A 109619-nucleotide genomic window follows, 5' to 3' on the forward strand; every position below is an offset into this window, starting at 1 on the left:
ACATTACATAAATGGGTTGAAGGACAAAAATCACATGATCATCTCATTAGATGCAGAGAAAGCATTTGACAAAATCCAACATCCCTTCATGATAAAAGTCCTACAGAGACTGGGAATAGAAGGAACATATCTCAATATAATAAAGGCTATTTATGACAAGCCTACAGCCAACATATTACTAAATGGGGAAAAACTGGAAGCTTTTCCACTAAAATCAGGAACAAGACAAGGGTGTCCACTGTCTCCACTTCTATTTAATATAGTTTTGGAAGTCTTAGCCATAGCAATAAGGCAAGAGACACACATAAAAGGGATACAAATTGGAAAGGAAGAAATCAAGTTATCATTATTTGCAGATGACATGATTCTATACATAAAGGACCCTAAAGACTACTAGCAAGCTGTTAGAGCTGATCAAAACCTACAGCAATGTAGCAGGATACAAAATAAATACACAGAAATCAGTAGCCTTCGTATATGCTAACAACAAACACACAGAGGATGAAATCAGAGAATCACTCCCATTCACAATTGCATCAAAAAAAATAAAATACCTTGGAATAAACCTAACTAAGGAAGTAAAGAATCTATACAATGAGAACTTTAAGACACTCAAGCGAGAAATTGCAGAAGACACTAGAAAGTGGAGAAACATCCCTTGTTCCTGGCTTGGAAGAATCAATATCGTGAAAATGGCAATCTTACCTAAAGCAATCTACACATTTAATGCAATCCCTATCAAAATTCCAAAGGCTTTCTTCATGGAAATAGAAAAAACAATCCAAAAATTCATTTGGAATCATAAAAAACCTCGAATATCTAAAATAATACTGAGCAACAAAAAAGAGGCTGGTGGTATCACCATACCTGATTTTAACCTATACTACAGAGCCATAGTAACAAAACAGCATGGTACTGGCACAAAAACAGACATGTAGATCAGTGGAACAGAATAGAGGACCCAGATGTAAGCCCAAGTAGCTATAGCCACCTGATATTCGATAAAAATGCCAAAAATACTCATTGGAGAAAAGACAGCCTCTTCAGCAAATGGTGTTTTGAAAACTGGATAAATATCTGCAGAAGGATGAAAATCGATTCTTCTCTCTCGCCATGCACAAGAATTAAGTCCAAGTGGATTAAAGACCTTAACATCAGACCGGAAACTTTGAAACTGCTAGAGGAAAAAGTAGGGGAAACCCTTCAACATATTGGTCTTGGCAAAGACTTTCTGAATACAACCCCAATTGCTCAGGCAATAAAACCACAGATTAACCACTGGGACCTAATGAAATTACAAAGATTTTGCACCGCAAAGGACACAGTGAAAAAAGCAAAGAGGCAACCTACAGAATGGGAAAAAATCTTCGCCAGCTATATATCTGATAGAGGATTAATATCTAGGATATACAAAGAACTCAAAAAGTTAACTAATAAGGAATCAAACAAGCCAATCAAAAAATGGGCTAAGGAGCTAAATAGAGAGTTCTCAAAGGAAGAAATACGAATGGCATATAAGCACCTAAAAAAATGTTCTACGTCACTAGTCATCAGGGAAATGCAGATTAAAACTACATTGAGATTCCATCTCACTCCTGTCAGATTGGCCACCATCATGAAAACAAATGATCATAAATGTTGGCGGGGATGTGGAAAAAAAGGAACCCTTCTGCACTGCTGGTGGGAATGCAATCTGGTCCAGCCATTGTGGAAAACAGTGTGGAGGTTCCTAAAGCAGCTAGAGATTGATCTACCATATGACCCAGCTATAGCACTCCTAGGCATATATCCAAAGGACTCATCTCATTTCCTTAGAAGTACATGCTCAACCATGTTTATTGCTGCTCAATTTATAATAGCTGGGAAATGGAACCAGCCTAGATGTCCCTCAACAAATGAGTGGATAATGAAGATGTGGTACATTTATACAATGGAGTTCTACTCAGTGGTAAAGAAAAATGAAGTTATGAAATTTGCAGAAAAATGGATGGACCTGGAAAGTATTATACTAAGTCAGGTAACCCAGGCCCAGAAAGCCAAGCGCCACATGTTCTCCCTCATATGGGGATCCTAGCTACAGATGACTGGGCTTCTGTGTGAGAATGAAAATACTTAGTAGCAGAGGCCAGTAAGTTGAAAAGGAGACATAAAGGGTGGAGAAAGGAAGGGAGGAGGATACTTAATAGGTTGATATTGTATATATGTAATTACAATGATTGTAATGGGGAGGTAATATGATTGAGAATGGAATTTCAAACGGGAAAGTGTGGGGGTGGGGAGGGAGGGAAATACCATGGGATATATTTTATAATCATGGAAAATGTTAATAAAAATTAAAAAAAAACAAAAACAAAAACAAAAATAAAATAAAATAATAAAAAAAAAATTAAAAAGGAATAAATGATCAAGAGATTACAAGAGAACAGTGTGCTTTAGAGGCAAGATGCCAGACTGTCAACGAAATAAATGTGCAAGCTAAAATTCCCCAACTCTTCTACAAAGGACTTGCTGTTCTACTAGTAATAGCTTCATCACTATCCTTGTCCCTTAGGAGTTTAGAACCTAACACAGAGTCATTTCAGGAATCTCTGTTGATAAGGTAAATATAAGACAGGACAAGTCTGAGGCACATATGACCTTGAAAAGTTCTACAGCAGAATACATTCTTGAGTGTTCACATTTGTGCAGCAGAAGGAACATTCTCATAGAGCATATCATTCTGGAAATGTCTGTTAGATTTGGCTGAGGATCTTGCAAGGCCCTTGCAGCATCCTACACTCTGGATTCCACATACAGCTCAATCTTTAGACACCCACTTGTGCCACGGTCAGTGGAACAAAACATTTTATCTTTCAAAAGTGAGCTTCCTGTTTAAAATGAATGCAATCTCTGATACTGTTTATTAAAAACTACACCCACGTGAACTGCTGTATTTGGGCACTTACTGAAACTCCCAATAAATTCCAATCTGGGAAACATGGACATTTTTGGTCTGTGGAAGAGTTATGAATAGTCTGACCTTGCCATGTGAATGCTCTGAGCTGCGAACAGTGCTTCCCAGGAGCTGCTGACCAGCTGTCGTCATGTTTTGCAGCAGAACAGGGTGTGACATCCTCCTGCTCACCCTATTTAATGGCACACTCTCTAAGGCATGTGGTCTGCTGAAAATTCCACCTATTACCATCCACTGCTGGGTGCCCTTAGCTAGACTTGGCAACTGAAAAATTTCAATCTATTTTAGTAACGTAAAAAGCAAATAAAACACACTATCTTATGTATTTGGGTCAAATTAATTTTATTATGTTCCATGATAATTGCCACCAGTGCAACATCCTATTTACTATACATTTCAAAAAAATTCACATACTAAACAGAATTTCAGTTGATAAATGGAACTGAATGATTGAAAGTCTTTATGAATTTCATAATACAATATGTGGCTAGTTGAAATTGTCTATCACGTAGCATTTAGATATAAAAGGCCTCATGCTAGTTTGTTAAATGCAAAGGCTACCAGACAATCATTTAGCTGGAGTATATATGCGAGGCTTTCAGACAATGCACAGGTACCGTGCTGCCCAGAGTACAAGATGGTGGAGGACTGACCATGCAACTTAGAACTTGGTAAAGACAACTTAGTCTCCTGGACCGAATCCACAACCACTGGGTTTCAACCACATAGCAATTCAGACTTTGTGCAATAGCAAACAAAAACTCTTCCTCTTCACAAGAAAGAATAAACCCAATTACCTTTAGCAACTTAGGTACTCATCTTGCATGTTGTGTTTATAGCTCAAAGTTTCTTTAGAGAAACTCTCAGTAAATACCAAAGGTAGCTAGAAAATCCCAAACTTGACTAAAAGTTAAGGGAAATCTTAGATTGGCATTACCTCAAAAGCATTTTAAAAAATTTTAAGTTTATTAAAATAATGTCAAAAGAAGGGTTTTGGAAAAGCCCCATGTTATTTATTTAAAATAATTACAACTTACTTACTATTTGCCATTTGCACAAATTCCCAATTTTACTGGTTTGTACCTACTTGGCCTCACTCACACCACTCACTGAGCTCAAGCCACAACAAAAATGACAGTAAGCAGAAGGAGGTTTCTAGCAGCAAAGAGCACTGTTTTTACAGGAAACAAAAATCTAGAATCTTTCCCCTGTGCTTAAATTACCCTTGCAAGGAAGGTGACATTCTCTGACGAACGTGAACTATTTTACTGTACCACTTCACTGCTTTCAGCAAGTAAACCTTTTAAATTATTCTTCATGGTAACTAGATGCATGATCACTGGAGATTATGTGATAAACTGGTTAAAATTCAAGCCACATCTTGCAGGACCAGCCTGTCAAGATCATGCCAATACTAGATTTTGGCCAGTACATTTCTAGATAGCATAATTTTTAGTTGAATATGGTGACTATAATAATGAAATACATTTGGAACTACATTCTGCATATGACTCAAAGTGAGAAAAATATGCCTGTATTCAAATCAGATAATTTTCTACCCAAAATTTAAAGCAGGTAGGTCATTAGCACTGTAAACAGAAACAACCACCTTTAGGCAGATTAGTGTATTGACAAGAGGCAAGGAAACCCTAATTTTAATATACCATTTTAGTATGCATAACAAATGTGCAGGTTGTAAAATTTTATTTTAAAAGATTTTATCAAATCAGTTACATGTTCCAAGAAATTTGATGCTGGGACTATTAATCTTTTAATAAAAACGTAACTCTTTATCTGATATTTGACAAAAACCCTTGTGAAGTTACCAAAATAAAAATAAATAGCATTGTTAGATTAAGCATTACAGCACACACCTTTGACAACAAATCTGATTTTCAGGTATTTCAGAATAACTCAACTCATTCAAATTGCAAAATAAAAAGTTAGTTCCATATCATCGTAATAGTGCTGATAATATTTTTAGTCAAATGATGATATAACCATAATGGTTTCTGATGGATGAAGCTATCTCCAAAACACTACTTGAAATAACTTTTCAGATTTGAACCAAAGTGAGTTTTAAGTTTTTGCTAAAAAGAGCCTGCCACATTTGCTTAGCATAAATACGACCTCAGTCGAGCACAGGCACGTGAGTGAGGGCTCCTCTCGATTCCTTCTGTAAACCACACTGCGTGGCAATGCCGGCCATGCTGCTCTAGAAGAAGTGCTACTGCTTCTCGCCATTCCTCTCTCGGTAGTGATTCTATGCAGAACATATTGTGAAAATCTGAGAAACTGCACCAGTGTCTACAGAACTGTGCAGATGAGCTTTGACATTCACATGGCATTATATTCTGAATGAGGGGACTAAAGAAACTAAAGTTTGTGTCACTTGAAAAAGAATGTAGTGCTATATACTAGGTTTTAATAAGAAAATTTAGGTACAGAAAAAGTCGGGTATGAAAATAGTGTTTTCCTTCTGACATTCTAACTAAATTACATTAAGGTTTTTGTCATTCTCACAGACAATATTTAAGCTCCCTTGTGGATGGAATGAGAGATATTCACAAGTCAAGTGAGCCTCCTGGTGTCAACTTGTGCACAAGAACAGGGAGTAGCTGTGTATACGATTATGACAAAACTTTACAGATTAAATGAGGTATTGCACAGATTAATTAAAAAAAGCAATAAAGGCAACAAAAATATACAGCAAATTGGTAGAACATTTACATGATAATTTTACAGAATTCATAGACAGAAAGTAGTGTTTAGTATTTCACCTTAAAAATATATATATATATATGTATATATATATAATATATAATCAGTCTTCCCATTCATCATCATCCTCAAAATCTTCTTCATCATCATCATCTTCATCTTCATCTAGAAGGAAATCAAGACAGTTAACACATACAAAGAATGGCATTATACAATTCTTAGGTGACCCCTCAAATTCTCCAACTTTATTCTTCTTTCAATATGTTGAATCAATTATATTTTTATAGAGAACCTCAATATATGAACATACATTTATTGTATTCCTATACCTTGATCCTCTTTTGACCCCTTTGTGCTACCTGGTCCTCCGGGGCCCTTCCTCTCTTTTGTTGTCTCATTTCATTTATCCTCTTCCATTCTCCATGTCTAAATGTTAAGGGCTCAGAACTGTGTTGATCTTGTGCTGGTACTGATAACCTTATCAAGGTTATGAATGTACCAGTAGATTTATGTGTCAACTTAACCATCTCTTCAAATAAATGCTTTAGCTTCTGAAATCTAGTTACTAAAATAGTTCAAAATCAAATAAAATATATCTAAAGTGATGGTGAGCTGAGGATCAGGACAGGACTTCTAAGATTTTGGGTTCTAATATCTTATTATTGATTTAACAAATATTAACTTGATTGTTTCTTAGCATATAAAATTAAATTTGTTAGCCTTTCTCATTTTCAGATTCACATACAGCACTGCCTTCTGTATATTCACTAGAATTCTCAAACTCAGAACTTCAGTTTTCTCTCTTCCCACAACCTGCTCTTTACCTTGAATCCAGTCACATACATCTCAATCAATGATACCAGTGCCCTCCCAAGTAATTAAGCCCAAGCTCTAGAAATTAATGACTTCTCCCTTGCCCCACAATCCAATTAAGTTCTCCCACCATCGCTTCTCCTACACCACCAAGTTGTTTTGATCATTACAATTCTGCAGTCTGTTTGCCTCACAGCACATGGGAGTATCCTATTTTTTAAAGGCTTCTGGTGGCTGACCATTGCTGTCTGGATGCAATGTGATGTGACTTTGCTCTACTATCACCTTCCTGATACTACCTTTTCCTTCCATTCACCATTTCTTTTTGTACTGCCTCTGCCATGTGGAGCTCATATCTGCTGTTAAAAGGTTTCAAACAGCACTTGGTTCTCTGGCTGCCTTCTTACCATGTCCTCTCTCTCTCCTACCTTATAAAAGAAATGAGGCAACAAAGCAAATGAGCCAACGGGTACAATAGTGGCATGTCTGTTATGGGGAAAACCAACTGATCTCTAACTGGACCTGAGGCCCACTCCACAAGAAGCAATACATGCCTGATACTGAAAACCTAATCAAAAGCCTATGGTGGGGGAGGTCATGAGACTGAGGAGTGTAACACCTGCTGTTGTCTGGCTAAATGTATAATCATGTCCACCAAACAACTCTGTAAGCACTTTACTTAACGTTCACAACCATATATTTACTTTACTCTCACTTTTGGTCAGAGAAGCTTCTCTTTCAGATGGTGGTGACCACTGGGATGACCCAAAAGGCGCCAAAGGCTGAGGAGATGTGACATGAGTGTTTAGCACTGAAACAACTCTATCACACCTTTCAAGTCTCAGGGTCCAGTGCAGAAGTGGTGGAGGTAAGAACATAAGAGCCAGAGGAAGGGTAAGACTGCTTGCAATGCAATTGTCCAGACAGAAATTGGCCTCGATATCATTGACTTCACAGGGCCTGGCACAACCTTCACAAGACCCTCATAATAGGAGGAAAAGATGATGACATCAAAATAAAAGAGAGACTAATGGAGAGAGGGAGGGGATATGATGAAGTGTGGATTTTTGAAGGGGACAATTGGGGAGGGGAAGGAATTATCATGGTTTATTATCTGTAAGTATGGAAGCTGTCAATTAAAAAAAAAGAAATGAGACAACAAAACAAAGGAAGGGCTACTTTGAAAGAAGAGAGTTCCCAGAGGATGGGGGTAGGAAAGAAGGGACAAAAATACCTCTTTGGGAGAGGGATGAAGGGGAATGTGCTTATGGCTGTGGTATCCTGGCAGCCACTCAAGTTTAGATAGACCAGTCACTGAGGCATCAATTTGAGTAAGAATAGCATATGATCCACATCAGTCCAACTAGCAGAAAGGCAGCAAAGACAATCATAAAAAGAAAACAGAACAGAACTACAAATATTCAAATATTCAGACAAAGTTGTCACCTCACCCCATCCCACTTGCAAACATACCTGAAGAATGAATGGCTTTGCTCCTTTTCTGCATCACTTCCATCAATGCACCTACGATTCCTGAAGTGGGCGCAGGTGTGGGTGGGGAAGACTCTTGGCCATCAGATACCTTATAGAAGGAAATCAGAGTAACTCAATACATTCTTAGCAAAGAATCTTTGTCTCTAGAGTGAACTTTATATGAATTAAACAGAAAGCAGGCCAATATGCAAGCCCATTACAAAACTAATTAATTTAGGAAGAAGTAAACATGCTATGGTAAAAGAATTATTCAAGAACTATTTCCTTCCTTAATGATATGTAAGCCATCAATACAATTCCAAAACAATTCAACAAAGCCTTCTATGAATAATACTTGTCTTTGTAGCTGGTTTACTGCTGCTCACACACAGAGCTTTAAGTGGTAAAACTTCAATAAAAGTGTTTGATAGCAGCATCATTTTGAAAACCTAGATTTATAAACCTCCCTGAATTGCTCAGCAGGAGCCACACTTAAAGCCAGGGTTCATGGTATATGTAGATCTATAATAATAGCTACTGTAGAGGCTGAGATAAGAGGATCTCAACTGAGTTCAAGGCTCCCCTTTGCTACAAAGTGAGTTCAAGGCCAGTCTGAGTAACCTAGTACCTAATGAGATTCTATCTCATAAAGGGGTAGGGATGAGGTATGGGCTGCTGTTTTAGCTCAATGGTAGAGCCCTTGAGTAGTATGCACTGAGTTTAATGCCTAGTTCCACAGGGAAAACACAACAATATAAAAACAGGTATCTCAGAGCAACAGGAGACACATGCTTCATGAGAAAAATATCGCCTTGTACTTTTATATATTGTATTTATTCACCACATACTATAAAGTAATGAACAGGTATATATTTCAAAATGAACCTTTCTCACAGCATTTACCTTCTCTTTAAGAAGGCTGCTCATTTTTCAAAACGTACCTGTCTTCTCATAAGGCAAATAATTGTGCTTAGTGGAAGTATACCCATCTCCTCCAAACTACAGTTAAAAACAGAGTGCCAAAGATGCCATTACAATTTATTACTTTAAAACAATTGTTCATGAAAAACTATCCCCAGTTTCCAACATTCAAACCTTCATGTCAGAAGGACATACACTTTAGTAAGTGCTACTAAGAGTGCACTTAGCCTAAATCTGAGCAGGCACTTTTACATACTCATTTTTGTCTATGGATTTACCTACATAAAGGCATAATCAATCAAGTTTTTAAATATATATATTCATTTGAAATTCTAATTATTTCTCAAAGAAAATAATTAACGAAAACTTTCATTGGTGGTCCCTGTGTCTCTCCCACTACTAATCATTCTAAGTCCTCTTAATTTTTCATTTTTGGTATGTGCATGTGTGTGGTGTACACACATGTACGCATATGGATGTGGAGGCTAGAGGTCAATTTCAGGTGTCCTCCTCGATAACTGTCCACTTTATTTACTAAGGCAAAGTCTTTCAGTGGACCCCAGAACTCATGCATTGGCTTAGTCTAATTAGTTTGCCCTGGGTATTCCTCCATCTTTCTCTCTAAAGTTCTGGGGTTACAGGTGGGTTTCCAGGCCCACCTGGCATTTGCATGGGTGCTGGGAATTGGAACTCTGGTCCTCATACTTAAGCAACAAGCACTTTATTCATTGAGCCATTTTACCAGCCCAAGACCCTTTTCTTTTAAGTGTTTATAGCAGTTCCTCTTAAAACACAGACTTATTTCTTAGAGTGGTGGTGCACTGATAGGAAGGGAGCCTATGCTAAAAGTTCCTAGAAAGAAGCCACGCCCATACTAAACATTCTACATGGCGGACTGATGAGAACTTTGGTACCTGTGGAGTTTTAATGTTGCAGGTCCATAGCCAAATTATCCTGTGCCATCTTAGCCCTTCAAGAGCCATACTGTCCACCACTTATGTTTCATTTCACAGCCTTGTTACTAATAGGTAAATCCTTTTGAGAAGTACAAACAGACCAAAAGCTAAGTATGTCATCACATAGCACCTGAGGCCTGTATCAGAGAGTTCCTACCTGATGTTTCCACCAATGTATTTGAAAGGTATTTTCACTTATCATGTCCTTGTACTGTTACTATAAAAACTTTATCAAATTGTTACCATGCTGGTACATGGAACTTGGGGTGACTTAAGATCTCTGATGTGGCCATGGTCACTCATAGTGGGCACTGGGATATACTAGCTGTTAGCACTTCTGAGGAGAGAGCCGTGGGTTGTTTGTTTATGTCTTGCACACATATTCCCTGGACTAATCCAGCTGGTCCTGTGTTTTTCAACAACTTGAAAGCTACCAACAGTATTTGCATCTTTAAACTTAAAGAAAACACAGTGTTTGTAACAAGTGAAAAATTACATGAAATCCAAATCTTATGCCAAAAACTAAAGCTTCCTCGACCACCACTGAGGCTACTCACTCATGCAACTTCTCCCAGTGTTGCTCATGGATGTTTCTGTGGTAAATCACATAATGTGATAGAACAAAAGACCAAACAGCCTTATTATAAACTTAAATATGTACTCTCTGCTTCTTCACAGAAAACGTTTGTTAGCCTCTAGAAGATTAATCGAGTTAAAAGATTAAGTGACCATGTTTTCAAAGTCAAAGAATCAAAAATTATCTGCCATTACTGTCAGAAATTTTACTAGAACTCTTCTTTCAATTTTCTGGGGAGTTTGATTTTTCACTACATTTCAGAACATGTAAATTTTAGGACATGATTTAGTTTTTATAAAGTTACTGGCTCAGAGTTACCAAGATGAATGTAATTGGTTTCAAGTAGGACTATTTTTAATTTCTCATAGTTGAATATGGCTTTTTTTTCCAAAGCATCTTTAAAAAATATTTTATTTATTTGCAAGGAGAGAGGAGAGAAAGACAGAAAGAAATCTTTTGCCACTGCATGCACCATTTTATGCATCTGGCTTTATGTGGGTACTGGGGAATCAAACTCAGGCCAGCTGTATAAGCAGTGTCTTTCACAGCTGAGCCATTTCCCCAGCCTGATTAAGCCATAAAACATTTTTCATTTAAAGTCTAGAACTGGGAATAGACATAACTAACTTTTGAGGGTGACTGAATGTTCTAAACTTTGATATGTCAGTACCGGTTATACACCTATAGGTATTTATCAAAACTGAACTAAAAATGTGTACGTTTCATTGTCTACAGATATTTTACAAATCTCAAAAAGTTTAATAATAATCTTCAAAGATGTTCTATAAATTATGGTAGAATTTTAAGTGCTAGGTGATTGAAGATACAAAGAGACATTACTTACAGATTTCAGCTGAATACCCTGTCGTATTTGGTCTAAAAGTGCATCCCTTCCCGAGCAGGACACCGGCCGACTGTTCTGTTCCACTTTTTTGAGCTGAGCACCCTCTCTAATTTGATCTAAAAGAGCTGCTTTGTTTCCTGCAGGAGTTGGAACTTGATGGTCACCATCAGAAGGGAGGCCAGGTGGGGGTGGTGGCCCTGGTGGAGGTGGGGGCGGTGGTGGAGGGGGTGGTGCCATGGAACCTGGCACAGACAAAGGCGGAGGTGGCGGTGGGCCTGAGGGTGCTGAGGAGGGCAGCGCTGGTGGTGGAGGAGGGTGCATCCTGTTGGGAGGAGGTGGAGGGACAACAACACCTGACCTGGAAGGAGGGGGTGGAGGAGGGGCAGCTGTAGGAGCTCTTGAAGGTGGGGGAGGAGGAGCACCTCTTCCCCGGGCAGGAGGAGGAGGAGGGCCTGAGCTATGTGGAGGAGGGGGAGGAGGAGGAGGCCCTCCCCGCGATGGTGGTGGAGGTGGTGGTGCTGAAACAGAAAAAGAGAAAAAGCTGTTTCCCCCATAAACATCATGTTAATAAGGCAATTCACTTTATTGTGCCTGAAACCAAAATAATTCTCAGTGGGGGAAGACCTCATGTTTGCTTTTTATAAACATATTAGAACACAGATATCTTAAAATTTTATTTTTAAATAAATACTGAGCTTAAATATTGCCTTCTTGCTGCTGTTTGAAAGGTATTACCTACAACAAAAGAATTTAGCTGTTAGGAATCAGTACCAGTTCTAAAGATAGGAGGAATACTTTTTCACTTTAGATATTAACAGAATTATAGTAAAGATTAAACATTTTACTCCATAAGTATTAAATACATTTTGATGAGAAGGAAGATTTTCAAACAAATTCAGATTCAAATGTTATAACATGACATTTAAAAAAAATTTTTTTTTGTTATTTTCATTTATTTATTTGAGAGCGACAGACAAAGAGGCAGAGAGAGAGAGAATGGGCGAACCAGGGCCTCCAGCCACTGCAAACGAGCTCCAGACGCGTGCGCCCCCTTGTGCATCTGGCTAATGTGGGTCCTGGGGAATCGAGCCTTGAACCAGGGTCCTTAGGCTTCACAGGCAAGCGCTTAACCACTAAGCCATCTCTCCAGTCCTGACATGACATTTTTAATGTCTGTTATGATTATGATTAACAAAATGTTTCATATGGCTGTATTTTGTGTTGGTATCCTCTGTTCCCTCATCCTCGCCCTCATTCTGCTGGGGATGCTCCTCAGTGGGGTTGCAGGAATTCCCCATAGGGTTGTAGTTTATATGTTGTGGGAGCAGTAGTCAGTACATTTTTGGGGGGAGGGAATGATGTGGCATAATTTATTAGAATTCATTCATACAAGGCCAAGTTAAAATCCCAACATACTGTATTGTCTTTTAAAATGTAAAACTTCATTATCTAATTTATCTGCCTACTCTACACCTGATCTTAGCCAAAAAGCTGAGAATCAATCATCTGTGTATTTCTATTTCACAGCATAATGTCTTATATTTATGAAAGATGCTGGGCAGTTCTAGCAAAGGGATTGAGGAAGATCTGTTGGTGAGTTAATATGTTCAATTACCTACTTATTTCTGAATTATCAAGAAACCAACTAATATATTTATAAACTAAAAGACTTAAATAATAATTATTAGTTACCATTATTCTTGTAGTAACATTTACATGCCTCTTCTACTTAAGTGAAAATGTAAGGTGTACTAGAAAACCATATCAAAAACTAATGTGGCATCAGAACACATTAGAAAATATAAATAAAAGCCTCAAGGATTAAATATTACTTTGATTGTATTTCTGGATACATGATCTTATCAAAATAATACACAATAATTTCTCCATTCATTTAAAGATTGGTTCAAAAGGGCTGATTATTCTTAGGAGTAAGAAATCTTAAGACTCCTAACTAGATATAGTTTTAGTGATATATAAAGTATAATGTTGTAAAAAGGAGCATTACTACCAATATATTATTATGAATATCTACCTCATATATAAATACAGGCTTGCAGACACTTAGTAACACAATGGCACCACAGAGGGAAAAACCCTTGCATTTACAGAATAATGTCTTCTGATTTTATTTGGACAACCATGGAGACATTACAAAGTTATAGTAAGATACAATCATATATACTGACTGAAACATGGTTATTGGCTCAAGTATACAAACCTTTCACACTGCAAATGATACACACTTGAACCTGTAGCAGCTGTCCTACTCTGACACACTGTCACAGGAGACACTCAAGTGCAGGCTGTCCTACTCTGACACACTGTCACAGGAGACACTCAAGTGCAGGCTGTTCTACTCTGACGCACTGTCACAGGAGACACTCGAGTGCAGGCTGTTCTACTCTGACGCACTGTCACAGGAGACACTCGAGTGCAGGCTGTTCTACTCTGACACACTGTCACAGGAGACACTCGAGTGCAGGCTGTTCTACTCTGACACACACTGTCACAGGAGACACTCGAGTGCAGGCTGTTCTACTCTGACACACTGTCACAGGAGACACTCGAGTGCAGGCTGTTCTACTCTGACGCACTGTCACAGGAGACACTCAAGTGCAGGCTGTTCTACTCTGACACACTGTCACAGGAGACACTCGAGTGCAGGCTGTCCTACTCTGACGCACTGTCACAGGAGACACTCGAGTGCAGGCTGTCCTACTCTGACGCACTGTCACAGGAGACACTCGAGTGCAGGCTGTTCTACTCTGACGCACTGTCACAGGAGACACTCGAGTGCAGGCTGTTCTACTCTGACGCACTGTCACAGGAGACACTCGAGTGCAGGCTGTTCTACTCTGACGCACTGTCACAGGAGACACTCGAGTGCAGGCTGTCCTACTCTGACGCACTGTCACAGGAGACACTCGAGTGCAGGCTGTCCTACTCTGACGCACTGTCACAGGAGACACTCGAGTGCAGGCTGTCCTACTCTGACGCACTGTCACAGGAGACACTCGAGTGCAGGCTGTTCTACTCTGACGCACTGTCACAGGAGACACTCGAGTGCAGGCTGTTCTACTCTGACGCACTGTCACAGGAGACACTCGAGTGCAGGCTGTTCTACTCTGACGCACTGTCACAGGAGACACTCGAGTGAAGGCTGTCCTACTCTGACGCACTGTCACAGGAGACACTCGAGTGAAGGCTGTTCTACTCTGACGCACTGTCACAGGAGACACTCGAGTGCAGGCTGTTCTACTCTGACGCACTGTCACAGGAGACACTCGAGTGCAGGCTGTTCTACTCTGACGCACTGTCACAGGAGACACTCGAGTGCAGGCTGTTCTACTCTGACACACTGTCACAGGAGACACTCGAGTGCAGGCTGTTCTACTCTGACACACACTGTCACAGGAGACACTCGAGTGCAGGCTGTTCTATTCTGACGCACTGTCACAGGAGACACTCGAGTGAAGGCTGTTCTACTCTGACGCACTGTCACAGGAGACACTCGAGTGCAGGCTGTTCTACTCTGACGCACTGTCACAGGAGACACTCGAGTGCAGGCTGTTCTACTCTGACACACTGTCACAGGAGACACTCGAGTGCAGGCTGTCCCACTCTGACACACACTGTCACAGGAGACACTCGAGTGCAGGCTGTCCTACTCTGACACACTGTCACAGGAGACACTCGAGTGCAGGCTGTCCTACTGTGACACACTGTCACAGGAGACCCTTGAGTGCAGGCTGTTCTACTCTGACGCACTGTCACAGGAGACACTCGAGTGCAGGCTGTTCTACTCTGACGCACTGTCACAGGAGACACTCGAGTGCAGGCTGTCCTACTCTGACACACTGTCACAGGAGACACTCAAGTGCAGGCTGTTCTACTCTGACGCACTGTCACAGGAGACACTCGAGTGCAGGCTGTTCTACTCTGACGCACTGTCACAGGAGACACTCGAGTGCAGGCTGTTCTACTCTGACACACTGTCACAGGAGACACTCGAGTGCAGGCTGTCCCACTCTGACGCACTGTCACAGGAGACCCTTGAGTGCAGGCTGTTCTACTCTGACACACTGTCACAGGAGACACTCGAGTGCAGGCTGTCACACTCTGACACACTGTCACAGGAGACACTCGAGTGCAGGCTGTCCTACTCTGACACACTGTCACAGGAGACACTCGAGTGCAGGCTGTTCTACTCTGACGCACCGTCACAGGAGACACTCGAGTGCAGGCTGTCCTATTCTGATGCACCGTGACAGGGAGACACTCAAGTGCAGGCTGTCCTAGTCTTACACACACTGTCACAGTGAAACACTCAAGTGCAGGCTGTCCCACTCTGACACACTGTCACATGGAGACACTCAATTTCAGCGGCTAACACCTGCTAAATCAGGCACCAGTCACTGCAGAGAGGAGTGCCTGCATAACTTGACCAGCTGTCCCCAAGTTGCACAACACAGGTTCAATATTTGTTTTCTTGAAAGGTGTTGGGAAACATACATGTTTTTCCTAAAGAAAATATCAATTACCATCTTTTACTTTTTATAGTTTGTATTACATCTCTGAAAAAGCAAAGAATGAAAAGAATCTCCAAATCACAAGTAAATAATGTGAGTGAGAAGCAACTTGGGAGATGAAGGACAGCAGTCTATTGTTAACCATCCTGCTGTGCACCTAAGTGGGTGAAGCCGCAAAGCAATGAGAGAGGCTCTAACCTGGAAGCTCAGATCTGGCCTTCTCAAAGGCCAGAACTAAGACAGGAAGGATGGGGATCTACGTTAACTATGTGCAACACAGTGGTGCTCAGATCCTGCCATCACCAATGCCAGAATAGAAAGACTGTTCTTTAGAGTTTTAGAAAGGGATAAGGAAACATGAAGGAAAAGTTACAAAAATAAACACCACTTTTATTTTAAAGAAAAGCTACAGAAAAAAATAAAAACTTTTCTGGATGGCACATTAAAAATAGATCTATTTAAAAATAAGTATCATTTTAGGTGAATATCACTACTAAGACAATTGTTAAATACTTTAGATACTTAGAACATCTGTAAGAAAAAAAAGCTGAAAGAAATATAGCATTACAAAATTCAGAAAGCTTAAAGAACTTATGTACTCTGATGAAGATGAAACTGCAAAAATGTTACCTAGCAGTACTTTGCATTTATAGCAATTCTGGCAAGTCCTGAGTTGACAAATGAAGCTCTATGCTTACTGATGATAGTTCCCCTCCCTTAGCCAAATCAATGTAGTGTCATATATTTTAAACTTTCAAGTGTGTAAAGCAAAAATAGTATCTAACTAGCAGCAATAAAAACAACAGGGATGCTGTGGGCAAGAGGTATTTCTAATAGGTTATAGACTTTTCATAAAAATAACCTTAATTAGAAAGAATAAGCTCAAGCTCAGAAAAACACATTTTCTTTTCATTTTGCATACATATTAGTTTTTGGAAGCAGGGCAGGAAGTGTTACTGTAAGTACTTTTTGAGGGCAGGCTAGAGGAACCCCAGCTACTCTGAAGTCAACACAGCACACCATGCACAACTCGGCCCTGGCCCATGCATACATACCGCTCCACTGTGGTGGACCTAGAGAACAGATTATGACGAGTTAACAGACCACAAGCTATTGCAGACTGTTCTTATAAATCTGATGACATAACTTCAAAAAATGAGTATCAAGTGCTTGATTAAGTAACTTAATTAATTAAAGAGTAATTTATTAAAAATGGTTTCCTATTTTTATTATTGATGTGTGTACACAGGAGGAGTGTGTGTGTGCACATCAGAGGACAACCTCAAGGTGTTTGTCTCAGTCATGGCAAAGAATAATTTCAAGACTACTTCATTAACTCTTCCATACTTCCGAATGTTAACCTGTATTCTGTGCTGCGGCTATAGAAGGCTTATGAATAAACTATTGAAGTACACTTTTGCACTTCCTTCATTCATCATTCCTTGGTGCCTAGTATTTCACACTTAAAGCTAGGTACTTGAATAAAAATTTTTCATCTTTACATTTGTTTCCAAGTCATTTCTCAATGCATGACTTTTTGTTTTAGACTAAATTAAGGAAAGGCTAGTTACTATGGGAGAGCAAGAAGAGCAATTGGATGATCCAATAATTCAGAGCATTTATAAACTTAAGTTCAAAAGGCTGAGAAACCCTGAGCACCAAAGGATTGGTGGAAAAAGTGTTGAGGGATACATTAAAGGTCTCAAAATTCCCTATCATGTGTGCAGTGACAGTGATTGCCAGGCACTTAAAAACAAAGCACCCATAAAATGCTTTAAAAATCCACACAATTGAGGATGGAATTTGTCTGCAAAGTAAAATAAATTAGCACAATGCCAGTATCAAGTAACTAGCACTGTGTTTTCACAATAGTATGACCTGAGCTTGTTTACATTTGTGTTCTAGATGACTTACACAGCAATATCTTTACATCTAAAACCTGACCAAGGTCTGGGGAGATTGTTCAGGAGTTAGAGGTGCTTTCATGAAAACTCAAAAGACAAAAACAGATCGAAGTATCAAATAGAATAAAAGTTACCTTGCCTTCGCAGTTCATTTTTAACAGCTTCAACACCTCCTGTCTTTTCAATAAAGTCATATATAACTTTCGATGTTTCTCTGTCTTTAAGTTGAGCCTCAGAGATTCCACACATATCAAAAAGGTTCTTTAGCTCTGGGTCCAAATTATTCAGCTACAATAGATAAAACAACTGCTAATTATACAAATCTATTCCAATTATTACAAAATAAACATGATATACTAATCTGTGTCCTCAATGGAATTGTTTTATATTAATAAACTTTTAAGATGGTTAAAAGTGTTTGCTACTTATGCCAAGTTCTGTGGCCTCCACATAAAGCTAGATGTAAAATGACCCATGCATCTGTACTCTCAACGCTCCTGCAGTAATGGAAGGCAGAGCCAAGATAATCTGGAAGCTCACAAGCAACAAATGCCTACATTTACTCATACACATCCACTCTGTGCGTTTATAGAACCAAAATTGTAATTATACAATTGAAAGGATGGTGGAGTACAGTCTCAAATACTTCTAAAAACATTTTACACAAACCCTGACTAACTTTTGTCACCAGTTTCCTTATTGCTTACACAGAGCTAATAGTAAGTGCTGAAAGTACCCAAAAGAATAAGAAGCAATCCAAATAATTCTACAACTGGACATCCAGACTTGATTATAATACTTTCCAGAAATACGGATTTTAATTATTACTTAGCAAAAATAATTTTCTTCCCTTTGTTTTCAAGACTCTTAAGAACTCTGCCTTTCAAGATTTAGCAACATCTAATAGAACATAATACTATGATCCCAAATCTCAGTATGTATACATAAACACATTCAAACACACACTAGAATTTAAATATAAGCCATAGCATGCCTACATATTTTAAGTAATGAATACAGCTTAAAAAGACACTTACATCAAAACCTGTGTTTGGATCCCAACCAACATGCCCAATATGCCTAAAGTAAAAAAATACAATAATAAATGCATATAAGGAAGTTAAAAACATACTGCTATGAAATCTAATTTGGCCTTAAAATTTTTGGTTTGAACTAATACTTTCTTCAAAGACAATTATATTTTTTAAAAAAATTTAATAAAGGCAATTATATTTGACAAAAACTATATACAAAGGAGTAAGGCCAGAGGACTCTAGCTGTGGTCCTGACACTAACTCACTAACTGAACTATAGGTGAATATCTATATGCTTAACTATCAATTCAGTGGAAGAATACTCAGCATATGTACACACACACCCAGCATGGTGGTAAATAACTATAATCCCTTAGCTATATGTAGTGTAGGCCAGCTTTGGTTATACAAGACTCTGGCTAAAAAAACACCAAAAAACCAACAAAAACCCTCCAAAAAAATCTATAGCTTTTAAAAATGGAAGCTAGGCTGGGAGTGGTGGCATACACCTTTAATACCAGCACTTGGGTAGGAAGATCACCATGGGTTCAAGGCCACCCTGAGACTACACAGTGAATTCCAGGTCAGCCTGAGCTAGAGTGAAACCCTACCTTGAAAAACCAAAAACCCAAAACCAAAAAGAAAAAAGAAAAAAGAAAAAAAAAAAAAAAAAAAAAAGGAAGCTAGAGTTGGACATAGTGGCACACATCTGTAGTCCCAGCTATGACACAGTAGGCTGAGGCAAAAGACCCTAAGTTTAAGGCCAGCTTGAGCAACATAACAAGACCACGCTAAAAAACAAAGAAAAATAAGTGAGTAGATAGGAAGAGAACAGCCTTACTGGAAATTACTTGGTGTGCCAATGTCTGCCTTGGTGAGCCTCTTCTTTTTAGCTTTTCCCTTCTTCTTTTCTTTGGTATGGGAGATGTTGTTGACTTGTGAACCATAAAATCTGTTTGTTGTGATTTCTGGATTTTTAATGTCAACTGTAGCCATGGGTAGACTGGGACCTACAAACATAGCCAAAATGACATCAAAGCAATGTAATTTAAGAAAATAATTATATTCAATCATAACTTGTAAGCTAAATAACTTTTTCTAAATTAGAACTACTTTATTACTATAATTAATTTTAATTTGAGCACACTTAAGTTAAATAGTTATTAATTTACTGTTTGTAAACAGCAAATTCTTAAACTTCCCAGCATGGATGTACTTCAAATCAAATGTTTACTTTGACATTAACTGTCATGTGGAACATGAGCCTTCATAGAATTAGACCTAGTCAACCTGGTCTCTTACATTTTTACAATTGCCTTCTGCCTTCCACCCAACACATTGCTCACTGGCAAGATGAGGCATGTAATACATAATGATAACTAGAAATTATATTTATAATATAATTATTATAATCATTATCTACTTCAATTTAATTTTAACAAAGAAATCTAGACTTGTTTCTTTGCTTAAAGTATTTATAAAATTACTATCATTTTTTCCCAAACTGCCAGATTTCTATCCACTAACATTTTCCACATCAGTACACATGCACAGTGGCTATCAGAAATATGAGGCTAAAACACTTGAAATGGAAGAATTCTTAACACAGAGAACTCTTGCAAAGACCAATGGTAAAATCATCTCAGCACCTTTAGACATTATCAGTATAACTCCAGAGTGACACTAAATGATACAGAACACACACCCTGTAATCCACAAAACACTCTTGATATTAAAGGCATGTAAGTCTCAATGGACTATATTCAATTTTCTTATGAAGAGAACCTAACGTCAACACATTCTCCTTAAGTACTGTGGTAGTTCACAAAAGGAAGTTTTTAAATGGATTTTGGAGTTTCATTAAAGTTTGTAACTTGGTGTTATTGTGAATCTTAGGGTCAAGCCCTAAGGTGTATTTAGAGGCAGATTTGGATTTTTTAGCCAAAAATATGTAGAGTACTTGAGTTTTGTCTAGAGTTTCTGGTGTGTTTGTTTATGGTGCTGGTGGTGGTATTTTTCCTTGTGTGGACCTGTGAAAGGGAGACAGCTTCTCCAGCCATTATCAAACTTTCCCTAGATGTTTAAGCTTCAAATAAATTCTCTTCCTATCATAATTATATCTAGTCTATAGAGGTTCACTCCAGCAACATGAAGCTGACAGCAACAAAAGTGGCACCAGAAGCAGGGTGTTGCTGTGCAATTAGTCTGAACATGTGGATTTTGGTCTTTTGAAGTTTTGTTTTGGAGGAATGGACATGGACTTGGTACTTACAATTGAAGATGCCTTCCAGAGTGGTAAATCAAGTTTTATGGACTATTCTGGTGACAGTTCAAAAACACTAAGTGCAAAGAGGATTTCATTTGAAGGCTTTGCTTATGAACTTTCTAAGGGGAAGGAAAGACTACAGAAAACTTTTACATAAGGGCTGACTGTGTTCCACTGCGCATGCCCAGAGTCTGATCAAGGTTAACTTTGTTATGGATTGATGTGCTCAACTAAATATATAAAACTGAGAAATTTAAGATTTAAAGTTAATAATATGTGACTTGAACTGCAGGTGTGTGATATTAGCTTGATGGTTATTAAGTTTACATTGTTCCAGTTTCTCCTCATTATACCAATACTTAGAAATGTTTACTCTGTGCTATTACATGTTAAAAGTATATAACTTGTTTCGATTTCACATTTCTCACAGGTAGGAACAATCTTAAACCTCAGATAAAACTTAGGGCTTTAAAAATATCTTAAGTTGGTAAAGAATGTAAGGACCTTAAAGTTGGGCTATAGACAAGTTACAATGTGAGATGGTTATAAATCTATGCAAAATGTGATAGCTTAAATTGATGCCCCCAGAAGATTCATGAGTTTTTTTTAAAGCTTGTAACTTAGTGTAACCATGGGAGGATACTAGGGTCCAGCCCTAAGGTGTGCTGGGGACAGATCTGGAATTTCCAGTCTAATGTATCCAGAGTGCTTGAGCTCTGCCTGGGGTTCCTGGAGTGTGTCTGAGTATGCTTACTTATGATGCTGGTTGTAAGATTTCTCTCTGTGTGGACCTGTGAAAGGGGGCCAACTTCTCCTGCCATTATGGAACTTCCCCTGGATCTTAAGCTTTAAATAAATTCCCTTCCTCCCATAATTGTCTGATCTACAGGTTCATTCCAACAACATAAAACTAAATACAACAAGTATCCCATTTTAATATACAATTATCTGACAAAGTCATCTCTCAGGGTCAATTCCTCTGAGATGATGATATTAACAATATTCAGCATATACATAAAATGCTACCACACTGCTTACAGACATGGCTTCTATTGCTATATAGAAAGGCCTGTGTATAGGGCAGACCTGAGCTACATTCTGGAATAGTGGGCTGTGAAAGGGTTCCTACCATTCCTTGAGAGGGTGGGCTCACTCTGCCCAAACATGATAGATGTTTACCACTTATTTTCCCAATGGGCTTCTGGAGACATGCATGCTCTATGTGAAATCACATAGAACTGAGTCTTTAGTGAGCTTTTCTTTAGACTCTATTTTACATATTCCTAAAATTTATTACTGAAGGAGCAAAGCACATCTGTGACTCACTGAGAGAATTCTGGAAGCACGTGTGTGGTTGCTATGATTTCATTCCATCTCCATACTGGAATTACAAGTGCATGATTCAACACTCAGCATTTGTACGTAGGTTCTAGGAATAAAATTCAGGTCTTCATGCTTGCCAAGACAAGCACATGATCAAATGAGCCATTAACCCAGACTCCCCATTAAAAAATAAAAATAAAATTAAAAAAACCGAAGTATTTTTATGGTGCTTTAATTTATATAAAAGCAACCTAGGCAAAGGGTGGCTTAAATAGTAATAAAAACTGGTGAAAATTTAAGTTCAATAGTTTCAATTACTCAAACTAGTAGTCTTTTCTGAAAAAGAAGCAACATTCTTTTTCTTAAATATATTTTATTTATTTATTTGAGAGAAAGAGAGGAGGAGGGAAGAGGAAGAGAGAGAGAGAGAGGGAGAGAGAGAGGAGAGAATAGGCACACCAGGGCCTCCAGCCACTGCAAATGAACTCCAGACGCAGGCACCGCCCTTGTGCACCTGGCTTATGTGGGTCCTGGAGAATTGAACTGGGGTCCTTTGGCTTTGCAGGCAAATTCCTTAACCACTAAGCCATTTCTCCAGCCCCAAAAGAAGCAACAATTCTTGAAAGCCTGGTTTTATCTGACTAGCAAAAGTAGCTCATCTATTTCTGAAGATTTCATAAGTCATGAAAGCCATGCTTGGCTACATAGTGAGTTCGAGGCCAGCTTAGACAACATGAGACCCTGTCTCAAACAACACAAAACCCAACAGCAACAAAAAGAAAGAAAAGCAAAACAAATGGAGAGGAATCAGATACAACTACTAGTTTTGTGAACAGCAGCCATTTTTTACAATTGTAACCATAATTTTAAATCTAAAAGATCTAAAGTTTTCATTTAGTTACATTAAAAGCCAAGAACTCGCACAAAGCTGAGGCAGTTGAGGAATATGTGGCCAAGAGGCCTCTGATGGTCAGCTGCCAAGAACCTGAGAAAGAAATCATTGGAAAGCTTGTAAGTTTAAATGTGAGATTAGCCAACAAATAGGGGAATTAGTGAGTAAACAACAAATTAAATTTTAGGAATGTGTAACTTCTACAAAATGTGTTTTAAATAAGGTCTGATCATCTAAATGCAGACCTGAGACTGAGGACTTGAATGAACACTACAAAACATAACTCAAGTGCCTACTGCCACCTAGTGTTAGTCTGTCAAAATGCAGCAGATCAATTAATGCTGACCATACTGCTCACACTGAGAAGCAAAGCTTGTGGGATTGCAAGAACAATATTAAAACTTCTATTAATGAATATTAATTATTCATGTTATACATTATTATATATGCAATATATATTTTTACAAATGTAATGTATGAAAATATCAGCAATACTTGGGGAGGGGACTTAATAGGATGCTATTGTATATATGTACGTAGAACAACAGATTAATGGGGGTGAAAGGGCCTAAGTGAGGTTGGGGAAGAAACTGAGTAAAGGAAAGGTGGGAGGAGGGCTAATCAAAATCTAAGAGGACATAAATAAGTCATATGGAAACCTACTTTCTTTGGACAATGGAACACAGAAACCATAGATTGTTACTAGAAAATTTTCAGTGTCAGAGATGGGATACCTTCCAGTGAGTTACTGGCCCCCAAAACATTACAGGTCATTGCCGAGGCCTTTGGTTTCCCACCAGGAATACCTGGTCAGACACTATTGCTGAAGACGCCACATACTTGTGCTGCAAGGTCACTGAGAAACCCTGCTGGAGCTGAGCTGCAAACTTCCTCCCTGTAGACAAGCTGACAGAAAGCTGGAAAAAGCTATGCTGCATGCAGTTCCAAGGGAGAGAGAGAAATCACCAGTGGAGATAAACAGTGGACACTACAAAGCCAGCTAGGCCAAATGAACCAAAGGGCCCAATAGTGGCATGTCTGTCATTGGGGGAAACCAACTGCTCTCTAACTGGTCTGGAGGCCTGCTCCGAGGGAGGGAATATATTCCTGATACTGGAAACCTATTATGGGGGAAGTCATGAACCCTAGGGGTGTAATGTCTGCTGGTGTCTGGCTAAATGTATATACTATGCTCACCACACTGCCCAGTAAGCACTTCTCTTAATGTTCATATCTATGCATAAATGGCGCTCTCACTTTTAGTTAGAGAAGCTTCTCTTTTTAGATGGCACTGATGTCTGAGATGACTCATAAGGCACCATGGTGCTGAGAAGAAGTGACAGAGTAGTATTCAGACCTGAAACATCTCTATCACACCTTCCAAGGCTCAGGGCCCACTGCAGAAGAGGTGGTGGAAAGAATGTAAGAACCAAAAGGGTAGGACTGCTTACAATGCAATCTTCCAGACACAACTTGGACTGGATATCCATAACCTCACAGTGCCTGACACTACCTACACAAGACCATCATAATAGGAGGAAAAGATGATGACATCAAAATAAAGACAAGTTGAGAAGGGGAGAATTACCATGGTTTATTGTCTATAATTATGGAAAATAATAAAAAAAATAAGGTATCTGGAGGGTGCATGTGGGAAAACCTAGCTAGACCTGAGGAAATAAACCACCCCTCACATTTCAGCCAAGACCCAAGTGAAACCAAAGAGGAAGCGGGGAGAGGAGCAGCAGCACTACTTTCACCATATAGCCTGACAATCGGCTTGATGATACTCAACACATATCAAAGCAGAAATCCAGAGGCTCCTAAGAGCTCACCAATGAAGTATACTTAAAACACACCCACTAAAGCTCAAGGAATTTTGTGGAAGTGGGCGTAGAAAGATTGTTAAGAGCCACAGGTTGGGATGTCATGCCCAGAGGTATTACCTCCCAGCAATCAGTGACTATTTCTCCCACAATGCATAACCTACAAACTTATGGGGAATACCAGCAACCCCACTGAAGAGGGTCCCCAGTGGAATGAGGGCAAGGGAGGAGATAAAAGATGGTAACAACACATGATGTATCCATAAAGTAATAATAAAAACAAAAAAGAATAAACAGGGCTGGAGAGATGGCTTAGCAGTTAAGGCACTTGCCTGCGAAGCCTAAGGACCCAGGTTCGATTCCCCAGAGTCTACATAAGTCAGATGTACATGGTGGTGCATGTGTCTGGAGTTCACTTACAGTGGGTAGAGTGTATCCATTCCCTCTCCCTCTCATAAATAAATAGTTTTTTAAAAAAAGAATAAACAAAACCAAAAAAATCTCACTTCATTTGTTTAATGAAGAAGGATAAAACCACTGCACCAAAGGTTAAAATTATGAACCTAAAGATCTAAAACCGAGCCATCTTCTAAAGATACAACATTCAATTATGAGAAAATTCAAGTTCTATCTATTCAAAGGCTTCTTCAAAAACATATTTTGTACATAAATTAAAATTAGACTTAAAAAATATTCACATGCTTAACTTTACCTTTGTGATTAGCACATCTCTCCTTGAAAAGTTTTTGGCTGCTTTCTCTAAAGGTTTGAGATGTCACCCCTACAAAGCCTTCACCAATAGTACATTCAATATATACTCACCAAACATAAAATAATAAATGCCAAATGACATTAAAATACAGGGCACATGTCAGGAAAATTCTAACAATACATCCACCAGAAGTTCAGAGATGAATGACTTGTGACTCAGCAGCTTCCTCTGCTCTGCCACATACCAGCTTCCTGTCTTGCCTGCTCTAGGTCCTGAATTCTCCTTCAAAATCACCTTAACATAGCATAGTGCTTAAGGGGCCAGCTCTAGAGTAAGGTCACTTGAGCAGAATACTGCTCCATCTATGTCTGGTTCTTCCTTTCCATGGGGGCAAAACGAGGAGGTACTAATGAAAAAATGCCTGGCAAGTGGTAAATGACCATAGTGGGAGCTGCTGTTATTACAGTTGTAGTTACCAGCACTATGAAAATTAACATTTACTAAGAAAAGTACCATGCTATGCATTTACCTCATCTAATCCCCACAGCAGCCCTGTAAGTATTAATATTTCCAGGCAAAAGACAAACCACAGCATACTTTAGTATACCACTGAAGGCAGTTAGCCATTAAAAAGTTAATAAAATAAAACTTGATACAGTAATTTGTGGTTCACATCAAGGACAAAATCAGCAAGCAATGTATCTCTCTATGGGGCACAAAGCCCAATTACCAAACGTCATCCTATACTAAAAACCTTGCATTATGTTAAGTTTTTCCTTTAGTAGCATTCTAAGTTCCACAGAGAGGATGGGGGAAGATTTTAAAAAGCAGCAGCTGTCTTTCCTATGTTAAAAAGGCTCTTGTGTATAGAAGTTCTTCACTGTCACAGGTTCAGGGAGCCACCCCCCCTTCAAATGGAATAAAAGTCATGGATCCTTCCCAGAGAAAAAACATAAATATATAAAATTCAGTAGTTTCAAGAAGGGTTTACAGAATCACCCTGACAACCACTACTCCAGGCCTGTCACTATCCTGTATACTTCTGTAGTCACACAAAAATAATGTAATTCATCCCACTGAAGTGTTCTAGATAGCTACAAGGTTCTAGATAGCTATAACTTGACTTAGATATAGCTTCATAAGTATGAATTCATTTTGAAAGGGGTTCCAGCAGATATATTAACCAACATACTATATTTAAGTAATTATTATTAACTATGTTATAAATGAGATATTTCCGAACAAGAAAAAGTTAAACGTAAAAATAAATGAGTAAAACACTAGATACAACTTAATGCCTTTAGGAAAAACTTTTAAGAGAAGAACATACAATTTCTAAGTGTGATTGATTGATCTCTGCATACACAGCTAAATGTCAGTTACTTTCACACTTTGTATTTTCCCTTTAAGCTAAGAAAAACAAGACAAAGAACTCTATGCCTCCTCAGTTTCACATGCTAGTCATTAATTTAAAATAAGAACTAAGTAAACCACAGATTATAGCTACTAAGTACTAGATATTAACCTATAGTACAGGCTCTTATGACAAACTATAATTTTAATCAATAATCATAAAATCTTACCATTGGGGGGGTCTCGTCTTTTCTCTGTTAGAAAATAAACAGGAATAGGAATTAGACTTACATAATATATCATTAACATAAAATTAATTGGTTTAAATTTGTATTCTTACGTTGATATGCAGGTGTTAAGGAAGGAGGAACTGGCACTTAAGCAAGGCATGTAAATAAACTGAAGGACCCCTTTAAGGTCAGAGCATGAGGGTCAGTATGAAGCCAGGGCTGGGGGTAAGCAGAGGGCACAGTTCAAGGACAGTAAAGGACTACATCATCTTTCTGTACTGCATTTCATTCTGTACAAGACAGGAAGCTCTTAGACGGTGAGGACAGGGTGACATGTTCACTAAAGGTACTGTGTGACTTGCGTGGGCTAGATGGGGCAGCAGCACTAGGGAACTAGCAGAGAGCTAGGATGGAGGCCCAGATGTCATGGCAGTGGCTTGGACTAAGCACCTTATGGCAGGAAATGGGTCTGGTTCTGGACATACTTTGAAATCACAGCCACTAGGAGTCGCAGACAAGATTATAGCAGACCATGGTGAGCCTAAGTGACAAGGAGATGGAGAAGAGGAGAGGAAACAGGTCTGAGTGGGGCTGGGGTAGAAATAGGGACATGAATTACATATTCTGCTCAGACATGTCAAAGTTTAAAACTCAATTTGAGAGAGCCTGAAGGTTAGAGGAGAGGTCAGCAGGCACTGAAGAGAAAACCCTGTGAAGCTGTTAAAGCCATGGAACTAGATAAAAGCATGGAAAACAGAATACGCAAATAACTCTGAGATCTGGGTCAGACCCAAGGAGCACTGAAGTGCTATTGCCCATTCGGTAGAAGGAAAATCTGAACTCAAAGCAAATCTTTGTGTATGCCAGGTTTGTCCACAAAACACTACTTCTGCCTTTGAAAAAGCTGAGAAGTAACTAGAAAATTAAAAAGACAAAAAAACACAATTTCTACAGATTTCCTAACCTAAATTTATCTAAAATTATGAAATGTACCCCAAAATAACTACTATAATAAAATTATTACCTTATAAATAATCACTAATCTCAATTGATATTTAACTGGTGGACAAGTGAAACTCCTTCCAATGGAAATGTAAACATAATGTCAGTCTGGTGACCTGAAGATGTAACATTCTATAACCTTTAAAAGGAGTAAGTCTCTGAACTGCTGCTCAATGTCATTCCCCAATTTCCACAGTGCTGTTTTCTCTGCATGCAGAGAGGAAGCAGTTCTCAGACTGGTGGATGACTCAAACTTGGAAATATACTAAGATAAAATGGGTAGTTTGGTTGACTAAAACAGAATATTAACTAATGTGGGACGCTTGCTAGAAATATTAGCAGAATACTTAAGGCTAGGAACATTTTGCTATTACAGTACCAGTCAGACTGCACGTGGGATACTGTGTTCAAATCCTTTTTTTAAAAAAGATTTATTTATTTATTTATTCATTTATTTATTATTTTATTTATTTATTTTGAGACAGAGAAAGAGAGAGAGAATGGGAATGCCAGGGGCCCCAGCCACTGCAAACGAACTCCAGACGCATGCACCATCATGCGCATTTGGCTTATGTGGGTCATGGGGAATTGAACCGAGGTCCTTTGGTTTCACAGGCATGGGCCTTAACTGTTAAGCCATCTCTCTAGCCCCTGCGTTCAAATCTTAATACCTAATTTTTTAAAACAGACATTTAATTTGTAAGTGAAATCACATGGTAGCTTGCTCTTGAACCTAAAGAATAAAAAAAGCAGCAAGGCAGACCTTCACAGTCCTCATCAGAAACAGAGGACATAAGATAGCAGTGTGCAGTCAAAAGCTTGGTTCACTTACTTTCATGTTAAGAAAATAAAACTTCCCACTTGGAAGCCCATCCAAGAACAAAGACAGTATATAAAATGGTAAGTGTGCACTGACGCTGGGCTTTCTTTTGCTATAGCTTATTTCCTCTTATTGGTGAGGACTGAATATGGTGACCCTCAGACTGGGGCAACTGTACCTCTGAACTACAGAAGACTTTCAGAGTATAAGTGTGAGACCAAAAAAATTGAGATCTGATCCCCAGTCTCAACTTCCAAGTGACTGACATGCTTAAGAGGATGACTGTGGAGAGGGTCACCTTTATTTTTCCACAGCAAGGCCGGGCAGAGATGTCAAACAATAGCTCCAAACCAAGAAACCTAAAATTCTAAACCATCTTGCCTCATGTTCTAAAAGCATGTCTATTATACATTATGTCTCAATATATTACACTAAGTTTCTTACAGTCCACAGCACATGGCATTAGAACAAGAGAAAGGCAAGGCAATGATTGCAGATGCTGTGTACAACTGCAGACTTCCCTCAAGCTTGTCTACATAAGTTTTATTAAACATCAAATAAGAAATTTATGTTAAAAGTAATGTTATTAGCAATTCCAAATGTACAGTCACATGGAATTTTTATGCAACAAACAAGGTTACTGCAATGAGTACTTCAACAAACTTAAAAAATATGCAAGAAGGAAAAGAAAGGTAGGAGTGTTTACCAGATTTCCGTTGTCGCCGACCCAACAGATCTGTAACTGCTTTTCGAAATTTTTTTGCTTCTTCTTCATTGGCAAAATTAAGAGCAACTTGACAAGTCTGAAGTATTTCCACCAAAAAGAATAAACAGAAGGACACATGGATTTAGCTTCATGACACAAGGATGCCCCCAAAACACAGAGTAACATTTCTAAAGGAGAAGAGGGTGACTTTCTTGGTGGTTAAGAAATCACCTTAGGGTCTGAACAACTTTAAGATCAAAAGCATGGAGAAGGTCCATTGAGAAACTGCCTTATATTGTAGAAACTCAAACTGAATGCCCTTTCTTCAGAAAAACAAATCAAACAGTATGCTGAGTCTGACCTTTCAATAGGGCTCTACAAGAAGGGCAGACTAGAAGAGGCATACAACAGAAAATTAAACAAGGCAATGAAGGAAAATGACTTACATCTCCAGCAAAGGTATGAAAATATCCTCTAGGACTATTATATACAAAGTTATTGTATAGCTCTTGTTCCCACAATAGCTTCCCATCCTGGAAAAAAAGAAAAATTCAAATGCACCTACCAAAAAAACAAAAACCCCACATCCTCTAGGAATAAAACAAAGCAGGTAACTCATTAATCAAACTGCTTCTGTAAACAAACTTTCTTTCTTCATATAGTACATGCAAATATGTAATCACATATTTAATCCCATGGGTCTGAAAATCTACAACACATACACCCCCCCCCCCACACATTACCTTACACCAACATGCTTTTGATAAAGTTCAATTTATAAATTAAGCACAGTGAGAATTAATAATTAGGTAAAACAACTACAATAATACATTTCAGTAAGAGTTATCCAAAACATGAATGGCTAATTTCAGTAACTTTTCCATTTCCTACTTTGGTACTGTGTTTGACAGCAGATGACTGGAAGCACAGAAGTCAAGATTTGTGGATCAGGGCTGGAGAGATGGCTTAGCGGTTAAGCGCTGGCCTGTGAAGCCTAAGGACCCCGGTTCGAGGCTCAGTTCCCCAGGTCCCACGTTAGCCAGATGCACAAGGGGGCGCATGCGTCTGGAGTTCGTTTGCAGAGGCTGGAAGCCCTGGCGCGCCCATTCCCTCTCTCTCCGTCTATCTGTCTTTCTCTCTGTGTCTGTCGCTCTCAAATGAATAAATAAATTAAAAAAAAAAAAAAGATTTGTGGATCAAGAGGATTACAATATCCTTACCTGGACTTAAAATATGTCCCTACTTTGTCCTAGTATCTAGATTAAAAGTATTTATAATCAAGCTTTATCCTTGTAATATTCGATTCAAATAAATAAGAGACAAATATACTGAAACAAAGTTGTACTTCAGGTGGAAAAACTAACCTACTGTTTACAGTGAAAGCACCACAGCAAAACTTACCTTAATGTCAAATATTCTTAAAAAATATGATCTCTGTGGATTGTCCTTAACAAGGCACGCAACGCCACTGCACTTCTTTGACCACATACAGTTCCGGTCGGCTGCATACAATTGCACCACGGCCGAAGACATAGTCTGCAAAATACCAAAGTGTACATATAGCCACTAGCTTCCAGTGACACTTGGGTGACCACACCCTTGTCCATACCCTGAATGGAGCAACACACCAAACTAGAACCACCCAACTAAGCTGCCCCCAAAGTGATGGCTCCCCAAACAAGTCATAAACATTTATTATTTCTTTAAATCACATGCTTTTGAAATAAAAATAACCAATACTCATAAAACATTAGTTACTGAAAACATTTATTGCTCCTTAAAAAGTATCATGATATGTGTACTTTTGTATAAATACTACTCCCATTTGACTGTGATTGCTATGATAACCTCACTTTGCACTTGAGATACAATATTAAAGAGGATAAACCATGTGCCCAGTGTCACACAGCTAAATAGCAATGCTGAAATTCCAATCCAGGTAATATGTAACTTCATATCCTAATTCTTACTCTCTTTATTGTACGGCATCCCACTGATGGAAACATTTAGGCAGAGAAGCAAGAGTACCACTAACAGTTGATGTCTATAAAACAATAAAACATTTTATAGTACAGAACCTAGAGCAAACCTAAAAGCAAGATTAGTGGTTACTAATAACTGGTACTAATATTTTAAGGTTATCAAGATAGATTGTAATATCTCCTTTTCTCTCTCTCTCTTTTTTTTTAATATGAAAGCAAACTTTATTCAATTATTGTTAGCAACAGTAGCTTATGACTCTAATACCCTGATTTTCCAAGAAAGAAACCCATTTAAAAAATATATCACTTTAAAAATAGGCCTGCTTCTGCTATCCGATTTCCCACCCCAAGCTCTGAATGTAATTCTTTTATTTTATTTGGGAAGAAAAACATCACTTTTGATGGCAGTAAATACAAAATTTGTTTGTTTTCAAGGTAGGGTTTCACTCTAGCCCAGGCTGACTTGGACTTCACTATGTAGTCTCAGGGTGGCCTCGAACTCACGGTGATCCTCCTACCTCTGCCTCCCGAGTGCTGGGATTAAAGGCGTGCGCCACCATGCCCGACAGGAAATGTAAAATTTTAATGAAATTTTTTTTTTTAACTCTCAGTACAGGATCCTAAGAACTATTAATAAGAAAGTGACGGATGTAATTAAGTGCTCAACATGGCCTTCTAGTCAGCTGCCCGTATTGTTTCTCCCCTGGTTCTAAGGAAAACTCTTGGGTCAGATCTTCAGTAGGATCACCCTTCGAAACACTCCTAGGCAAAACAAGAGCTTTGTTTACAAGTCTTCCGATTTCACAACTCTTCACTGTATCCAACTGACCCCACACCATAATTGCTATTAATCTGTCATGCACAATTAGTTAGTTCTATGCAAGTCCACAAAGCAACAGCAGTATACATCGATGGACCCTGCACATGCAGAGCTTAGGGAGATCACAACTGGTCACGCCTATTTCACAACAAATCTACCTCATGTCACATGCCAACGCGTAGCTTCCCTCTAAGTTGGGGCGATGAAATATATGGATAGCGAGGTATCTATATATCTCATTCGGTTGGCCACGGTTGCCAGAGGGGTCGCTTCACAGCTTAGCCTTGCCCAGCTGGGGCTGAAAGTTCTGGAGCTTCATGGCCAGGCCCATGTTACCCGTGACTTTCAGACTGCCTTGGAAGAAGGCCGACTGAGGGTTCATTTTGCCGGTCATCAAGTCCAGCAGATCGGAGTCAGCCATGGTGATTGTGCAGTCGGCCTTCTTGTCTGAGTTAGGGAGCACGGATCCTTTGCCATTCTTCATATCTATCACCCACGTGGCTTCTTTGCCCCCAGGGCCGTCCTTCACCTTGAACACAAAAATGCCCCGATTTTCTTCACAAACTGCTCGCCTTCCTCCTCCAAGCTTCTTCTTGATCTCCTTAAAGATGAAGTGAGACTTGAACCCATCAACTGTGGAGCTGGTGGGAGCAGCCTCAATCTGGTGTGCTCTAAAGGAACCGGCGGCTTCGGGGAACCCCATCCTGTAGAGCGTCACGACCACGGCTCCTCCGAGGCCCAGGTTGTGCTGCAGCGCCGCCTTCGCCCCGGGCACCTCTCTCTCTCTCTCTCTTTTTAGTAGTGTCTTGCTCTAGCCTAGGCTGACCTGGAATTCATTATGTACTCTAAGGGTGGCCTCGAAGTCATGATTAAAGGCATTAAAGGCGTGTGTCACAGTGGGGTTTACCGTGACTTGAACAAAGAGCAACATGGTTTAAAAGCTATCCTAAGAATATGAAAAACCACCTATGTGACCCAGCAAGCTCTTTTAGATATATAGGAAATCAGTTACCTCAATGCATGCAGTGACCTTGGGCTCAGGGGTCTTGTAGGACACCTGGTGCCACCTCTCCCATGAGTACCATCAAACAAGGCAAACTCACATTTTATTCTGCATTGTTTCCTTTAAATTATAATCTAGAAGGTAACTCTATGTAATCTATTTCTGGAAAAGTGACACTCATGTACAGATGTAGTTTATAAATCTGAAAACAATAATTATAGTTCAGAGTCCAGTAATCTCATTCATAACCCAAATTTTAACCATCCTTCCTTCCTTCCTTCCTCCCTCTCTCCCTCTGTTTCTTTGTTTCTTTCTTGGTAGGGTCTCACTCTAGTCCACGCTGACCTGGAATTCACTATGTAGTCTCGGTAGCCTCAAACACACAGATCCTCCTACTTCTTCTTCATGTGTGCTGGGATTAAAGGTGTATGCCACCATGTCTGGGTAGAAACTATTTAAAAACTATATAAATATAAATAAGAGCTGATTAAGTACGATGTCTGAGTTCAATGAAAGATGGGGGCTGGAGAGATGGCTTAGCGGTTAAGCGCTTGCCTGTGAAGCCTAAGGACCCCGGTTCGAGGCTCGGTTCCCCAGGTCCCACGTTAGCCAGATGCACAAGGGGGCGCACGTGTCTGGAGTTCGTTTGCAGAGGCTGGAAGCCCTGGCGCGCCCATTATCTCTCTCTCCCTCTATCTGTCTTTCTCTCTGTGTCTGTCACTCTCAAATAATAAATAAATAAAAAATTTAAAAAAAAAAAGAAAGATGGGCTCTGGGTAAGTAGAGTCAAGATTTGGGGATGTGGTTAAGTTTGGTTCTGGCTCGTTACGCCTGGGTCTGGCTCTTCTGTTAAGATCAGTGCACTGCTGGATCAGGGTCATGGAGATTTTCCTGACAACAGCCCTCTACACTGTGTTTTAATTTTACAGAACAAATTCAACCCTGAGCTCTACACACGAGGCAAGTGTGCACAAGGAGATTAAAGATTATGAAGATAAGCTAGAAGCATGAAAAATATGTACACGAGCACACTGGGCTTAATACAGTACACTGACGAACAAGTCAGACATTAATCTACTTGAGGCCACCTGTGTTCTGCAAAGCGAAATTGCAGACTCACAGCTCAAGGCTGCCTACCTAAAAGCCCTGAACAATGCAAACTCAAAAAGAAGTAGATGCCACCCAGTAACTAAAGATTCAGCTGAGAAATATATGTATCCTAATGAAAATTCATGTAAATTATAGTCCTTCTAATGTTTGCTGCCAAAATGTCATTTCTTTAAAAAAAATTTTAACTAGATAAACAGGACAAAGACCTAACATTCTCCCTTAGCCAGTATCAGCTTATAGAAAAAAAAAAAGAATGTGCTATTCAATTAGTCTAAACCTCCATTATGAAGATCCCCTTGCCAAAAATGAAATATTAATACAGCAAAACACCATTCACAAGTACATATGAATGCAAAAATAAAAGCTAAACATTTACATAAATTTAAAACAATTTTAACACACTGCTTAAGAAATGAACTCACTTATCTTTCCTATAATTCTCCAAACAGACATCATTCGATTATTGCAGATCTTATTCTAATGCAAAAGAAAACTCAGACACACATAAGAAACTTTCAGAAGCAGATCTTCAACAATAATGTTATTTCACACTACCTAACTGTATCAGTTTTATTCCTTACTTTAAGCCATCAAGTTTGAAAACAATATAGCACTTTACCCAGCTTTTCTAGGCAGGTTCAGAATAACTACAGTAGGTGCAGAAGTAGCTCACACAGAAAGCGTTTGGATGTAAATTCCACCCAGTATAAAAACACTAGAGCATCCCTGAAGTTCTAGATTGACAGTGGCTTAATGAAGTTTTTATAAACATTCCTTCCATTCTTTTCAAGCAATTACAGCCAACCAGTTCCATTACTTCTTGTCCTACACAGCCAAAAAGAAATTAATGAAAAAACCACCTAAGGACAAGTGCTATGGAGGGAGATGCAGCTTCATGACCTGGTCATGGAGGGGGGGAGGGAGGGAACTGTAGAGTGTCAATTCTTGTATACACAGAACCTGTGACATCCCATGTGCTCCAGGTATTTCAGGACTGTCTGCAGTGACACATCCATCTGCAGAACTTTCACTGTCCAGGGCAAACATAAGATAGGGTGTATTTGGGAAAGAGAAAGTGTCCCCTCCCGTTGTCCTTCCACAGAGCACACCTCTCAAGCTGACTCTGTACCAACGAAGAATTTTCTTCATTCTGTAGGATGAAGTGACTGACTGCACTTTCCTCCTCTTTTTGCAGTACGTTTTTTGGTGTTGCTCTGTTATGCCACATAACTTACTTTAAAATAGAATGTCGTTCTGTATTGATTTCTTATGCATTAGAGACACTAAAGCTCTCTAGCACTCAAGATGGTTTTGCAGGCCTCTACTTTCACTTACCTGTACTTTGTCCCCAAGCAAACATTTAAAAGCTGTATGTTCTTATTTTGAAATCGACACTGAAACACCTTGCATTATGTCTACAACTTTTATGTTATTCAGAAAAAAATAAGATACATGAATGCATATTATATAGGGAGAAGGGAAACCAAGGTAAAATGTTATAAGCATCCAGTAAGTATTATTTGTATAATACTTACACATTTTCTGTCAGTATGAAATCATCTCAACGTAAAATTCAACATCACAAATGATTCATAAGTGGTAGCACACAGCTTTAAATCCAGCACTCGGGAGGCAGAGGTAGGAGGATCACGGTGAGTTAGAGGACATCATGGGCTATAAAACAAATAAACAAACAAACGAAAAAAAAATGAAAGCTTCTCACCTCCCAGTAGTGCAATGGCAAGTATGACAATCTGCTGAACTTTTATTACTACCTCTAAATATATCAGCCACTGCCAAAGACCCAAAACTCAGCAAATAGCACCAGCACTTCTCTAGTTCCTTTGACACCTTTGTCTAGAAGTTCTATCACAGGTCAGACTTAATCCACAAGCATCCATAGCACTTCCAAGTTGACATTCCTTTCACATTTTCAGAACCACACATTATGTAACAGGTCAAAAGAACTTCAGCTCTGGAATCTGTGTTTCTTTGACTACAGAACAGCCAATGGCTGTGGAAGGACTAGAAAATACCAGCATGTACAAATCCTTATTTTAACCAGCCAACTTCTACAACAAACACTAAGATAATACAACACTGAAAACCATCTATAACTTTTAGTAATATAATGAATAGACAATGTGATTAAAGATCACTGTCTGGTGAACATCTACAGGTGGGAAGATATGGACCAACATGAAAGATGTCCTGATCTTCACACACACGTCGTGGGATTTGTGGATGTGTACACACATCTATACACAAAGACTGGATGGAGGTCAAGTCCCAGCCCATTCATTAACCTTATCTGCGTCTACTGCAAGGACCTGCCAGCTTGATGCAGCTACAGGAGTGTGGTGAAGTGGGCCTGCTGGCATCAGCTACCAGCCACGAGCCATTTTTCAAAGCCTGAGAAATAGCCTGACAGAGTTCTTAGCTCTAGGTGAAGGGTTTACACTAAAACATTATATCTGTTAACAGTTCTAGCTTCTTCCTCTACTCTGGTTAGACTAGGTATGCTTTAAATTGCCAATAAAGTTATATTTTAAAATATAAAATCACAAAAAACTTCAGACTTCATTTTCATTACCAGCACAGATTGGGGTAGGAAGAGAAGAATTTTTCTTTAAAAAAAAATAACACTTTATAAACAAAATACACCATACTGAAAGGTGTGGTAGACCAAGCTCAGTCACTAAGTCGCAAGTGTTCATCAATGATACCCAGTGCTTAGGACTGAAGTCCACACAGCCAGAAAACTGCAGGTCACTCTGTGGCAGCAGTTTACATCTACAAACAAGGTTCTCACCTGAACCTTCTTCTTGGGGGTTAGTCATATGCAGACAAAGGTGATAGGTCACCAAGCTCTTTCTTTACACACCAGGTCTTATTTGCCCAGTGGGTGAGGACACTGGGTAAAGTGCATAGATGTGGTGTGTTCTCTCTTCTTCTAGCTTGCTTTTTTCTTCTCTCTCTCTCTCTCTCTTTTTTTTTTTTTTTGTTTTGTTTTTTGTTTTTCAAGGAAGGGTTTTACTCTAGCCCAAGCTGACCTGGAATTCACTATGTAGTCTCAGGGAGGCCTCGAATTCACAGCAATCCTCCTACCTCTGCCTCCAGGGTGCTGGGATTAAAGGCTTCTTGATTTCTTGCAGTCTTAGTGGACCTTTCCTAAAAGGAATTCTTCTCCTGTCTGTCTTTCTCCCAACGGAATCCACAAGTTTAGGTTTCAGTTTTCAGGGAAGGAAGTACCCTAGGATTTTCACCTTAGCTCACAAAGTCTAAACGCACCAGCAGACTCAAGTTCTAATACCAAGGAAGAGAGGTGTGACATATAACTGCGAAGCTACTCCTGAGCACTACCTCTGGAAACAGCTTGGGACGAACCAGAGGGGGCAAAGGGCAGGTACTATGGTTGCTGGGAGGATCAGTTATTCCAAATCCTAGAGTCAAACTGCCTGAGAACATTTCCTAATTTGTCAAGCATATAATCCAGTCTCATTTTACAGCTGGGGTCAATTTACTTGACAAATATCAAGTATTATACAGGATGAATTGTTCAATCAACTACTAATTTTATAATCAAAATACATTAGCTCAGTGATTTGTCCAGGTTTCTAATTTGTCACATTTCCCCGTCTCATCTAAATGATTCCCTAATAGTTATGTGTCAATTCCATTCCTCTACAGCCTTGCATTTGGTTTGCTTCTTACTTTACTGTGGGAGGAGGGGAGCAAAATGGGGCAAAGAGCGTAGAAAGCAGAAGATTGCTGTTGCATGATAAAAGGTCCCTAAAAAGACCAAGTCGAAAAAGACTGTGTGCCACAAGATTACTGTGTGTATCGTAGGTGGTTTTTCTGAAGGCAATGAGGTATAATTTGCAAAACTTGAGGAAAGTCTTTCAAGGCATGGTTTGTTTTCCTTTTGGAGTTTAAGGAGGCAGCAGCAACCCCAGCCTGGGGAGGGAGGCACCTCTCTAGCAGTCTGTCAGGATGCACTATCTACACCTGTCTAGCTCCCAGCAATTACCTTCTGGACCCTAGCATGCATACAAGGTAAAGAACCCCAGTGCTGCCTAGCTCCTACCACGTACATACTATGACAAATGGCACAGGTGCCTCTGAGGAAGTGGTCTTGGCATCTGGCCAACTGAAATATGGAGCTCTTCAAGGGGAAAAACACACTTTAAGCAAATTGAAGTAAATTATGTATGTGTTATTACAGATGTGCCATTATCAGTGGCTGATTTTTAAACATGACTTCTATCTTAACAATTATCACTAAAAAGTAAATTTTGAAGAACTATGATAGGAGCTACTTTTTATAAGAGCCAATATGATTATCTAAATGTAATGCTATAGGCTCATGTGTTTGAACAGCTGGGCCCCAGTCAAGTGGTGTGACTTGGGAAAGTTGTCGAACCTTTAGGAAGTTTGTTACTGGTCTGTGAGCCATGAGGAGTTAAGCTGGCCCTGCTTGCTTCTCCCTCCTCTGTCCTACTTTCTACCTGCTGATGTGAGGACACGGTATCAACTCCCTGTCCTGCCACACTTTCCCTGCAATGATGGCCTCCAGATTCCCTTCCCTCAGTTGCTTCTGTTCAAGTATTTGTTCAAAGCAACAACACTGTAACTGAAGCAGCACAGATAGTTAATATTTTAGGTTTAGTATATATATGGTCTTTTCAACTCAAGTCAATGAAATAACCTTTTAACATACAGCTTAAGAAAACTGATGCCGGGGCTGGAGAGATGGCTCAGCGGCCATTCTCTCTCTCCCCCTCTATCTGTCTTTCTCTCTGTGTCTGTTGCTCTCAAATAAATAAATAAATAAATAAATAAATAAATAAATAAATAAATGAAAACTGATGCCAAGAAATTTCCAAGATGAGCAAGAAGCACAGAAGGTGGTGACCCCTAAATATTTAGTAAGAATCCTTCATAATGCCATTGTTAATGATTAAACATTTGCTTAAGCACAGTAATAAACTTGGGGAAATTTTCTTGTTATTTCAATAGTAAGAGTGTTTTGCTATTTAGCAGCTCAGCTAGAAGGTATTTAATACTGATCCTAAAGCTGTTTTCTTGGCCATTCTCATCCATAAATATTTTATTCTATATTCCTCTTGTTTAAATCTGCAGAACACTTGCTATGTGGCAGGCACAGGCACTATAGCTATAAGGCCAAGCCACAGACAAATAGTACCAAAGAGAAGCAGACTTCTTACTCCTGTGTAGTGGCAGCAATGCTTTGGCTCCTATGGAGATCTACCCTGTGTAATTTTACTGCCCAGGTCATCACTGTTTCAGCTGAAATTACTTTGACATTCCTCTCCACTATCCATATGGTCACCCTTATTAAAATAAATTTACACATGGTCTGATCAGTGCATAGTATTAGTAAGTAAAGAAGGAAATATCTCATCTCCAACCATAAAGAAAATACCCACTGCAACTTCATTCTCATTTATAACCTTACATTCTAAAGACACAAGAGACAATCAGAAGTCATGATCCTCTCATATCCTGATCCCCAATTCACCATCTGTTCTCCCAAAGTGAAATACTCTTCTTCCATGGACTGGGAGAGGTTTATACACCCAGCTCCCATAATGCCTAGGCATTTTTATTATACAACTATTATATTAAATTGTCTGCTCATTTGGGTCTTCCAACCAGATTTTCACTTCATTGAAGATGGAGTCCTATCTTATTTCTGGATTCACTCAGCACAATGTCAGACACATGATATGCAATTATATAATGAATAAAAAGCAAAATGATGGTGGGTTAATGGTTAGGTCCATGGTAGAGCAATTTTTCTAGTACAGGTGCAGTCCTGGATGTGGATGACCTGCAGCACCGCATAAAAGAAGCATTAATACTTAAACTTGCGACAACACATATCATAAGCATGCCTTAGGAAATAGTCAGAAATCAAGGATGGGGCAGGTGGTTCTTTTGCTACTATCTTTGACTGCTTTGTCTTTGCTGTGTACTCAGTAAGTTACTCTGGTCTGACAGGTAAATTTATGCACCAATGGCTACCCTCCTGCAACATTTGGTGGTCCTGTGTGGAGACCAAACACTTAGCCTGTCTTCTTCCATTCCTCTTGACTTGGAACTCTTGGAGTCATGCCATGCAAGCTTGGAAGTGCCTCCAGGCTTCTAGCCAGGACATTCCTCAATGTGGTCAGAAGGCCTTTCTGCTTCTAAGCTTGCTGGTCACCATGGTAAGAGGTAAGAGAACCAGCTACCTCTGAGAGCTTTCACTCTGCCTGGGAACCCACGGGGGACTCCACTAGGCTCTGGGCTATAATAATGATGCCTGTAAAATCTAAAGTTTTCCTTATTCCCATATATGCCTCCTACAGCACTCAGGGGTAATGGCTCTGAACTTTTTGGCAGACCTTTCAGTGGAAGGGTCTTCCCCGCAAGCAACTAAGGGTCTCTGGCAACTCTTGTATGGGACCTAAAGGCCTGTGACATGGTGGCCCAACAGCTCTAGCCTATATGGCAATAAAGCGTGTTTTCCTTCTTTGCTCAATCTCTCTTCCCAATATGTACCTGACAGCAGCAAAGTGCTAGGCAGATTTGTTATGGCAGATACTTATCTACACAAACAAGCCTATAGTTTCTCTTCTGGCCAGCCCTTCTGAGACAGTTCACACATCTGAGGACTTGCCTGCAATGGCCATAATATTGTATGGATTCAGCAGTTCCATCTCCAGATGATGTTTCCAAAAGGCTATTAAGCCCTCTCATAGGAAACTCTAATCCCTTTACGACTCTTGGAGGAGGCCTTCTACTAAAAGTACCCCAAAGTATGGTTCCCTTCCACAAAGACCCTGCCAGAGTAACACAAGAAGGTAGGACCTTGTGTTGGCTGGCTCAGCTAGAAGAAATGCTGAAGAAAACACCTTCAATCAACTTGCCAAAATTGGGTTTGCTGCTTTGTTGGAAGAGGGGGAGAGGGATGTGAAACAGGAGGTCTAAGAGACAAGAAAGGGAACTGGTCCCTATCAAGTACTGTCCACAAAGCAAGTCCAAAAAGAGTCTTCAAAAAGAAAATTGAGGCTTCTTTCTGGCTAAACCACAGAAATGGAAAGATGAAACTGAGAAGAGCCAATTAAAATTAACTGTGACCAAGCTCTGGTCTTATGAGCCCAGTCTTCAACCAAAATCAAACATCCACACATCAGGACTGCCTCATTTGCCTGGTAGGAATTTCAAGACTAGAACTGCATGGTGGGTTATCATAGCCAAGAGGAGACGATTCCCAGATGAAAACTCTACAGCTCATCCTCTCCTGGGGGGCAGATCTGCTCAGGCCTGAGTCTGCTGCTTCTGTGTAGTGAACTGACTTAAAATAAACAAACAAACATTAAAGGAGGAAAGGGAACATTCTTTTCGCTGACCTCTCTTCTAACAGCCACTTCCACACAGTCAATGGACTGGTTTATGAAGAAGGTACTTGCAAACTGTACAAATGGCTAAGCATTTTTCTCAATGGATAGGAAATAAGAAACACAGTATGAAGAAGCCAGTGTGAGGGTGAGGAAAGACCTCAGAGGCTAAGTCATTACTGTGCATAAGTATAAGGACCTGAACTTGATCCCCAGGACCCAAGTAAAAAGCCAGTCATAGCTGCACAGGCCTGTAAGCTGAGGGGGCTCGGACAAGAGTATCACTGGAACTTGCTGGTTAGCCAGTCTAAACAAAACATGGAAAGCTCCAGGTTTAATGAGAGACTTTGTTTTAAAGAAATAGGGTGAAAAGAGCATAGGAGAGAACACCCATCATCTTTGTCTGGATGTTCCTTTGGTGTCTGCATATAGTGCCTGTATACCCCCCACCCCCCACACACATGGAGATGGAGAGGGGAGAAGAGGGACAGGGAGAAGAAGAAAAAGAGAAGCCTGTAAGAGGTAACCAGCCTTAGCAATAAACTAACTTGGGAGAAAAATTATGATCACTGGTAAAGTCAGTCAAGGGTTTTCTTATGAGGAGACACTAGCAACAGCTTTCCTAGCAGGGAGCCCAAATGCCCAGTCAAATGCTTCCTCCACAGCAGAGATGCTAGATTGACACATGCCCAGACCCTCCACACAGGCAGGCAGACTCAAATAACACCACTGCTGAGGAGCAGCAACCAAATTACAAAATAGTAAAGCAAAAGACTGACAATTAGTAAAGTGAGAAGTATTACAGAATTTAAACCAACCCTCCCTTCCCCCCCGCCCAAGAAGGAGTTATAGCTGGCCAGCAATACACCTAAAAGTCATGTCTCTCCAAATAAATAAACTAAAATCAGAGAAAAAAAAAAATCCAAAGCCAGCTAACTAATTGGTCTGCTTATCTGAATGTGTTTCTGCAGAAATGTAGAGAGCTGGCAATAGTGATGCCATGTTACGAGCCTTAAGGACAGTTGAGATCATTAAGGTCCCTGAAAATGGCTACAATACCTTAATGTTGAAGCATTTTCATAAGACTTAATTTTAATGTAACTTATAAGTTTAATGAAATCTAAGAATTAATAAATTGCTTTTTTTTTGAAGAAAAAAAAATCCAGCAGGGTAAGGCAATTTTTCTCCAACAATGAAAAGGGCTTTGAAGCAAGAAAATACTGCATAGCAAAACATACAGCATCCAGATATTCATACAGACAACATAGGTAAGAGAAAGCAACTCAGAAAAAATATTTGATTTGCTTAATTAAACCAGGATAAAGAAGTAGCACACTTTATAAAGATTCCTAGAAAAATCATTAAGGATTTTCAGCTAAACTTTATACTACTTAAATCTTACTAAATTTTCAGAACCTTGACATCCAAAATTACAGAGACAAATATAATCAGCAAGAAACCACCCACTTACTTCATTCAATAAACTACTTTGGCTATTACACAGTTGCTTAAAAGGAAGATAAAAGAGAGGGGAGGAAAGACCAGGGAGGGGAGGAAGGGATGTAGGTAGGTCTGGCCTTATATACTGTTATGATACAAGCCAGATGTAAAATGAAGGGTGGAATATGCTAGTATTTGTCCATAAGAGGACACATGAGAATAAATAACCTGCCTTTGCCTAAATAAGCATAAAATTAGGTGAAGACAGGAAACTAATCCCAGCTGCTACCTACCAAGTCTTTCTGTATGTGTTTTGTGAGGTGAAGAATGGTTGAGAAAGTACAGAATGGATGTATAAACTCTATATGTTTATATATATTTCTAGCATTTAAACAGGGGGAATTATTCTAGCTTTTCAGAAATTAAATATTATTTGAAAATGCAAAAAAAAAAAAAACCTACCTATTCATGACACATGAGAGGGTTAGTCTGGAAAAAGAAAAGATCATCTTTCTGATTTAAACACTGCAATCAAGGAAGAATTTTGAGTAGCTGTTAAGGCTTTTGTTTAGAAATTAGAAGTTAATAATGCCCAATAACATGCAGTGGCAACTACAGAGATTTAAGGAAAGAGCAAGCCAACTACCTACCTAACAGGGAGCTGGTCATGGTTCATGAATGCTTTCACAAACCATCTCTTTTTAACCATGTTTAAGTCTTGAACTGACTAATCAACAAATTTGAAACGAACTGGCTTTATATTCTACGTTTACCAGTCTTTATTCTTAAGCTCTGAATTACCCAAGCACCTAAAGAGTCGTAAATACCTACCTACCTAACATGTATGAACACATTTAATTTGCTTGACTTTCATATATACAATTAAGGTAGAGAACATACAAAGGGATGGTTAATATGAGAGCAAAGGAAGCAACAAGATGAAAGCACTGAGTAAATATAAGGGCTTCTTTCACTTTTCTTTTCCAAGTAATAGTGTAAACTAAATGCTAACGTAGCTAAGGACTGTTAAGTACAGCTGAGACTTCTCTGTGCATTATGCATAAGAATTACACAGGCCCAAGGAAGAAAAAGGCAAGAAGTTTTATTCCTAAAATTTGTATTTTATTTTCAATTGAAGAGATTTAAATTTGAAGTGTCAACACTGCTGAGATAGTAATTTACATAATTATTTTTTTCAAGACATCAGGTTTTATACTTATAGAGAAAGCTGTGTACTGCTAGTTTCAAAGGGCAACTTTTATTTTTTTTTTAATTTTTGTTATTTTTATTTATTTATTTGAGAGTGCCATACAGAGAGAGAAAGAGGCAGACAGAGAGAGAGAGACAGAGAGAGAGAATGGGTGCACCAGGGCTTCCAGCCACTGCAAACGAACTCCAGATGAGTGCGCCCCCTTGTGCATCTGGCTAACGTGGGTCCTGGGGAATTGAGCCTCGAACCAGCGTCTTTAGGCTTCACAGGCAAGCATTTAACCACTAAACCATCTCTCCAGCCCCAAAGGGAAGCTTTTATTCACTATGCACTGAATTGGTGTTTCTAACTATAGTCATCATTATAGAGATTCAATGAACATGGAATATTAGATGTTCAATTACAATCCCCTGAGGGAGGAAAAGGCTGATTGTTAAAGAGTGGATCACTTTATTTTAATCAAGATTGTAGCCGGGCGTGGAGGTACACACCTTTAATCCCAGCACTGGGGAGGGAGAGGTAGGAGGATCACCATGAGTTTGAGGCTACCCTGAGACTACAAAGTGAATTCCAGGTCAGCCTGGACTAGAGTGAAACCCTACCTCAGGGTGGTGGTGGCGGGGGATATATAGGAGCAGGGAAAGAATGTGAGAATTTCATAGAATACTTGTCTATAAAATTACATTATTCACCCTAAAAGCAAAAAAAGCACAGGAAGATGACCTATTTAAGTAGAAAGCGGGACCTTTCAATCCCATGTACACATTTAGAAACTTAAATATTCAGCACCTAATTTTTTAACATGTATAAATTATTTAGAAGCTATGGCACTCAGAAGGGTCCTTTTACGACATTAGTTTTCTCTCCAGATAAGTCCAGGGAATCAGTGAGGCTGGAGCAGGAATGTGTAATGATCAGGATAATATTAGATTCTGAACTCCTTTCTGCTCTATGAGCTGTGTCCTAACAAGCTGTCACCAGCTACACACATCACTAGTTCAAATTTAGGTAATGTTAAAATCCAGTTCCTCATTATATTTACCCTAAGTGTTCAATAACTACAACTACTATATGGGACAATAAAATAAAGAGCTCTACTGGACAGTCCAGTAATGCTTTGGAAAGCACCAGGAAAAAGATCTTACACAAATATATTTTTACAGTAAGACAGAAGGTTTATAAAATCAATAAAAGGTCATTATAATCATTATTCCAAGAAATGTGCATGATAAAAATAATTAACAAAATCATGTACTGAGAAAAGCATGTCAGGTTAAATTTTAACAAGGTATTAATTCAACTACAAATACTATACATATGTAAAAATCTACACATAATTAATAAATAATTCCTATCTGAAAAAGAGCCAAAGGATACCAGTTTGACTCTCCAGGACCCACGTAGGCCAGATGCACAAGGGGGCAAACGCATCTGGAGTTCATCTGCAGTGGCTGGAGGTCCTAGCACACCCATTCTCTCAAATAAACAAACAAAATATATTTTATAAAAGTTAATTAACTACTAAAGGAAATATGCTTCAAAATTATAAGAAACTCTGATATAATCAAATAAAATGACTACTACCTGGGAGGAATGAAAAGCGAGCCCTGAGCTGAAAAAGGCTGAGCACGGAGAAGCATGAATGTCTCAGAAAGATCAGTAACCAGGTGACTTTGAAAGCAGACTCCAGGAGAGGTCTCATTTACATTAACTGTGATTTTAAGCAATTTATCAAGTGGGGACAGTAATACTAACTTTACCTAGTCAACACATGTAAATGTTCCAAATACTTCCTTCATCAACTATTAGGTTAAGTGAAATAATATACATGTGTTTACAACACAGCTTGGCATTGTACATGCTGATTAAGTATCAATCACAATATTCACTTATTAGATTTGGCAGTTGCTATACGTTAAAATCGTGTTAAGCTTATACTTTCTAGGAAATAGAAATTAGTCCTTAGAAGACTAGGATTTCTTTTTTTTCCCCTAGCAAGCTAACTCAAAGAGAACCATAATCCAAACTAAACAAAAACAAGTCAACAACTAAAGACCCAAAAAACCCTAAAGCCCCCCCAAACAAGAAAGATGTCCATCCACCTCTACTTTCTGAAAATCTGAAGTTGTAAACAGAAAGCACTCAGGATAGAAGAGTACATATTTTGGACCATCGAAGAAAACAAGTGTAGGTCAGTGAGAGACCAAATTAATAATCAGGTACTATACTGGAACAGGATTTCCAGTAGCTCACCTACACATGATAAACACTTCCCAGGAGCTGCTTTGTCCTGCAGTCCTATGTGTCAATGTTAAAGACTTACTCCTCCTGCAATAGACAAAACCTATTCAGTTCACAGTGCCTCCCAGGAACTTAGAATTTTAGCATGGATGGATGGGTTGCAGGAAGATATGTATGGGGTTTAGAAGTCCTCTGACTCCTGTTGTTCCTGAGGCTACACAGTTCAGTTTTTTTGGATTCCCTGAGGCTTCTAGTAGCCAATAAATTCCTTTTTTACTTAAGGCAAGCAAAGTTAACTTTACTATTTGTACGAAGACCTTAACAAACAACAAACATCTTTAAATATGTGTTTCATATACATATTCTTAAACTTTTGAACTCTTAATAGATATTGACAAGAAAAAACCTCTTCATCATTTGCAATGCTACTGTATACAACCATGTCTATGAGATCTAAAACGCATGCTTGCTTTTGTCCAAGGTATCATAGTAACTCTTGAAGTGTCACACTACCTCTATTTTATTCTCTTTCATGAATTATTTTTGCTTATTATCCTTTAATATATATTTATGCTCAAAACACAGCATGTTCATATACAATTACAATAAGTTCATCTAAGTGTGGTATGTGCTTGTAATCCCAGCAGTTAGGCATTTTGCTCTGCTAGAGTATCATGTTGAAAAATTTTCAAGCTCAATGTATGTTGTTTAAGTATCACCCTCTTGATTTTCTCTCAGATTTCTCAAGTAAATACTTCCTCTGGGGATTCTTGTAATCTTCCATTACATATTTTGCGAGGCACTCATCATTGAATGATGATAGGTCCCCATATAGGGTCAGCTTCAGAAATACAAAAACACTTTCAACAGACAAGGGTGACTCTTTAATCATACACCCTTAACACTCTAGTATAGTACTCTATATACATTTTTCACTCAATCATTTGCTGAATTGAATCCAAAAGTTATATTTCTTAAAATCATGACAATTACTCTTTACACACACAATTATATTAAGCAAATTTTGAAAGTGGTAGAATCCACCAGTCTTCGCTATTAAAATTACATTTAGCAGAATGATAACTATCTTCTTCATACTTCAATCAACCACAAGTCTATATAATATAGTGAAAAACTGCAGTTAATATATCCCTATTCTGAATATTCTAAATGCCATAAACCACAAAATTTGCTTCTACCACAGCCTCCCCGAGGGTAGTGTAAAAGCTCGGGAAAAACAAAAAGCACACCAACGTCAACTACATTTTTAAAAATAATGTACTTCCTCTACTAAATTTTCCAAACACACCAAGGCACTAAGTACAGGAGCTCCAGCACAGAAAATCAGTGCATTTAGTTAACTGAACAATAAATTTGTGGTTTTCAAGTCAGCTTAAAAATAGATGGTGTCCCTTCTTTATATAATTGTTGTGCATGCACTGCAGAAAAAACCCAATATCCTAGTTAATTGCTCAATAAATACCAAGTTCATCATTACTGTGCTATGAAAATATAAGGTCAAGACTTTTACTTATTATTATTATTTTTGTTTGTTTTTCGAGATAGGGTCTCACTGTGGCTCAGGTTGGCCTGGAATTCACTATGTAGTCTCATGGTGGTCTCAAACTCATAGAGGAGATCCTCCTACCTCTGCTTCCTGAATGCTGGGATTAAAGAAAGGCATATGGCACCAAGTCTTTAATTCCAGCACTCAGGAGGCAGAGGTAAGAGAATCGCCGTGTGTTTGAGGCCAGCCTGAGACTACATAGTGAATTCCAGGTCAGCCTGAGCTAGAGTGAGACCCTACCTCAAAAGAACCCCCCCCCCCAAAAAAAATCCGAACTAGTAAATCCAATACAGCAAATCATGAGAAAAATAAGATAATCATAATTACTTAGGGTTTAACTTGGAAATACCAAGTTGACAACATTTCAAATGTTATCTTACTTTTTCACATAAACAAAAAACTATGTTCATTTCAATTACATGAGAAAATTTATTTTTTAATATTTTATATTTATTTATTTTTGAGAAAAAGAGAGAATGGGTACAGTATGACCTCTAGCAAACAAACTTCAGAAGCTTGTACCACCTTGTGCATCTGGCTTATATGGGCTCTGGGGAATTGAACCTGGGTCCTTAGTCATCACAGGCAAGCACCTTAACTGCTAACACAGCTCTCTAGCCCAGAAATTTTAAATAACACAATTTAATGTCCATTCAATAGAAAAGCTCTCAGCAAACTATATAGAGAGAGCAACTTCCTCAATCTGATAATGGAATCTCTGAAAAAAATCATGCTTTCTTTCTTTATTAGTATCAAGAACAAGTCTAGGATATGCTATGTATTTTTACCATGTGTATTCAACACTGTATTAGAATTCAAGATTGGGAAGTAAGGCAGGAACAGTAAATAAGTTAAAAAGATCAAAGAAGAAGACTGCTTTGTAGATAAAAATCAAAATCTACAAAAAACTATGAGAACTAATCACTGAATTTAGCTAGGTAAACATGAACAAGGTCAAGACAGTATACAGTCTAATATATATATTAACATTAACGAAAAATGTTAAGTACCATCTACAACAGCATAGAAAAACTTAAATATTGAACTGCTATGCTCATGGGTTAGAAAATTCAATATGATAGGTATTCTCCCCAATCTGAACAACATTCTAAACATCATTTGATTTTCTACAAGAAGCTTGAGAAACTTACTGTAAAATGTAGATGGAAATTCAAGAAACTCAGAATTACCACAACAACTTTAAACAGAAAAAAAGTTGACTCACCATTCCTATAATGTTTAAGATTTATGTTAAATATAGAGTAATCAAATACATACTATCTTGACATAAAGATCAACCAAAAATTATGGGATGAGTTGGAATCATTAACTAAAGAAAAAGGCTCCAAGTCAAGCCAATAATTAAGATTTTTATAAACTTGTGCTGTACTGGATTAGTAAATGTAAAGAAATGAACCTGCAATAAAAAAAAAAATCGTATCATCACCTCATATGATCCCTTTTCTCTTCTTTATATAAAAAATAAAGATGAGCCATAAACCTGGACTTTAAAAGTTAGAAGCATGAAGCTTCTAGAAGGAAAAGACTGCTACTGTGATGTTGAAGCCCCAAATGTTGTAGAATTCAAGTATTTCCTAGAAAAAAATTAATTATAATTTCCAAAATCATGAGGCTGGGAAGATGGCTCAGTGGTCTTACTTGCAAAGCCTGTTGTCCTGGGTTCAATTCCCCAGCCATTTACATAAACTGTATGCAAAAAGTGCCATAAGTAACTGTGCTTGTTTGCAGCAGCAAGAGGCCCTGGTATATGAGTATGCATACACACACACACACACACACACACACACACACACACACTCACCAAATTGCCCAAAAAGTATTATTAAAGGGCAGCAGGGATGGCTTAGCAGTTAAGGCATTTGCCTGCAAAGCCAAAGGACTCAGGTTCAATTCCTCAGGACCCACATTATCCAGATGCACAAGGTGGCACAAGTGTCTGGAGTTTGTTTGCAGTGGCTGGAGGCCCTGGCTCGTTCATTCTCTCTCTCTCTCCCACTTTCTTTCAAAAAAAAAAAAATTTTTTTTTTGTTATTTATTTGAGAGCAACAGACTGACAGAGAGAACAAGGCAGATAGATAGAAATGGGCGCATCAGGGCCTCCAGCCATTGACAATGAACTCCAGATGCATGTGCCACCTTGTGCATCTGGCTTACGTAGGTCCTGGGGAATCGAGCCTCCAACTGGGGTCCTCAGGTTTCACAGGCAAGCACTTAACCACTAAGCTATCTCTCCAGCCCTCTCCCTCTTCCTCCCTATCAAATAAATAAATAAAAATAAAGTATTATAAAAATAGGCAGGAAAATATTAGAAGTACACATCTCTAATAACCTTGAGTCCAAACTAAGGACTTTGTTTGAAGCTGGGAATGGTGGTGCATGCCTTAATCCCAGCACCCAGGAGGCAGAGGAAGGAGGACCACCATGAGTTTGAAGCCACCCTAAGACTACATAGTGAATTCCAGGACAGCTTGAGCTAGAGTGAAACCCTACCTTGAAAAACCAAACAAAAATGAAACAAAACAAATAAACAAACCAAAATAAGGACTTTGTAAAAAACACTAACTAATAAGCAGCAAATAACCCACTGAATAAAATGAGCAAGAAAAACCAAGCCAAACCAAAACAAATAAACAAACCAAAATAAGGACTTTGTAAAAAGCACTAACTAATAAGCAGCAAATAACCCACTGAATAAAATGAGCAAGAAAACCAAACCAAAACAAAACAAACAAACAAACCAAAATAAGGACTTTGTAAAAAGCACTAACTAATAAGCAGCAAATAACCCACTGAGTAAAATGAGCAAAACGCCTCAGAAAACAAAAAGATAGCCCAAACATAAAGAAATACGAAAGTGGCCCCTAAGCATACAGGGTACACACCACCATTAGATACCAAGGAAGTAGAAAAGCCACACTGAGAACAATGTCGAAATCTACTTGGATGTCCAAAGTCTAAGACGGCCATACAAGAAGCTGGAGAGACAGAAAACCTGGAACTGGTGGAAATTCTAAATGGGTAGGGCCACTGGTGACAGTTTTATATGTGTGCGTGCGTGCGTGCGTGCGTGCATGTATATCTACCCTGTGACAATGTAATTGTTTTCCTAGATTTCTATTGAAAAGAAAGAAAAGATGTGTTTACATACAAACCTGCATATTTGCAGGAGTCTCATTCATAACAGACAGAAAAATTATAAACAACCTAGCTAACAACTGTAAACAATTCAAATTTTCAGCATCAGTGTAACAGTATAATGGCAATAAAAAAGAATGGAAGGCCATGTCATGAGGCAGATGAATCTTACAAGAGCTGGGTAAAAAGGGTTTGAACAGGCAAAACTGACCATCATGACAGAAATCAGAGAGTGCCAAGGACAGGAGGGAAATGAAAGGAGAGAAAAGCAGAAAAACAGAAAAATAAATAAATTGGACAGAAATACAAGTGTGGGGTATTAGAGACAGTTTAACAAGATTTTGAAAGTAGTATTACACTGTTACTTGTCAATATTTAAATCTGTGTATTTTTAGTTTTTAAACATTTTATTTACTTAAAAGAGAGAGAGAAAAGAGGGGGAGAGAGAAAATGGAGCATGCCAGGGCCTCCAGCCACTGCAAACAAACTCCAGATGGATGCGTCACCTCGTGCATCTCACTTACATGGGTCCTGCGGAATTGAACCAAGGTCCTTTGGCTTTGCAGGAAAGTGCCTTAACTACTAAACCGTTACATAGATATTATAAATTATACCTTAATTTTAAAATGGAAAAAAACTCAATGGGAAGAAGTGTTAAAAAGCAAACAAGGGCTGGAGAGATGGCACAGTGGTCAAGGTATTTGCATGCAAAGGATAAGGACCCAGGTTCAATTCCCCAGAACCCACATAAGCCAGATGCACATAGTAGCATATGCATCTGGAGTCCGTTTGCTGTGGTTAGAGGCCCTGGCACGCCCATATTTTCCCTCCCTCCCTCTCTCTAATAAATAAGTAAAAATAAAAATAAGTATTTTTTAGAAAAAGCAAACTACTGGGCTGGAGAGATGGCTCAATGGGTTAAGATGCTTACCTGCAAAGCCAAACGACCCAAGCTCAATTCCCCAGTAACCACATAAGCCAGATGCACAAGGTGGTCTGTGTGTCTGGAGTTTGCAGTGGCTAGAGGCCTTGGCATGCCCATTCTCTCTATATTAGCTTCTTCCTTCCGTTCCCTGCCCCTCTCCCAAACAAATAACTAAATAACATATATATATTTAGAAAGCAAACTACCAAACACTAACAACTTCTTTTGTTTAGACACAATCCATCTTCAAGGTAGTCACATAAAGAAGGTTAAAATTCTTGTTAACAATAAACATCTCTGTAACCACCCTACTTCCTTCATACGGAAAGAAACATAACAGTTCACTTCACAAGAAATAAGATTGAAGCGTGTATTGCTCCAGTAATCCCATTAGTTTATTTTCATTTTAAAACTGAGGTTTCTCAAAATGCTTAGAAAAATAAATCATGCCCAACACTTAGAAGATTCACAATTTAAAATGCAAATCAGGGTTGTAGAGATGGCTTAGCAGTTAAGGCGCTTGCCTGCAAAGCCTAAAGACCCATGTTTGACTCTCCAGATCCCACATTAGCCAGATGCATAAAGGTGAGGAAAGTGCAAGGTAGCACATGCCCACTAGGTGGTACATCTGGCATTCAATTCAGTGGCTTACACCCTGGCACGGCAATTCTCTCTCTCATTCTTTGTGTGTGTGACTGTCTGTGTAAAATAAATAACAATAATAATAATAATAATAATAATAATAATAATAATAATAAATGCACAACATTTCAATGACAATAAATACAAAAGTCATGTTGCAACTTATATTTGCTTGATATTCCATGTGATTTAGGAACTTTCAAAAATCGCATGCATTACATCAGCAATGTAATAGGAACAAATTATTAGGTACTGCAATTTAGCAATGTAAAGTCAAATTGGAAAAGGTCTTTTCTTTTAACTAAGCAAGTCTATTTCTTGGAAGTTATCACTGTAAATAACCCAGTCTGTCACTGGGTAAAATGTTACATAATTGTAACTTTAGCAACTTGGAGTTGCAAATACAAGGCTAACCTAGGCCCATAACAACTTACACATGAAAATAGATGGAATTTGTGTCTGTATGGTCTCACAACAACACTATGTTGGGAGAAGGGGGCAAATCTGCCCATCCCAAGGGAACAGTAAGTCCATTTATTACATCAACTGGTGATGGTATACTGACATGAAGCAATGTCCACAAACAATGAACAAGTGTGCCATAGGAGTCTGTGGTGGTTTGATTCAGGTGTCCCCCATAAACTTAGGTGTTCTGAATGCTAGGTTCCCAGCTGATGGAGATTTGGGAATTAATGCCTGATGGAGATTTGGGAATTAATGCCTCCTGGAGGGAGTGTATTGTTGGGGGCGGGCTTACGGGCATTAAAGCCAGTTTCCCCATGCCAGTGTTTGGCACACCCTCCTGTTGCTGTGGTCCATCTTATGTTGGACAGGGGGTGATGTCCACCTTCTGCTCATGCCATCGTTTTCCCCTGCCATCGTGAAGCTTCCCCTCGAGCCTGTAAGCCAAAATAAAACTCTTTTTCCCAGAAGCTGCTCTTGGTTAGGTGATTTCTACCAGCAATGCAAACCAGGCTGCAACAGTAAAGTGGTACCGAGGAATGGGATTGCTGCTAGACACCTGACTATGTGGCTTCAGCCTTTTTGGAGCTGATTTTCAGGAGGAAAGTGGAAGGAGTTGATACTTTGGCCTAAGAGATGCCTTGCAGTGCTGTAAGTACAGTTCAATGGACTATTCTGGTCAGAACTATGGACTGTGAGGTTTGGCTCATGAGGGTGAGAAAGAGCTGTGCTTGGACTGGGCTAGCAGTTTGTGTGAGAAGCTTGTTCTTATGCCCATGTCCTGAGAAGTTGTGCAGGGTTGCTTTGCGTAGAAATGAACTGGTGTGAGTAGAGGGATATGGCACAGAAAGAAAAATCTTTGGGTGAACTGTTGCCCGTTCAGCTGCAACTGAGAGATTACAACCTTTGAGACTGGGCTAGCTGACCTGCGCTGGGGCAACAAGAAGAATGTAGACTCTTTTGAAGGGGCCTGAGTGCTCAAGGAGTGTCCTGTTCTTCAAAGTCTGCTTTATTCCCCCCTGGATTAACAAACTGGCACCCTACCTGTTATCGTGGAGTATAAGAAATGCTGGAAAGAGGGTCATTGAGTTTGCAACACAGTCTTGTGTTTTGGAAATGGCCATGGGCAGTGTGAAGCAGGTTTGCTGGTTGCCTGCATAGAGACCCCATGGGGCCATGAGGATGAACCGTGGCTTGCAGTGGAGACCCAGTGGAGATGCCGGGACCATGAGATGGCTGCCGAGGAGCTGCCGGCCCTGATGAAGTTTCCCAGGACTGTGAGTAGCCTAGCTGGAGGGGCGGAATTGGAATGCCAGAGACTTGTTGCTGGTTAGAATTATCAGACTTGAAGATTTGTCACTGGTTTGAGTTGCTGGACTTGAAGCTACAGATGTTTGCCCTGGTTGTTTTAAATCTTGTATTTGGTTGAATGTTTCTTTGCTATGCCCAATGCCATCTTTTGCAGTGTGAATATTTATTCTGTGCCATTATGGGTTCTTTGAGGTTATTTTTTGGTATTATGGCTCAGTTAAAAGATCTTGAACTATGGGGATGTATGAACATCATTGGAATTGATAAAAACTATGGGATTTTTAAAGTCAGACTGAAAGCAGTGTATTTTACATCATGTATGGATATCAGTTTATGGGAGCCATAGGAGTCTGTGGTGATTTGATTCAGGTGTCCCCCATAAACTTAGGTGTTCTGAATGCTAGGTTCCCAGCTGATGGAGATTTGGGAATTAATGCCTCCTGGAGGGAGTGTATTGTTGGGGGCGGGCTTACGGGCATTAAAGCCAGTTTCCCCATGCCAGTGTTTGGCACACCCTCCTGTTGCTGTGGTCCATCTTATGTTGGACAGGGGGTGATGTCCACCTTCTGCTCATGCCATCGTTTTCCCCTGCCATCGTGAAGCTTCCCCTCGAGCCTGTAAGCCAAAATAAAACTCTTTTTCCCAGAAGCTGCTCTCGGTTAGGTGATTTCTACCAGCAATGCGAACCGGGCTGCAACAGTCTATGGGGTAAGTACATTTGTGGGCAGTCATCATGTAATCATGCAAAACAAAATCTGGGATAGAGTTGGATACAAGTATTAATGACTACTATATCTGGATAATAAATTTATAGATTATTTCTATTTTATTTTGGGAGCTGCCTGAGTATGCAATATCCAGTCAAACTATGAAATTTCAAGTAAGCAATTACAATTTTTTAGAATTATGCAAACAGAATTATATGAATTTTAATAGATTTTACTTAACTGAATTTATGAAATACTAGCATTTTAACATGCAGTCAATTTTAATAATAACATAAGTTGCAGTCAGGTTCACATTGCTGATAGAAATCACCCAACCAAGAGCAGCTTCTGGATAAAAGAAGTTTATTTTGGTTTATAGGCTCGAGGGGAAGCTCCACGATGGCAGGGGGAAAAGATGGCATGAGTAAAGGATGGACATCACCCCCTGGCCAACATAAGATGGACCATAGCAACAGATGAGTGTGCCAAACACTGGCATGGGGAAACTGGCTATAACACCCATAAGCCCATCCTCAACAATATACTGCCTCCAGGAAGTGTTAATTCCCAAATCTCCATCAGCTGGGAACCTAGCATTCAGAACACCTAAGTTTATGGGGGGCACCTGAATCAAACCACCACAACATATTATGCATTCAGTTTGTATTAGGTCTCAAAATCCCATGTGCATTTCATACTGAACATCTCAATTTGATTTAATCACATTTCAACTGCTCAACAGCCACCTGTGGACAGTGGCTACCAGACTCTGATAGAAATCTCAAGATTCAATGTTTAATAATCTCCACTCTGGTTTTAATGAGAAAGAAATTATTTTTTAAATAAGTTACTTGACTGCTATCAGAGCTTCTTCCAAACCCTCACAGCTGTGTTATTACATAATCTTTTGGATCACTTTAAGCTGTTTCCTAGCATTCTGTGAAAGATTCTTGTTTTTAGAAATGAACAGGTTGGTCTGAGCTCATGGAGTAAAGAATGCAACAATATCTAAAAACTTTAAATATGACACTCATTGCAGTGCATACATGAAACTAGCTCTCTAACTTCAATATATTCTCATGGTAGATTCTGAGAGTTAAATTCAACAATCACTGATTAGGTATGTATTATGAGCATAGCTCTGAGCCCTTTTCATATGAAATTATGATCAACATATACCTAATCAAATAATCAAAGAAATAAAAAGCTTAACAAACATTCCTGGATCTTTCTCAAAAATAGTAAAAACAGGAGAGAATCAGCCCATCGTACCTCACCAGGGCCCCAGCTGAAACCATAGAGTAATTGGGGAAATGAGCAAGAGTGCTGCTTTCTTGGTGAATCTGGTACCAGCACAAGGGTAAAGGAGATAAACACAGAGGACATTCAACTCCTACCAAACCACAGATCCAGAGACAGAGGCTCCCAAGACCTCATCACTGAAGCAGACCTAAAATGAACCCATTTTGGCTCAGGAAAATTCATGGAAGAGGGGGAAGAAAGATGGTTAGAGCTACAAGTTGGGGACATTACACACAGAGATACTGCCTCTTCCCCATAACTGATGGCTGCCCCCACAATACACGATCTATAATCCCATGAGGATAACTAGCATCCCCAATGAAGAGGGTCCCTTCAGAGGAGGAGACAGGGATGAGGTTAGGATGGTACCGACATGTGCTGTTTACACATTATGTCCATAACTTATATATATATTTTATATATATATATATATATATATATATATATATACATATATATATATATATTTAAAGAATATAAATGAAAGGACACAGCCCATGAATGATAGAGAAGAAACCAATATAATTGTAATTCTACAAAGAAAAGAGAAAAGGGCAAACAGACCATACAAAAACAGAAAATTTGCAGAAGATGTGGCAGAAAGAATGTAAGAGCAAAGGAAGGGTAGGACTCATTACAATATGTTCTTCCAGACACAAAATGGCCTGGTTATCCATGACCTTGCAGTGCCTAACACTGCCTACACAAGACCATCATAATAGGAAAAGATGATGATATCAAATAAGAGAGAGACTGACTGAGAGGGTGAGTGGATATGATGGAGAGTGGAGTTGCAATGAGGGAAGTGGGGTGGGGAGGGGAGAATTACCATGGTTTACTATCTATAATTATGGAAGTTGTCAATAAAAATTAATTTAAAAATTGGAATACTATAATAACCACTAACTGCATTAACATAAGTTCAAATGCAAAGAATTCACTTAATGAGCTTCAAATAAATTTTAGAATTCTGATCAGAGAAATTTTCTTCTCTCCTGAAGGAAAAAAATAATTATACTGAACTTGTTTTCAGAAATCATGTAAGTGGTAAGAAAAGAGAATATAGTATTTTTTAAAAACTCCACCAACCCTGTATCCAGCAAAACTGTCTTCCAAACATCAAGTGAGAATTAATTTCTCAAACACAAATGGAGGGAATGTGCTATTAACAAAATTGAATTGCCAGAAAGGTTAAAAGTTCTTCAGAGTAGGAAAATAACATAAGTCAGAAACTCAAATATGCACAAATGATGATGCTGCTAGAAAAGGGAAAAAAGATGCTAAATGAAACAGATACGAACCAAATGAGCGGCAGAAGCAATATATTCAGTGACTATAGACTTGAGTTAGTGAGATTAATGGCAGTAAGATGACAATGGTGGGGTGCAGAAAGAGAAATGAGGACTACTGTGTGGTATCTCCACTATCCATGAGGCAGTGTAGCACTGCGTAAGGACTCAGATAACTGTAAATGCAGACTGTGGCCACAAGGAGGGTGCAGAAGGTGCTTTCTGGGAAAGGCCCGGGGAAGTTTCAGAAACTTATTGCTTGAGTAAAGGGTTCAAATGACCATATACTATGAAGGAACACAGCTTCATATTAAGGAGCCCAACACAACATTAATGGCACATAACTATATAGTAACTGCTGAACTTGTCAGAAATCCACTGTAAGAATATCCTACATGGAAATCACCCAAATAGATGAGACGATTCACTATAGTGCTACATTTTAAGCTGATTTGTTAAGAGAACAGACAAAATGTAATAAGATGCTGAAAGAAAGCAGACAGAGTAAAAAAACTTTAAAAAGTAGAAAAGTTATAAACATTACAGGTATTAATTCAACTCTATTAACATTTGAATAGTCCAAGTACACTGCTAGAATGATCAGAAGTGATGATTTTAAAGGACACAATATATGATGTCTAGAAAACACTCATAAACTAAATGCAAAGAAAGATGGGGAAAAAATAAACCATGCTACCACTAAATGAAACAAAGTAAAGTAGCTGTATTAATTTCCAGCAAACATGCTTCAAAGAGAATGATTACACATATTACATAACAAAAGAGAGGTCAATCCTCCAAAAAGATAAAGAACCATTAATAGGCACACTCATCTCAAGACAAGGCCAAAAAATAGGAGCAAAAGCACATACAACTGCAGAGACAAATGTAGAGGAATGAAGCGTTTCAACTGCAGACATGCACAGCCCTCTGGCAGGCAGAAATCAGTACAAATACAGCTGAATTGAAATGCACCATGAATCAAATGGGTTTCACTGGCACTTATGAAGTATGCTATCTAGCAATAACAATTATTACATTCCTCTTAAACTCACATGGGACAATCATCAAGACAGACCACACTCTGAGCCTTAACACATACCCAACAAACTGAAATATGTACAAATCATACAAAGCATGCTCATACCACAACAGAATTAAACGAGAAGGAACAAAAAGAAAGCTGGAAATACCCAAAATATTGAGTAAAAATATTTCCAAATAATATATGAGTCAAAAAAGTCTCAGGAGAAATTTTAAAATATTTAACTAAATAAAAGCATAACTCATTAAAATGTGTGAGATGCAACAAAGCATAACTTAAAGCACTGAGTGCTTAGAAAGAGAAATCAATTGTCCACGCATTAATACTTTAGAAAACAAAAAAAGAGTAATTAGAAACAAAGCAACTAGCTGAAAAGATTATGGCAAAAATCAGTGCAATTTCAATACAGAAAAACAGCCAATAAAATTGCTAAGTTTTTAGCCAAGAAAGAGGGAAGGGGCCACAAACCATTCACCAAGGAGATGAAAAGTAAGCACTACTGCACAGGGAATATTATGAATAGCTTTATGCCACATATTTAATAATTTGCATGACATGGACCAACTTCTTGGAAGATACAATCTATCAAAACCCACACAAAACTAGATATTTGAATAGTATATAGCCATTAGGAAATGGAATCTATAACTAACAGCCTTTCAAAACAGAAAACAGTACCAATCAATGTTCTTTTTAAAAAAAAATTTTTTTTTCCTGATTTACTGTTATTCATTTGAGACAGAGAGAGAGAAGAGAACAAATGGGTGTGGCAGGGCCTCTAGCCACTGCAAATAAACTCCAGCACATGTGCTACCATATGCATCTGGCTTACATGGGACCTGGAGAATCAAACCTGGGTCCTCAGGCTTCACAGACAAGCACCTTATCTCTCTAGCTCCAATTACTGTTTTTGAAGACATGTACTGACCATTTAAGAAGTGAATGATGTAGATGTGCCACCATCTTTTCCAGAGATAAAAATTAAGGGAAAACTTTAATTATTCTATGAGGCAAGCATCATCTATGGCCGTACCAGACAAAGGAATAAAAAGAAAGGAAACTTACAGACCAACATCTCTAATGAATAGACTCAAAAATCTTCTACAAAGTACTAGCAAGTTCACTTCTACTATATGTGTGTGTGTATCTTTGTTTTGTTTTTTGAGGGGTAGGGTCTCACTCTAGCTCAGGCTGACCTGGAATTTACTCTGTAGTCTCAGGGTATGGCCTCGAATTCATGGCGATCCTCCTACCTCTGCCTCCCAAGTGCTGGGATTAAAGGCATGAGCCACCACGCCCAACTCAACAATATATTTTTAAAAGTACACATCAAAACCATGTGGAATTTATTCTAGGTATGCAAAGTTTGCTCAAAAATCAAAAACTGTCTAATGTAACCCATCATATTAATGGTCCAAAAAATGATCACATGACTAGACAAGAAGCATTTAAGAAAATATAATACCCAATCATGACAAAAACTCAGAACAAAGGGGATCTTCCTCAAGTAGACAAAGAGTATCTGTTAGTCAGCTAGGCTGGAGATGCAGCTTAGTGGTAGAGCACTTACTTGCCTAATATGTGTGCGAAACCCTGGATTTGATCCTTTGCACTGCATCAATAAAAAATGTTTTAAGTAGCTTATTTGGTCTAGTAGAACATTTAGTAATGTAAGATATGTTCTCCTCTTTTGGGGGGCAGATGACATAATTCTGTATGTAAAATAATCCCAAATAATCAAAGAAAAACATCAAAAATTAATTTCTAGGAACTAATAAGTCATTATAGCAATACAGGATATGAAGTAATATATTGAGTAATTAAGTAATAAATTGCTTTCCTATTCACAACCAAGGGAACAAGTGGAGTTTGAACTTAAAGCATATACTACTTAGTACCAAAAAGGAAGGAAAGAAGGAAAGGGAGAGGAGAACAACGGGAAAGAAAACTAGGTATAAATCTAAGGTCAAAGATCTATATAGCTACAAAATTCTGATGAAAGAACTCAAAAGTAGGCTGGAGAGATGGCTTAGCAGTTAAGGTGTTTGCCTGCAAAGCCAAAGGACCCAGGTTCGATTCTCTAGGACCCACATAAGCCAGATGCACAAGATGGCACATCAATCTGGAGTTTGTTTATAGTGGTTGAAGGCCCTGGCATGCCATTCTCTCTCTCTCAAATAATAAAAATTAAAAAAAAATAAAGAACTCAAAAGTGTAAATAAAAACAAAGATATTTTCATGTTCATGAATAGAAAATCTCAGTAGTTTGTCTGTCAATTTACCCGAATGTATGTACAGGCTCAACAGAACATCAATTAAAATCCTTCTATGTGATTTTGTGAGTACTAATAAACTGATTCTAAAGTTTATCTGAAAAAAAAAATCCAGAATTCCCATAACAGTGTTGAAGAGCAAGAACTGATACTACTTTACCTCGAGATTCCAAATGAGGCGAGTTTTCTTTTTGTTTTTTTTTTTTTCTTTTACCGAGGTAGGGTCTCACTCTAGCTTAGGCTGACCTGGGATTCACTATGTAGTCTCAGGGTGGCCTCAAATTCAGTGATCCTTCTACCTCTGCCTCCTAAGTGCTGGGATTAAATGCACGTGGCACCACACCCACTTATAAAGAGAGTTTTATAAACCATGCTGTGGACAAAACAGGCAAAAAAAGATCAGTGGAAGAGAGTAACAAGCTTAGAAGATTGACAGAGTCAAGTGATCATTACCAGCAGAGGAAATATAATAAAAGGGAGGAAAGATAATCACATCAAATGGTGAAAAAATAATATATCATGTAAAATTTTTTAAACTTAAATCTAGACACTAAACTTACACTCAAATGGAAAGTAGCTCACACAGATCACTAATGTAAATGTCAAATGCAAAGCTATAAAACTTTCAGATCACATAAAAGAAAATATATATAACATAACAATATAAAAAGAAAAGTACCTAATTTGGATTTCATTAAAATTAAAACTATAATACTGGCATGACAACAAAAGGCCCAGACTGAAAGAAAGAATGCAAAACACAAATCTGGTAAGATTTAACTCTAAAGCAGAGAAAGGACTCTCAAAACCCCAGGAGACACGATTTAAAAATGGGAGAGTGGGGAGGCTCAACTATGGCAGGAAAGAATTAGCAATGCAAACAGTGAGCTACAACACAAACTCATTCAAATGACTAAACTTGTTTGTGAAAACCTTAACCTTTTGAGACTTTCCAATGCAGAGTTAAACCTACAAGTAAATATTATTTAATAATATATCAACAATGGTTCATCATTTATCATAATTGTATGTTAATATGGGAAACTAAAGGGGAAAGGAAAATGGAGTATATATTCATGAAGTTTCTGTACAGATGTATAAGTTTTAAAATATCTAACCAGCTACTTATATTAGCCTTCCAACATATATATGGACAAATAATAGCAAAAATAATAAGATACCTAGGGAATGAGAATAAATTTCTGCTTTTATGATTTAGTTTGTGGCACTCTGTTATACCCCCAGTGCCCATCAGTAAAAGCTGACAGATTACATATAAATATAACACAGGAATAAAATTGATGCAATAAGATAAGTGGCCATGAAAATATACTGAAGATAATGTGAGTGAAAAGGCTAAGCTGCAGAACAAAAAGTTCTTTTTTGTAAAATGTTCTTCTGGTAAATTAAAGAAAATATCTCTTTACTCCTTCAACTCTGTAAGAAAAATCATCTCCACTACTAATTTGACTGTATTTGCAATCACTAGGGAAACACACTTCTGGGCGTGTCTGTAGGGGCATTTCTAGAGAGGGTTAATTAACTAAGAAGGGAAGCCCCACCCTGAATGCCTGGGGCTGGAGTCCAAAAGGGAATAAAAAGGAAGAAGGAAAAGTGAGCTAAACTCCGCATTCCTATCTGCTTCCTGGTGTAGATACAATGCAACCAGCTACCTCACACTCCTGACAACACAGCCCGAGCAGCTCTCTCCACCAGGCATCCCTCTACTACTGTGATGGAATACAGCCACCAACTGTAAACTCTAGCAAGCCATTTTCCCTTAAGCTGCTTCTGTCGGGTATTTTGTCACAGCAATGTAGAAAGTAATACAAAAAGTATCTCTCAAATGTTGGCCAAGCCAAATATGGGCTAGCCTGCCCCTCTATAATTCTGACACCTTTAGGGATCAAATTCCATTTCCACACTTCAATAATCTACACTATGTAAAGGATTCCAAAGTCTCCATACTCACAAGTGCTCTTTTGTCATCTAGAATTTGCACAGACAACTGAATGCTGCCAGTTTTTCTTTAGCGTTTCTAGTGCATAACTGTGGAAGGACAATTAAGGGTCCACCTGTCATGAACTTAAGACAATCGGTGTGACTGCTGTAGGAATGTTGGTTACTTAGAGACCTTGTCTGGACTCATCTGAAATACTGTGAGAGACTGGCACCATCCACCATCAACACCAAGGACTTGAGGTTTGTTTTCTTCTACATGCTGCTACACATCAGCGTCCTTAGGCAGGAATAGTCAGATAAGAAAGAGGAGAATGTTCAGTAAGCTTTAAAGCATTATCCAGTTACCTCTATTCCAAGCAAAAACTTTCCTGATCTCCAGATCCTTCCTATCGTGCCATTTCTGCAATCAAATATTATAGTGGATCCAGGAAAATAAAGTTCAATCCTTAGCAGGCCATGGTGGTGCACATCTTTTAATCTCAGCACTTGGGAGGCGTAGGAGGATCACCATAAGTTCAAGGCCACTCTGAGACTACATAGTGAATTCCAGGTCAACTTGAGCTCAAGTGAGACCCTACCTCAAAGAAACCAAAGAAAAAGTTAAATCCTTAAATTGAAATTTCAACTCTTCCAAAATATGGCCTCAATTTACCCTGCTAATTCACAGCTATTTTTCCAAGCAAATGCCATTAACTCCAGCCAACCCAGTCTATTTGCTCCCCAAACATTCCATGAACAACTTCTTTTTCCAAAACAGGTTTTAAAATATTTTTATTTATTTGAGAAAAAGATGTAGAGAAAGAGAGAGGGACACAGGGAGGAAAGGAGAGGGGGAGAACCAGTACTCCAGGGCCTCCAGCCATTGCAAATGAACGTCAGACACAAGTGCCACATTGTGCATCTGGCTTACATGTGTCCTGGGGAATCGAAGCGGAGCCTTTGCAGGCAAATGCCTTAACCACTAAGCCATCATTCCATTCTCTCCACGCACATCTACTTCAAGCTTTTGCTCATACATTTCCCTAGTCTTGAGCCACTTCCTTGTTCCTGACATAAGTTCCAACCTAGACTATCTAAGGTGCTAGCATTCTCTAATTCAAACCTCTAATATATACTGACTTGTCCTAAGTATCTTTGTGGAAGTGCTTTTTTGTCTTTCTGAAGTACACAGTAGTCAGCTGAGGGGTATTTCTTAACACCACTGAGACAGTGTTAAGTCTTCAATAAATACTCAACACTTAGTGGCATTTCATTGAAAAAGACTATGAAAATCATTTGGGCTTCTTACTTGCTTTATGAACTTCAGAGAAATCAACTAGCTTCTTTACTACAGAGAAAATCCTGAAGTGTTTTGGTATTCTCTCAAACTTTCCCAACAACAAAAGCAAGTAAGCATACTGGCAGCACAAATTCAAAACTTTTGTTCTATTTTTGCCTGGTTTTGGTATCAGGGTGATGCTGGCTTCATTGAAGGAATTTGGTAGGATTCCTTCTTTTTCTACTTTATGGAAAAGTTTAAGAAGCAATGGTGTTAGTTCTTCCCTGAAGGTCTAGTAAAATTCAGCAGTGAATCCATCTGGGCCTGGGTTTTTTTTAGTTGGGAGATTTTTGATAACTGTTCAAAACTTTTATTTCAGAACCACAAGTCTGATGATAAGCAACTCTGTCTCTATGCAGTGCTAGCTTTGATTGAAAGATAAAATGAAACCTTACAAATAAATTTTTATTGTTACAGAGTTAGTGTGATATGACCTGTGATCATTCCAATATCCCCAGTCCTTAATATTTTCTTATATCCCTAATTACACTTTTCTATTTCCCTTTTGCCTGAATGAGCAGAGCTTTACTAAGAATCTCTTTTACAGAGACAGAAATCTACAGCCAATCTTTGTGTCAAGTTAAAAACTCATCTAAAATATAAACTTCCTGCACATCTTACTACTATAGTTTATACAGATGAAAAGAAAGAAAGAACAAACAAAAGAAAGAAAGAAAGAACAAAAGGAAGAAAGAAAGCAAGAAAGCAAGAAAGCAAGAAAGCAAGAAAGAAAGAAAGAAAGAAAGAAAGAAAGAAAGAAAGAAAGAAAGACCGACCTTGCTTTAGGGTGTGTTGGTGCACACCTGCCATCCCTGCACCCTAGAAGTGGAGACAGGAGATAAGCAATTCAAGGATAGCCTGAGCTTCATTGCAAGTTTGAGGCCAGCCTGAACTACATGAAGCTACATCTAAAAACCAAACCAAACAAACAAACAAACAAAAAAAAAGCTTTTGAATTGGAAAGCTGGCTAGCTCAACAACCCAGGTTTAATTCCCCAGTACCAACATAAAGCCAGATGCACAAAGTGGCACATGCATCTGGAATTTGTTTACAGCAACTAGAAGCCCTGGTATCTATTCACTCTCTGAGAATAAATACTTTAAAAAAATGTTTGATGGACATTGCTTAGAAACTCCACATGTAGAATGTAGAATGTAACTCTTCATATTTCAGCCAACATTTAAGTCTCATCTTCTAAACACCAACAATAGTAAATTTCTTAGTCAGACCTGCTATATTAGTCTAACTCCTTGGTATGCCTCAGTTTTACCACTTGACATCATTCATGAATACCATTTTTGCATTCAATAAAGGATAACTTTTTTAAAAGCATGTTTTAAATAAAATCTATGCTACTTGTACAACAGAAAGAGAACTAGATGGTCAAAGAGTGACAGAACTGCAGGACAGGGATGGATATAACAGAGTTCAGAGACTCAGGAACTTCTCTAAGAAGCTTATCCCTAACCTGGTCTAAGGGCTGGAGAGAAGCTCAGTGACAAAGTGCTTGCCATGCAAGCATGAAGACCTGAGTTCAGATCCCCACATTAGCAGTACACTCCTGTAATCCCAGCAGAGGGGAGACAGATGGGACCCTTGGGGCTTGTACAGCTTGGCTCTCATCTAGCCAAATTGATGAGCTCAAGGTTCAGTGACAGCCCTATCTCGAAAGAAATACGGTGGGCAGCGATTGAAGAAGCATTCAACAATGATCTCTGACCTACACACAGACGAATACATACATGCACCAAACACACAAACAAACAAAAAAAGCTGGTCCATGACTCACAGATTTTATACTTAAGGTTAAACATAACTGTTAGAACTGATTTACCTAGGTCAAAACAAATGTACTCTAAAATCTCCTTTCTGCCAATGGTTACTCTAAACTTAGTAATGAGCAACATTAAAGCAACTTTTTTTCATATGCTTCTCAAATTCCTAGAGTAATTAATAGATGTCAGATACTCTTAAACACTTTGTGTCATTTTTTTAAAATCTTTCACTAAGTTCAGTTTAAAAATCTAGACACTAGTAAATCAAGACACTAGGTCTCACAGGGGTTGAGAAATGTATGTATATTACAGTTCTAAGAATGACCAGAAACAGGATTTATAAGCCAGCCTTTTGTATTCTGTCAAGCCTTCCTTGGTGCTTACACAATCCACCCTGTGTTACACACACCTCTGTGCTCAAGTTCTTCCTATCGGACAAGAGGGCACTTTTCATCTCCGTAAATTCCAAGTCTCTCATCATCACTCAAGGTGAAATACATCCCCAGCCCTGACTTCCCACAGGTAATGCCATAATTCAGGCCATCATAAGAGAAAGATTCCTCTAAGCATATTTCCCCCTCTGCACCTCACCTAAGAATTATTACCCAAAACATCTGATTTAAAACAAACAAAAACTAATGATTAGCTACTGGTACCACCTATGTTGGCTTAGCAGCAGACTGAGATCATTTTGTTGTAATTAATAAGACTGAAGTCCAGATAACATCTTTCTTTTATGAAGATAAATGTATTTTGATCAAATAGTAAGAAATGCTGAACAGGCTCCTAGGGAAGAGACAAGTGAGATATAATTATCCAGTCAGTCAGTACTCACTCATCTACGAGATGTTATGAAAATTATAGTAAAATACTAAGGCATCATATCTTTCCTAGACCTGTACACAAAATGAGGAAATGAATGAAATAGCTCATAAAGATGAGTAGGTTAAAAGAAGCACAAAAGAACTAAAGGAAATGAAGGTAAAACCTGACAAACATGAGCTTGGAAGACAGTTCCTCATATTACAGCAAGCACAAGGCCCTGAGTTCAGATCCCCAGCACCCACATATGAATGTGCCACATGCCACTATTCCCAACAATGAGGAGGCAGAAATAGGAAGATCCCAGAGTTTGCTAGTCTGGCTGAATGAGGCGAGCTCAAATAAGGGGGCGAAGAACCAAGGAAGACACCCCTACATCATCTCCTGGCTTCCTCATGTGTGAATCTCATGAAAATTTAAATGTTCTCTTATACTATGAAAACACTATCAGGTAATGAATAGCATCTGAATTAGATAACATGTAAAAGCAGTAACACGTATTTATATACTATATGTAACTTTCATGAGACCCAATTTCTATAGTTTATTTGTTGACGCCAACAACTGTTTTACTTAAGCTTCACTCCCCCACAAAGACAATCACCAATCCCTTCTCTGGACATATTTCCTTTACTGAAATCCGTTCCTGCAGACTCTGCAGCCGCTGCTCGTCATGCCTGCAATTCCTCATCTAAGTGCAGCCAAGAGCTCCTGACGTTTTAACTGAACTTCAATTTCCCCTGAACTTCTTTAATTCAGGCCCTCATGGAATTCATGTGGAAGTCTATAAATATCTATATAACCTCCTTTGTCTCCATTCTCATGAGTCTCAGCCCATCTTCTATAGCAACTCCATCTGTCCCCCTTCTAAAGTCATACGCAACCTGGATATACCTTGGTATTCCTCAGGTTTAAAAAAACACTGTACTACAATAACTTGCTTTAACTTAACTTTAACTCATAAAATTATAGCCAAAGATTAAAGGACACCCTATTATTTCCAATGTGATATCCAATGTTTCCAATATAACCTTTCCAAAAATATTCTATTAGAAAACAGTAGATGTCAATTCTTCAAATGTGCAAGCTTCTAACAGCAAATCTATCTAGGAACAGAATCTAGCCACTTATATTTCGAATCCAGTGACACTAACACATGCATAAATCTGACAACCCAAGCTCTATAACAAACTATTAGTAATGCTTCCTACTTTTTCAAGCAGCTTCATACCTCTCACCAACCTAGCTTTTGTTACATATTCAGGTATTGCCCATTCTGCAGTTTTTGCTCATCCTCTCCCACCATGCTCTCTGATCCTACAAACCTTAATTTAAAAAAAAAAAAAAAGTTGTCATGTATTTATACGTAATACTAACCAATATAATAAGGAGATAGTAGCCCTATTTTACAGGTAAGAAAACCAAAGCTAGAGATAGGAAGGTTGAAAAACTTGTCCAAAGTGACCTTGAGTTTGAATTCACATTAGTTGACTAGAAGGTTGTGGTGCTTCCCCTAGTGGCCTGCAGCCTCCCACAAATGCCTCATCCGTTTACATGCTGTTTCCCTCTAGAAACTATGTTCCCTGAAGGCAGGCATTGTCCTTGATTCTGACTTCAACATTTAGTTCCTATGCATGTTTGTTCAATGAAAAAGGAATGAATGGGTTGGCATTATTAACTACTTGTATCATTTCTTGACTTTTTTTTTTCCTATGTGAGATGGTTGATCTTGAGAGTGCAAGGAGCACACTAGCCACAGATTTCTCCAAATCATTTCTTTGCCTTTGATCACGTGTTCAAGGACAAGAAACCAAAAACACATGTTTGTAAGAGTCACTTCTTGATTTCTTAGAATGGTGAACATACTCTGGCCTAATTCATTTAAGTCGTATTTGTGAATGTGCTGCTAGATTCATGAGACAATGCATTTCAGTATTGTTTTCAACTACAAAAAGACCACAGTCAACAAGGTGAGAAAAAGGTTACTCCAAAAATAAATACATTTGTATACCATTCTCACTTTACCCTCTATTAAACTGAGGACTTCAAATTTTACAGTTTATCTTCACAAAAACTTCATCCTGTAAGAGCAGGCAACTGCAACAGTGTGGTTTTAAATGACTGAAATTCAAAAGGTAAAGTCGATTAATAATAGATGACATAAAGGAACTGAGCACTGAATACTCATAACCTATTCAGCAATCCACTTATGCTCACCAGTGAGCAATGCTATATTTGTCTATCGTAATAGACTCCCACATCTGTCATTTCCTTGAAACCACTGGTAAGCACTACAGGTAAGCACAAGGCAATTAAAATGCTTGTGCATAAATGCAATGTCTTTCATGCCTAAAGTTCATGGGTATGGTATGTGAGCATAGTAAGCCACTTCATTTGTTATTGCATAGTAAATGTAATGAATCAGCAAAACTGACTTTTTTTTCATTTCAGAAAAAAACCCTTCTGAAACAACATGTAGTGGAAAGTACAAAGGGACTGGGCATCAGGAGTCCTAGTTTTCCAGTTCCAGTTATCTTACTAAATTGCTGTGCGGTTTGGGGCTCACTAGCTCAGTTTTCTCATTTGTTTAAAAAGAACTGTGCGTAGGAGGTAGGGCCTTGGGTATCTTAAAGTTTTTTTTTTTTTTTTTAACCAAATTCTGATTTTCCAGCCACTTTCTCGTCTCACACTTCTAATCCTCAAACTCAAGGTTCCTTAAGGTCTAAATTCCTAAGCTAGAAACACATACGATGATGATTTGGAATGATTTTGTCTCCAGTAGGGGATAGAGAGAGTCAACAGACTCCAATAAAGTTAACAATTAATCTTGTAACTTTCCAGAAATTGTCTAATCTTCAGGTCTTAAACAAGCAGGTGGTCGGTCTCTGGTTTGACACAGGTAACACTGCTAAGGAAAGTTCTCAAATGGTACTGCTGTGCTGGGGCTTCGGTGCAGGTGCTGCTAGCAAGAGGAGAGGAGAAGCAGCCCGCTAGCATTTCCACACACCGCAGTTCAACTCAGTCACCTCGGCAGGCAGGATCCCGACAAGGCCGGCACGGCGGAGCAGAACCTCCCCACCCCCAGAAGCGCCAGTAGCCAATGTAATGAATGCTTCCGTCAACAACACCCATTCCCCTTCTCCCCACAGCAGAACTGCTGCCGCACAGCACCAATCGAACAAGAATCGTTCTTGGCCCCGAAGATCATGAACTGCTAGAAATTGCGGCTTCCCGGCGCATGGCTGCAGGGAGAACAGCACACTCTCCCATCAGTGCAAAAAATACATAAAAATTCAGTGGAGAGGAGAGTAGAAACCAGGCCTAGGCGTGAGTGCTGAAGAAACAAACCCTGAATCTCTGCAATGGGAAACGGGAGCAGTACCTGTCCTTGCTCTAAACCAGTGTGTGTGTCCAGGAAACCGCACTTCATTTCTTCCCAGAATACTAAAAAGGGGATTGAAAATCCTCAGCGCTGCTCCCCCCCCACCCCCGCCCCAATCCATCCACTCCAGAAACCTCCGGCATTGTTAAGGAAGACAACCAAGATCCAGAAGTAGGAAGTGAAGAAGAAAAGGGCCAGTGCTGGGGGTCCAGTGCTGGGGTTCTGCGGCTGGAAGAAAAAAATCCCCTTGTGCTCTAAGAGTAAAAGTTTGAACCAAGTAGCCAGGGCACCAGCCCGGCCAGGCCCGGCCCAGCTGGGCTCCGGGGCAGGCCTGCGGAGGTGACACTCCCTTGTTCTCCAGCAGCAGCTCGCGGAGACGACGTCCGGCCGCCCGGGCCCGCGCCCTCCCGGGCAGTAGCGAGGGCAGCGCCGCGGGGCCGGGGGAGGCCGGGCCGGGGCCGGGGCCGGGGCCGGGGCGCAGGCGGACCCTCCCCGCTCCGCCACCGCCGCCCGCTCCCTCCCTCCCTCCCTTCCTCCCCGTGCCAGTCCCCGTCCCCGAAGCCCGGGCCGCGAAGGGAACGGCGGGGATGGCGACCAGAGGTCTCGGCTACTGACCACACATTTCTTGCCGAGGAAGGAGAAGAGGGACTCGTTCTCCTGCGGGGTGAGCAGCAGGGACCCCACGTTGGTGACCCTCCGCGGGGGCGGCGGCTGCTGGCCGGAGCTCATGGTGTCCTCGGCGGGCTGGCGAATGCGGGGGCCGTCTTCAGGGGCGAACGGCTCGGTTCCCCCCGGACTCGGTGACAGGGGCGGGCCCACGGCAGTCACGGGCGCAGCAGCATCTCGCCGCTCCTGGGGCGCTGACGGCGGGCCGCGCTCACACAGGGAAGCAAGCTCACGGCTCCCGCCCGGCTTCGGCTCCGCTCGGCTCGGCTCGGCTCGGCTCGGGCCGGACAATCGTGGTCCCTGCGCTCGGGAGGCTGCGCTAAACTCCCAACTCCTCCTCCGGCGCTCCCGCGGCCGCCGCGGCCGCGCAACGCAACATGGCCGCGGGGATGGGCGAAACCACAGGACTCAGGACGCGGGGAGGGAAGGGAGAGCGCCGGAAACACGGCTCGGCTCCCCCTCCGCTCACGGCCCGAATGGACGCGCCCGGCCTCAGGCTCCGCCCCCTTCCGGGCGAGGCTGTGGCCAGCGCCGCCGTGCGTGGCGTGGCGTGGCGTGGCGGGCCCAGTGGGAGGAGGGTTTCGGCCGTCTCCCTTCTGCGGGTGTCGCCGGTGCGGAGCGTCCTTGGTGACCCGCGGCCTTCTTCCCCGAGAGCCTATAGCGGCGGCGCGTAAATGGGATGTCGGAAAGGACTGGAAAGGTGAACGCCGGAAGAGGAGACGCGCTCCGCGGCGAGCTCCTGGCGATTGCGGGCGCAACTTCCGACGCCCGGACTGTCTCAGTCCTGGTCCTCCCTTCAGAGTCCGGGGCCGGCTGTTCCCAAGAATGCGAAAGGCATCCTGATGAATGTCAGAACAAACCCACTTAGGAAAGAGGTCCCCCGGCTGATTCCGTAGCCGACTTGCAACAAAATTCAGATTCTTTTTAAGGGCTCTGTATTCTGTAATTGTCCTTGTCTGGTGAATCGTCTCCCATTTTTATCTGAAATTTAAAAGACCCTTTCTGTTCAGCCGAAATGAATGAATTTTGGGATGTTAGGAAGTAAATCTTGAGAATTTTTTAGCTAGCGTTTTCAGAATGTTAGAAGTGAAGGTAAAGTACTTTGTTGAGTAAATGCTAAACTGTTGAAGTTTTGACACCTGAAAGTAAAACAGACTGCGGTGAATTGTATAAAATGCATCGGTTCCCCACATTAAGCCTAATAAAGTTTATTAAGTAAACTTTGCTAGTCACTAAACAAAGCACACGCATGTTAAACGTAAGGGACACACAACAAGACAATATAAGCTATGTGTTGTTAGCATGTCTCTTAGCACCAAAGAGAAATCTCTAAACAAATTGATAAGCCTTTATTGAAAATATAAAAATTTAAAATTAAAGCTGCACTTAATGAAACTGGGTAAGCAGGATTAAATCTAAAAGAAATAATAGGGCTGGAGAGATGGCTCAGCAGTTAAAGGTACTTGCTTTGCAAAGCCTGATGACTTGGGTTCAGTTCCCCAGTACCCATATAAAACCAGGTGCACAAAGTGGAGCATGGGTCTGGACTTCATTTGCAGTAGGAGAAGGCCCTGGCACGACTCATTAATTCTTTATCTCCACTTCTCTCCATTACAAATAAAAGGAAAATGAGAGTATCCGCCCTTAGGAATGCTCACATAATATATAGGTATTTTAAAATTCAGCTTGATTAGTAATGTTAGGAAGGGAATTTTAAAAAGGATCTATTATTTATATAATAATTAGATTTAGAAATGTAAACCTGCAATTGGTTTGTATTACAAAGCTAACAAACCTAGAAGAAAAAGCAGTTTCTCTTTTATTTAAAATGCAACTTTTCTAAGTAGAAAACAACAGTGACAACAGAAAGCATTAAAAATTCTTGAGAAGGAGCTGGAGAGATAGCAGTTAAGGCACTTACTGGCAAAGCCACAGGACCTAGGTTCAATCCCCTAGCACTTGTGTAAGCCAGCTGCGTAAAGTGGCACATTGCAGTGGCTAGAGGCCCTGGCACACCCATTCTATCTGCCTCCTCTCTCATAAGTAAATAAATAAAATGTTTTTTTAAAAAAGAAATTCGTGAGAAATGATGAAGTCCTTACATTTTCCAGCTTGTAATCACTATAGAACCCAAAGTACAGGCTTCAGATAGGTGCAAGCTCAGGTTCCTGTTAGGCTGCCTATAACCTTTTAGACTTTAAACAAAGTATTTTTCTGTCTCAGTTTCCTCATCCCTAAATCGAAAATGAAAATGATTTCCATTTACACTTATTGTAATGTAAATAGAGAAAATTGCACCTACTTCAAAGTTGTAAAATAAACACCAAAGTGCTTGTTGAATAGTGCTTACCCAAGTATGTCTGTCATTTGCTGTCCTTGTTTCTAGTCGGTTCTGTTTTTCCCTAGCTAAAAGTTACATTGAAATATATTTTTACCTTTGTTCTGCCTAAGCCTGATTCTTCAAAAATTATCCTCCCATTTGCAATTCTAATTCTCAAATTTCTGTGTGTGAGTTTGGAGCCTCTTCTCTTAGCTTTTACTGATTAAGCTATGTATTTGGCCATATACTTACTATATTATCCCAGGATGCCAAAATAACAAAACTTTCATTGTTAAAATCTAAGGAGGCAATACTACTAACTAGTAATAAAATTGGAGTGGCTGGGATGTAGCTGAATGGTAGAATGTATGCTTAAAGAAACAACAGCATGAGAGAGAAGCTTTTGAACTTGAAATACAAACTCTCATAGACTGCCAAACTATTCTAAAAATGAAACAGAACTTAAAAAAATAGCTTATTGGCTAACTGAGCAAACAGCAGGTAGATACTGAAGGACCTATCTCATATTGACAACTATTACTCTCCAATCAATCCACAATCTCTCATTAGCTTGTTTATTGTTGAATTTCTTTTCCCCTTAAGAAATGTTTTAAGTCTTGCTCAAGTGTAGGCTTTGATTCACTCCTGTTTTGTTTAGATATGAAGATTAATTGGGCTGTAGAAATGGCTTAGTGTTAAGGCACTTGCAAGACCCAGGTTCAATTCCCCATAACCCAAGTAAGCCAGATGCACAAGGTGGCGCATGCATGTGGAGTTTGTTTCCAGTGACCAGAGCCCTGGCATTCCAGTTCTCTTTCCCTCTATTTGCCTCTTCTCTCTGTGTCTCAAATAAATAAAAACTAATATTTTTTTAAAAGTGACGGTCTGTAGACGTTTTTTCTCAAAGCCCAAATTATTCCCATGGGTTCTTTTTTATCTCAATTTTTAAATTTTTATTTATTTTTATGAGAAAGAAAGAGAATTGGTGCACCAGGGCCTCCAGCTACTGAAATCAAACAACAGACACATGCACCATCTTGTGTTATGTGCAACCTTTGCACATTTATGTCATCTTGTGCATCTGGCTTATGTGGGATCTGGAAAGTCAAACATGGGTCCTTAGGCTTAGCAGGCAAGTGCTTTAACCTGCTAAGTCATCTCTCCAGCCCTTCAAATTTTTGAATATAGTACTTGATCCATAAAATTGCAATTTAAGTTCTTTTTTTCTTCCCTTTTTGCTTTTTCTGGACTTTATCCAATAGCTTGATAGTTTAAAAATATTGATCATTTCACCGGAAATATGACTTCCATACTCCTTTGAACAGGCCAGCAAGGTGTATTTGGAATTTTCCTCCTTACAAAAGAGTACTATTTTTCCAAATGAATCCTATTACCAAGAAGTATTGGCTGTATTTGTTTAAAAAATGTTAGCAAGTCTTTTCTGCCTTTTATTCTTGATAACAAAACTTCTCTTTAGCAGAACACAACTGGTCTTTCATTCTGTTTTCTTTGGGAAGTTATTTTCTTATCTCAAATTCTTTTTGCCTAGTTTGAGAGATTGGATTGGATCCAGAAAGTACTTGATTTCCCTTCACCTGAATATTTTGAAGTTTGCTAGCTACACTTAAAAAGACTTAAAAAAGACTAGGTGTAATTTTTTTCCATTTTTTTTCTTTATATATTTGAGAAGGAGAGAGAGAGAGAGGCAAAGAGAAAGAATGGGCATGCTACAGCCTCCAGCAAAGAAACTCCAGACATAGGCACCCCCTTGTGCATGGCTTATGTGGCTACTGGGGAGTCAAACCTGGGTCCTTAGGCTTTGCAGGCAAACACCTTAACTATTAAGCCATCTTTCCAGCCCAAGACTAGGAATTGTATCTTTAAATAAATTACATCCTCTGTATTAAAATGTATATAAGTATGAGATTGTAATTTTTGCATTTAATTTCTTTCATTTGACTATTTTTATCTAATTTAGAATCTTCTAATTTAATACCTAGTTCTTGGGCTGGAGAATTGGCTCAGTGTTTAAAAATGCTTGTAAAACCTGCTGCTCAAGGTTCAATCCCCCTGTACCCATGGAAAGACAGATGCTCACAGTGGCATATGTGTCTGGAGTTTGTTTGCAGTGCAAAAGGCCCTGATGTGCCCATATTCATTCTCTCTCTCTCTTCCCCACCCCTCACACAAAATAAGTACATTAAAAAGCCCATTGTATTATTATTATTATTATTATTATTTTTTTTTTTTTGGTTTTATGAGGTAGGGTCTAACTCTAGCCCAGACTGACCTGGAATTCACTATGTAATCTCAGGCTGGCTTTGGACTCGCAGCAATCTGCCTACCTCTGCCTCCTGAGTGCTGGGATTAAAGGTATGCACCACTATGCCCATCTCCTGTATTAATTTTTTTTTAAGCCTCATTCTTTTATATTCCTATCCCCCGTTCTTCCCTGTCCCCGTGATCATTTAAGGTGAACCCCTCATTTTGACAATGCTTGGGGTTGGTTATTTATGAAAGTGAAGGCATATATGCAGATCTCTTCCTGCTGCTATAATTACACTTTGCAAATTTTTCTGGTCCTGATACTCAGTTATCCATTTTTCCTCTTTACAAATGTCGTTGTGTGTGTGCTGTTATAAGTACTCTGAACCACCTTATGGCCCTGGCTAATGTTAATAATTTAAAATGTAGTGACACCCTTCTCTGTAGGGGAATGTAAAAGTGTGAAAGTAGCAGCACCCAGGGGCCCGCGACATTCAGCCATGGCAGCCATAGTTGCCGGTGCTGATACCTTGCCTGGCTGTGGCACAGCTGACTTACATAGGCAAAACCACAGCATATCTGCAGGAAAGATGAACACCACTTCTTCCATGCAACCTCCAAGTGACACAGATTGAAAACTTCCACATTGTGAAATATCTCTGCACGTTTGTGTCTCAACACTGCATACACAGGAGCCTAAGAGAATTCGCCTGAGCATTTTATTTTTCATCAGTAAAAACCTTGAAACATAAGCTAGTAAACTTTTTTTTTCTTCTTTTAAATTCATTTTAAGTACAAGACCCTTCATGGTTTACTTTTAAAAGAATAGCTTACTTAAAACTCCTCAGGTTTTTGAAGCTAGTGGGAAATTAAGTTCTTACTTAATGTTAGTGAATTGCCTTTGATAGTTACTACAACTATGTGGTCTAGTCTCCAGGTACCTAGTACGTGTATTCAGGAAGTGATTGGAAGTTCTAAGGATGTTGTAGTTCCCAGGATACTGCTCATGGGTCTTCCAGCTGCTACTCTGTAACATTAATGAATATTTAATGGCTGTTAATTATTCCAAATGAAAGAGAGGGGAAACATTGGCTGCCATATTATAATATGCACGAGGTCATTCTTAAAATTTATTTGTGTGTGTGTGAGAGAGAGAAAGAGGCAGAGAATCCGTGTTCCAGGGCCACTAGCCACTGAAAATGAACTCCAGGTGCATGTGCCATCATGTGCATCTGGCTTATGTGGATACAAGGAATCAAACTTAGGTTTTTAGGTTTCACAGATAAGCACCGTAACTGCTAAGCCATATCTCCAGCCCAATGTCATGTTTTTTTATCAGTAATGAAATCAGTCTTTTCCAAGTGCTCCATACAGCACCACGCATGTGGTATTCTGATAATATCTGGAAATACAATATATATGTACAGAATGTGTGCACACTCACCAGAAGCAGGATCAGGTATTACAGCCAACAAAAATAGGAATGTAACATCTCCATCTAAGATGTCCCAGTAAATTTAACAAATCTGGAGGACAGCACGAATTTTCTCCTAAATAAGGTTAGCTAGCTGGGACCCAGTATGAGAAAGGAAACATGCACATGTCAGGGATTTCTGGAACTGTTATTTATAGCATAATACAGTTGTCAGAACCATAAGTCAACACTTGATTTCTTTTTTTAATAAGTTTTAAATTGTATTTATTTATTTGAGAGTGACACAGAGAGAAAGAGGCAAAAAGAGAGAGAGGGAGAGAGAGAGAATGGGCACGCCAGGGCTTCCAGCTACTGCAAACAAACTCCAGACGCGTGCGCCCCCTTGTGCTTCTGGCTAACGTGGGTCCTGGGGAATCGAACCTCGAACTGGGGTCCTTAGGCTTCACAGGCAAGCGCTTAACTGCTAAGCCATCTCTCCAGCTCAGCACTTGATTTCTGATTGGAAAGCAACTTCAGTACACAAGATTATTGGAAAGTAGAATAAATTCAAGAACCCAGTCAAAAAGCAATCAGATTGGCATCCCATGGGGCAGGGAATGGGGTGGGTCTAGAGCAGTTGTTCAGAGACGTGATGGTCCTAGCATTATCATCATCACCTAGGAACTTGTTAGATATGCACCTGTTCAGATCCATTCAGCCTCAATCAGGGATTCGAGGAATAGAAGTTGTCAGTCTATGCTTCTACAAGCTTCCCCCAGAGGAGTAAGTTTACTATCACCAACTGGCATATGAAGCTCATGGTAAGATATTTTGTATATCTAAATTGCATGCCTTTGCAGGGACAGGACCTCATGATGAACCACTGGGATCATGTCTGTCGGTCTGAAACCTAGATAGGATAGAACAGAAGGTAGGATGTCTCTTCCATGTTTACATCTGGCCAAACAGCTGCTAGGGTAAGTAGGGATTTGCTGTTGTAAGTTCAGAGAGAAACCAGCCATGTGGTCTTAGTAAATGTTGCAGTCAGGTTCACACTGCTGGTAGAAATCACCCAACAAAGAGCAGCTTGTGGGGAAAGAGGTTTATTTTGGCTTACAGGCTCGATGGGAAGCTCCATGATGGCAGGGTTTCGAAAATGATGGTATGAGTAGAGGGTGGACATCTCCCCCTGGCCAACATAAGGTGGACAATACCAACAGGAGAGTGTGCCAAACAGAGGCAAGGGGAAACTGGCTATAACATCCATAAGCCCACCTCTTAACAATACACTCCCTCCAGGAGATATTAATTCCAAAATCTCCATCAGCTGGGAAGATAGCATTCAGAACACCTAAGTTTATGGGAGACACCTGGATCTAACCACCATAGTAAAGCAACAAGACTTCTGTGTGCTTCTCTTTACTCATTTGTGAAATGAAAGACATAAATTAGATCACTGAGGTCATTTTCAACTCATAATTATATAACCAATGTCATGGGCTCTTAAAAAATGGATTTAAAAACCAAGCTAACCAGTATTGGACAAAAGCAGTTCATAAGAGAATACAAGCAATATTAACATCTTTCACTATTACAAATCCCTTTATGGCCATATGAAAATAAATATAAAAGCCTTAGGATAAGACTTTCACTATTGGAGTAGGGTGGAGTACAAATTGCAATCCATGATTAGAAATGTCTACTTTTAATTACTTCAGAGTAGAAATGAATGGGTATTTGATGACTGTGATTTGGGAGAATTATTGATCTAATATGGATTATTCAAAGCTATATTTTGTGTAGACCTGTGCTCTGCCTTCAAGAATCAGGGATTTAAAGCTGAGCATTAGCAAGCTGCAGTTTCCCAAGCTAGAAATTCTCTAGGGTAAAGAAGGACTATAGGCTGGTGAGATGGCTTGGTGGTTAAGTCACTTGCCTGTGAAGCCTAAGTACTCAAGTTTAAGTCACCAGTAACTATGTAAGCCAGATGCTCAAGGTGACACATGGAGTTTGTTTGCAATGGCTGGAGGACCTGTAATGCTCATTCTCCATCTGCCTCTTCTCTCTCTCTCTCCCTCACTCTCTCAAATAAATAAATAATTTTTTAAAAGGTTGTTCAGAGTATACTCTGTAGCCAGTTAGGTTAGTTGGAACAGTATGAAATTCAGGAAACTGGATGACTTGGGAGGAGACTTTTTTAAAGGCAAGGCAATAAGATAGATGAATATATGGAAAGAATAATTGATACCCAGTTTTATCCAGCTGATGAGGTTTTGTGTACTTCCTTACATACATATTATATATATCATGCTGGATAATTATTAAATCAGGGATCATGACTATCAATTAATTCCTCATGGCTAGATGTTAACATTGCTTATTTTGGTGTTATTTTTAATACCTAAGGAAAATTACTGAACATTAAGGTAATTTAGCTAGAGTCACTAATCATGTTACAGTAAGTTCCTAATTCATCAAGAGTTATTCAAATCAATATCTTTATTTAGAAGTGATTCAATAGAGCTGTCAGGGAGCTTAGCAATTATATCGTTTAAACACCTCATTCTCCTATGCCTAACATGCAAAAGATGGAAGTATAAAGGATTACATAGGCCTATTCATTTTGTAAAATAGCAGCATCTGTTTATTAAGTGTGTCTAAAATTTTCATTGAATGGAAACATCATGTAAATAAAAGAATGGAGATATATATAGTTAGGTAGACATGGGCTGCTTAGCTTCATTGTACTTTGTTTTCTCATTGGTATCATAGAAACAGGAGCCAAAGGTGCAAAATAATCTATGTGGCAGCACCTGCTACAAAACCTGGCTACTACCAATCGACTAGAGCCCAAGGGTCTCCCACATAGAAACGCGTGCTACTCGACCTCAAATTTATGTTCTCTGATCATAGAAACATCCATATCTTAAAGGTCCTATAGAGAGTAGAATAGCTTGGAAACTTATTTCCCCACTCTCTTATCAGCTCTTGCGCATCTGATAACTCCTACATTTTGCTATGTCTTTAGCAAATTTGAGTATTAATTTTAGACTTTTAAATATTAAAACTAAATTATAAATTATACCTGATTATTTAGTTACTTCCTTTCTCATTGTTCTTCCTGAGGATTTGGAAGAGAATATGCTATTATAGCAGATTCTTTGAAGCCGAATCCAAGATAAGGGCTCAAGCACAGGTGACCCTTAAGAACATGTTCACCAGAAACACTTACAGAAATGAGAGAAGCTGGATAGTGAAGGGTCAGTTTACCTACTGACATGCCAATTACCTAGATTCAAGTAAATTGTTGCTTTTGTTTGATCATAGATAGGTGAGACTCTGGGACATAAATTATTCCACAGAAAGTTGCTATCCCATGGTGTGATTGGCCTTTTTTTAAAAATTTGTTTGGTATCTCACTGATAACATACACATGGGTGCTAACTTTGTAGGGAGTGAGCAACAGTGTGAGTAGAGGTTTCCATCAGACAAAGGCAATCCCAAACTGATGGAAAAGGTGGTGTGCCACCACCCACTGGCAGGAAGCACTCAGACTTTTGGGAAGTGTGAGCAGGTATGGGTAAAAGCAATGGAGAAGGAACACAACAGTGCAGTTACTTTGACTGGAAGGTTTTCTAGTCTTTCTTTCTTTCTTTCTTTCTTTCTTTCTTTCTTTCTTTCTTTCTTTCTTTCTTTCTCTCTTTCTCTCTTTCTCTCTTTCTTTCTTTCTTTTTTTTTTTGAGGCAAGCCTAACAAACTGGCCTTTTTTTAAAAATGCAAGAGAGCCAGAGTAAGAGAGAGAGCCAGAGCCAGAGATAGAGAGAGTATTAGCATGCCAGGGCTTGCAGTCACTGTAATAGAACTCCAGATGCGTGTTCCACCTTGTGTGCATTTGTGACCTTGTTTACTTGCATCACCATGTGCATCTGGCTTATATGGAACCTGGAGAGTTGAACACGGGTCCTTAGGCTTTGCATGCAAGCTCCTTAACCACTAAGCCATCTCTCTAGCCCCTGAGCCCATTTTTTTCATTTGCATCCACAACTTGCCAAATGAGTTTCTAGAACTTGTAGGAACAAAAATATAGGCTGGACCCTGCTAGCCAAATTGTTGAACCCTGGCACCAAGCAGGGTGGGTCATTTGTTAATTCTGATAAAAGCACTAAGGAGACTAATGACAACCAGAAGCCTAGGCTGACAAGGAAGGGTCCAGACAAGTGTGCTGAGCAGCACAGGGAGGTGCATGAATACATACTGACCTTTTACCAAATCCAAATAGTTATTTTCTCTGCTAGATAATTACTGGATCTGAATTTTACTTGCTACCAGTGATAAGCAAAAACACAGTCTTGTTTTCTTTTCCAAGTCCCTAATGCAATGGCAGCTTCCATTCAGTTTGGGTTTATACCCTTGCCTTCAAGCTTTAGCTCTACAGCCTGAGATGTAGAAGCTTATTCCTTACTTGGGTCACAGTGTCATCAAAAGCAGGATAAAAGCTGGGCATTTGTGTTTACATTTTGTGTCCCTCTGTCTGTCTTGTTTCCTTTGTCTGTAGGCACAGAGATACCTATGTCATTGTCCTTTAACTTTCCTCTTGAGTCGCCTTGCATGCCTGGAAGAAGAAAACCTCCCAGGACAGACTACCCTGCAAACGAGGGTAATTATCCAGGAAGGTGAAGCTGTATGTTGGCGCAGAAGGGAGCATCTTGTAGGCTAGTCTGATCCTGTCCAGTGATGGCAGATAAGAGCTGCTGGACCACCCTGCAGAGCCAGAATGAAGACAAAGATCAACACACCACACCTTGTCCCGGACTGCTCAGTTATGCATACCTCTTACCCCCTGCTCCAAATCTTTATTTAAAGCTAAAGCTCGTATTATAAGTCCTCCAAAGATGGACTTGAGGTCAGTGGACCTCTGTAAGTCACTCTTTTTAGTGTGGCCACATTCAATAAATTTTCTTTCTTTACTTTGTACCATTATCTGTGCCTTTTGTAAGCGTATATTCAGGAAGGGTTGCCTAGCCCATGCATTTGGGACTGCTGGAGCACAGGCTTTTGTCCTTAAAACTGTGGACTTCAGAGAAACATAAATATCAAAAAACTGTCAGAGGGCTGGGAAAATGGCTCAGTGCTTAAGGTGCTTGCCTGCAAAGCCTAATGACCAGGGTTCGATTCCCTAGAGCCCACATAAAGCTAGCTGCCCAAAGTGGCACATGCATCTGGAGTTCATATTCAGTGGCTAGAGGTCCTGGTGTGCCCATTCTCTCTTCTCTCTCTTTCTCTTTCCTTCTCTCCCTCCCTCCTTCCCTCCCTCTCTGCTTGCAAAAAAAAAAAAAAAAAAAAAAAAACTGTCCGAGTACATTATACTGATTAGGGTGCAACTAAGACCTCAGAGCATAAGTATTTAAAGCAGAATAAATATTATCTAGGCCTTTGTTTTCACAGGTGGTAGGAATGTTGAAAAGCCAGAGACCATGAACAAACCCAGAGATTAGCAACAGGAGGAAATCACTACAACTTTGAGGCTGGAAGAGTCACCTAGCAGAAGGTAGACATGTCTCCTATGTATTCAGTAGGACCATGCAGGAGCAATTGACTGGGGAAGAATGAAAGGCAGAAACTGTCCTAGCTGCTGTCTTTCCCTGGTTCTGTAACATTCAGCTAGTGCTTCTCATTACTTTACCCCAGCTGGAAGTGAGCTGACTTGGAACCTGGCTGGTGTGCTTTGTCAGGTCCCCTACAGTGCAGATCCCAGCAAAGAAAGGATGAGAGACTGGTTTGACAGGAAAGAGTCAAGGACAGGCACAATAATAATGGCTAAATAATCATAGAAGCTGCATTTGGTTTTCTAAGTTTCCAGTGCCTAAATGTCATTGAGAGAGAGAGCAAGTGTCTTGTTTACAAGTTTGTTTCCTTGTGACTGTACTGATCACATTCAGAGTTTCTGTTCATTACTCACTTTCAACTCACCTGCTGATAGTAATCTTCCTTGTATGATCTTCACTGTTGTGTATTTCCTGTAGTAGATGTCTACTCATATTCAAACCTCATGTCCATGACCTCATGCTGTAGTGACCACATCTATGCTTTGCGACTTTACCCTCTGGCCACAGAAGACTGAAGAAGAGGTGAACTCCTAACCCCACGGGGCCAGTGAATTTATCTCCCTAGATCTAGGAATTGTACCATCTATGTTATGTCAGTGGACACTAATTGCATTAGGTTAGGGTATGTAAACTTGCAGAATGTGGGGTGACAATTTTCTGTGAACAATCAAAAGGAAAGCAACTTGAAGACAGAAAACAGAATGAAATAAATAGAAGCAGTAAAGGAATATCTCATATAATATATATATATTATATTATACTATATATATTATATTATACTATATATTATATTATATTATATTATATTATATTATATTATATTATATTAATTATATTATAATACATAAACTATATATATACATATAGTTTAAGAGAGAGAGTGAGAGAGAGAATGGGCACTCACCAGAGACCCTACCCACTGCAAATTAACTCTAGATGCATATGCTACCTTGTGCACATTGCTTTACGTGGGTACTGGGGAATTGAACTCAGGTCCTAAGCCACTCAGCACCTAAACCACTGAGACATCTCTTCAGTGCTTCAGGTTGTTTTTGAAATTATATATAAGTAAAAGGATCCTTACCCAGATAACAATTTAACTATTTTGAACAAGTAGTTTAAACATTAAATTATATACTCTCTCACATTTCCAGTTTTCCTCCTTTATGATAGCCAGAAAAGACATGGATAGTGGCATAGTGGCCTTTTCTCCTCCCTAGGTACTCATATAATGAAGCAATTTTATATTTATGTCTGGTTTGGATTAGAAATGACGAAAGCTAACGTAAGTGTCAGAACTCACTTGACATGTTGACCCAGTTCTTGCGCAAGGACAGTATCCACATGCATACACAGGATAATGTTCTGACACATAGGGAAAGAATGTCAACTCATCACAATGTTCTCTTTGAATGTAAGTCTCTGCAGCATTCTTGTCTTCCTCAGCCTCTCAGACACCACTCTACTGTGTCACAAGAGACTTCTGACAGACTGCTTTAATACATGGCCCTCTTTTGCTCTTGCTGCACTCCTAAATAGCAGTTTGTGGTCATTAGATAAATAGATAAAAGCACTTAATTGCATCTATCTCCATAACCATCCAAAGAGGTCCACCAAGCCTAAGCCTCATTCTTACTGGAAAGGCACATGAAGAATAAATAACAACATGCATTTTATTCTGAAGGAGGTATTTTCATATACCTCAGGACATTGTCTCCCAGCAATGTTTATGAAGTACCCATATCCTGTGTTTGCTGCTGTCTATATCCTATGTCCTGGCAATCATTTATCTAATGAAGAACTCAATATATGTCCTGCTTTATAGGTTATTTCAGTGTGATGTTGTTTTTTGCAGTGGGCCAGCATTATGTGAAGTGGAGGATGTTTTAGGAAGCTGATCTCTACAAAGAAAAGGAGCCAATCTTGGAGGCTCCCCATAGTCTTCCAATCACTGCCCTGTTTTCATTAGCTAGCTTGGGCCAGTTTCCATTGTTTGAAAGTGGAAAATCCAGGCAATTCTGAAATCTGAATCACGAAGATGGTTGCAGGCAACAGACCTTCAGGAGAACTGCATTATTTGGAATTGGTTAAATGTGAAGCAAGGAATAGTGAAATTTTCATTCTTATCCAAGATGGAAAACCAATATCAGACAGAATTACATTGCTGCCTTTGGTTGTTAGGATCTAGAATCTACTGAGATTCTAGAAAACTTTAGGCAAGGATCAACAAATAACAGAGGTTAATAGTTGTAATAGAATTTTTATGTTTCAAAAAGCCTCAAATATGTATTATCTGGTCCTTTACAGACAAAGTTTGTCAATTCTTGCTTAAGATAACAGCTCAGTTTTTGTTATCAAATAATAAAATCATGAAAATTTGAAGAATTATAAGATACCATTGGATAAATTAACTACTACAAATGACAAAGTGTAGTCTGTAAATTCTGGCCTCAGAGCATATACACAGGGACAATTCATGATAATTCTAAGAGAATCTATCTTAAATAGGTGTAGAACTGAGACATAACTAGTAGTGAAACTGATTTGATCTAGATGATTTATGAATTATAGTACTGAAAATAATTTTTAATGAGATAGGGAATGGACATAAAAATAATTTATAACAAAAAACTCACTGGTTATGTTACTATAAATTTCATGAAGGAATTGTTGAGCTTAAAATGCTATTTGTTTGTTTCACAAAATAGATGACTGTTCCACTGTGTTGCCTTTTGGGGGACAATAGAGAGCTCCCAGATGCTCTTGAAGAAGGAAAAGAAAATATAGTTAATATGTCCCTTCAGGGCTTTTAAACATGAGTGAGAATGCATCAACTTTTCAAAGAAAGTGACCTGATCCAAAGCATACTGCCTAATTCTGTTTTGTAATATTCTGTTAAGGGCTTTTGTGTTCATGGCATATTGGTCTCAGAGGATAGATCTTTTCTACTAGTTTGGAGGAATTTTCTGATGATTTCCTAGGCTTCTGAGTAGTTCCAATTCCTCCATGCCCTGACATCCACTTGCTCCATGTTGAACCCCTTTCCAGCGAGCACTCTTTCTGAATGGTCATCTATCCTAGAATTGACTCTGCCTTCTGACCTGGAACATTTCCATTGTATCAGAAGCTCATATACCACTGGTTCCTGTTTATTCCCACTGGTGGACTACTTTCCACTTACTTCTCAGATTTACCTTTACTTTTCTATTTTCCTTCGGATAGCATACTCTGCTATCATGGAATTTAGTAATCCTTTGACAGCCTCTGGACATCTTCAAATAAATAAAAAGCAATCTCACTTTCCAATAGATGTGACATTTTCATGTTCACTAAGGCATAGCACTGCTCTACAGAATTGTCTGTATCCTTGCTCCATGTGCAACTCCTTCCTTCTTTCACACACACATGCACACACACACCCACACACACATACACACATGTCAGGGTCTCTTGCTGCTGCAAATGAATACCCACCTGGCTTTATAGGTGGTTGAGAAATTTAGCCCAGGCTTATAGACATTGCAAGGAAATACATTTAACTGCTAAGCCATCACCCAAGCCCCTATTTTTTTTCTCTATGGCTGTGTACCTAAATATTAATCCCCATGGAGTTCTTTCATCTTGCCTCTTTTATTTGGATCTGAATGCAGGGAGGGTCCCAACAAGATTTTGTTAGTGTGTCACTCTGTTAATCCTACCCATCAGAACAGTTTAAGCTAGCTTTACCGAATGCTTATCACACGTCAGACCCCTTGTCTAATTCTCACTGAATTTAACTTTTCCATTGCTTACTAAGGCATTTTGAATAGTGTCTTTCAGTTGACAGCAAAGCTTCTGCCCTTATCAGTGACCCTATTAATAGCTATGCCTTTTATTACTGACTTTATAATTCATAATGCTATCTCCTGATATCACTTCTGAGGCCTAGAATCATAGATGATGAAACTGATAGGTCCCTCAAGTTACTATGTACAAATCTGAACTCATGACCCTTGGTCCAAATCTTCTGCTCTCTATCTTAGTAACAAGCACAACGATATACCCTTTTACAGTTAGAAACATAACACCATCCCACCTTCCTGTCCTTTGTACCTCCCATCTTGTCCTCTCATCTCCAATCTTCATAGCTTGTCAATCTCATCTCATTTGCTTTCTACCAACACATATTTTCCATCTGTCTTGTGTTCTAAAATCTAACTAGACTCTTATTTTTAGTCTCGGCACCCTCTGTACACAGTTTGGCTTCTATTTTACAAGTGTATATGCCTCATATGGGTGTGTTTCATTAATATTATCTCCCACTGCCTAGAACAGCCTCCCTAAGAGTTTAGACTAATGACTAAAGAAGAATACAAGAGAAGAGAGGAAGAAAAGGAAGGGACTAAAGAAGACTGCTCACAACCCTCACTTCCTTCATTAGATCTTTTGCCCACTTCTACTTTCCTCTCCACTCTGTCACTTTTCATTGACTGACATACCCAGGCTTATGCACAAATATAATTTCTCATGAAAGTGACAGTCTTAAAGACAGATATACACTGAATAATAGGGATATATAGCTCAGAAAGAACACATCATATTTCAATATTCTGCTTAATTAAATATCTCTTACAAAAAAGCAGCAGTAAGTACTTAGACACCACTTATCTTGAATATGTTTTTCATCGTTCAAAATTTATTTTAATTTTAAAAGTTACCAATCTCCTATATGAAAATACATGTAATTTTTGGAATCTTTGAGTTTTGATGTTTTGAAAATGATGAGTAAAGAAAATGAATTATTGCTCTGAAGGTAAAAAAAAGATAACGTGATTTGTCTATATCGAAGAACCTTCTTATATTCTAAGCAAGTAGAAGCAGAGTGGGGAGAAGAGAGTGCCAATATGCATAAGAAAGAAATTGACAATGTATAACTAACTACACATAGATATTTTTGTAAGTCAGGGGATTAAAATGTGATCAGTCATTTGGTGAAAAATTTATTGTTTTTGGATGTGTCCATTCAGTAGAAATGTGGTAAGGGAGAGACTTAAGGTCTGTTATTATAAAAGCTGGTTCTAGACTCCTTTTTTGATTTTTATAACTTCCTCAGAAGTAACATGTTGTAATGAAATAGCTTGATTTTTCAAAATTAATACAATAGAAGGAAAATGTTTACTCGGTAAAAGAAAAAGTATTTCAGATATTTCATTTATCAGCAGCTAAGCATCAAAAGACAATTGACTCTGGCATTGACATTTCCATAGCCAACATTTCTCCAACCAATTCATGGCCCCAGAGTGCAGGCCTTTATCCTAGCCTTCACTTTTACCAGAGCAAGGCTACTTCATACCTAAAAATAACTCACAATATACTTTTCCTGCTTCCGTAGGAAGGCAAAACATTGTCCCAAGGACATTTATTTTTTAGATATGTTTATTCTCTAGCTACATTTTGTCACTCTCTCCTGGTGTTAGGTTTTGTGTGTTTATCTTTTCTCTTCCTTAAGCTATTTTAATTTCCTTCCCAAGGCATGCCTTACAAGGCCCACTTCTGATCTTTCTCTCTTGCCTCTTCCTGTGGTTCTATCACACTACTTACTTATTGTTGTGTAATAACTAGAATCTTATTTTCTCTCTCCCCAACTTCTGTTACTATAGGTCCTAATTGAAAAGCCCCGCTGCTTTCTAACGTGACTTTCTAACAATTTATATTCTGCCTGAAGGGACATTATGTTCATATCATACCCAGTATGAAATGTTCCTAACTGTAGTTCCTGCAGAACTCTTTGTACTATAAAAAAGCCCTTTTCTTTTGTCATCAATAATAGTTGTCTTTTGTCCAAAGAAGTAAATCTGTCCTCAATTACAGATTTAGAACACCACTCTTCCAAGATCACTGAGACAGCATGCACCCTAATTGTGTCTCATTCAGCTACTTTTAAAACCCAGTAAGAGCTAAAGGATTTACAGGAGTTTTCAATGGAAATTCTCACCATAGAAATCCCTAGGTGACCTAAGTTTATGTTTTCATTACAGTAGGTCCTGGCAGGCTACATGGTTTCTCATCACAAGGCCACATTGATTTTTCATCACAGAAGCCAAGTGCTCTAAGTTATAGTTCAAATATTCTTGACTGTAATAGACCATTCCAGAAGAAGAAAAAAAAACATGAATTTACTTTTAGACGGATAATTTTATTTGATTATAATACTACTTGTGGGAATATTTTAAATATTTTATTTATTTATTTATGAAAGAGAGAGAAACAGAGAAGATGGGCATGCCAGGGCCTGTAGCTATTGGAAATGAACTTCAGATGCATGTGCTGCCTTGTGCACATGCTTATGTGGGTTCTGGGGAATTGAATCTGAGTGCTTAGGCTTTGCAGGCAAGCGCCTTACCTGCTAAGCCATCTTTCCAGCTCAATGTGGCAATATTTTTAAGTAATATAAGTTAATAGTTTCCATAGAAGTATTAAATGACCTTATTTTAAAACTTTCTTGCAGAAAATGAATAAGCTTTGCAGAAGCATTAGCGTGCTTTATTTTCTTATAATAGTTATAAAATATTGCATTTCTCCCACATTTCCTGCCTAACTCCAGTCTTTCAGGTGCTCATAGCAAAGCAAAATCTCCAGCACAATGATGTGAGTGCTTTCAAAATTTTGGACACTTTTACAATGCCTTCACGATGTCTCCTAGTTTTTTTGACCCTAACAGGTATCTTCTAAAAGGACATGGGTTTGTTGTGTTAGCTATATCTTTAAATTTATAGTGCAATGATACTAAAATATTAAAATAAAAAATTTCATGTGCCCTTTAAAAGCATTTCACATTCTATCAGTACAACACTAGAATATTATACACTAGAAAACAAAATATGTTAAATTTTAGGATTGAGTTTTCCTTCTAGCTATGATTCTGATGTTCTTTTGTTGCTTCTATTTGTAAAGCTGCAAACTGATCCCAAGTTCTTCTGTAGGTTAGGCAAATGCTCCCACTACTATGGTACATCCTCAGCTCCTGAATTTTCCATTTAGTAATCATAATGGGTACATTTTTATCACCACAAAATAGCTTTGTCAAAGGTATTCATGATTGTGGGAGGCAGAAATCTAAGCACAACTAGCTTAGATTGAAATGTTAAAAGAAATGAATTGAGTCTACTGGGTGTGTCATTGCAAAGCGCATGGCTGGATCCCGTCAAAGACTTGTGAAGGGCTCATCTTTTCGCTCTCCACCGGTCTGCCTTCTTTTACGCAGCTTGGGTTGCTGGGCAGTCTCTGTCAATGCGCTCCCACCTCCCTACAGCTCCAGAGTTTGATTATTCAGCTTAGCAAGAACGTCATGAAAAGAAACTTAGATGACATAAAAACAAAACAACAACAAAACCTCTTCTTTTCCATTTTTACAACAAACATGAGACTTCCATTGTCCTGGGGTTGCTTTGATGACCTAGTCAGCTGCATGGAATCTGCAGTATTCTGGTAGCTAAAGTTTGGGTCTTGCACATGCATGCCACACGTATCTATAGGAGGGTTGATAAAGAAGGCTTTCAAAAAGAGAAGAGAACTATAGTTACAGTAGTTACTGCCATCAAGGAAAACTGAATGCCAGACTAAAAAACATCAAGTGAGAATCACAAAGTAGGGATGCCAGGTTTTGAAAAAGAAAAACAGGATACCCAAGTACATGTGGATTTCAAGTAAACCACGAATATTTTTTAGTATTAAGCATCTTCCATGTAATTTCAAGAAGCCTTACTTAAGAATTATTTGCTTTTGCTCTAAAATTCATAATTAATTGAATATCATATATTTTATCTGACAACTCTACCACGAATGATTACAAATATATTCAATAAACAAAACAAAAGATGGAAGAATAAATAACCTCTTACTAGGCAGCCATATAGTCTATATAGAATTTTCGATGACATAAATATTACATCAGTGTAGTAAAAGCAAATGTTCTTTATGATTCAATTTCCATTATGAAAAACAAGAAGTGGCCTGGGGAGATGATTCAATGGATAAAACACTTGCTACACAGCTCTAACTACCTGAATTCTGATTCCCAGACCCATGTAAAGTCAGAAGCTGTGGTTGGCTTTTGAAGTCCCAGTGTGCCTATGGAGAGAAGGAAAACAAACATTTCCCTGGAAGCTCGCAAAAGGAGAGGCGAACAAGAGATTTCACCTTAAGCAAGGTGGATGGCGTGGATGGCGAGGATCAAGTTGAAAGTTGTCCTCTGGCATCCACACACATGCATCTGAAATCTCTCACGTACATAATTGATTATTAGTTTATCAATTTAAAAACAAGCTTGATTGCAGTGGCTAAGGCCCTGGCATGCCAATTCTCTCTTGTGCATGCATGCTTGCTCTCTCTAAAAATAAAAATAATTTTAAAAATAGGACTGGAAGCTGGGTGTGGTGGCACATGCCTTTGAGCTCAGCATTCGGGAGGCAGAGGTAGAAGGATCGCTGTGAGTTCGAGGCCACCCTGAGACCACATAGTGAATTCCAGGTCAGCCTGGGCTAGAGTGAGACCCTACCTCAATAAACAAACAAACAAACAAAATGGCTGGAGATACGGTTTTGCAGTTAAGGCACAAAGACTTGCCTATGAAGCCTAATGACCCAGGTTCAATACTTTAGGTCCCATGTAAACCAGATGCACATGATGGTGCATGCAGATGGAGTTCGTTTGCAATGACTATCGGCCCTGCCATGCCAATTCTCACTTTGTCTCTCTCTCTCTTTGCCTCTCTCTGTCTCTAATAAATAAATAAATAAATAAAAATCTTAAAAATAAATAAATAAAAACAAGTTTGATGTCAATAATTTAGGTATGTTTTCTCAGTTTATTTTTATGAGTTTGGTTGATATAATTTAAGTCTCCATAGGTTCAGCTTTTTCCTTTGTTCATCTGGTAAACACCTATCTTAACGGGACAGTTCTGCTTATTAGCATTTGTGAATATGTAAAGCTATGAAGTGTATTCCAGTTACCTATACTAGTAATGCTGCTACACTGCTTCCTTAATTCACCCTGGGGCCAAGCGTCTCAGAACATTCTTAAGACTCTCCGAACATTCTTTGCTTATGCCCTATGGTAGACTTGTGTGAGGCAGGTGGACTCAAGAGGGTGTCCTGTAACCTGCTTCCCCCACCTTCCTAAGAGTGCTCCAATGGCCCTGTGAGGAGCTGCTCCTCCTTCTTGCATGCAATTGTAAGAAACGTCTGTCCAGGGCTATTGCCATCTTTGAACAGATGCTCATGTGAACTCAAGTCAGCTAAGCAGACAACGCTCCATGAAATTTCAGAACCAACAGGAAGTGTTACCTACCCTGCAATCCCCAAAGGAGCTGCTTCCTTCTGAAGGTGCTGGCTGAGGAGATGGTTCCTAAGTTCCTGTGGTTGGATCCCAAAGATTTGTATGAGCTTCCATATCTTCTATTAATTGCTTTTTGTGTGTTAGTATATTTTATTAACTTATAAGGCTTTATGAGTAGATATCATATCACTTTTACATTTACATTTATATTTCTCACCTCAGCCTTTAAAGACACCATAAGAATCAGCCAGTACGAACGTAGAATTGACATAGTCACAGTGAGAAAAGCAAGAAAAATTTCAACATTTATTTATTTGAGCAAGAGAGGCAGATGATAGAGAGATAGAGAATGGGAGCCCCAGAGCCTCTAGCCACTGCAAATGAACTCCAGACACATGTGCCACCTTGTGCATCTGGCTTACATGGGTACTGAGAAATCTAACCTGGATCCTTAGGCTTCACAGGCAAGTGACTAAACTGCTAAGACATCTCTCCAGACCCAAATTTATTTTTTTCTAAGTCTTTGCCCACCTCCTTTAGGGGAATTCAAACTTTGTTAGCTTGTTTTATTGAATCAGCTATCTGTTCAAGATAAAATATAAGGGTCTAAAGGTGATAAAAATTTTAAGACCAGTGTTTTGGGGCTAGAAAAATGGCTCAGTGGATAAAGCATTTACCAGGCGAACATGAGGCCTTGAGTTTGGTGTTCTAGCCTCCTGGGTAAAAGCCAAGTTTGGTGCATCCGTTTATGGGAGGAAAGCATTGATTTTGACTAACATCCTCGAGAGGAAGTTTTATCCTAGTGGGCAAAGTATAACAAAAGTAACAGCCAGCCGGGCATCATATCTCCACAGTAGCAGGAAGGAAATAGTCTACATGTTAGGCTTGGAGCTGGGCGATATTACCCCAAAGTCCATCCTTGGTGACTGACACACCTCCTTTTGCAAGGCTCCATCTACCAAAGGCCCCACAAAGCTTTCCCAAAGTACCATCAGCTGAGGATCAAGTAATCAAAACATGTGAGCCTATATGGGGGAAATTTCATTCAAACTTCCACACTTGGTGAGGGACATCTGTATTACCATAGCTGGGGAGAGATGGAAACAGGTGGATCCCAAGGGCCTGGTCAGCTAGTCTTGCAAAATTGGTGAGCTCTAGGTTCAGTGCAAGTCCCTGTCTTAAAAACAAAAAGTGGAGAGTGACTGAGGAAAACATCTAATGTGAACCTCTGGCCTTCACTTGCATTTGTACACATGTGTTCATGCAGTCACACACATGCAAGCACACTCATGCCCATACATGTACTCACACATGAACATGCACACACACATCACACATACACACAGGCAAAATTTGATAAAGAAAAGAATATAGTTTTTGATTTCAACAAGTTAACAGTGCAGATCGCTTCCACAGGAAGCCAACTCTGAGATAGAGTTTAGTGGCTAGGCCATCCACAGGAGTGTCTGCGGACCCTGTGCTGTGGACAAGGAGGAAAGGAAAGGAGGCAGCACTAGACCCAACTCAAAGCTGAGTGACGAAAGACCTGGAAATAGTTTGATTCCATTCTGGGAAGTCTCTGCCCAGAAGGGCCCTTCAGAGTGTTCCCAAAATGGTGGTAATTAGTCACTGATGCCAGCAAACAAAGAGGTGTGGCCTTGACTAAAGTAGCCATCTGCATTAGAGAGATCCTTAAGGGGCCAGAAGCTAAAGGCTGTCTGCTTACAGCCCTTCAAGTAGCTGAGTCACAAGTTCTCCTGGAAGAAAGATCTGGGAAATGTATCACAATGTCTCACTCTGACCCAGGCTGACCTGGAATTCACTATATAGTCTCAGTGTGGCCTTGAACTCACAGTGATCCTCCTACCTCTGCCTCCTGAGTGCTGGGATTAAAGGCATGCACCACCATGCCCAGCTACCATTGATATTTTGAACTGCATTTTTTTTTTTCTGTCTTGAGGGGCTGTCCTATACATTGCAGGGTGTTTCGTAACATCTCCAGCCCTACTCACTAGGTGCTAGGAGCAATCCCACTGTGACAAATGAAAAAGGCACTGTAACCTGGATTGAGGACCATTACAATTTGTGAACCTGCAGATCCAGATGCACAAACATAAATTGACCTTAAGTTAGAGATGTTTCCTTAAGTTGATGTATGCTTGTGATTGGCAGTGGTGTGCCCAAATGATGGCATTACAACATTTCTGCTAGTTAAAAGTGCATAAAGACCACCCTTTGTTGAGTAACCCATTGTAAATTTTGTTAAACTTACTGCTTGAACTTCTGTAGGTTTCCCTCATAGTCACAGTTACATTAAGGAAATCTGCCAGTTGCTCCTCTCCTACGTAATCCTACAGCTGTTACTTCTATATGAAGCTGAATATGATTTCAGTTCACCAAGCCTGTTATTTTTCTCAAACTGTCCTCCTTTCGTAATCCTAAATTGCTCTTTTATGTATATCCTGGTGGTTTAGCTATGTTATGGCATTTCATCTGCTGGTAAAATGCTGGCTACAACTTAAAACATTTTGGTTGTTGTATCTGACATTTTGCAAAGGGTATTTTATATGTGATACCAATTCATTTGGTCTCAGGGTAGTTTTGTGGGTCAGTTTGCTCACTCATTGGCTGCATGAGTTAAACATTATATCTAGGCATGCCTATGAAAGAAGTTTTGGGGCTGAAGATATGGTTCCTAATAACATGGCGTATGAAGGATTCAGATTTTTAAAAGGAGTCATTTCAGTGGGTAGAAAGGTGTCCAAGACATATGATACTCTGTTACCAAGAAAAATCAAACACAAAGACTGAAACTTGAAACACAAAGATTTAAACTTTAAAAACACACATGTAATCCCTTGACATTGATGTTCAAATTGACAAAGCAAAGTTCCAATCCTTAATTTATGTCACATAGAAATTACGACCTATGGAATGTATGACAATCTCTGTTGTCAATTTAATCGGATCAAGAATCAAATAAGAGAAGCTGGAGAGATGGCTCACAGGTTATAGAGCTTGCCTGCAAAACTTATCAACCCAAGTTCAATTCCCCAATACCTACATAAAGCTAGCTGTACAAGGTTGCCCATGCATCTGGAGTTCATTTGCAGTGGTTAGAGGCCCTGGCCCCTCTCTCTTTCTGTCTGTTTCTCTCTCCTTGCAAGTAAATAAATAAATTAAAAAAAAAAAGAATCAAGTAGGGTTGGAGAGATGGTTTAGCTGTTAAGGTGCTTGCCTGCAAAGCTTAAGGACATAGGTTCAATTCTAGAATACCTGCATAAGCCAGATGCACGTGGTGGTACATACATCTGGGGTTTGTCTGCAGTGGCTGTACGTCCTGGTGCATCTATAAGTACTCTCTGTTCTTCTCTCTGTGTCTATCTCTGTATCTCTCTGCTTGAAAATAAATAAAAAATATATTTTGAAATTTTTTTAAAAGAACCAAGTAAGAGACTTACCTGTGGAGCAGATCTTTGAGGTTGTTTCCAGGAAGGATGAGCTGAGGGGTTAAGACTCTCCATCACAGTAGGCAGTCTTTCTGGAGGTAATCCATACCTAGAGTTTCCAGGAAAAAGCACTGCCTCAGTGGGCATGGTGGTGCACACTTTAATCACAGCACTTGGGTGGCAGAGGTAGGAGGATTGCCATGAGTTCAAAGCCAGCCTGAGACTACATAGTGAATTCCAGGTCAGCCTGGACTAGAGTGAGATCCTACCTCGAAAAACCATAAAAGAAATGTCAGTGCCTGGCTGCACTTGTTATGTACTGGTGAGTAGTACATCTACCCTGTTGTTGCTATCCTTCATGAGCATCAGAACCAAGCTTTGTCAGCTTTTCAAGGTGGGCTGAAAACCAGCAGTTCTCCAGAAGGCCTCATTACCTTCAGCATCAGATTGGACTCCTGAGGCATCCAGCCTTGTGGACTGAGCAGCTGATGGGTTCTCAGTCTCTCTAGTGAGCAGACAGTGATTGTTGGATTACCCAGCCCATAGCCTTACATATAAACAACTGGGTATGGTGGCCACTACACCACACCAAGGAAAAAGAGGTGATAATAAAATCTGTGGTGTCTGACAAGAGTCACTGGTTGTCTTGACCTGGTTTTCTTCATTTTCTATGTCATTGGAGCTTCTAATCCCTCAGTGGAATGTTTTTATAAGGGTTAAATTGAAAACCTGTTCCTGTAAGGAAATTACTTGCAGTGTCTTCTTCCCTCCACCCTTCCAATGCTTGCTCAGATGTACTTTTCACCTCTTTCTGTCTTTCTTGTTTGGTATTTGAGGGTTTCATTCAGTGGCACAGTAGCTATCTATTTGACTCAGGCTGGCTTTGAATCTATGATGGTCCTCCTTCATCCTTCTATCCTTTCCTTTCTTGAGAGAGAGATAGGAAGAGAGAGAGAGAGAGAGAGAGAGAGAGAGAGAGAGAGAGAGAGAGAGAGAGAGAGAGAGATATGATATTTGGAGGGGGGCATTTTTTTTTTTTTTTTTTTTTTACATTTTGTAGCAGGACACATTGCAGTAATAGCACAATGAGTTGTAAGGGGAATGTGATATGATTCTTAAACCTTAGGCTGCAGACCTGGGATGTACTGGGAGACGTGGCTTTAGTCAGTGATGTTGATTCCCTACAAGGGGCTTCACAGCCAAGGTGGGTGCAAGGACTGGTTGTAAACATAGACTCAGAAAAATATGATTATGGTAAGTGAGAATTTTGAAACAGACCATAATCCTATAAAATATAAAGGAGAGTAACAAACTCATCAAATTTGAGCAATTACTACTAAGAAAAGCTCATTTATATCACTGAGATAATGACATCATGGAAATTTGGATTAAATGTATGAAAGGCTATGTGGATACAATTTCTAAGTCATACACTGCATTGTGCCATTTTTTTGGGGGATGGGGGAGAATTTCTCCCATCGTTATTTACACTTGCTCTGTGCAATATGGTTAGCAACTGGCCACATGTATCTTTTTCTCTCTGTGCTTGGTATGCATGGGTGTGTGTGCATGTTCATATGTGTGTAGACTCAGCTGTATATGTGTGTGTGTGTGTGTGTGTGTGTGTGTGTGTGCAAGTGCGTGTATGCACAATGTTGATGTCTCCTTCTATTGTGTTTACCTTTTTTACTGAGACAGAATATATCATTGAACAAGGATCACACTGAATTGGCTAGATTGGGGACCTGCCAATGTCCACGTCACAAGCACTGGGATTACAGGCATGCACTACCACACTCTACATTTACTTGGGTTCTTAGGGTTTGACCTCTGGCTCTCATGCTCTGTGGCAAGTGTTTCACTGACTGAGCCATCTCCCCAGCCCAACATATGTCTTCTGAATATTTCAAATATAGTTTGTCAGAATTAAGATGTACTATAAGTATAAAATACAAATTATATCTTGAGTGTTAAAAGAATGTAAAATGGCAATAATGTCTGTATGTATTAAACATTGATAATGTTTTAGAATAGTTGAATATATTAAATAACACATGCTAATAGATTAACTTTATATGTTCTTTTTATTTACTTCAATGTGGGTACTAAAAATGAGAAATTATACATGTGGCCTGTTATTATAATCCTATTAGATGGGACTGAAAATACTTAGTACTCGAACACTAAATGGTATGTACTTAGTTTATTTTAAATTCATTCATATAAAGCTCTCTACTTTTATAAAATGATAGACTTTTTAAGGACAGGTGGGTTTCTATGTTTTTTTTTTTCATGTGTGCAAAACACTGTTAGCACTTACTTAATTTGAATTATATAAAACTATTTACTTTTATAAACCTGTGAGCTACTTTTAGCTTGTGTCCCAGATATGTGTGCTTTGATTATGAGCAGAACTTATATTGTTATAAAAAGTATTCAGTTCAGAAAACGTGCTAATGGATAACAGAATTATTTTCATAGCATTATGAGTTCATGTTCCTGTTTCCATCTCTTGTTTTATATATCTGAAATGAGAAATATAAGAAAGACATCAGGACAAATAGTTTCATTAAAGATTTATTTTTTCTGTTAAGTATTGGTAAAATTTTAATAATTAAGATAAGTATTAACTGATTTCTAAAATTCCAAAATGTTATTATTTTAATAATTTATTTATTTATTTTCAAGGAGAGAGAAAATGACAATAAGAATAAGATAGAGGGTAGGTACGCCAGGATCTCCTGCCACTGCTAACGAATTCCAGATGCACGCACCACTTTGTGAACCTGGCTGTACATTGGTACTGGTAATCAAATCCTGGCTTCAGACTTTGAAAGCAAGTGCCTTTAACCTCTGAGCAATTTTTAATCTTCCAATCATTTTTATTTTGACTATTTATTGTAAAAAAATTTTGGTTCTTTGATACAAGATCTCATTCTGTAGTGCAGTCTGGCCTGGAACTCAGTATGTAGCATAGGTAGGCACTGAACTCATGGCAATTCTCCTGCCTCATTTTCTCATTGTGGAAATGAGCCACCACACCGTGTTTGAAGTGCACTTTCTAATCATGACCTATAAGAACATCATAATAAACTCCTCTGCTTCTCAGCAAATTCATCATTTGCTCTCTTATAATCACATATTTTTTTCTCTCTTCCTCCCCTTCTTTCCTTTCTTTCCTCTCTCTTCCCTCCTTCCTTCCTTCCTTCCTTCTTTCCTTTCTTCCTTCCTTCCTTCTTTCCTTCTCTCTTTGTTCTATCATCATTCTTTCTACCTTTCTCTTCCCTCCTTTTCTCTGTTCTTATCTATCTGCTTTCATATTATTAATTAAACCATTTGAAAGATCATTGAGCATTATACTTTTTTACTCCAAAATACATCATTACTTCTTAAGAATAAGGATAGTCTTTGATAAGGTCATAACACTGAGATCATGATCAAACTCATGAAATTTAACACTAACCCAGTGCAATTATCTATTGCAAAACGCATTTAAATATTGCCTACTGTCCAGCCCATCTCAAGAGCATGCCTGGAATTTTATTGCTAAGTCTTTCAAGATTCCTGTAATCTAGCCAGGTTTCCAGGTTTAGTTTTCCTTATGTCTTTTTTGACTGGGATATATAAAGATGTCCAGGGCAATTGTTTTGCATACTTTTAAAAATATTTTATTTATTTGCAAGGAGAGAGACAGAGAGGGAGAGGGAAATGGGGGTGGGGGGAGGGAGGGAAAGAGAGAGCTCCGGGCCTCTATTCAATGTAAACAAAATCCAGATATAGTTACCACTTTGTGTATCTGGCTTTATGTGGCTACTGGAGAATCAGTCAGGCTGCTAGGCATTGAAGACAAGCACCTTAACTGCTGAGCCATCTCTCCAGCCCTGTTTTGCATACTTTTGATGCTGGCTTCCTAATGACAAAGTGCAGGTCAGGAACCTTTTGGCAGGAGAAAGAAGCAGTGGTGTGATGTTGACTTTGCATCAAGAGCACATGAAGTCATTGCACCACATGTTACTGCCCACTGGGAAGGTAAAGGCCAGGAGGCTTCTGCTCTGCCCCATTATAGCTTTTCCTATGCAGTCAGTAAATTGGCAATAGAGAGCCTTGAATTACCTAAAGATCACTTTTCTCTTCAAACTTGTGCCTGTACTTTTGACTTATATTGATGTTTTTTGAACAAATACTTCATATTTTCAGCCACAGTTATAGGTCCTTACAGAGTAAATATAGTTGATATGAGTCCAAATGAATTTCTTCCAAGCAGATAGCTGATATTTGAAAATAGGAAACAATTCTACTCAACATTTTATTTTTATCTTTGGAGAATATGTTTATTTATAGCTGCAAAAAAAAAAAAAAAAAAAAAAGCAGTAACTAGTGAAGCACCCTGTTGAGATCTGCCACAAAACAAAACATGGCTCTGAGTTGTATTGGAAAAAGATAAGTAAAATTGGAAGTCACATCCATCCAACATATGCAAAAACACAAGAAGCACAAAAAAATAGGATTTAAAAACCCCTCCCAACTCTCCTATAATGGAAGCCCCAAACCACCAAGATAGGAGAAGTGTTAGAGAAAGAATTCTCTAGAAAGGATCAACGATCATATAAGATAATTAGATAAGCAAATGAATGAACTAAATAAATCTACTCAAGACCTTAAGAAGACAAAGTGAATAAAACAGTCATAAAAATGGAGGAGAAAGCCCAAAACATGGAAGGAGAAATTCATCAAGGAAATCAAAACACTGAAAAAGAAGTAAATGGGAATTCTAGAAACGAAAGAAACAAACAATAAAATAAAAATCACATCAGAGGTAGTTCAAGCTCTTTGCTGACTTACTGATTGCATGGGAAAAGGTATAATGACACAGAGCAGAAGCCTCCTCGCCTTCACCTTCACAATGGACAGTAACATGTGCCACACTGACAACACCATGGAGAAGAGCAAATTCCAGGAATGGAGGACGCAGTTGAGACAATAACATACTCAGACACAGATAATAAAAAAAAAATTAGGGAACACAGGCAATGTTTCCAAGAAAGTATTGGAATATACTGAGAAATCAAAACCTGGAACCCATGGTAGAAGCAGGAGCTGAAATAACACCTAAAGGAATAGAGTAATTATTTAATGAAATCACAGAAGAAAATCCCCCAAATCTAGAAAAAGAAGTGGACGTGTGAGCTGGGGAGATGGCTCAATAGTAAAGAGTGCTTGCCTCTTAAAGCATGAGGGCCTGGGAGGGTCTAAGGTTGCCTGGGTTCAACACCCCAGAACCTGCATAAAAGCCTTGGTATGGCCATGAGGCAGGGTGATTGGAGAATCTCAATCTTGGTGCTCACTGACTGAAAAATGACTGCTCCAGATAAAATGAGAGATCCTGTCTGAAGGAAGCACTAGGATGAGCAGTACAGAAGGGCATTTGAAGTTCTGCTCTGGCCTTCCCATGCACACACACCTACAGATGCATACACACATGCATATACCACACATAATACCACACACACACACACACACACACACACACACACACACACTTCCATATTCAAACACAAGAGGCATTTAGAACGCCAAACATACAGCACCAGAAAAGAATTTCACCATGACACATTATAATCAAGATGTAGAAGAAACAAGCAATGGAATACTGAAGGCTATACGGAAAAATGTCACGTCACATTCAAAGAAAGGCAAGAGCATCAGAATAGCATCATTCATTAATAATAATTCATCATTAATCCCAAAAGTCAGAACAGCGTGGCATGGCATAGGTCAATCCTGAAAGTTAACAACTGTTAACCAAGAGTGCTATCCCCAACAAAATCACCTTTCAAAATTGATGCAGAACTAAGGTTATTTCAAGACAAACACAAATTAAGGCAACTCGTGATAATAAAGCCAGAATAACAGAAAATTCTTCTAGAAATACCATGTAAGGAGGAACAAGAAAAGTAAGGTATACAAATATGTTATTCATGTTAACATATCTAATGCATCTAAAGTTTCAGACAGCACTTTCTTTTTTTTTTTTTTTTTTCCCACTGTAGGGTCTCACTCTTGTCCAGGCCGACCTGGAATTAACTCTGTTATCTCAGGGTGGCCTTGAACTCATGGCGCTCCTCCTACCTCTGCCACCTGAGTGCTGGGATTAAAGGCGTGCACCACCATGCCTGGCTCAGACTCCACATTTTATCTAAACCTTATTCAAAATGAAAGAAAAATTAAGAGAAGGGCTGGAGATTGCTTAGTGGTTAAGCACTTGCCTGTGAAGCCTAAGGACCCTGGTTCGAGGCTCGATTCCCCAGGACCCACATTAGCCAGATGCACAAGGGGGGTGCATGTGTCTGGAGTTCATTTGCAGTGGCTGGAAGCCCTGGCATGCCCATTCTCTCTCTCTCTCTCTCTCAATCTCTCTCTCTCTCTGACCCTTTCTGTCTCTCTCTGTCACTCTCAAATAAATAAATAAAAATGAACAAAAAAATGTCTTAAAAATTAAGAGAAATTTCTTAGTATTAATTTTAATGCAGTAAATATCAATAGATAGGACCCACATAATAACCCCATTTCAATGAGACTGTCAATAAGTTTGAGAGTAAAAAGATTTCATGGAGTCAGGCATGGCAGTGCATGCCTTTAATCCCAGCACTCACCCAGGAGGCAGAGGTAGGTGGATTGCTGTGATTTTAAGGCTGACCTGCTACAAAATGAATTCCAGGTCAGTCTGGGCTAGAGAGTGAGATCCTACTTTGAAAAAAATAACCAAAACAAAACAAACAAAGGAACAAAAAAGATATCATGTGTTGGAGGAGTAGCTCTGTAATAGAGCTCTTGCCTAATATGTACAGGCCTTGAGTTCCTTCACTCACTTTACATAAAAGTTTAAAAACTAAGATGGAGAGATGGCTCCATGGATAAAGAGCTTACTGCACAAACTAGAGCACCTACCTTTGATCCCTAGATCCCATTTGAAAAGCTGGAAGTCATGGTGGGCATCTGCAATCCCAGCATGCTGGTGCTGAAGGTGAGATGGGAAGCAGATACAGGAGAATATTCTAGAAGTTTGTGGAGAACAGTAGAGCAATAAATACTGCCTTAGATGAGGTGAGCAGGTGATGACTGACCCAAAAGTTGTCCTTTTACCTCCACACTCACATTGTTGCACATGTACACCTGTGTACACACACACACACACAAATAAAATATAGGATAATATAAAAATTAAAGAAAGTTTGAGAACTATTCTTGCAGTCACGTGCAATGCTGATATCATCACAACTCGAGTACCTTGGGACAGAAGCAGTGAGGAAGGATTGAGGCCAAGGTCCTCATATCCAGCCCATTGGTTGACAAAACCATCTGCATTCTACATTTGAGATCTTCACAGGACCTCTGTTGTAGTCAGCTTCACAGTGCTGGGATGAACATCCAAACCAGGCACAGTATAGTGGAGGAAGGGATTGGTTTCAAGCTTACAGATCCAGAGGGGGATGTTCCATCAGGACAGAAGGAACAAACTGCTTCCATACATCCAAGCAAGCAGAGAAAAACCATCATCACCCAGCAAACAAGAAAAGCAACAACCACAAAACAGCAGGGTCCTGGCCACAGCTCAGACTGCTCTGCATACCTTTGAGCTGGAAATCAGACCTGCCTCCTAACACACCTTAGGCCTGGACTCCAGGATCCAACCCCCAGGGACACCTCCTCCAGTCAGGTGGCTAGAGATCCAAGTTACAAGCTTTAATAAAATTCCCTAGTCTATGGGGGACATATATTCAAACTACCACATCATCTTTATTCTTCCCAATTTTTAAAAAATATATATTATTTATTTATGGGGGGGGGAGAGATAATGGGTGTGCCAGAGCCTCTAGTCACTGCAAACAAACTCCAGACCCATGCCACCCCTGGGTTGTCTGGCTTCTGTGGGCACTGGGGAATGAAACCTGGGTCTGTAGCCTTCTCAGGCAAGAGCTTTAACCACTAAACCATCTCTCCAGCTTCCCCCCACCTAGAATTTTTTAAATCAAATAAATAACCATAATGAAAACTTCCCCCACAGCAGCCTGAAGTGGGGGTGGGGCAAAGGTGCATGGGCAGGGGGGTATGTGGGGGGTGTGGGGGTTGGGAAGGCCCCATATGCCTCCCTACATCCCAGGTTCCCTGCTCTGGTACTGCTCTCCTTCTTATTCTTTAGGACCAATAATGTCATGTTCAGTAGTGAAAATGTGATATCTTAAATTAGAAAACATAACACAGTGGAGATAATGGAGGGGAGGCATGGTTGAAATGAAGTTGTCCTACTAATTTTTGAAGCTGCATGACTGGTTGATGGTGATCTCTGTTTTGGGTATGGTTAAAAATTAAAAAATAAAATTTAAAATATTTATTTCATTTTATTTATTTGAGAGAGAGAGGTAGATAGAAAGAGAATGGGTGTGCTAGGGCCTTCAGTCTCTGCCAATGAACTCCAGACATAAGTTCACTTTGTGCATCTGGCTTGTGTGGGTCCTGGGGAATCAAACTTGGGTACTTTGGCTTTATAGGCAAATGCCTTAACCACTAACCCTTTTCTCCAGCCTTAAAAAATAATTTTCAAGTGTTGTTGCTAAACTTTTTAATTCTATAAACAAATGAGACAAACCACTAACCCTTTTCTCCAGCCTTAAAAATAATTTTCAAATGTTGTTGCTAAACTTTTTAATGATATAAACAAATGTGACAAACAATTGCAGTTGCCCAAAATGTCATAGTTATTTAAAACTTGTATTAATTATAGTTTCTTGGATTTGAAAAATTGCCTTTTTCTAAGGAGTTTGTTGTAGTTACCCTTTCATTTCTGTCACAAAGCATCCAACCAAAAGCAGCTGAGGGAAGAAAAATTTTTATTTTGGCTTACAGTCTCAGGGGGAAGCTTCATGAGGGCAGGAGAGTGCATAGCACGAGCAGAGTCTAGACATCACCTCTGCTACAAGAGGTGGAAAACAACAGCAAGAGAGTGAGCCCAGTTCTGACTAGAGGAAGCTGGCCATAACATCCCTAGGCCCACACCCAACAACACACCTTCTCCAGCAAGGTTCCACCTCCCAAATAGCCATCAGCTGGGGACCAAGCATTCAGAACACAGGGTTTATGAGGGACAACTGATTCAAACCATCACAGAGTCCAAACTCATGAACTTTGGCTTAAAAGTTTAAAATCTATTTGTGTGTGTGTGTGTGTGTGTGTGTGTGTGTGTATACATGAGATTTGTGCGCCAGGGCTTCTTGCTGCTGTAAACAAATACCAGACACATGTACCACTTGCTTCTGTCTTCATGTGGATGCTGGTGAATTGAACCCTGGCCAGCAGGTTTTACAATAAGTGTCTTTAATTGGTTAGCCATCTCCCCATTCCTTGGCTGACACTTGAAGCCTGAATACACATGATCCATTCATTTAGCCCTTTGAAACATCTTAAGAAGTTTGCAGAGTAAAACCAAACCCACTGAATGCATATGAGAACCCACTGCAGATGAACAAGTGTAATGATTACATTTTTGGAATTTGGTATCATAGTATATGCAAACTGCAGGCTTCTCATTGAGAATGAAGGTCTGAGAGTCAGACTTCCATTTCTGTTACTTTAACATTGGCAATAGAAAGTACTAACAAAGTCAACCATATATTGAGTGTGTGTGACAGATTTTATGTAACCCAATTGACATTAATTTATTGATTACATCCTTACAACAATACCCAAGTTGCTTTTGTTTAGCAAATAAATGGTCAAAAAATCATATTGACTGAGTATTTGAACAAGAATACACCATTCTTTTTTTTTTCTAGGTAGGGTCTCGCTCTAACCCAGGCAAACCTGGAATTCACTATGGAGTATCAGGTTGGCCTTGAACTCAGGGTGAGGGTGATCCTCCTACCTCTTCCTCCCTAGGGCTGGGATTAAAGAGGTGCACCACCACACCTGGCTGGAATACACCATTCTTTTATTTTTATTTTTATTTATTTATTTGAGAGCGACAGACAGAGAGAAAGAGGGGGAGAGAGAGAGAGAATGGACATGCCACTGCCTCCAGCCACTGCAAACAAACTACAGACACATGTGCCCCCCTTGTGCATCTGGCTAATGTGGGTCCTGGGGAATTGAGCCTCAAACTGGGGTCCTTAGGTTTCACAGGCAAGCGCTTAACCGCTAAGCCATCTCTCCAGCCTGTAATACACCATTCTTATGTGGGTTCTGGAGAGTCAAACTTTTGGTCTCCAACCTGGGGGACCCTCATGCTAAAGTGGCAAGTTCTCTTAACCACTCAACCATTCCCCAGCCAAGAATACAATAACATAACAATAACATACATAACAATACATACAATAACAAGAATAGCAATAGCATAGCCAATTGCCTGGGAAAGTTATTTAATCTGTCTTGGTCTTATAATCCTCTTTTATAAAATAGGCAGAAAAGTAGCTCCTAAGCATGAGAATTATATCTAAAAGGGGCTGGATATGTAGCTCAGTGGCAGAGTGTTTGAAACAAAGAATCATATAAATGATAGGAAGAAAACATTTAACATAGTGCCTGTCACTAGGAAAGGCTGCTACTAATTTTAACCTATTTTTAATAATTAGTTTAATTTTCTTAGTATCATCATATAAACATACATAAAATTATCTGAGGGGATACAGAGATGGCTCAGTAGTTAAAGGTACTTGCTTGCAAATCCTGATGACCCAGGTTTGATCCCTCAGTACCCACATAAAGCCAGATGCACAAAGTGGTGCATGTAGCTGGAGTTTGCAGTGGCAAGAAGCCCTGGTGTGCCTATTTCCTCTCTTTCTCATTCTCTCTCTCTCTGTTTGCAAATAAATAAATTAAAAATATTTAAAAAAATGATCTGAATGACTTAACAGAAAGTTTCTAAGGAACTGTAAAATTCCCTAACATGGGAGTCAGAAGATGCATGTGCATTTGAAATGCAAGCATCCAGAACTGAGATATATGTATGCGTAAGATACACAAGACTTTATAGAGTTTGCTGGGAAAAGAATATTTAAATATCTCATCAATATTTTTGGATTAGTTTTATGTTAAAATAAGAATACTATGAACATATTGAGTTAACACTCTGTTAAAATTAGCCCATATAAAACATTTAAGGTGGCTATTGGAGCACATAGAATTAAACTGTGGTTCTCATTAGGCCTCTATGCTGTGCTGGTCTGGAACTTGGGTGACTTCACAAGTGGTAATTCCTCTATGAAGCTTTTTTTCCCTTGTAGCCAAGCCCGAAATAGTGCTACCATTCTATTATTGAAATCATTTACCATGTGGCCAAAACCCTATGTAAAAGAAAGAAGTCACTGTTGGTTTGTACGGCCCCACTATTATGAATGGAATATCTTCCAGGCAAGAAGATAACATTATTTAATCATCATCCTAGCTGTTAAAAGAGGAATTCTGTTGTGTATTATTCTTTCCTAGTAGGATTATTTCATCATTCAAATTATGAAGCTTAGGAAATGATCTGTAGGGTTGTGGAGGAAGCGATGGTTAAAAAAATTAAAACAACTATCTTTATGTTTGACAGTTTTATGATATTCTTGTTGCTGTTATTACCAGCACATATGCAAATATTGGATATAGACTAACATAAAACAGTTTTGAATCTTGATCATTTTAATGCAGTGTATTCTGTTTATTCTAAAGCTAACAAATCCCTTCAGAACAGGACTATCCTACATCCTGGTTTCCTAGACCAGACTCAATTTAAAACAGTTGCTGTAGCGTGATTTATAACAGCTTTACTTCTCTTGCTTGAAAGTACGCCAGGATGGGAGACACTATATGATAAACCTTTCACAGGAAGCTCCTTGGTGAAAAGATACATCAAGTAAGTTTTGGAAATTAATCATACTCTTTTTCTTTCTTAGAGTTATATAACCATTAAGGGCTGGAGAGATGGCTTAACAGTTAAGGCACTTGCCTGTGAAGCCTAAGGATCCAGGTTCAATTCCCCATTATTTGTGATGTAAGCCAGATGCATATGGTCATGCATGTGTCTGGAGCTTGTTTGCAGTGGCTAGATGTCATGGTGTGCCCATTCTTTCTCTCTATATGCCTCTCTCTGTTCTCTCTCACAAACTAAAACTTTAAAAGAAAGAGTAATATAAACACCAAAGAAGTTATTTAATAGGTTTACTCAACTTAGTTTAATTCATTGTTTCCCACATTTATTGTGTGTTACAACTCCTCTTTTCATGCAATATATATTAGTATTCTACACAATGCACTTAGGAACAGTATAGACCAGCTCGGAACTTTTCAAGGCTAAGTTTTTTGGCTAATAGAGTCTCACTTTAGGTTTAGAAGATTTATACAATCTGTAATTAGCTTCTCACTCTTGTGGACTGTAGCAAGAAGATAAACAGATATCTGCTTAAGGAAATGTTTTCTGACAATTCACCATCAGGAAATCTGAGTTTCAGCTCTGAAATTTAGATTTAATTCGATTAATTTCAGCAAATATTCATTTTGTGACTCCTATACAGCAAACTGGGGAGTAATACTGGCAATGAAGAAATTGACGCAATCTTTATGCTCAGTTTCTGCATAAATGTGGTGGCTTAGTTGCACTGTGCAAGGACTTTTTCCTATTTGGTGCATTTCAAGTTCTTGCTACATTGTGGACATTCCAGTGGCAGAACCCAGGCAGGAGGTGCCAAGTGCTATCAAGATGGAGGCATTTCACAGGCATGAGAATGCAGGCCCCAGAAGGGATTTGCCTGCAGGGTCTTCTGGGTGGGGAAAGGAAGATCTGCTTGAATCTCAGTGAGGCTAGTGACATAAGCAGTGTCAGCCATCGTCAGCAAAACTGGAAGTTGATCAGGAATGGGCTGATCATCTGCAAACCCACAGCTGTCCATTCCCGGGTCAGGTGCTGAGAAATCACATCCCAGCATGGAAAAGGACAGGGGTGACACAGGGCAGTGAAAGAAGTATGAATGCTCAAGGCTGGTAAAGGTAATGCTTGAAACCAGAAAGCTAAGAGTTACCACCACCTGTACCTGAGGGTGGAGGGAATGTGTTCACAGACCAGGGAGTTCTAATGGAACATCCCACAAGCTGAAGGCAAGGCATGCCAGGCTCGCCAAAAGGTCCTGGCTGACCAAGTCTAGGACCTAGCAACAATAAAGATCTTGTGTCAGTAAGCTTTATAATACAGTGACAAAGTATCCAAGATCAATGTGCTTAGAGGACAAAGCATGTATTTTGCTTGATGGTTTCAGTCTGTAGTCAGCTAAATGCATTGCTTATAGGAAATAAGGTAAAGGACACAGCAGGGAGCTCATGATGGAGTAGAGCTGGTTCCTCTCATGGTGAACAGTGGACAAGATAGATGTACATGTATATATGTACATGTATATATGTATATGTATATAGATATATAAATAAAGAGAGAAAGAGAGAGGCTAAGGACAAGGTAGACCCTTCAAAGTCATGCCAGCCATGTACTTGTTCATCCAACAAGGTCCTATTTCCACACAGGCCATTCAACTATGGATCAATCAATGAACTA

The 109619-nt window shown here is 39.2% G+C and overlaps 1 protein-coding gene, 2 non-coding genes and 1 pseudogene across 3 annotated transcripts; 1 reads left to right on the forward strand and 3 right to left on the reverse strand.

Moving 5' to 3' along the window:
• Window positions 1-3278: 3278 nt before the first annotated feature.
• Window positions 3279-71983, reverse strand: Wasl (WASP like actin nucleation promoting factor). The gene is made up of 11 exons (XM_004658601.2): window positions 71625-71983; window positions 31260-31394; window positions 30305-30391; window positions 29859-29955; window positions 27331-27354; window positions 19570-19738; window positions 18732-18774; window positions 17829-17982; window positions 11259-11776; window positions 7961-8069; window positions 3279-5839 (listed from the first exon to the last, which is right to left on the reverse strand). The coding sequence occupies exons 1-11, from the start codon at window positions 71736-71738 to the stop codon at window positions 5778-5780; spliced, it is 1512 nt and encodes a 503-aa protein (XP_004658658.1). The 5' UTR covers window positions 71739-71983; the 3' UTR covers window positions 3279-5777.
• Window positions 32800-33431, reverse strand: LOC101616722 (annotated as a pseudogene).
• On the forward strand, window positions 43105-43237 carry LOC123464288. The gene has a single exon (XR_006639517.1). It is a non-coding gene; the product is annotated as a small nucleolar RNA SNORA33 (small nucleolar RNA).
• On the reverse strand, window positions 69338-69462 carry LOC123464285. Its single transcript, XR_006639514.1, has one exon. It is a non-coding gene; the product is annotated as a small nucleolar RNA SNORA38 (small nucleolar RNA).
• Window positions 71984-109619: the final 37636 nt, after the last annotated feature.

The sequence above is a fragment of the Jaculus jaculus genome, chromosome 10 (genome assembly GCF_020740685.1).
Source record: "Jaculus jaculus isolate mJacJac1 chromosome 10, mJacJac1.mat.Y.cur, whole genome shotgun sequence".
Lineage (NCBI taxonomy): Eukaryota > Metazoa > Chordata > Mammalia > Rodentia > Dipodidae > Jaculus > Jaculus jaculus.

Excerpts from the sequence above, each read along its gene's own strand:
- Wasl (XM_004658601.2), bottom strand. The coding sequence starts at position 71,738 with ATGAGCTCCGGCCAGCAGCCGCCGCCCCCGCGGAGGGTCACCAACGTG. Across the intron at positions 17,983-18,731 it reads ATCCAAACACAGGTTTTGAT|CTGAATAATTTGGACCCAGA; the intron begins GTAAGTGTCTTT and ends TATCTATTGTAG. Across the intron at positions 8,070-11,258 it reads AGGGTATTCAGCTGAAATCT|GTATCTGATGGCCAAGAGTC; the intron begins GTAAGTAATGTC and ends TCCTTCTATAAG.